The following is a 144179-nucleotide window of genomic DNA, read 5'->3' on the forward strand; positions in this document are numbered from 1 at the left end:
TAAAGAAAAGAGTGCAGGCAGGGTGGAGTGGGTGGAGAAGAGTGATAGCAGGAGTGATTTGTGATAGAAGAGTATCTGTAAGAGTGAAAGGGAAAGTTTATAGGACTGTGGTGAGACCTGCGATGCTGTATGGTTTAGAGACAGTGGCATTGAGTAAAAGACAGGAGGTGGAGCTGGAGGTAGCAGAGCTGAAGATGTTGAGGAGTGACAAGGATGCACAAGATTAGAAATGAGTTTAATAGAGGGAAAGTGCACGTAGGATGTTTCTGAGACAAGGAAAGGGAGGCGAGCTTGAGATGGTTTGGACATGTGCAGAGGAGGGACATGGGGTATATCAGTAGGAGAATGCTAAGGATGAAGTCACCTGGAAGGAGGAAAAGAGGAAGGGCAAGGGTTAGGTTAAAAGAGGCAGATTTAGAGGACAGGGGTGTATGAAGACGGATGATCCACTGTGGCGACCCCTAATGGGAGAACCCGAAAGAAGAAGCAGTAGAAGAAGAAGCTAGCCCTATTGATTCAACATTTTATTTGTCACAAACATACTTATATGCAGGATACATCTTGCATTTAAATGAAAAGGTTTTTATTTAATTTTTTTCATCCAATTTTATTGAACCATCTCTTTTTCATAGTGAATCTAATGTGTTTTATTCATTCATTTTCTCCCGCTTATCCGTAATTCGGGTCCCGGGGCAGCAGTCTAAGCAGGCCCCACCTTGGACTGCTGCCCAATCCACACAGCACCGTCCCTTACGGTCCCTCCTGCAGGTGGTGAGCCCACGGGAAGGCGGCCCCACGTCACTCCGACGTCACGGACCCTCATATTTCCCTCGTAAGGGACCCCCGGAGCATAGAGGGTTAAGGGCCTTGCTCAAGGGCCCAAGAGTGGCAGCTTGGCGATACCGGCGCTTGAACCCCAGACCTTCCGATCGGCAACCCAGCGCCTTAACCGCTGGAGCCACCACTCCCCCCTTTTATCAGGAGGAGAGTAAGAAAATCATTATGAAGACTGCATATAAATACCTGCTAAAGCATCCATCCATCTATCTAACCTGGAAGTTTTTCCTTGCCACTGTCACCACTCAGTCGCTCATAAGGATTCATTTGAATTTGAGACTAATTTATGAAATAAAGTAAATAAATAAAGATCTATTACCTTCCAGTAAAGCTGATTTAAAAGAATGTTAATTTATAGTGATAAACAAATGTAATTGATTTAAACTGAATAGCTTCTTTTATTCCAGCTTTCTTATACATGATAACCTAAAACACCTGATGCATGCATTATATACCGTTTATGTGCAACTACCCCAGAATTAAAACCACAATATAATACACAACATGTGATATTTGTTTTAGGGAACTAATAGACAAATTATTATGATTATTATCCTGCACTTGCATCTTATGTGTAAGCGTTTATTCAGTTATTATCTTCTCTGCCTGGCCCAAATTAAGCTGGAATGTTTATTAAATTATTCAACGCTTGACATTTGCTGTCGCTGTTCCTTAGGGAGGGCAATTATTTTATCGCAATAGATGACTGTATTTTTACAAACTGTGCACGTGAAACCCAGCACAGTGTGTCTTCTTTTTCAGTTCATAAAATGATTTATAGGCAGAAAGTGAAAAGGACAGTAGTTCAAAGTCAGTAAAATGTTTTCTGTAACCTTTATCGTGTTAGATTTCTGGTCACACTTATACAGAGCAAGACACTTCTGGTGTTGTCAGATAGATATACAGCTGTTGAGTGGGAAATGGAGAGGTAGTAAACACAGAAAAAAAGTGCTTTATAGAACAGGGTGAAGGTAGTTGTAGTGCTTGTTGTCTATAAATGTAAGTGATAAAAAGGTTGAAGTAATAAATAAATAAATAAACAAACAAAAAATGTTTGAAGTTGGAATGTACATTATTTTGAAAATTTTTATTACAATACATTAAGTTCTATATTTTTGTCATGCTCAAGCTGCAAGTTTATCTATCTATCTATCTATCTATCTATCTATCTATCTATCTATCTATCTATCTATCTATCTATCTATCTATCTATCTATCTATCTATCTATCTATCTATCTATAGGGGTGTAAAGGTACATGTATTTGTACAGAAATGTGTCAGTACAGAGTTTTTTCGCTTCTTATCAATAGAACATAGTTAAAGTCTGAGTTTCCTCAGGAACGTATTAAGTGGCAGACCGCAAGTTTGTTTAGTCTCCGCTTTGCACTTTGAGCATTTCTATTTTTTTTATAATTTTTTTAAACTTAAAAATAAACAGCAATACCAGAGGTGTAAAAACTGGAGTAAGTGTGGGGTCAATGTGGCTACTTACTCCATACCGAAAATACAATTTGATTTGCACATGCATGAAACCGCTAAAGAATCAATAGTGCTAGCGTTAGCCACTAGCCAGGAAGTGTCTAGTGGCTAACTCTATGGATTCAAGAATTAAGATTTTTTTCATTTGTCACAAGCATAGTTATAAGCAGGATACATCTTGAATCTTAAATCCGAGACACAGACACAGAGAGACGTGTGCATGAGGAAGTATCCAATAAAGAAGCCCGGTTCTGCCAAAACTGGTCGCCACCTGACTGTACTTTCTTCATTTGTTAAAGTATGCTGAAATAAGTAAAACAGTTAAGTTAAACATATTGTTAGAAAATTGTATATTTGAATGTAATACACACACACACACACACACACACACACACACACACACACACACACACACACACACACACACACACGAACGCACACACATAGATATTTGTATAAACCAAATGTGGTCTGTAAACTATTTTTTTTATTATTTATTTTATTTTATCTTATCATATTATAAAAAATATTATTAAATATTATTTTATATATCATTTAAACAAGCAGACATTTTCCTAACACTTAAAACTGTTAAAATGTTGATCTATTTATCTATCTATCTATCTATCTATCTATCTATCTATCTATCTATCTATCTATCTATCTATCTATCTATCTATCTATCTATCTGTCTATCTGTCTGTCTGTCTGTCTGTCTGTCTGTCTGTCTGTCTGTCTGTCTGTCTGTATGTTTGTCTGTCTGCCTGTCTGTTTAAAATTAAGTCATGTGACTTTAGGGAATGGTAGCTCAACAGTTCAGCATCCGATTTCCTAATCAGAAGGTTGAGGGATCAAGCCCCAGAACTGCCAAGATGCCAATTAAACGAGCCCCTTAACCCTCTGTGCTCCAGCAGGGTTGTATCCTGGCTTACCCTGAACTCTGACCCCAACTTCCTAACAAGCTGGGTTATGTGAAAAAAAGAATTTCACTGTGCTGTAATGTATATGTGACAAGTAAAAAAAGTTTTTTTCAAAATTACAATTGAATGACCACAGTGTACAGTAACTGTTCCTTAAACTCTAAAGGTAATACCTTTGTGTATAAAATAAGATACATTTATTATTTTATATATGATAATGATGATTTTTATTTTATATTAGTTATTTTAATATTTATATATTTATATTGGAACACAACCTGATAGCCAACCATACAGTGCACATGCAATAGTTAATGTCTATTTCATAATTCTAACAGTGGGGAAAAAACCACCAGACTTTATAGGCTGAGCAATAATGATGAATCTGTTTTGGTTGTGATTAAAAACGTCTGCACTATAATTATGCGATTTATGTTAATGTGGAATGGCTAAACATCAATTAATAATGCATTGGAATGCCTCACATGCTGTATGTGTATGCTTTAGGTCTCTATGAAGTTTGGCTGAATTGCTGTATTTTGCATGGCTGACTATCGAATTAGGGCTTGTTATTGCAAAGCATTAATAAAGCACTACACTTCATATAGACACAGTCATTTATCTTTACCATTTTGCGGTTTCTTCTTTCAAATTTGCGAGTGCCTTGAACAGTGTTTAACATTGTGAAATATCTCTCCATAAATGCAGTATATCAACTCATCCTTTTTTAAATCTATGAAACTTAATAAAAGTCCTAGTCTATAACAGTCAGTATAATTCATTTGGCCAAATAACTGTGGCCCAAACAATTTACAAATAGAATTAAATATAGTCAGGGTATTATCTGAGTGAGAAAGGGTGAGAGAAAGTCATGTATGAACTGCTTTTTATTGTATATTATATAAATGTTAGTTCCTGTTCAATAATTTTTAAACATCCCATTCCACTTTCAGTCCCAATTTGCTGTTATAGTAACCTTCACTATTCTGGAAAGATGTTCTACTCGATTTTGGAATAAGCTTGTAGAAATTAGTGTTTATTCAGCCACAAGGGTATTAGTAAAGTCAGGCACTGATGTAGTTTGAGTGTTCCAATTTATCCCACAGGTGTTCAGTAGGGTTACATAAGGTCAGAGGTCTACACTATAGCAGAGTACTCAAGATCTTCGACTACACCCCATGTAAAGCATCTTCAAGGCGCTTGCTTTTTTACACAAAAGTATTGTCGTGCTGGGATTCAAGGAGTTTTTAGTGAAGTTAAGTGAGTGCAGGTTGGACTGCATCAAGGATCGGCTCTGAGCCCTTTCCTGTTTGCAGTGGTGATTGGCATGGTTGCCGACCAGTTTAGAAAGGAGTCTCTATGGACAATGATTTTTGCAGATGATGTTGTGATTAGTGGTGGGAGTAGGGAGCAGGTGGAGAAGAGCATGGAGAGGTGGAGGTACATGCTGGAGAGAAGGGGAATGAAAGTCAGTTAAGGTAAGACAGAGTACATGTGTGTAAATGAGAGAGAGGGCAGTGAAGTGGTGCAGATGCAGGAAGAAGAGGTGGAGAAGGTGGAGAAGTTTAGGTACCTGGCGTCAACAGTGCAAAGTAATGAAGAGAATGTTCGACAAGTCAAGTCAAGTCACGTTAAGTTTATTTCTATAGTGCTTTTCAAAACGGACATTGTCTCAAAGCAGCTTTAGAGAATTTAAGAGTTAAGGTGAATGATGTGTATTTATCCCTGATGAGCAAGCTATGGCGACTGTGGCAAGAAAAAACTCCCTAAGATGTTATGAAGAAAAAACCTTTGAAGGAACCAGACTCAAAAGGGGAACCCATCCTCATTTGGGTGATATCAAGAGTGTGATTATAGTCTTTAAACAATACAGAACACTGGAGAGTGAGAACTAACATGAGCACTGGAGCACAAGATTATGAGTAATGTCCTTTCCACAGTCTTATACAGCCATTTGAGATTATGGAACCAGGAGCTAGTTAGCAACACATAAAATAGCTCAACTTTTGCCATCATTATAGATCCAACACCAGCTTCTCCATACCAGAGTCTTTGAACACTCACAGAGGTCCAATGTCCATACTCCAAATGAGGTGAAATCCAAATGGCACTGGTACGTCTCTAGATGGTTTGGGATGTTTGCGGGTGCAGCATCTACTTCTTTAAAGTTCCATAATCAAAAAATGAGGTGGGATGTGACTGGAGCTGGCGCAACCTTAGAATGCCTCGGGATGGGTAGAGAAAGAGAAGTAGTGGAGAGGAATCAGCGTAGCTGCTGTTTATGATATTAACAAGCACAAGTTGATAATGTGCATTTGATCAGATGTACTGGAGCACAAGTTTATGATGAGATGTGTGTTATGTGTTGGTCATGCTAAATAGAAGTTTTTAATTTGCACTTAAACTGGGAGAGTGTGTCTGAGCCTCGAACACTGTCAGGAAGACTATTCCAAAGTTTAGGAGCTAAATATAAGCATGTTCTACTACCTTTAGTGGACATTGCTATTCTAGGAACTGCCAGAAGTCCAGAGTTTTGAGATCTCAAGGAGTGTGACAGATTTGAGCATGTTAGGAGACTGGAAAGATACATGGGAGCCAAACCATTTAGTGTTTTGTAAGTGAATAGCAGTAGTTTGTAGTCGATTCGAAACTTAACAGGTAGCCAGTGTAGGGATGATAGGATTGCTGTTACATGGTCATATTCTCTCAACCTTGTGAGAACTCTGGTTGCTGCATTCTGGACTAATTGAAGCGTGTTTATTAATAAAGCAGGAAAACCAGCTAGTAATGCATTAAAATACTCCAGTCTGGCGGTCAGGAATGCATGGACGAGCTGCTCTGCATTAGATATTGACAACATGTTTCTTAACTTAGCAATATTTCTAAGGTGGAAGAAGTCTGTTTTTGTAATATGGTTGATATTATATTCAAAAGACAAGTTGCTGTCTAAAATAACTTCTAGGTCTTTTACTGTTGAACTAGTAGTTACAGAACATCCGTCTAAATGCAGCTTGAAATGCTGGCGCTTCTGTGTACCAGGGCCGCTGGAAGTAATTTTGAACAGGAGGTGCTGTGAATTTTTTTTATTCATTTTTTTGGACAAAAAACCTATGAGCCTATGGGCCTATTTAGAATACATTTTAAAAATAAATACATAGGGCTGTGACGATGGCAGTTTTTTTTACCACCGGCGGTGTTGCGGTGGTTGGTGGGTTGTTTTCAAATAAATGAAAAAAAACAAGAGAAACAACACACTAAAGCCTGTAAAGCATTTAAATAAATATCAGTAAATACTGGTAACTAACATCATATAATAAAGTTGAATCCATTTAAAAAAAAAACAAAAAAAAAAACAGTTTTATATTTCCACACAAAGACGCGTTATAGCCTACCGCCATGCGCTTTGAGAGGGATGTGGAACACGAGCAGGAAAGAGACCACGATCTCTTTTTCTGATATCTTCATGTTGTTGTAAAAGGTATGAAGAGCTAATTTTATCTTCCACAAGGGCAAGGCATTTAGGATATGTTTGCGCGCTGCCAGAGAAAGCGAAACTAAAATCACCTGCGCGTGTGAAACGCGCTTTACAAATGAACTTGACGCACCTTACCAATTATCATATGTCTAATTAATAACAAGCACAAACTGTAGGCTATTAAAAAGAATTTGATTTATTTCATTTTGTATAGTGGCCGACATCCAGTTGTCTCTTCCTTCTATCCATTTTCTTTCTTCAGGTAGATCATAGGTGCGAACCTGTGTTGATTAGGCCTCAAAATAATTAAATTAAAATCCAAAATACACTTAATAGCCTACGTGTGTCAAAATCATTTCCTAAAATATTCATAAGGAATTTATAAATTGTGCAAAATATTTTTAATAGGCCTACATTTTTTTAAAATCTCTCTCTCGCCAATAGGGGGTGCTGCAGCACCCCCAGCACCCCCACTTCCTGCAGCCATGCTGTGTACTGTTTTTTGGGCCAATGAGCAAAATCTCTGTCTTATCAGAATTTAATAATAGAAAATTATGAGTCGTCCAATCTTTAAATTATTAGACATACTCAGTTATCCAAGTAAATTGAGCTGTATCGTCTGGTTTCAATGATATATATATATATATATATATATATATATATATATATATATATATATATATATATATATATATATATATATATATATATATAGTTGGGTATCATCAGCATAACAGTGGAAGCGAATTTCATGCCTTCTAATAATATTTCCCAAGAGAAGCATGTATATTGTGAAAAGCAGGGGTCCTAGAACTGAACCTTGTGGCAACCCATAATTTACCTGCATTACCTGGATAGCTCTCCATTTAAGTCTACAAAAATGGTAACGATCAGTAGAAGATCAGAAGTAAAGAAAAAATGCAGGCAGGGTGGAGTGGGTGGAGAAGAGTGGCAGAAGTGATTTGTGATAGAAGGGTATCTGTGAGAGTGGAAGGGAAAGTTTATAGGACTGTGGTGAGACCTGCGATGTTGTGTGGTTTAGAGACAGTGGCATTGACTAAAATAAAGGAGGTGGAGCTGGAGGTAGCAGAGCTAAAGATGTTAAGGTTTTCATTGGAAGTAACGAGGATTAGAAGCGAGTTTATTAGAGGGGCCGCACATGTAGGACGTTTTAGAGACAAGGTGAGGGAGGCACGATTGAGATGGTGTGATTTGAACATTTGCAGAGGAAGGATGCTGAGAGGAGGAAAAGAAGAAGGCCAAGGAAGAGGATTGTGGATGTGGGGAGGGAAGACATGGTTGGTTTGAAAGAGTCAGATGTAGAGGACAGGGGGGTATGGAGACGGATGATCACCAGTGGCGACCCCTAATGGGATAATCCGAAAGAAGAAGATATATATATACTGTATGTAATACCAATCTAAGGTGTTGGACAGACTTTTTCCTTCAGTGTTCTTTCATTCGTCTTCTTATCTTATTTTGATTATTATTATTATTCATTCATTCATTCATTTTCTCCCGCTTATCTGTAATTTAGGTCACAGGGGCAGCAGTCCAAGCAGGCCCCCGCCTTCGACTGCTGCCCAATCCTCACAGCACCGTCCCTTACGGTCCCTCCTGCAGGTGGTGAGCCCACGGGAAGGCGGCCCCACGTCACTCCGACGTCACGGACCTTGATACTTCCCTCGTAAGGGACCCCCGGAGCATAGAGGGTTAAGGGCCTTGCTCAAGGGCCCAAGAGTGGCAGCTTGGCGATACCGGGGCTTGAACCCCAGACCTTCCGATCGGCAACCCAGCGCCTTAACCGCTGGAGCCACCACTTCCCCAATTATTATTATTATTATTATTATTATTATTATTATTATTATTATTATTATTATTATTATTATTATTATTATTATTATTAATCTTATTATTATTAATATAAAGTTAACTGTACAATACTGTAGATATCCAAACTATTAAGGAACATGTAGGTAATTATGCAGTAAACAAAAGCCCAGATATAACCCATTATGTGTTTTATAATTTCAATTTTTCAAAGTTTTTGCTTTGCACCTTCTTGAAATTCTTTTAGTCATCCTCATGCGGTAGTCACCTGGATTGAGTTTTCAACATTATTGAGAATTTCCCAGTTATCTTATCTTATCTTATCTTATCTTATCTTATCTTATCTTATCTTATCTTATCTTATCTTATCTTAACAGACATCAACAAATACAGACCGGTATCATTTCTCCCTTTCTTTCAAAATCTCTGGAACGCACTGTTTTTAACCAACTGTCTGTCTATCTCTCACAGAACAACCTCCATGATCCAAACCAGTCTGGCTTCAAAGCGGGACATTCCACAGAGACGGCCCTTTTGGCTGTCTCTGAGAAACTGCATGCTGCTCGATCAGCCAAGCTGTCATCTGAACTTGTATTCCTTGCCCTTTCAGCAGCATTCGACACAGTCAACCACAAGACTCTCTTAACTACCCTCAGGAGCCTTGGTATCTATTGACCAGCATGGGAATGGTTTGGTTCCTTCCTGGAAGGTTGCTTATACCAGGTAACATAGAAGGGATCCACATCTGCCCAGTGCAGACTCACCACTGGTGTCCCACAAGGCTCGGTACTTGGTTCCCTTCCTTTCTCCCTCTATACCCACTCATTTGTCATATCCTCATGTGGCTTTTCTTACCACTGCTATGCTGATGACACTCAATTTATATTTTCTTTCCCTCCCTTAGATACCACAGCTTCTGCTTGGATCTAGGCATGCTTGACAGACATTTCTGCATGGATGTGTGCTCATCAATTAAAACTTAACTCCAGCAAAACAGAACTGCTGGTCATCCCAGGTGATTCATCTCCAGGTCAAGCTCTCCAAATTACTCTTCATGACTCTCTGCTCTCCCCTTTAGTCACTGCTCACAACCTTGGGGTAACTATGGACAATCGACTATTTCTGTCCACACAGGCTGCCCAGGTGCTTGTTCAGGCTCTTGTCATTCCAAGACGCAACTACTGCAACTCTCTGCTGGCATGTCTTCCTCTGAACTCTATTTGTCCACTGCAAAGTATCCAAAACCCAGCTGCACGGCTTGTGTTTAATCTGCCCAAGTTCTCCTATACCACCCAACTGCTGTGCTCCCTTCACTGGCTTCCAGTAGCTGCACGTATCAGATTCAAAATACTGATGCTTGCCTACAAGGCCAAAAATGGACCAACAACATCTTACCTCAGAGACCTCATCACACTTGCACTGCACCACGCTGTCTGAGATCCTCTAGCACTGCTCGACTGGTACCACCTTCTCTCAGAATGAGAGGTAAGTATACTTCAAGGCTGTTCTGGCACCGAGATGGTGAAATGAACTTCCCATAGATGTCCGAACAGTGGATATAGCAGTTATAGTCTGATTTATATTAGGCTTGTAATCTAGCGTACCAAATGTTACTAAATGTAGCTAAACAATCCAAAATATAAACTGTGTCTGAAATATAAATTCTGGAAAGCTGTTTTGAGACAATGTCTGTTGTAAAAAGCGCTATAGAAATAAACTTGACTTGAATAACAATATTCTGGGTTATACACTTTTTTGTTTACTACATAATTCTGTATGTGTTCTTTCATAGTTTGGATGTCTTTAGAATTAATGTAAGTTTGGAAGTTCCATCCAAACTTTCGATTGGTACCCTGTATATATGCAGAAAATAACTTCAGGGTCTATATATATATATATATATATATATATATATATATATATATATATATATATATATATATATATATATATATATATATATATATATATATATATATATATATAGTGAGGAAAATAAGTATTTGAACACCCTGCTATTTTGCAAGGTCTCTAACAGAAATCATTGAGGGGTCTGAAATTGTCATCGTAGGTGCATGTTCACTGTGAGAGACATAATCTAAAAAAAAAATCCAGAAAGCACAATGTATGATTTTTTAACTATTTATTTGTATGATACAGCTGCAAAAAGGTATTTGAACACCTGAGAAAGTCAATGTTAATATTTGGTACAGTAGCCTTTGTTTGCAATTACAGAGGTCAAACATTTCCTGTAGTTTTTCACCAGGTTTGCACACACTGCAAGAGGGATTTTGGCCCACTCCTCCACACAGATCTTCTTTAGATCAGTCAGGTTTCTGGCCTGTCGCTGAGAAACACGGAGTTTGAGCTCCCTCCAAAGATTCTCTATTGGGTTTAGGTCTGGAGACTGGCTAGGCCACACCAGAACCTTGATATGCTTCTTACAGAGCCACTGCTTGGTTATCCTGGCTGTGTGCTTCGGGTCATTGTCATGTTGGAAGACCCAGCCTCGACCCATCTTCAATGCTCTAACTGAGAGAAGGAGGTTGTTCCCCAAAATCTCGCAATACATGGGCCCGGTCATCCTCTCCTTAATACAGTGCAGTCGCCCTGTCCCATGTGCAGAAAAACACCCCCAAAGCATGATGCTACCACCCCCATGCTTCACAGTAGGGATGGTGTTCTTGGGATGGTACTCATCATTCTTTCTTTCTCCAAATACGTTTTGTGGAATTATGACCCAAAAGTTCTATTTTGGTCTCATCTGACCACATGACTTTCTCCCATGACTCCTCTGGATCATCCAAATGGTCATTGGCAAACTTAAGACGTGCCTGGACATGTGCTGGTTTAAGCAGGGGAACCTTCCGTGCCATGCATGATTTCAAACCATGACGTCTTAGTGTATTACCAACAGTAACCTTGGAAACGGTGGTCCCAGCTCTTTTCAGGTCATTGACCAGCTCCTCCCGTGTAGTTCTGGGCTGATTTCTTACCTTCCTTAGGATCATTGAGACCCCACAAGGTGAGATCTTGCATTGCGCCCCAGTCCGAGGGAGATTGACAGTCATGTTTAGCTTCTTCCATTTTCTAATGATTGCTCCAACAGTGGACTTTTTTTCACCAAGCTGCTTGGCAATTTCCCCGTGGCCCTTTCCAGCCTTGTGGAGGTGTACAATTTTGTCTCTAGTGTCTTTGGACAGCTCTTTGGTCTTGGCCATGTTAGTAGTTGGATTCTTACTGATTGTATGGGGTGGACAGGTGTCTTTATGCAGCTAACGACCTCAAACGGGGGCATCTAATTTAGGATAATAAATGTAGTGGAGGTGGACATTTTAAAGGCAGACTAACAGGTCTTTGAGGGTCAGAATTCTAGCTGATAGACAGGTGTTCTAATACTTATTTGCAGCTGTATCATACAAATAAATAGTTTAAAAATCATATATTGTGATTTCTGGATTTTCTTTTTAGATTATGTCTCTCACAGTGGACATGCATCTACGATGACAATTTCAGACCCCTCCATGATTTCTAAGTGGGAGAACTTGCAAAATAGCAGGGTGTTCAAATACTTATTTTCCTCACTGTATATACAGTACACATTTCAGCATAGAGGAACATATGTAATTTTGTATGTATAAGTTTCAAATATTTAAAATTCTTAAATTGTTTCACAAAATCAGTAAAATAGAACAATGCAGTGTTTCCATTTTCTTCATGTACATGTGTAAATTTTTTTTTCAACAAAAATTTAATGTGTACTTACAAATCATGGTTAAAAATGTTGGTTTTATTCATGTTCATTTTAAATATCACTATAGAAAAAAACATTAGTACTTTTTTACTGACTGCCATTCAAATGATAGATAGATTTTTTTTACAAGAATTTACAAAGCATTGTGAGCTATCTAGTTATTTGAATGGCTATCTGTGATTGTAGCTTCCTCTGCATTTCCAGTAGCAGAACAAAAATAAACAGAATGTAAAATGTAATGTCCAGAAGATCAGTTTTTCCATATGAATTTCTTGTTAATTGAACTGTTCATATACTGTTTCTGGGCACAGCTGTGATTATGTACAGTGCACCTGGATAACTGTGTTATGCTAATACTAGGTGCAGTGCTATGAAGAAAGATTGATGATTTTTTTAGGACATAATCATTTAAATTCCTTATGCAGCTATAATGTGGTGCTTCATTCAGTGGTGGAAAACAAGCACATATGGCTAAGAAATCACAAGAAAACAGCAAGACTTGGCTGCAGCATACTGCAATGATTCATATAGCCAGCAGAAATACTGATGCTAATCGCTGCCAATTTTAATTAAATATCCAAGAAACTTGGCTTTAATGTCTAAAAAAAAGAATAATGTTCCAGTGATTAGAAAATCGCACTTCCCTTTTATACGGTTGACTTACAAAGTCAAAGCCCTGACATCTGATTCGCACTTCAAATTGAAAACGCGGATGAAACACAGTTAGATACACACTGCTCATCATTTCAAATAAACACAAAGTCTCCAAAGAGTGTATTTCTACGTTTTCTCAAAGGGGTCTATTTTTGGAAGAACACATTGTTAGTCAGAGAAGAGGGGGGGGGGGGGGGGGGGGCAAGCAAGTCGATAAGGTCTGTCTGCACAGAGATGAAAGGAGTGGAGAAAGAGCACATCGGAATATGCTGACAAAGCCGTCAAGGTTCTGGATTATTAAAATATTATTGTTGCCATCCTCCCACAGATCGCTCTTCATAGTGACACAGTTTGCATGGCAGCGTTGATCCGACTGCATTTTATGGGAATATTTACCTCTCCTAATGACATGCTGTCCGCATGGGGATGAATGGTTGCACACTTGGCATCACTTTGAATCTTTTAAACCTCCCTTATCAGGCGGATTCTCATCCACGCACTGCAATCGGACTGACTTTTACACCAAATCAGATTTGGACTCTTATAAAACTATTAATAACATGGGAATTTTCCTCTGCATCACACGCTGTGATATAACTTCACCTACACCACTGACTGAAATAGATTTTTTGAAAACCATGTCACTTCAACACTTTCTCTAGCTAACTAAATTAGTAATGCTTCTGCTCTTATTTACTTCCCTTCCCAAAAAAAAAAAAATGTCTGCACTGTCTATGCTGCAACATATCCTTTATTTGATGTGCTGGGGTTTTGGCTGCCATCAATATACTTGAAAGAGAACTGCTGTGAATTGAGTTGTCAGCACAATTACGTGAACGCGCCTGTTCTTTTTTATCGTGTTATGTTCGTTTAACATTAAACGCAATCTTGTTTTGCTGCGTAACTCTTTCTAACTTCTAATAAATGCAAAAAAAAAAAAAAAAGAAAGCAACAATTTTTAGTGTGGTGTTTATTTTTTTTTAAATGCAACTTAAAAAAGAAAAGAAAATTTTACTCATGTCAGTCATTCTGACATATCAGGACACATTTAAAGTAGATGCAGTGTGGATTCTAAATGAAAGCTCCTGGTGAATATGCAACATAACCCTGACAGCTAGTACAAATCAAAGTCGCGTTGACGCTATTACGCTCACTTCCCGAAGATATTGGTGTATGTAATAAGGAGTTTCTTATAGAATACAGTACATTATAATAAAAAAGACAAAGAGACATGATGAATTTAAAAAAATCGTAAGAACATCATATCACAAGCCGGTGTAAATAGGTGAATTTTAATATAAATCACAAATCTGTCATTTAATCCAATCAGTATACATGGTTGCATATCAAACTGGTTGCAATAATCCAATCTGTCATTGAAGCAATTAACATCTGTTTTCATGAATGAATGTTAGCATCTTATCTGTGCATGTCTAGCAAAAAGATGTCTAATGTGAACCAGTGTCTAATTAGCACGTCACCTTATTGCTAATTTAATTGGCATAATTTATTATTGAAATTGATGTATGTGTTAATTAACATTACTAATAACATTAATGCTGCAGTTACCTACTTGCTAAAGTGTTAACAAAGAGGTTGGATAATGAAACCTCAATCAAAATTGACCTTGTTACTCAATATGGACAAACATACAGGAACATCTGACTTTTCCAGGCATGTGTGTTTCTTTTTTAAACTGTAACCACAATATTGTAAGTACATAATTGTACAGGATGTTTTTGAATGCAGGTTTATTATATTTTCACTAGAACTAGGAGACTTAAACCTGTTCCAGCATGACAATGCCCCTGCGCACAATGTGAGCTCCTTGAAGATATGCTTTACACGAGTGGAAGATCTTACCACCTTCTATAAATGTCTAACCTCAACCATAATGAACACCTTTGGGATGTATTGGAACACTGACTGCACCACGGGCCTCCTTACCCTACATCAGAACATGACTTTATTAAGCCCTTAATGCTGAATGGGCACAGATCTCTACAAGCACACTCCAATATCTAGTGTAACATCATGATGAACCATCATGAAAAAATATCTGATGTCTTCCAGGTGAAAATTAGTTCCTTTTTAGGTCAAGTTCCTGTTAAGGTTTCTTCCTTATATCATGGCATGTTTTTGTTTTTTGTTTTTTGTTTTTTATTTTTATGTTTTTTTTTTTTTTGCCACAGCAACATCTGTCTTGCTTTTTAAATATAACTTTAATGTTCGATTCATAAATTCACCCCTGTAAAATAAACCTGCTTTGTAAAAATGTTCAATTTGACAAACCAATTTTGTCAAATTTGTTTAGGAATTGTTTTTAATTTCCAACAACTTTCATTGGAAATATGGCTACCATGACGATCTTGCTGTACAGAAAGTGAGCTCTATGAAGACATGATTCTCTAAGGTTGGAGTGTAAAAACTTGAACCATGATCTAAAACCTACTGAACACCTTTGGGATGAATTAGAAGTTCTTACTCAGTTCAATTTCATTTAATTTAAGTCAATTCAGGGTTTTTTTAATAGCTTTTTTAACATTGGACATTGTCTTAAATCAGCTTGACAGAGATAAACATGTAATAAAACATGTATTTTAATGTCTACAATTTTATTGTCTATAAGTTTAACCCTTATAAGTTTGTCCCTAATGAGTGAGTCATTGGTCACAGTGGCAAGAAAAAAAATCCCTGAAATAGTATGAAGAAGAAACATTAAGAGAAACCAGGCTCAAAAGGTCAAGTCAAGTCAAGTCAAGTTTATTTCTATAGCGCTTTTCACAACAGACATTGTCTCAAAGCAGCTTTACAGAAAACAACAGTCAAGGTGAATGGTGTGCATTTATCCCTGATGAGCAGCTGTGGCGACTGTGGCAAGGAAAAACTCCCCTAGATGTTATGAGGAAGAAACCTTGAGAGGAACCAGACTCAAAAGGGGAACCCATCCTCATTTGGGTGACATCAAGAATTTGATCATAAATCTTTCAACAATACAGAACACTGGAGAGTGAGAACTAACATGATTACTGGAGTATAAGATTATAAGTGATGTTCTTTCTGCAGTCTTATACAGTCTATATGGTTAGTAGCTCCTAGTTTTATAAGCTCAGCATTTGTGATCATCACAGATCCAGCATCAGCTTCTCCATGCCAGAGCCTTTAAACACTCCATGATGTTTGCGAGTTCGGCATCTACTTCTTCAAAGGTCCGTAATCATCATGAGTTGGGAGGTGACTGGAGCTGGCCAAACCTCAGGGTGTCTCGGGATGGGGAGAGAAAGAGAAGCAGTGGAGAGGAATTAGCGTAGCTGCTGTTCATGATATCAACAGCACAAGTTGATAATGTGCATGTGATCAGATGTTCTGGAGCACAAAGTTATGATATGTGATGTGTGTTATGTGTAGGCTTTGCTGAAAAGATATGTTTTTAATCTGCACTTAAACTGGGTGTCTGAGCCCCGAACACTGTCAGGAAGCCTATTCCAGAGTTTAGGAGCTAAATGTGAAAATGCTCTACCACCTTTAGTGGACTTTGATATTCTAGGAACTACTAGAAGCCCAGGAAGGAAACCTGTCTTTATCTGGGTGACCAGGTTCATCAAAGTTTTATCATAGCTGTTCATGCAAATTGCAGTCCTAAGCCATTGTAATAGTTCTTGTTGTTTAGAAACGTCATCGATCTTTAGACTGTCCATGTTGAACCATGCTCAGCATCACAGAGTGGTCTCCAGTTGAAGAGAACTCCATGCAAAGATAGAGTAGAGTAGGGCGTCATAATGGTTTGGGAGAATCTGAAACGAAGATAGGGTCAAGATCACTGGTCAATGGAGCATAACAAGAAAGATCAAGAAAGAGAACTGCTTCCCAGACCTTCTCAGCTAACCTCAATAATACACTTGTGGCCAAACATACAAGAATCTCAAAAAACAAAATCTGTTGGAACGCCATTCACAGAAGAGTGGAGGACATTTTACGAGCAATGAGCACAAAATTTGGAACAAGATGTTCAACAAATTAGATTGGTATGATGGCCAGGAGTACATCTACTACTGTAGGAACAAAAAATAAATAAATAAAAAAGAAGAAAGAATAATGAAGAATCAGAAACAGCCTGCGTTATGCTTCATGGCCAGCAAGAGATCCTCTTTAAAGCCCCGCCCACTTCCACTCCGTGCAGCCAATCGCGAGTGGAGAAGGCATGCCTCCGAAATAAAATGCACGTTCCGACGGTGCACAGGAGCATCATCATCATCATCAGGCGTTCACTAACACACACACACTCGCACGCACACACACAGAGGCACGAGGTACAGATCTATGGAGTATACACGGGCAAGGCATCCCATGAACATGCAAACGCCTGAACTCCTGCTCTGCTGGATGGGTTTCAAAGTTTAATCTCAGCCGCAAAAGACCAAGTGCTTGGAGAGACGTAGAAGACGGAAAGGTTTTGCACCTTCAGCTGACACAAGGACAGATTTTTTTTTTTTTGGTTTGGTTTGTTTCTCATGTGCATTGTGAATAATATTTGCTGGGCTGCGCAGCGCGCGCGTTTGTCCCGGGAGTGCACGCGCGGAGTGCTGAGTGCTGACTGATGTCACGAGCCGTGATTTTATCCGCCGACGCCGTTTGCACTTCTCCAGAACACTGAGATGAAGTGAGCGGAAGGTCATCCGACAAATGCATGTCAGCTAAGTGTAGATTTATGGAATATTATTATTATTTATATTATTATTAGTATTAGTATTAGTATCATCAGCACTGCCATTTGGAAAACTGGGACTTGCCTGGGAATTGACTGAACATCCCCAGCAACTAAAGAAGGTAAAAAAGAATAAACACATTTTCTCCACATATCTGCCTCTGTGCAAATGGAAAGGGACTTTATGTTATGTTGAACAGGTGAGGATTATAAAAGATACTGTATAATGTGAAATGTGAAATTCCCTTGCAAGTGCATTTGACCAGGTTATGCTTTGAAAGTGGGCACACCATCGTGCTATTGAGTTCATGTGATGGCAGCTGTAAAAAAATTATTTGTGTGTAGAAATCATAAAAATGTGAACAAAAATGACATATGGAAATGAAGTGAATCGTTTGAGGAAATTACCTGAAAATGGCATGAGACAAATCATTTTAAAAAAAAAAAGGGTTTTTGAAATAACATGCAGAAGTACACAATGGTTTAAAAATTTTTTTTTAAATAAAATAAAAAAAATTAAATAAAAAAATAAAAAAATGAAAGCAAATAAGTAGTGTGTAAAAATTCACTTAAAAAATGCAGCATAAAAGATATGGATTAAATTGAACTGGAATTTGAAAAGAAATGAATTGTGTGTGAAATCAAATGATACTTCTTACATGAATAAATAATAATAAAATAAAAAGAAATAAATAAATAAAAATATCACATTTAATCTACTACAGTTCCCAAATGTAGCGTTGTCAAAATATGTTTAAACTCGGGCCGAAAATAACATGAAACTTTTGTGCAAATGAATCACACGTGAACCGAATCAAACTTTTTATCGTTGCGTGAAAATGGAAAGAAAAAAAAAAACATGTACTGCACATGAAGCACACATTGGCTACAAAAGCACATTATGTGGTTGTTCATGTGATTTTTGTGTGAAGGAGAGAAAAAACACTGAGGAGTTATTTATTATTTATGAACTTTATTTTGTAATATCTGTATCAGAGTTTTACATGATAAACCCTACTGAACTTATATTAAAATCATTATTGCAAAAAAGCATTTAGGGATTTGAGATTTTGGGAGGGATTTGTGATGGGACAGTCTAAAAAGCATAACCTGAAAAAAAAAAAGCAGCCGAGCAACACCATGTCTTTATATTTCTATTTGGTTAAGTGATTGTTTGGAAAGCAGATGTTATAATCAATAAAATGTTGAATACATTAAAGCATGTTATGCTGTTTCCTTACAGCTGATTTTTCTATATCCAACCTGAAGGTCACTGAATTGGGTATGAAATTGTCTAGTGGAACAATGGCATTTAGTAGTGTGTGTGTGTGTGTGTGTGTGTGTGTGTGTGTGTGTGTGTGTGTGTGTGTGTGTGTGTGAGAATCGGTGTTTTGGTACACTAAACCATGTGAAGCTTTGTTCACATTAAGCGTTTCCGAATATCTCTCGGGCGAATGTGTGTGAGATATAATAAAGTATTGCATGTCTCTCAGAGTAGGAACAAGTCAGAATCTTGCATTATACTGACCCAGCATTTCTCATCGATATCAGTTTGATACCAATGCCGTGACACCGGAGCATCTCTTGTTTTTATGTTGTACAAAATAGGAAAGTTGTGTTATGTCTTAGTCGTTTTTTTTTTGTGTTGTTTTTTTTGGCCAGACCCGAGGTGCCATCATCTAACTTTGCTTTTTCCTCTCTTAGCACTTTCAGGAGGTGAGGAAAGTCCTGAGAGAATGTGGAGTCGTGGGGTGAAGCATGAGCTGCCGGTGTGTTGCTTTTAGACTGGCGTGTCTCATGTGTCCATGGGAGTGTATTTTACTAAGCCTCCACTGCTGGGTTGTAGCCTCGGCCACAGGCTCGCGGGATGCTGCTGGCCCATTCGGCTGGCTCCTTTCAGACAAAGGGCCTTTTCAACAGTCGCAGGAATTTACGGAGTTTGTGGAGCGCTACCAACAAGGCTTCACCACCAGGTACAAGATTTACAGGTGAGTCACATGAAGCAGTTAGAATTCCTTTGTACAGATTATGTAAAGCATATGAATGGCATTGTTGCACATGAATAGTTAAAAAAAAGGCGAACAAAAGCAGCAGATTGCGATTGCAAGCGGTCATCTTGGCCTCAGGGGTTCATCATTGTGGTCTGGGAATTGCGACGGCAGATGATTAGGTGTGGCTCGTGACAGCTGAGGCATTGACACAAGTTGATGCGAGTTCGAGAATGGTGGATTAGATGGAGTAACAGCAGCACAAAAGGCAGCTGAAAATGAGTGTGAGTGACACGCGTGTTTGGCAGGGCTCGGTGCCCATGCAGCCCAGCACAGATGGAGATGCCAACACCGGGGTTAGACAGACGTGCTGTCCTCTACAACTCGGCACATTCGTGAATAGTCATTTCTTTTTTCAGCCGCATAAAATCGGTGTTAAGCCGGATCTCCCCCTGCTGGTGGGCTGGAATGCTGGATGAGTTTGTGAGTAAGCGAGCGGATGTGCGTGTGCATGTGCGTGCGTGTGTGTGTGTGTGTGTGTGTGTGTGTGTGTAAAAAAAAATACACTTATGTAAAACTGCAATCATACATTTTTCACATCTGACTGTGAGACCAATGTTTCACGAAGAATTTAAAAGCAAACATGGGCAATGCATTTTTATATTCCTCGACACCACACATGCCACATCATTATTTAAACAATACATAATCAGATGTAGTGGGAAATAAAAGGTTTGGTATAATAATATTACATTTCAATCTTGATAATGAATGATTAAATTCTGGGTAAATATTGGAATAAAAAAATACGTATAATAATATGAAAATACATTACTATGTAACCCTTCCCTATATATATATATATATATATATATATATATATATATATATATATATATATATATATATATATATATATATATATATATATATCACACTTTGAATGAACAATGTAAAAACACAATAATAATAATTTTAATCACGTCATTAAAGAAATTCATTAAAAAGCAATTTCTAATCCACTTGCGGTAGGTGTCTGAAACCACTATAATATTATGTTAGTACTCACATGTGACTTTCCTGCAAAAAAGTTTTACAGATGTGGGTTGAGGATCAGTGCCAAGTCGTGTAACAGCCTGCAGCCTTGCTTTTTGTGTTTCATATTCATTTTCATATTTATTCATGTTGCTCAGATATGCAACAAGGATTTGAAAGCTGTATAATGAGTTCGCACAAACCAATCTTCTTATAATCTTTATTCATATCTATTATTCAATGCTGCTCGAAAGGTTAAGGGTGATTTCATTACTGGTGCACCATTTAGCCCTTCAAAGTCTTACAATTATACTTTATTATAATTGATTATGTTTCTATAATGAAGGGAATGTGCCTTTAAACCATTCAGGAACAACACTAAATAATAAGGTAAGCCTTAATAGACATCTCCATTTTTTTGTTTCTGATAGTGGTTGCATTTCGAGGTTTTATTTGTAATGGAATAAAAGACATGAACAGTGTTGAATTTTATAATGTCCATGTAATTCTTCTCGATGATACCCAGAAAATGTAGATAAAGCAACTTGAACTTTGAATAGCTCTGAATTTCTAATAGTTAATTGTTAATGTGCTCAGGTTGAAATGGTGTGGAAATTGTGGTAATAAAATGCATATAAATGTTCATAACATGGTAAAGGATGTTTTAAGTACGAGTTGGTAAATGGATTCACATACAAGAATGATTTTTTTCCTCATGAACTGTTTAATGATTATATATCAGGGGGACAGAGTAGTTCTAAAGGATGGTAGTGCCTGTTACAAGATATGGTATTTGCTCTAAAACATGTACATATGCTGGATAGAATCATCCAAAAAACATCCTTTTCTTTAGTTCACATCCACATTTGTAAATGTAATATCAGTATGACAGAAATAACCCTCCAATCATGGAATCACCCTTGAAAATTGCCGCTGCAATATTACACACCTAGAAGACATCTGACATTTGTGAATGTTAGCATTCCTCTTGAGAGCACATAGACATATATGGAACTGTATAGATTTGTCCCCGGATATATCCTGGGCAGGAATTGCATACGCTCCCCGAGAGACCACCGTGCCACAATGTGTGGTTCTGTAAAGCCAGTTTGGCTTTCCATCAACCTCATTATATACTGTTTATATATATTAATCTCTGCATCCTTAAAATCATGTTTTTGTTCAATCCATGTTTTGTTTTTTTTCTTCTTTTTTGAACAGATTACAAATGCGACAGTTCATCTTTTAACAGATGTACCCTTGAGAATCTAGCCCTTTGCCGTGATGAATAAATTAGCGTACGTTACATCTGCTTTATTCCCAGCATGCAAGTCTGCACTTATTATAGAGCTGTTGACGTTTAGAAGTGTGTACACAGGCTTATAGCGAGCTAGTGTGGAAGGAATTAGCAGGACGACGCTTTCTGTGGAGAATTACTGGTGATATTCATTGTGTCTTTAAGAAGAACTAGCTAAGCTGACAAGCGCTGTCAGTGGGCGCATGGGGAGGTTTGCTATTAGCACCTGACAGCAAGTTTTTCACAGCAAACACACTGAATTTATATTTATATTTATATACATAAACTTATAATTAAGTATAAAGTCTCAGTGTGCATTTCTGCACTACCAAAGGCTGAAGCACCAGTCCTCACAGATATATTCAAAACAATGGATTGCCTTAATAACTGTGTGTGGAAGATGTTTATAGAAAATAAATATGTTCGAATATAGTTGTCTAATGTGCTTTCAAGCCATCTCTTGCCGTGTTTCAGCCACTGAAAAGGTCAGCCTGTAAAGAGTCACTGAGGAATAGAAGCTGAGCCTTTACACCTTAATTAAAGCACAGAGTTCGGTATGCGCTGCTCATCACTAGCGCTCGAGCAACCGGCTCGTTATACAAGGAATAAAAACTCTGATGTAGGAAAATATTCAATAACATAGTGATATGATGTGCTCCGACACGAATAGCAAATAGATATTGCCACTCGAGTGTTGATTATTCAGTAGTAACTGCATATCCTGGTGTGTTTCATTCCTCAAATGTCATTGCAGCATGCCGATAATTACGCATTTATATATAGAGAAAAGAGGACCGTTGGCTTGTTTGCCATGGATTAATTGATTCTGTTATTTATTAGAACAATCAATGCCTATACGAGGTGTTCTTTAGTTTTTAATAACTCAAACAAAGTTGATTATTCTGCTTAAACCACAGTTACTGCACTTTAAGGTGCTGTTGAGATGTTCTATTCCTGGACATTTTCAGGATTTTGCTCTTGAAGTGCTCTTATGTGTAGAAATAATGTCTCACAAGTCCATAATTTGAGGCTTCATTGATAATTCCGAAACAACATTTTAGAGCCAGAAATGCAGGCTTGGGCCATTGATATGCAGTTTCTGGAAGGCAAGAGGGAAAGAGATAAGGGGGGAGGACGAGATCAGAAAGAATGAGTTTGTGAAAGAGCATGTGTGATTGCCATAATGAGACATTAAGCCTTGTTGTAAGTCTCTACAGTGTTTCTTTATTTGTACCATGACATAAGATGCTATAATGCAAAACACAGTGCTATTAAATCCTGAATCTGACTGTTGAGAAGGTGGTAATTTCTAGAACAGCAGACATTGAATGTATTGAAGTAATCTAGAATGAAATGCAAGAATTTTACAGACAAAGTTGTCTATTGTGTGTAATTCATTAAAGTGATCTGGAACTGATGTGGGACTGTAATGTGGTTTAAAGATCTACCTGGAATTACTTTAGCTTTGCATTAACTAACAAATAATTGCACACCTTATAACACATGTCAACCAATCAGAATAAAGTATTAAACAGTGTTTCTGAAAACCCAGTTGTTTCTCCCATCACCCTTTCTTATTCTCTGTGTTGAAGATAATATAAAATAATAAGAAAAATCTGGATGATGCCACAGCCTTCTGTTGCTAGGAGTCTCGACAGCAAAATTGGTCCTGCTCTCTTTTTCTGTCTGCCGTTGTCAATCACAGTGGTGACACCAGCCAATCATGTGCATTTGTCATATTGCGTATGTGGAAGAGGACAGTTAATGCTTTCCTAAAAGTGTGTTACTCTCCTCTGCTAGTCGGCCTTTGTTATGCTAGCATTAGTTAAGTCTCTTACCATGTGCTTACACAGGAGACTCCTTCCACTCAGGTCCATGTTGAATTAGTTGTCAATAAAGAGATATGCTTAACGCAACACAAACTGCTAATACCTTCACCACCTGAGTGTTAAATATTTCACAGTAACAGCATGTCTCAGGATGTTTTATTCCTCTTATATCATAGCCGGATACCAATGATTACATTTGATCGTGATTGTAAACTATAGGTACGATAAAAATCGCAAGGAGGAATTTTCTAATAATTCAACAGACCAAATTCAATTATTTCACTTACACCACAGTAACTCCAGTTACAATGTTGTTCAGATGTTTTATTGCAGGGCACAAATTAAGTTTTTGTCCTTAAAACGCTCGGTGTGTGAAACTCATTTCTTACAGATCAAAACCCAAAGCTCGCTTACAAATTCCAGAATGCCATTTTAGAGCTAGAAACAGGCGTTTGAGCCATTATATATACGCAACTGCATACAGATATGCAGTTATTAAAGGGCAAGAGCGAGACAGAGAGAAAAAAAGAGATAAAGGCCAACCACTATAGAGCATGTGTGATGGTAGTAATGAGATAGAAAAGCCAAGCATCAATATGTATTTGTTTGTTTGTTCGATTGTACTTTTTGCAGCAATAAATAATAAATCTAAATCATCCGAATCTGCTGCACTACACACATCGACCCAAGGGAGCTTTGTTGTGGTAGAATGGGATTTGGTATGCAGACCAGTGAGCTTGGACAATACTTTCAGTATCAGGAATGCACAGATATATGGAGTCACTGACAAAATGGAGTTAAGCCAGCTTGATAATATTTACATGTAATGTGAGAACAGAGCACTCCATCTCACAGCTGAAACATTCACCAACCAATTGCTGACTTTTTGCCAAATGGTTCCAGCACAGTGTGCTGCTCAAACATATACTTGTGTAATTTTTCCCCATCTGTATTACTGCACTTACATACCTAACTAGCTTGGCATACATCACTACAGTACATTAGCTCTCACTTTTTAGTGTAGTTAATAAGCTTTCTGGGCAAACAAAACACGTGACTGGGCAGCGCACTTGAGCTTTTGCATTTCTGGTAGGCCAACTAATGGATTTCTCATTTCCCCAGCCCAGTATTTATGGTTCTGAGGATTATAGTCTAATTCCATGGATTGAGATTTTAAAATTAAACTGCACACATCTTTCTAAATATCACACACTCAATTACTTGAATCTGTTTGCCAGAGCTTTACACGAACTTGTCTGAGATGCTTCCGTTTGCTTTGCTTTTCTACTCGCATTTATTGCAATCAGGCCGATTTTTTATATCCAGATACTTTATCTAATTTGTCACTATTCATGCGTCTACTGTTCTAATGAATACGCATTTATCAACAAGCCGTCATTACATATTCCACATTAGCTTGTTTAACAAGTTTTGTGCATCGCTCGTTAATATAGATGTTCGACAGCATATTGTGATCCCTCAATCAGTGACAGTTTAGAAAGAAATGGTTTTGGACAAGGCATAGTCACGTTTATTATTATGCTCATTGCACGAGGAAATGAGGTAGCGCTTCAATGCAACAATATACATAAAACAAAATGCAAGACACTTTAAAAGGGAACTTAAAGTCGAGACGGCAGACAAGAGTAAGCAGAAGGCAACAGAAAAAACGAAGAAGTAGAACATTAAAATGATAAACATGCACAAAAAAAGCATGTTTTTAATGTATTCTAATGAATTTCTAAACAATATTAAGTACACCGGGTCGATTTAGACTGTAAGGTATGATTTGGGAAAAAACAGCCTATTTAGAGTCATTGCACATTTTAATTGCACATGCTTCATTTGTTTCTCCAACAATTGGTATTTTATATGGGAATTTTGCATATGACATGATTTTTGAATAAAAGGAACCTGTGTTTGTCTTTGAATTCCAATCCTGCTGTCTGACTTATGTTACACCTAAACGTTACCTTTCATCGTGTAGATGATGATTCCACAATATGGTTGAGATAGTTCTGGTTAAGGCTGCTAGAAATATGCTAACAAACCCCAGTTTAAAAAAGTATTCGATAGTTTTTTAATGTTCTTTCAATGGCAAAAAATCATCAGCAGAAATAAATGCCAAAACAGAAACATTTGGTCAGAGATGTACCCAAAGCTTAAGAATGTAAAAAAATCAAGATGAAATGCTATCACGTACTATGATATCTTTTTTTTTTTGCTAGTTTCTTGCTAATTTCATAACCAATAACTTGTTTTTGAGGCTATTGTAAGCTTTTTCTTTGGTCATTGTGAGCCATATTTTGCCTGGTAATTCAGTGTAATATATATATATATATATATATATATATATATATATATATATATATATATATATATATATATATATATATATATATATATATATATAACACAATCATATATAAACTATGAAATTTATTTATTAAATTATGAACATTACAATAACCCTGTTTTCAATTAATTCTAATGAATTTCTAAAAATGATTTATTACACTGGGTCATCTTAGACTGTGAGGTATGATTTGAGCAAAACACAGCCTCATCCATTCTCTATGACATGTTTTGATGTATTTATTTTGTACATACAGTGGGTACGGAAAGTATTCAGACCCCCTTAAATTTTTCACTCTTTTTTATTTTGCAGCCATTTGCTAAAATCATTTAAGTTCATTTCTTTTTCTCATTAATGTACACACAGCACCCTATATTGACAGAAAAACACAGAATTTTTGACACTGTTGCAGATTTATTAAAAAAGAAAAACTGAAATATCACATGGTCCTAAGTATTCAGACCCTTTGCTCAGTATTTAGTAGAAGCCCCCTTTTGATCTAATACAGCCAGGAGTCTTTTTGGGAAAGATGCAACAAGTTTTTCACACCTGGATTCAGGGATCTTCTGCCATTCCTCCTTGCAGATCCTCTCCAGTTCTGTCAGGTTGGACGGTAAACGTTGGTGGACAGCTATTTTTAGGTCTCTCCAGAGATGCTCAATTGGGTTTAAGTCATTGCTCTGGCTGGGCCATTCAAGAACAGTCACAGAGTTGTTGTGAAGCCACTACATCGTTATTTTAACTGTGTGCTTAGGGTCATTGTCTTGTTGGAAGGTAAACCTTCAGCCCAGTCTGAGGTCCAAAGCACTCTGGAGAAGGTTTTCGTCCAGGATATCCCTGTGCTTGGCCGCATTCATCTTTCCCTTGAGTGCAATCAGTCGTCCTGTCCCTGCAGCTGAAAAACACCCCCACAGCATGATGCTGCCACCACCATGCTTCATTGTTGAGACTGTACTGGACAGGTGATGAGAAGTGCCTGGTTTTCTCCACACATACCGCTTAGAATTAAGGCCAAAAAGTTCTATCTTGGTCTCATCAGACCAGAGAATCTTATTTCTCACCATCTTGGAGAACTCCATGCGGGTTTTCATGTGTCCTGCACTGAGGAGAGGCTTCCGTCGGGCCACTCTGCTATAAAGCCCCACTGGTGAAGGGCTGCAGTGATGGTTGACTTTCTACAACTTTCTCCCATCTCCCGACTGCATCTCTGGAGCTCAGCCACAGTGATCTTTGGGTTCTTCTTTACCTCTCTCACCAAGGCTCTTCTTCCCCGATAGCTCAGTTTGGCCGGTCGGCCAGCTCTAGGAATGGTTCTGGTCGTCCCAAACGTCTTCCATTTGAGGATTATGGAGGCCACTGTGCTCTTAGAAACCTTAAGTGCAGCAAAAATTTTTTGGAACCTTGGCCAGATCTGTGCCTTGCCACAATTCTGTCTCTGAGCTCTTCAGACAGTTCCTTTGACCTTAATGATTCTCATTTGCTCTGACATGCATTGTGATCTGTAAGGTCTTATATAAACAGGTGTGTGGCTTTCCTAATCAAGTCCAATCAGTATAATCAAACATTTCTGGACTCAAATGAAGGTGTAGAACCATCTCAAGGATGATCAGAAGAAATGGAGAGGACCTGAGTTAAATATATGAGTGTCACAGCAAAGGGTCTGAATACTTAGGACCATGTGATATTTCAGTTTTTCTTTTTTAATAAATCTGCAACAATGTCAACAATTCTGTGTTTTTCTGTCAGTATGGGGAGCTGTGTGTACATTCATGAGGAAGAAGAATGAACTTAAATGATTTTAGCAAATGGCTGCAATATAACAAAAAGTGAAAAATTTAAGGGGGTCTGAATACTTTCCGTACCCACTGTATTTAAAAGCTTCAAACAATAAATTGGTTTTTCATGTAGGAAAAACGTTTTATATCAAATTTATACTTTAGAAGTTTACATAAACTACGATTTATGAATAAAAGGAACCTATTTTTGCCTTTAAATTGCAAATAATAATAAAAAAAATAAATAAAAAAAAGTAGATTGTGTAGAAATAAGGTAACAGGGCATAAACGGTTTATGCATAGTCTAACATGATTATTTAATAAACATGTTGAATTGCTTTAAGCGTTTAGAAAAATAAACAATATCATGCATCAATGTTACGGTGTAAAAGTACTACAGAATGTACCATACAGTTATTTATCAGCTACTTATAGGAGGCTCTCTTTTTATTTGTCTTTTGCTCAAATCGAGGTCCACAAGGCATTCACTGCTACACGTGTAACATTGCAATGGAACACATGCAGCTATTCATTACATCTTTCCAAGCTGATACTCATGCAATGCCAGGGGAGAGGATTAACCATCCAATTTTGTACACATGTCTTACCAGATGACCTTGATCAAATTGCATTGCTCTCTGTATTGATAGAGAGAAGGGAAGGGCCAGTTCTTTCCAGTTCAGGAAGAGGATAGCCAGGCTCGGTCACAGAGGAATTTGGGTATTCCATTGCAAGAGTCTACAGTAGTTTCATCTAATGCTGGTCATAACAGTCCTGCTGTCTGACTGATGTTGCACCTAAACTTTACCTTTCATCTTGTAGATGTTGAGTCCTAGGTTAGGTCACCTTAGGCTGATCCTTGTTAGATCCTGCTAGAAATGTATCAAGGGCCTCACAACAAGAGTGGTGCAATATGACAAACTAAAACATCTTAAACACATTTTTACAATTTGGTAACAAACTCCAAATGTATTTCATATCTTGTTTATTATAAAATCCTGAGAGAAATGTTAAAATATAAAACTTTTAATGGTGATTATACCACAAATCATTGGTGAGAAATTTTAACACAAAGCTTTTTTTTTTTTTGCCAAATTATTATTTTTTAACATTATTAGCTTGATATTATGTCATTTCAAGACATTGTTTGCCCAGAAATTTTTTTTAAATCTATGAATATATTTATATAATATATGATATTATACTCTGAAATGGGGCAAAGATATATACATCTCTAGGAATTTTAAAATTTTCATGATTGAGTGCAAAATCTATATATCAATATTCTATAAATGCTGCTTGTTATTATTAAAAATTAGGTCAGGACACAAGAGAGATCTATGCTGCCACCAATGACACGAAAGAATCTTGTGTTGCATAATTGGTAATAATTTAGAAGATGAAAGTATAGTCTTTGTTTATTATTATTTTTATTTAATTATTATTATTATTTTTTTTTATTGTTTCTATATTGCAGCTCTTTAATACATAGATCATGATGTATTGGAGTCATGTTTTATATTCTGGACCATGCTGTTTCATCCCTAATGTTTTAGGATTTAAGGATTTTCCTCAGTTCTTTGTACACAAATTGACAACATTTTTGGATGAACTACATCAACGTGACAATTGTGCCAGTCTAATCCGCAGCACACTGGTGTGTACTGAACATCCTCTGTGGTAATCTAAATCTCATTAACTCGTAACGTGTTGATTGGCCCATAAGGGTTCGAAACTACGTTTGCTTTACTCAATACTGTGGGACCACAGAAGGAAATTTATTTACAAGGCCGAAGGGAGATGAGGTTAGGAGGGTAGTGGAGTTACGCCCTAGTTAATTGTCTCATTTTTTATGTTTAAAGACATGCGTTTTCTCTGGAGTGTTCTTGTTCTTGTACTTGCGCTCGCAGCCGGAACAAGGACGAAACACTTACTCCTTCTTTAGCCACTGATGTGAGACTGTTTACTTAGTTCATCCCATGAAGGCCATCGTTCTACTCTAAAAGACGAACTGCATCTGTGTGGGGTTTTTTTGTTGTTGCTGCCTTTGTTTTGTTTTTTTTTGTTTTGTTTTTTGCTTTATCAAAAAAAAATACTGACACTTGATTAATGCAGAGTTTTTTTTCAAACAGCACTGAGTACACACTTACATTAACAAATGAGGCCTTTAAGGACATATGTATATAAATCACATTTGCAACATGTTTGTTGGGTCCTGTGAGTTTTAATGTACCCTAAGCTTGAGAAGTGGTAGCTTGGTAGTTAAAAAATTAGACTTTGGATCAGAAGATGTTCAAATCATAAAACCACCACCCGGCTACTGCTGGGCCCTTGAGCAAGGCCTTTAACTTTCAACTGTTTAGTTTTTAATTGCTAGCTTAGTGGTTAAGGCAATGCACTTTGGATACAAAAGTTGTGAGTTTAAATCTCAGCCACACCAAGCTGCCACTCCTGCCCTCTGTGTCCCCTTATTACTCTATTACTCCCCTTATTACTCTAACTGTTCAGGTGTATGAATGAGATAAAACATGTCACTCTGAATAAGGGCGTCTGCCAAATGCCATAAATTTAATGCACACCTAGAAGACCAGTAGCTCAATAAAGTATTGCTAAACACAATATGGTAAATGTGGACCGAAACAATGTATCTTCAGAGTTAATTAATCATTTTCTTTCCTTTTTAATCTTTGTGTAAGAGAAATTACTGATTTACATAATTTAATGATTAAGAAATGTCAAGATCCAGCATTAAAACAACACCCAGGTTTTTCTAGAATGTATAATGCACATGCCGTGAACGGTGTTATGAGTTAATAAACCTTTTGGAATATTAAAAGTAATTAATGTTACTTAATGGAAGGGATGGAAGATTGGTACTTTGTTTAGCGCAAATGGAAACAGATGGTGCTCTCTGAGCTGTAAAGCATCAGTGTCATGTGTGTTATTTATTTTTTTTAATAAAGGAAATCTCTGTTTATCCCCTGTTCATTATCCTAATTGTGATCCAGATGTATCAGCGCACTGTTGTATGTATCAAAAAAAAAAAAGCTGCTTCTTATAGAGTATGCTTGTCTGCACACTGTCAATAAACAGGAATGGATAATAGAGTAAAAACCTGAAGCAGATGAATAAATCACCTTTAAATAATATTGTCATTTATAGCATTATATTGAATTAAAATTAACAAGAAGAACTACTCTGAAAAGCGACAATTCGGAATGTTGTGAATCTGAAATGATTCAGATCAATGTTGAATTCTCGATTCCGATAGCCCAAGAGGTATTCATTAATTCCCTATAACTGTCGCTCAGGCAATTGTTTTGGTTGCAAGGTTTTTAATGAGCTCTTTCTAATATGTTCTATAGTATCATCAATCTATTCAACTGTCCATTCAAGATTTAAACCTGCTAATTAAGTTGACTTTCTAAATGATTATTAACAAGAGGGAACAACAGAGAGGGTCATAAGGAAAGGAATGATTATAGCATCTCATTGTAACTGTTGTATTATAACATTCAACTACACCAAATGGTGCAAACATACATGAAATTCTTTGCTACGTTTTAAAACGTGTCAGGGTTATGTGAGTAGCACATGCATTTTAATGGGAGTTTTTGTCTCGCATTTGTCTTCCTTCGGTGTCTGTTTTGCGTGTGTTTAGCAAATTTTAGCCAATCACAAAACAAAGCTGCTAGGCAAAAACACGACAATTCCTTTATTAACAAACATAATAATTTGCCATTACTCTAAAAATGGAAAAGTATAGGAACACAACACAACACATGGACACTGTTATGACACTATTTGCATCAAAACCCTATAAATACCCCTGTAAACAGGAAATAAGTGTAATAATGCTTAATAATAACCCTAGCTGGGCTACATTTCTTTTCGGTTTATGGTTGTTTCATGTTTTGGTTTATGTCTTCACTGTCAGGTTTCTTAGTTCTTATCTATTGTGTCTGTTCCAGTTTTCATTTTGTTTATATATATTTCTGTACTTTCTTTCGCTACTGTTTCAAGCTTCATTAGATAACACAATGTTAGGCTTGGTTATAATATAACAGGGAAACAATACTTTAGTTATCAGAAAATAATCAACTGAATGGTAATAGTGACTCTATTTTACATCACACAACTCCATTGTTGATTGTCTTCCATGTCTTTTTATGTTTTAGTCATAAATTAAGTTGCCTATTTATATTCAGAGTTATTATAAGTGTTATTATTTGCTCTGATCATGTCCCATAAATATTTTTTACTTCATTGGCGCTTTTGGCTTCGGATGAAACTCATGCTTTCCAATTTACATTGAGCCAATGTTAAAGAAACAGCAATTATTCATAAACAGAAGTGATGTTCCAAATTGTGAAGCATTATAATTGTCTTTTTGACTTGAAATTAATGTTCCTTTGATCAGTAGTTGTACGATGCAGTTTTCAGGCAAGCGATCGACATGATTGCTGGCGTATGCAAGCTACATACAGAATATGTCCCTTATGAATGTGGTGCAGAATGAAGGATCCTAAACTTCTCTCAGCACTGTTTGCATATGCGCACATCCTATATTACAAATGCCTTGAGGAAGACAGTGATTCCCACAGGTCTGAGGTAAACCTGAGGGGAGGACAAGATAAGGTGATGGAGCTTTTGGATGTGATTTGAGTGATGTCAGGGATGTTGTGGGGTTTTCCTTTGAAATGTCGCATGGTTTATGTTCTGCTCTGCTCTGTTCCCTGCGCTGTAGAAATGAAATCAGGCAAAACATTTGAAATGAAACTAAATATACCCTCTACATCTCTCAGCAACTGGAAGTGTTGGTGTAACTGTACAGTTGCTTTTTCAATTTCATTTTATTACTGCCAATTGACTTGTTTAATCTTTGTCTACCTTCATTTATCATCAAGTATCATATAAAGGTGTTGATATATAAAAAAATTGCTATCTGTCGTGCACATTACAAAAGCCTTATACTCAGAAATTCAGAATGTTTACATATATTTGGATGTATACTTGCCTATTAACAAAATTAACTGTTTACATTTACTCAGGTGAACTGTATATTCATAATATACTGCACATATATTCAGTTTATATACACACACACACACACACACACTATATATATATATATATATATATATATATATATATATATATATATATATATATATATATATATATATATATATATATATACATTTATGACAAGTATACTGCTGTTACCTTCATACAAAATCTGTTTCTATATTGCACTGACTGCTAATATTTGAATACAAACTTTATATATTGCATTGACAAGAGAAAAGAGAAATGGTATTTCGATTCCTCTGTATATGTGCACATTTGGTGGCATTTACAAAAAAACAAACAAAAAAAAAAAACTTGAAACTTAAACCTATATATGTAATATTATTCGGGTTTGTAAAACATTGAACCTTTTGGTTAATATTCTAAAGCAAATTGATGCCTTAGAATATACTCATGATCTACATCTTTAAAAAAAAAATTAATAAATAAAATGTAATATATAACCTGAGATCAATGATAACCAATATATGAGTTATTCTTTTACATTTGTTCTATAATTTATATGTTCTCTTTGGTTTTATTCTGTCCTGAATTATATTCTATATTTTGTGTCTTTTTTGGTCCAATCAGCTGTCAAATCCACTGACTCCATTTAGGGAAGAATTTGCTAAATAAAACATCTGGCATATAAAAACTCCTGGCCACAGCTCAAAACAGGGTGCTCATTCGCTGCACTCTGGCCATTTATTGCTTTCAGATTTGGCAACAAGCCTCAACTCTCCTCTGTCAAAAGCTACTAGAATTCTTCCCGGTCGCATTTGGAGTGAATTGTGTGTTAGCTGTTCCATTTGGGGAGGGAATTACTTTCTTCGTGTGGTGTCTGTAAGCTTTCATCTTGTTTCCAGAGGGCTGTAGGAATGAAATCAAGCTACTGGCCACCCCTGTGCAAACCATTCAATAATAGTTACAATATGGAGGACCTGCAGTGATTGCCTTCAGGCATTTTTCCTCCTTCGCCTCCGATACCTGAACCATTCCTATGTAGTCAGTCTTGGATGTTACAGACCGAAAAAGTATAATTTTAAAGAGATGCAAGTTTATGAAATGCCAAAAGGTCCATTTGCATTTATTTGGAAAAATTTGCATCACAATGGCATATCCTGTGCTTAGGTTACGTGCTGTTAGCTGATATTAAAGTATAATCCTATGATTTGTGATTAACAATTTTATTGACTCTTTCTTTAATTGCTCTTATATGTTATCAATGTAAAAATCTGTACTGAGCCATTTATTGGAATGTATGTAAGCAAATATCTGATTATCTTTTAGTCCGCATAAATCAAATTCATGCAAAAGTTATTACAATGATAAATGAATAGAGAACAATAGGCACAATGTGGATTATGTCTGTTATACTGTATGTACTGTTTTATTCTTTAATAACATACACTGTTGTGTACCAGAGTTGTGTAGCAGTGTGCCTAAGATGACATACCCTGTGCTATTAGTTTCTAATTGGGTTTATTTAGGAGCATGCGTTAGTTTCACAAATCAGACTCAAAGGGGTTGAATGCAAATTCAGAGCAAGAATTTATCACCAAAAAAGGTCACAGGGAAGCCGAAAAAAAGATAACTTTTACAAAGGTGGGCACAACAGTATTGAGGCAGTAATAAAAACAGAGACACTCAAAAGTAATGGGACAGATAACAGGCTTGGTGGATAATCCAAAACAGCATGTAAAACTCAATTGAAAAACAGGTTGAATGGAGCAAGACAGGTCTATCCATTGCAACCAGGTCAAAAACAAGAAAACAGGGTTACAAAAGGGAAAAAAAAAAATATATATATATAGAAATGCAGTAGATAAAGAAAGAGGAACTTGAAAAAGGAGGGAAAAAAATGCATATAATTTGGACTGAGGGTACCAGAGGTTGCTGGGAGTTGGAATTCTTATCGGCCATGTTTTTTGGCTAAAATAAAATAGGATCATGTCTTTACACAATGTGATAGTAAGAAAATTGAACAAATAAAGGAACAGCGCAGAGACCAAATTCACCACTTCCCATACAAGGAAATGTGTTGAGACTTAGGACATATCAAGGCACTTTCTTAATAAGCGAGATGGAACCTTGTGTTTGCCAATGCATTCTTACTGATTAGTATTAGGAAAGAAATAACATGTGACATATGTAATTCAATGTGCAAGCATCGACTCTTGCCCTGATTGGCCGTTTGACATGCTGTTCCAACACAATTATCATTCAGGAGCTTAATAGGGTCCTAAAGGGAGATGATGCATTGCACATGCAATATACATGCTTAATGTATACGGAGACCTAAATAAACAATTGAGGGAGGACCTTAGTGATAGGACAGCCAAATGTACAACGTACTGCCTTTGGCTTGCTTCTGGCTTGTCATGAGCCCTGAAAGCTGATTAACCAAGAGAAAACTTTTGCGCTAACTTTAGCTGGTGTTTAAAAGTGTTGAGCATATGGTTACTTGCTAATTTTCCCTGTGGGGTGTGTGAATATGATGACATGAATAAAAAGGAGGCAGTGCAAATTGACAGATTTGCAATGGTGTACATGTTTTGAATAGGGGGATTGAGCTAAAAATGTATCTAGCTGCTAACACCTCTAGACTGTCACAGTGATATGAAATGGCGTTTTGCGCATGTGTTATTTGTATCAGAGGATTTTTCAGGTCTCAAATGTGTTCCTTCTCTTCTCCCCGATTTAATGAGTGTTGACAAAGCGAGTAGTTATTGACTTGGGTGTGTTGTTGCTTGTTGGTTGAACTGTTGCAGAATGTCATAGACTGAATTTGCCAAGAGACAATAACAAACACAAAGGCTTATGTAGCTTATCAGATGGCTTCAGTAAAAACGAATTCTCCTGTGAACATGCTGTCCATCAAAACAAAGAAACATTTTGTTGTGGAGAAGTGGAACAGTGTAATTGTAATCCCTTGCAGGATACAGCTTTGATAGGTAGATTTTACCTATGGCTCAAGATGGTTCTAGATGGTATTACCTGGTACTTCTTTGTCTTTTTACATTAATTAAGCTAATGCATTTTTGCCTAGTAAACTGAACTTCCTGCTAACAGGGGAATGAGCAGCACACAGTAGCTTTGACATCTTAGCTGGGCTAGCTAATGGATCCTGAATGATTTCATAATATCTGAAACACTTAAAATCTTCAAGTGTCTCAAGCACAACAGGCTACTTACAGAAATAACCAAGTGGGCACTTCTGGGTCTGACTCATCTTTTTGAAATCTTTGCTGTACAATGAGAGAGGAAAAAACAATTTTTGAACTGTGAAACAAGACTCTGGGACAATCGGGTAGTAAAGACGATTGCAACAGAACGCAACCAATGTGAATCGGCCAATCTTACCATCCCTAATGTAGTACAAATGACTTATTTTGACACATGATTTGATGAGAGCAGATGGGCCTAATCCCAGTGTGCTGTGTATATAGTGCATACCAATAAACATGATGCAAAGGTTCAAAGGAACAGGCAGGCAAAATAAATTAGAATAATCCATATTTCATCAATTATAAAACAATCGAGATGCAGAACAAGTAAAACCCCATCCAGTGTAAAATAATGGCAATGCTCAACCTAGTGAACATGTAAGAAGGTCTAGAAAGGAAAGGAAATCCCTATTAATATTTCCTAGATAATAATAATTAAAAAAAGTGTTTAATAAAACTTCAATCTGCAAATGCAGAGGACAGCATTCTTTTGAATAAAACTCAGGAAAATGTTTCCATATGTTATTTTCAATTCAATATGCAAAATGAATGTCTAAAACTGGCAAGAGAAATAAAGTAAGACATATGTCATTTTCCTCTTATCATGTTAACATTACATCTATGTTTACCCAAGATCAGTACAAGAGTGCAATCCATTTATAAATGCCTATTAAATATTACACATTTAAAAAATGTGTAGTCATAAATATAATCAAAAATGTAATTGAAAAAATTCTCAATGAAATGGTGTCAATTAAATGTTCATTTTTGGCATTTGTCAGACGCCCTTATCCAGAGCAACTTACATACATTTAATTCCATGAAATGAGCAGCTATGGGGTTAAGGGCCTTGACCAGGGCCCCTGGAGCAGGATTTTAACTCAAGTACTTTGAATCCAAAGTCCAGTGCCTTAACTACTAAGCTACCACCCTCTAAATTTAGTTTAACACTGAAATGGAAATTGTCTGATGCTATTCTAGTACAAAAGTCAAATAATAGAGATCAAAATGATCATTTTCCATTTGTACTGAATTTCAAACTGTCACCAATCCATTCACTGTATGATTCGTTTCACAGCCTGTGCTCTTATTATGATATCGTCTTTGTTTTGCTCTCTGGTCCTGTCTATGCCCCTGTTCTATCATTGCTTTGTTTCCCAATCGTATTCATCTGATCTCAACTCCTGATTAGTTTGTCTGTTTGTACAGTATTTCCCCAATGTTCCACTGTCATGTTGCAAAGACATATCAAGCATATCTTGCTTTCGCTCTGCCTTGTTTTCATTTGCCGATTTTCCTATTTCTGTATCACACTTGTTTTTTAATTGATGAAACGTAGGATTATTCATATTTATTTTGCCTGCCTGTCCCTTTGATCTCCTGCATGATGGATATTGGTATGCACTTAATAAAGAGCACACAGAAAAGACACGCATCTGCTCTCAGCTGATAACACGTTACCGAAGCTTCTTTCATTTTCAGATAAAATCACCCTTTATACATACATTTTTGTGGATTTACATTTGACCTGCACATGGAGTATAAGTAGGATTTTGTATCTTTTTTTCTAGAATTGGGAATATGAAGATAGTGATACACATTTCTACATGTACACAATTCTGTGGAAATAAAAATCAAACCCACCTGTGTAAAGAAAGAGCTTGATGGCTCATAGAAATGTTATTTAAAAAACTCCAGCTAAAGCCATTTACAGAACTTACTTGTTTTTCACAGCGTGTATTAATGATTATAATTTAAAACTAAATGAATTTCAATCCAAATAATTGGCTTTCCAGGCATCCAAAACATGGGATTAAACAACCTGTGAAAGTCTTTGACATTCCAGTTGAACAAGCTAATGTGCTTTTTCCTCTCTTGTTAATAATAAATGGGTTTGAGCAATTTAATGCTATTTTGTTTTCGTAATAGTTCAATATCTAAGCTTTTTGTCATTTACAGTGGTACCCCATTATTATACTTTTGACATGTAAGGATTAAGGATATTTATTCGTCCTGTTTACAGATGACATACTCATTGTTTGCTGCAAATTTATTCCGTATGCAAAATGTTATTCTCCAAATGTGGCTAGTTATCCTGCTACAAGGTGATCAAGGTGAAATGTATCGTGGCTCTGAATAATAGCCTCACGTTGACCTTGTCTCCCAATATCCCTTTCATCACCTACACGACAGAAGTTCAACACTAATCTTATCATTAATGCATTAGCTGTTTGACTCAGCTAATTATTGTTTAGATTTGTTTTTTTTTTCCGTTGCATTTTAAAGGCTTTAGATAACATTCTGAGATAATGATTGTAATATTAAATGGATAAAGATACGGTCTTTGACATTGGATTACAGTGCGAATTCCGAGAATTGCACCCAATTTAAAACCTTTGCACCGTATGCCATGATTAGAACGAACATACCTTTTAGTTTTTTTTTTTTTCTTTTAATTAAGTATGTGAGCTGAATATATAATATTTAAGCAAGCTAACGTCTTACTCAGGATATAAAGGGATGTGAACGTGAACGTAATTGCTGTTGAAGTCGTATAACGTCAGCTTTGACAGCTTTATGGTAAAGCACAGGTTTATATTAATGCACTACTGTGAATACATTTCCATAGTAACAACTCATTCACAGAGATGTGTTTGGCGGACATGCTCGGTAATATAAGACTATTAGTAAACAGATTTAAAAGACTTCGGGAACTGTTTGTCTAGGGAAAATTAATAAAAGGCTTCAGTTAGTACAAGATTCTGTTAAAGCTGTTTGTTTAGGTTTTGTGCCTTTGGACAATCTTCAATAGAGTGTTTCTTAGTTGCGTAACAAGGTGCAACTAGTAATTATTTAAAATTGGACACCAAGAGAGTTAGTGTTTAAGTAATTCGAAATACATTTTTAATACAATTTATTGTTTAGTGAAAACAAATTAAAATCACTGAGAAACGGATGTAGTGTAAAAGGAATAAAGCACTATAGGGCATGCTGTCTTTAGAAATACCAAGCTTTAACAAGGTAAGTTTACTTCGTGCCAGACCACATCACAACACCCTGCTGCTGCTGCTTATTTTTCCATAACAGCATGTCCCTATTTTTTTTTTTTATAATTACCTTCAACCCAAGGTGCTGCTAAAGACACTGTAAACAAAATGCTGCTAATTAATGTTTAATGGAGGAGGATGCACATACAGTTGAAGAACCAATAATAAAAAATCCCAATAATGAGGCAAAATCATGAACATGGCACAAATAAAGGGTTCAGATGATTAACAAATCAAGAAAAAAAAAAAAAAAGGTTAAAAGTGGAACATCTAACCTGAAATGGGGATAGGCCGAGGTGGTCTTTCTCTATTCAAAACATTTCGAGACTTCGAGGCTCTGATTACAATAAAGTAATTTTATTTATCTATGTTTACACACTATCACCTTCAAAATAGTCCCCTTGGACAGAAATACAGCGCTCCCAGCATTCCGAAAACTTTTGGAATGTGTGTGTCCTGGAGAACTTCATTTCGAAGCGTGTCAAGGACCTTGTGCGTTTTGCGCCGAATCTCCGCAATGGTGTCAAAACGGCGACCTTTGAGCTGGATTTTCATCTTTGGAAAGAGCGCAAAGTCTGCAGGAGCCAGATCTGGCGAGTAGAATGGGTGAAAGTGAGATCATGTTCTTTCTGTCGAGAAACTCACGTGTTCGGAGAGCGTAATCGCAGACGTGATAACGCACATGGTCAGAATAGAACCAGTTGCACAGCTCCCAGTGTACTTGTGAAGGTTGGTGCTCCCTGTGACTGTTTATATATATATATATATATATATATATATATATATATATATATATATATATATATATATATATATATATATATATATATATATATATATATATTATTTATATATTATTGTTTATATATTATATATATATAGTTGGGTAAATGGGAACAGCTGTGGATAATAAGGACACATCAGGGGTATAAAAAAAAACTGCACATGGTGATATAATCTAATTGTTAAAACACAGAAATTTCTGTAAGCATGCAGTGATCAGCATGAGAGAGATAATCACTGACAATAATCATGATGTTGTTTACAACTGTATACTGGTTGGCTTTGTACTTTCAGCCAAACTGTCACTCGTTGCACTTAGCTCTTTGTGCTCCAGCGGTGCTGTATCATTGCTGACCCTAAGCTTTGACTCCAGCTCCATAACATCGATGATATATGGGACGAAAGAATTTCACTGTTCTGTAATGTACATGTGACAAGTAAAAATACCCCCCAGCCCACTCCTTACAGTTTTGCTTTATTTTTAATGCTTTTTCCAAAAATTTGCAGAAATTCTATCCTATGTGTAGTTCTGTGTTGTTCTCATGTACTTCTTTGTTGTTTTATGGAGCACCTTGGTCCTGAAGGAACATTGTTTCATTCCGCTGTGTACTGTAGCAATATATGATTGAAGTGGCAATAAAAGACACTTGACAACCTTAATTTTTTATTATTTTTTTTGCTAAGTAGTAAGAACTACTTAACTACAAAAAATTCACATGTGGATTTGCACCCATTCGGGCTTGTTGCAGCTTTGTTTTGAAAGGCTTTATGAAAGCATGCTGCTAATTTCACTCATTAGCACACTTTCTACCAGGAGTAGCACCAACCATTCACAGCTAAAATGGTTTCATTTATAGCCACTTCACAGATAGATAGATATATTGTTATAATCTCTAGGGTGAATTTGGCCTAATCATAATTTGTCGATTTACTATAATTTACTTTTATGCAAAACATAAACAGTATTAAGTCGCTTTAGGGAAATCGAGGATATTTTTATGTTAGTGTCAAATTACTTTGCAATAAAGACGCCTCATGCATTTTCTAACAGCTGCTAATGGTGCTAGAGGTAATGTTTTATACACTATGTTTATCACTATGTCTAGAACCTTCCTTTGAACTGTATGACATTAACTATATATTTTTATTTGTTTCATCCAACATTTTGAGTGATAAAGTTGCATGTAGAAGATATAGTACTGTCTGTGTGCTTCTGTGTGTACAACTGAAAGTATGAGGACAAAAAATACATTCATTTGACCCCTTGTTACTGTGATAAAGGAGATATCTGGAACTTACACTTTTCTGCTCCCTCAGATGAAATGGTGGTCAGAGCAAATACACTGGAGTCTTTTTGCGATTATCATTTTATGCAGCTAGGTATAGAGTATAGGTTACGTTGACGACTGGTAAATTTAATGAACCTTGGTTTGTTGAGCAAGTGTACAATGACATGTTTACTATTTATCTAATTAGCAATTAAAAGTCTCGTCCACCAACATATGCTATTTGTTTTATATATATATATATATATATATATATATATATATATATATATATATATATATATATATATATATATATATATATATATACAGACGCTCCCCACTTTATGAACATTAACTTTTTGAAATTTTACACATACGAACCAACTTGTCCTCAAAGTGATATTTGTTCGGAGTTGACCGTAACGAGTCTACATAAAGTGCACTGGACTAGGGCGAAAAAATCTTTTTAAGTGAATTTTATTTTTTTTTAGCATTTGTATTTTTTTTTTTTATTACTTACTAATACAAAATATTGTTTACAGTATTTTGATTATTTACATTTGTTTTAGTATATTTCATTGTTGATTTATAGCTCTTACATCATTAGGAGATATGCATAGTCAATAACGAACACAGTTACAACTTACGAACTTCATAGAACGAACGGTCGTTCGGAACGTAACTAGTTTGTAAGGTTTGTAAGGTGGGGAGCGTCTGTATATACATATACTGTTTGTTTTATATATATATATATTCTCTGACTGTAAGGATTTTCCCATTAGCAATGACAGAACCTCTGTATTAGTGAGCCAAGGAGACAAGTAAGCTGCAATGTGTCTGCCCAGTCCTATATTTTGGTTGTGCATAAGCATAATTAAAGGAGGCTTAACATGTCAGCTACTGCAATTTGGCCCAAAGGTTTGGTGAGATAAACACATGCAATGCATCCTCACAGTCTGTAGTTCAACAGGTGGGAAAAACTAGTGTGTGTTACAGTTACACCATCAAATCATATCATATGCCACAAGAAATTATATGAATTGACAGGACTGTGTTGTGTATAAGTGTAAATGTGAGGTATTGTTAATTTTGGTGTGGCTGAATTCTGGAAACGATCCAAAAATAAGGACATTTCAGGTCATAAACCTGCCTAGACTGACTTTTTGTCTAGAAATTGGGTAGCTACTGTGTAACTATGTGCTCCTCACAAAATAAATGTCCGTCTTTAATCAAAGTTGTCAATAGCTACATGCCCTAGCGGACTGGATATAAGCCTAATTGATTTGGTCTGTAATCGGATACTGATAAGCCATATGTTGAATGGAAACTTTAATTGTATTCCTCTTCCTTGTGAAGAAGCGTCCTTTCATGTGAAGTGTTTTCCCAGACTGGTAAACATATGTGTTGAAGTGTTTTGTGGAAATGAATTTTCTTGCTTTCTTTGCTGGATGAGACACATATGCTTTAGAGCACTATAACAAATCACTATATCAAATGCTGATTGATTTGTGCCGATTGCTGATAGTGTCAGATTCCATTTGTCTCGAAGGATGTTGTGATATCTGCATCTTTAATCTCTTTCCCTCGCACTATGTGTGCCCATTGTCCATCTGCACTACTGGTTGACAATCCTACATTTGACACAATATCGAAATATTAAAATTGTCTCATTTGCAAGCTTTTAGAGCAGTGTTTGATGTTTCTACAGATATAGAAAGTGCATTGACATATTGAGTAGCTCCTTTTTTCTTTTTTAAATAGCAAATAGTGCTTGGATTATCTTACAGTTTAGGCTTAGTCATACTTGACAGTTACTAGTGTGAGTGCAAGCCCGAACAATAATGCATTGGATTCACTTGTAGAGGAGATTTCTGTTCCAGCAGACCTTACAGAACCTTTCACTGATCAAGTAATTGATCCAGGACTTGTTTTTGGAGTCAGGCTGCATCAATTTAAACTGAAACAAGACAGTGATGGTTCTACTGAGGAATGCAGAGACACTTTAGGTCAAACAGAGCGTTTGATTGAAAATCAAACAGAAAATCTGATGTGAAGAAAAAAATGCAGGATGATATCATCCAAAATGTTGCTCCATACAGGTAGTGGACAGAGGTGGAAAATTTGGAATGTATGTATTTTTTGAATGCGAATTTTCTAATTTTTTCCGAGCATGCTAGCTAATGAGTAAACTTAAGGCGAGCTTATTGATATTGAAACTTTTAGAATGTCGATTTTGATTTTTTTATTGAGGCTTTGATGAAAAAACAAATAATATGTTTTTTTTTTTTTTTCTTTTTTTAAATCACATTTAAATTGCTAGGTTTGGCCTGGGTTACTACCATTATTTATTTTTTTTCACATAATTTTGTATTAATTTTCTTTTTTCTGTGTAACTGCAGATGTTATCTGTGATTTGGAGATAAAGTGTGTTGTCCAATGAGAGGTATTTAAATTTAATTAAAAATTTCATGTGTGCCATCACAACTATATACAGTAGGAAAGGCAGTTAATTGCTTTTACTGTCCATGTCAAGTATAAATAAAACATTTTCTTCCACACAATTGATTCTATTTATAATGTACTTAAAGCTGAATAAAACCAGAATTTACATACACATGAAACGATAGACCAGTTGGTAAAAATATAAGAAAAAGAGTGTCAGAATTTTTAAAGAAGCTCATTTTTCAAAGCTCCTTTACATCCCCAGAATGTAATGAAGGTGGTTTCAGAGGCTTCCGGTGAATGACAGTTTTACTGTGGCCTCCTTGTTTTCACCGGAGTGTGTTTTTTGTGTTGACTCCATGCAGTCACGGCTCTTAGTGGAAAGCATAGCAGGTAGTGCTTTAGTAATCCTTCTTCTGCTGTGCACCTGTACCACCAGCACCATCACCACAATGCTGGATTAGCCTCCGGCTCTCTCCACAACTGTCCATCAACTACAGATGCTCTGACACAACGTCGATCATCTCACTCACTCTCTCTCTCTCTCCTCGTCTTCTTGCTGTCTCTTTGCATTTAACGCACAAATAATTATCACTTCTAATTATGCAGATTTTCCACAGATTCCTTCTTCTACCTCACAATGCTTTTTTTTTTTTACCCTTTTTTCTGTTCCACACATCTTATCATCTCTGCACCTGTGTCATTTGGGATAGCATCAGACTCTTTGGTTTTATAAATAGCTTTGATTTTCTCACCACATGCCACAAAGTCTAGATAATGTTTATCAGCAGTGACAAAAAAGTCAGACAAAATAACCCCAGATTGCACTATTATGTAAAACCATAGGGGGCAGGACAATGGGTGTTGGAGCAGTTGGAGGTTGGAGCAATGCCTAGAAATAGAGTTCAAACATAATGGCACTTTTTTGGGGCGGAAAAAAAATACACAAGAGAGATTCAAATAGCAGCTACTGGGGTCATGCAGTCATCACATTTTCTCCCCAGCAGGTCTTATCTGAATGAGTCTCACCCTCACGCACAAGCTGTGTGACGATTTATTTTGCAACTCATTTTGTGATTTTTTTTTTCTACTGCGGAGAGAGATCAATGTTCAAAGAGACCTGAGCCTCTGCAAAACATCTGAAGCAACACAAAAGTCAATTAATCTGGTTTAAATGTATTTTACTGCTTTACTACTACATCCTCTATGATGGGATTGAAGCTTGTTTTCTAATTCTGTGTGTGTGTGTGTGTGTGTGTGTGTGTGTGTGTGTGTGTGTGTGTGTGTGTGTGTGTGTGTGTGTGTGTTTGACATTTCAGAGAGTTCGGACGCTGGAAGGTGAACAGCTTGGCTCTGGAAAGAGAAGACAATGGCATTGCTTTGCCACTCGACCCAGAGTTCATCCAGACCATCAGGCAGCTGGGCCGCCGCCCCAGCCTCAGTGTCATCACAGAGAACATCATCAAGAAATACGGAACCCACTTCTTGCTCTCAGCTACATTGGGAGGTATCAAAATATATTATATAGAAATACTTATATAACAAATAATGTACTGTGCATATGGAGCCAATAAATAATATTCAGTGTAAGATTGTTTAGTTGTAGCCAGTGTAAAAAAAAAATTGACCCCTTTAGACACAATTATTCAGAATTTTGCTCAGTGAGAGATGGTCTTTAGGTTATATAAGTGATGCAGTCTTTAGGTTATCCAAAGAAGTAAGAACATCCATAGCTATCTTTAAAATCCCTATGTGGAATTACAATAATGGAATGGTAATCTTAAGGCTGTCACTGCGAGTTCATCTCCAGCCAGAGTGATGTGATGAACACTCCAAGCAGAAGTGGGGCAATAGGGTCCAGAGATCATAATTATTATTATTATTATTATTATTATCAAAGATTATAATTCATGATTATATAGGACATATTTATACAATAAGGTAAGAAATCGGTCATGGTCGGGTGGAGACAAGACTCTAAAAGAAAATCTAAACATAATTTACTTCAGATTTTTAAGATACTTTAAAATGCTTAAAAATAATTTTTTTATTAGACCTAAATAAATCTAATGCAAGAGGTTTTTTAAAAGCATAAAATTATGAACGTTTTTTACAACTGTTTTGGCAGAAAAAGTGGGACCAACACAATATTAGGCAGGTGGTCATAATGTTATGCCAGATCGGTGTATATATATACCCCCCCTGAAAATTTGCATCATTACCTTAGCATTAGCATTTCTGAACAAATAAAAATATACTTTGACACATTAATTACCAGCACATTGCTCTGCATGTCAAAAATAATTGAATTAGATGCTAATTGATATTAATTGTGAGGCAATTGTCCTCTAAACGGTGACCCCCACCATGCTTATTTAAACCCGTGAAAAAACAAAAAGACGAAATACTGTTTTGATATCGCATTTATGCAGTCTGGAGATGCAGTTTAAAACATAAGTACATAAGAAAACTGCACTGCCGGTGAAAACTGAGTGTCACCCAGTGTGTTGTGCCAGTCCACATCCATTCATAAAGATAAAAAAAAGAAATTGCGAACAAAATGGCTGAGCAGAACAGACTAGCATTATATCAGCAAAAAATATAGCCTTCTATCTGCCTGGGAAATGGAGCAAATAATGTTTTTATTCCTGAATATCATAAATCACTTTCCTGCCCTGCCCTTTTCCTCTATTCCTTCGCCCTCCTCACCGATCTCTGTCCTGTTGCAGGTGAAGAGGCTTTAACTATTTTTGTAGACAAGAGGAGACTGAGCCGCACTACTGACCCGACCGACTCCAACAGCACAGCTGTGACTCTGGAGACACTTCACCAGCTGGCTGCCTCCTACTTTATAGACAGAGAAAGCACACTGCGCAAGCTACACCACCTCCAGATCGCATCGACTGCCATCAAGGTAACCCTGTGGCCTACATGTACACAGACCGGGGGACGTGACCCCAGTCTTCAGTGGCTATATTTAGAATTGAGCTACACTTTAGCTAGGCCATCTCCATTGTTTGGAGGATGCAGCTGGCTCTTTTAGAGGGTAAATGGACAGTGGGAGTCTTTTTAACCAGGTGCACGGTAGATAAAAAAAAAAAACAGGTTAAAGCCTGGGTAAAGTTCATTAGTTTTAGTGTAGACGGCTATTTATGTTCAAAATAAAAATCTTAGTCAAATTCAGTGGGTGCGGCTTTTATTTGGGTGCGCTTAATAGTCCGGAAATTACGGTACACTTATAAATAAATTGCATTATGTTTAAACTCAGGGTGAGGATTAGTGATCATATTATGCCCATTTTGTAATCTTTACATTGGCTTCCTGTCAGGTTTTGGCTTGATTCTCATGGTTATATAAAGCTCTGCATGGACTGACTCTTCAAATTCGTTTACACCCCATGTGGTGATAACACTTTTTCTTCTTTTGCTCCAAAACTATGGGAGTTACTTACAGCAGGCTTTAGTGATGCACAGACATTAAGTAATTTTATTGAAATGACATAGAGAAGCTACAATAAATGCACTATAAAGATTAAAAGGCTTTTTGAATAATGCATTTTACTGTAGCACTGAATATAAATCATAATGCTATTAAACAGTGGACCCCAATCATTTTTGCGCCACGGACCGGTTTAATGTCAGACAATATTTTCACGGACCGGCCTTCAAGGTGTGGCAAGTAAATACAACAATAAAATGATATGACCGGCATTAAAACTGGTATTTTCTAAATATAATAATAAACGTGAATCCACTGTGTTGTTTTTTTGTTTATTTTGCTAGCTTGGGGTTTTAATTTAGCGGTAACGTATTATGTGTTAGCGGCCGGAGCCCCTTTAAGAAGGTAGCGGATGTTGGTAAGACATGTGACCGAGGCATCATGACATGCATCAAGAGTGATTCATAGACAGATGTGGTGGAGAGAATCTGGTAATTTTCCAAAAAAAACATTGTTCATAATCGGATAATAAATAAAATTCCGCAGCCTGGGGTTTGGAAACCACTGCTATAAAACAAATAAAAGGACTCATGAATTAAATTCATCATGTGCTTTTCATTGTGTGGGGTTTTTATTTGTCACTGTGTTGTTTTTAAAAGAAAACGTTTTTTGGTTCTCATTTAAACAAAATGCAAATATCTAAAAGGTTTTGCCAATTTTTAAAAGATTAGTACAAGAGGTATTGAATAGTTGATTAGAAAGCTCATTGTCAGGTCACTTCCTAAAGACTCTAAAGATTTAATTTCCCATCAGACTCCATGGCTTTCAAACATGGCCGCCCTGGACTCCTAAAACACACTTGCACATTCACAATCATCCTCATACTGATCAGTTGCACCTGTTTCCAATTACACACGCATCACAGCTTCAGTTTAAGAGGACTTTTACTCGTTTAGCTCGCTGTGCAGTAATGCGGCCAGTTAGATTTTATTTGCTGCTGTTTATCAAGCTGGTGGTCTGTGGTTTGTTTTTCTGTATTATTGATCTTATTTTGGTTTAACAGTCGCATTATTGTTTTGCCAAGTTTATGCTTTGCTGAACGACTGACCCACGCTGTTTTTACGGTATTTTTTTGGTATTACGCTGTTTTTATGGTATTCGGGTTAAGATTTGGATTTGTCTGTGAATATAATATAAATGGCATCTTAATTTATGTTTGTGTCCCGTCATCACCTTCATCTTCCTCATTACATGACACACATGAGGAGTTGTTATCAATGGGTAAAAGAAATTCTCGTTTGAAATGATTTTGGCTTGAAATATAATTACCTAGTCAGAAAAAAAATGTTTTTCCGAAAATCACAGTATTACCAATTTTTAGTAAAACAAAAATATAATTTGTTATAGATATTTTTTTTTATTATTTCTTGAAGGGTGCTAAAACATAAAACACTGAAGTGCTTTTTAGCATATAAATTCGGATATGTGTTATATTTACTTATTTATCCATTTGTTTATTATTCCATAAATAAATTCAAGATATTCCACTTTACCTGATGTGTTCACCATCTCGGTGTAACATGTTTTTCTCTTGCTGATCTGTCAAATTCATGACATAGTAGCGTGATTGGTAGAAGATCCAAGAACTGTGGAGCAGAAGGCAGTTTTCCGTAGTAAACAGTGCCTGGGTGTGAAAAAAAAAATGTTTTGTTAGGTTGTTGAAGCCTGGCTTAATTGTGGAATCCAATCTAAAATAGCATTGCACAAGGCTGTTAAACAGATGCACTAGAATTCTTCACAAATTCTGTATTTCAGGAATAGGAGGCAGGATGTAGATTCTTCCTGACTGCACTGTTTTCGTTCAGAGTGCTGATTGAAATGGCTGACTTTCACTTTCTTGGCCTCTTAAAGTGACTGATGGAAATGACTTGAAGCATCTGCAACCTTAATTAAGCAATTGAATGAAGATGGATGTGAGTGCAAAGGTAAAAGAAACAGTGACACCATCCTGGTTAAAGACCATGATGCAACATAAGGGTTGGCTTGTGCACAGGAGAGGAGAGGCTGCACTTATTTTGCAAATAAGTGGCCATAAATCAAATAAATAAATGGGAAATTGCAGGTACAATTATGCATCAGCGTGAGGAATTATCTTTCAATTTCAATATTTCTCTGAGCGCCTTGCCCATTTGTCACGCGTTTCAATATAACGAAGGTGATATTCTCTAATGAGCAAGAGACAGATGAGGAGTATTTTCTGGACCATTGGTAATAAATGGATTTTTAACCTCGACTGTGCACTGAGATACTGATTCAGGGAAGAAGAAAGTGGCAGTTGGCATCAATCCTGACTATCCGTTTTAATTTAAGTGTCGGCGTTGCGCTTTGGTACTTGTGTTAAAAAGAGCAGTCAGAGGTAGCGCACTATTCAAATGTCAACCCTAATCTGTTCTTCAATCAAGAGTCATACCCAGTTTATTGTGTGTTAGCTCATCATTTCTGAGAAGCTTGCAGCAGCGTACTGCATACACACGCGCCCACACGCATTATGTATACACAGTGGAAACTCGATACTGGAGACCTTATTACTCACAACCTCGATGGTTTGTGACTTTTTATTTGAAACCAGACTAAGAGTAAGTCAAAAATCTGTTAGTTTGTACAAATAAATGAGAAAGATGTTGGTAAAATCGTTTTTCAAACATCTTTATGTAATTTATTAGTACTAACTCTGTTTTGAAATGTTACTCCGAACTTTGGCAAATGAAAATTTTTTGTGTGTATATGTGCAACCTTGATACTCGCGGGGGTTACGTTCTATGACCGTAGAATACACGTTCAAGTTTTTTATTCTTTTTAATCTGCATTCAGTACCTCATAATGACAAAGTGAAAACAAAATTCCTAGAAATTTCAATTTTTTCAAACAATTTTTAAAGAAAATTTTTACATGGACATAATTATTCAGACTCTTTGCAGAAATATTTTTTAATAAAAAAAAAAAATAATATGAACTATTATAGTATTAGGCTGCAAAATAAAATAAAGTGAAAGGGGTCTGAATATCTGAATGCATATTAGATGAATCTAATAAATAAAAAATAAAATACAAAAAATTGAGAGACAGAGGTGCTTGAATTTATTTCAATAAGTATACACTGCCTTTTGTAAATATCTCGAATGTTTAAAATAAAACTGACCATATAGCTATAATATGACTCTATCTATCTATCTATCTATCTATCTATCTATCTATCTATCTATCTATCTATCTATCTATCTATCATAATAATGGATGGATTGATTTCTTTATCAATTTATATATCTAATTATGTATTATTTAAAAATACACAAGCTCAAATGTGGTACCTGCTCTTCAGTATTAATTTGTGCACCATAAATCTATTACTTGCTTTGGCTATTAAAAGAATTGCACTGCAGATGTAAATTAATATATTTGCATTTATGCCACACTGCATTTTGCACTCTTGGGTAGGAATCAACACACCTCGCACTGCATACCAAATCAGGCAAACATGCAAAACAGACATGATGTGTTAGTTTGCTCATTTAATAGAAACAATTGTCAGTGGATGCTGATAGTAAATTAGATAAACTAGTGTAGTCATTAATGAGCCAGCAGCTGGTGTACGTGCATGTCAATGTGAAAACATGCTCAGGAATAAAAAACACAAAAAAGTGGGTCATCAGTCAAATTTCTCTTATTAAAACCGGAGGAGTGAAAGATCTTTTCCGGACGACCCCAATTCTATGATTTCCTTTCTCTCTCTCTCTCTCTCTCTTTCTCTTTCTCTCTTTTCTGGATTCGACCCAACTAAGAACTCTTTGAATTCACCCCAGATATGGAAGAATGCTAGGAAATCAAAAGAAATGTTCTGCTTAATACTAGCAGATGGGGTCCCTTGTATAGAGCACATTATTATTTCATTTAAAAGGCTAAGCCGAAGCTGAACATATTAAGCACTACTTCCTGCTCGCTGAGGATTCCTGCTGATTTCAATATTACTTCAAATTCTATGGAGCAGAATATAATCTCATTCTGATACACACTTCCTTCCAGTCGATAAGATTCTCCATAGCATGCACATGCACACACAAATTATATATATATATATATATATATATATATATATATATATATATATATATATATATATATATATATATAAAACAGGAACTTAGAATAGGACTTCAAGTAGCGGTTGAGGTAGATTACTGCATCATGCATAAAAATGTAAATATATTTTTGAAGCTAATATGTGTACAGCTATTGACTATCAGTGGCAGGGTATGTGCTTTTTTCCCAGCTTTAATAATACCAATATTAATTTAAACAGTATTTTTTGCCTGCTTTTGTGGGATTGTACTAAAAAACAGTAAGGTTTTTTTTTTTTTGCCTTGAGATGTTTCAGTTGAGGATAAACAGAAGAGTTCAAAGTTCATGTACACAGCAACATAATGCAGTAGTTAACAAAAGGGCAAATAGTAGCAAAAATGGATTCTTTATGTCCAGCTTCAATAATGTCTATTAAAATCTAAATATCCTGAATATATAGGGTGAATGAAATGAAGACATTTGTTAAAGTATGCGGAAATAAGTGAAACAGTTAAGTAGATCATATTTATAGTACATATTACATGTAACACACACACACACACACACACACACACACACACACACACACACACACACACACACCTGTATTAATTAAATGGGGTCTAGCAAATGTTAACTGTTTAATTAGATTTGTACATTTGTCTAATTGTATTTAATCAATTTAATTTGTGGCAATTTAATCAATTACTCACTTTATAATAATGTTTTTAAACATAACTAAAAAAAAGTTCAACTTTTATTTTATAAAATATAATTTTACATATATTGAACAAAGCATTTTATTTAAAATTGTTTAAAAAACCGAGGTATGTACCGAACTGTGATGTCATTACACCTTACAGATAGATAGATAGATAGATAGATAGATAGATAGATAGATAGATAGATAGATAGATAGATAGATAGATAGATAGATAGATAGATAGATAGGTAGGTGGATAAATATATAATACATACATTTACAATATGAAGGAGCTGAATATAATGGTGGTTGGGAAGAAGCTGACCCTGAGCCTGCTGGTTCTGAATGTTCTATTATCTCCTTCTGGGTGGAAGGAGGTTAAACAGTGTGTGTGTGAGAAGTCCTTTGACTCTTAGCTATCCATATTCTTAGTTAGATCCATGCCATTGATTGGCACATGATAAGAGCTCAGACAATCATTCTTTTAATTCATTGATTGGAATTTTACCCACCTGTGTGGAGCTCATTGTCTTGCAGTCATGTCAGAAGGTAGCAGAATGCTTTGAGGCAATTGCTTACTGCCCTCTTCCACACACATGAATACTGATTGATGATGTAGGGATTAACACCATCCATCCTGCCCACACAGCACATACTATTTTTCTTACTTGGAATCCCAGCTACGGTTTTCTGTGCACCAAATGTTAGATTCATACACCTACTCATAAATCTGACATCTTTGTTCAATATGTATTAATAAAAAAGAAGAAAAAAATATACACCAGTTTTATGAACCAGCTATGTCACTGGAACCAATAGTTTTTAGGGTATTACACAAGACTTGTAGATTTCAGAATTATTTTTTTATCCCAGCTGATTATTGCTTTAAGGCGGGACTTTAAACTTTCTGTTTGAAAGCCACTTCTTGACTGTGTCAAATAAATGAAGCTTGTATATGACAATGGTAGCAGTCATCCTCATGGTGGAGAACCACGTTCATAACCGACTTCCGCATTTACTCCAGGGCTGTTCATTATGTATTATAAGCCAGGCATCTAAAATGCAAAGTTTTACTAGGTTTCTGCTAAGCTATAGAAAGCTTCGCTGAGCAGTTCCTACCAGCAAAAAGCACAAAGACCTTATTCAGACTTTATCCCAGCCAGGGCGAGAATGCTTCAATACTCCTTTTAATGTGCTTTCCATATTAATGCACTCTAGCAGACTGTAAGACTGATTCATGTTATTAGCATATATTAAGGCACAACCAGGAACGATTTCTTCTAACAAATGCTTTTATGAAAATTTCTAAATAGCATAATTACTCAGGGCACATGCATGGAATTAGGCGTATTTGTTCTCAGCCCAATTTACGGGTTAAGACAATTTAGCAGCGCAGCATTGTTCATTAGCCATTTGAGTAAAACTCAACACCATTTAAAACTGATAATGAGTTTTTCTATACAGAATGGTACACAGAATAAATCTCCAGTGCTGAATGAACGCCTGCAGCGTTAATTACTGTCTAGCTGGTCTTCGCTTGTGGTGTCAATTCAACACTAGGGATGCCTATACATAACAATGTTAAATACTTTGCTTGAGGTCATGCATGTTCATCTCACACACACACACACACACACACACACACACACACACACACACACACACACACACACACACTTACACAAAAACATAATTCATTATTATATATAACATTTTCATTGGCAATAATTATTAGATTTTCAGTTTCTATTAAAATACTTTCAACAAATTAAGTATTTAATCAGTGTAGCCAAGAGAAAATGCATGTTTCTGGCATATCTGCTTTTGATTAAAAATTGTATAAAAAAAAGAAAAAACAACAACTTTTTATTTTTAATGAAACCTTCAACTTTTTATTTTTAATGAAACCTTTAATTTAAAAACTTTAAATTGCCTAAATGTGACAGACTGTTGAGAAGCTGCTCTATTTCATTTAACTTATTATTTAGACATGATCTTTTCTTTTGGACCTGTAGTATGTGATTATTTTGTTACATAAGGTAAATTTAATGTCAAGTTTATATAATGAAATTTAGTCACTTGAATCTCAACTTCATCAGACATCACACTAATCCGATACGCTTGTTCCTTGTTGTAATTAAAATGAATTTTTATTTATTTATTTGCATATTGTCTGTTTTTATGGTGTTGTTTTTCACATTCCTGTACCTTATGAAATACTCTGCATTCGTATCTGGTGCCTCTTCAGTATCGTGACGCAAGTCTATATAACTAATGTGAACTTAAAGGCTAAGTGTTCAGTTGTTGGAAAATTCACGAATAAAATTAAATTGCTTCATTAAACAAATAATAAATATGAAAAATTTCACTCAGTAAAAAATTGACTAAGTATTTTGAGAATACTTGATTTAAGCATGTGGCAATAAAAATTATAATAATAATTATAATAATAGTAGTAGAAGTATAATCATAATAATAATAATAATAATAATAATAATAATAATAATAATAATAATAATAATAATAATAATAATAATGATAGACAAATAACAACTAAAAGTGACATTTTGTTTGAGAATACTGACTTAACTAAACTTTGTTTAAAAGTATTGAGACACTTGACTTATCCAGCTATTTGTGCTTCTTCCCCAAATTGACACCATTAACTTGGAGGCATACAGTTGTATAGGATGCCTTGGGATGTTGTAGCATTAAATCCTAAAAGTCCCAAACCTGTTCCAGCATAACAATGTCCCTGTACACAAAGTGAGCTCCACGCAGATATGGTTTACATCTTTTGGAGTTAAAAATCTTGAGTATCCTGCAGTAGAGCACCAATCTCAACCCTTTGGGATAAATTGGAATGCTGACTGCACCCCAGGCCTCCTCATTCTCCATTAGTACCTGATTAGTATTGAGCACAAATCTCAACAAGCGCACTCCAAAATCTAGTGGAGAAGAGTGGAGCTCATTATAACAGCAGATGGAAACTAAATGTGGAATGGAATGTTTAAAAAGCACATAGAATCCGATGATCAGGTGTCCACAAACTTTTGTTTCGCTATATCTGATTTAAAAAAATAAATAAAATTTGGTAAAGTTCAGGAGAAATACCACACAAATTAAAAAACACCGAAGATGGAGCCACTTCCTAAGGGTTTATTTTTATGAAAGTCTGTCTATTTATGTCCACCCCCTCAATTTAATTTCAGTCTTTTTTTTTTTTTGTTAATATTGAGAGTGCCGTCTTTTCTCTCTTGTGAATCTAACCAGTGGTTAAAGCTGCACTATTATTACTATTAGTGTGCTATTCAGGCACAAGTCAAAGTCAAGCTACATCAAAGCAAACACACCAAATTCCAGTCACAACATATCTACATAGCTGCCTTGCACACATTTGAGCAACTTAACATTTTAGCAGTGATTGCGGGGGCATGTTGTTTTAGGATGAGGTTTATATCAGAAACATCTTCAAGCATAATACATAAGGCTTAAATGGAAGGTAAGCTAGATCTTTGTTCAAATTTCTTAGCAGCAGTAAGCATTGGTTTACATTTGCACTGCAAGGCAGGTTGCATGTTCATACATACACGCATCTTATTAGCAGTCAGGTAAAGATTTATTGACATCCTTGTATACAGATAAAAAAGTTGATAAATGTGTTTCTTGTGGTAGGTTTGTTTAGTCACATACACTTACAAGACATACTACAGTCAACATTTCACCTAGAAGATCTAGACAGGGGTTTCCACAGAGATACCTTATGCTACAAGAGAGAGCCAATGACTATATGGTCATGGAAATTAAACGAGTTCTGTAAAACCTTGGTGAAACTTTCCATCTTGTCCAAGCGTCTACAAGCTGGTGTTGGATCTGTGATGATCGCAAATCTTGAGCTATTTCATGAGTTGCTCAGTAGCTCCTGGTTCCATAATCTCAAATGTCTGGATAAGACTGTGAAAAGATCATTACTCATAATCTTACATTCCAGTGCTCATGTTAGTTCTCACTCTCCAGTGTTCTGTATTGTTTAAAGACTTATAATCACACTCTTGATGTCACCCAAATGAGGATTGGTTTCCTTTTTGAGTCTGGTTCCTCTCAAGGTTTCTTCCTCATAACATCTAGGGGAGTTTTTCTTTGCCACAGTCGCCACGGCTGCTCATCAGGGATGAATACACATTGTTCACCTTAAATCTGTAAAGCTGCTTTGAGACAATGTCTGTTGTGAAAAGCGTTATAGAAATGAATTTGACTCGACTTAAACTTACGCATTCTTATATACAACTTTATAACACTTTATCTCTTTAAATAGACAAAGTCCATTGTTAAAAGTGCAAATTGAATGAATCAAGAAAAGGGTGGGTCCTTTTTTCTTGCTCATATTGTTTGAGGTTAGTTTTACTTTGTCGCTGTTTCTTCTTGCCTGCTCATTAGAGCTTTAAATCTACATCCGGATTGCGTAAAGCTGTTTTCGCATCAAGTTGTCAATAGTGCTATGTAAATAATGCACTGGCAGGAATGTATGAGTGCTTCTGTAAACTTGTTGCCTTACACATTCAACCTTATAATTACACTCTTGATGTCACCCAAATGAGGATGGGTTCCCTTTTGAGTCTGGTTCCTCTCAAGGTTTCTTCCTCATAACATCTAAGGGAGTTTTTCCTTGCCACAGTCGACATGGCTGCTCATCAGGGATAAATACACACCATTCACTTTAACTCTTAAAATTCTGTAAAGCTGCTTTGAGACAATGTCTGTTGTGAAAAGCGCTATAGAAATAAACTTGACTAAAGTGATTTTTTTTCTGTTCTGGGATCTTTTTTTCCCTTCTCTCCCCTATAGAACATACACTTTCATGTTGCTGTGTGTATGCAGCAGGGGTTTAAACCAAGGTATTTAAACTAAGCAGAGTGATTTACCTAAGCAAACCTGACTGGTGTGATTTTAATTTTTTTTCTTCCTCATTTTAAGGCCAGGCTTCTGAACATTCTGAGCTCTATTCCACTTTGCCCTTGTTGCCGTTTCGCTCATTGCTATGCATAGAAAAACCCATCTTTATATTTGCATTCAGCCAATTTTCAATTTAAGTCGGACATCTGTCTGTGTTAAAAATTAATCTACTGATCCCTGTAGAAGCTCCTTGGATTTTAATTAATTGCATGGGCACATCAATAAAAGGAATTTAAATGCCAGGGCTTTGCCTGCTGAACGCTTTCCTCTCGATTCCCTGCTTTCCCACTTATGAAAGTTATTTCAACTCATTGAACAGAAATGAAATAAAACACTATAATGAAGATTTTCTGCTTGTGTAACCTATTAGACAGAGTCATGAAACTTTTTTGTTTTTGCTGTCATCCTTCTGTAGTTTCCCTCAAATTTGTTTTACACATCAAGATTCCATCAGTAAGGTTTAGATTTTTTTTGTTAGTTTTCTACATATACTGTACTGAAGACTCAAAAGTAAATATCACTCAAAAGGTGACAGTTTTTTTTTTTAATTACTAAAATATCATTTATTTGAGGTTTCTGAAGGAAGCATGGTTACTTTTATTTGCCTTCAGGGCAAATATGAAAAGAGATTTCTATAGTATGAGGAAGAATCATTTTTAAGTGTCAGGGAAGGAGATGGATTTGCCTTCAGGCAACCTTTTTGTCTTCTCATATGTCAGAGCCTTGACATAGAGGAGCTTTAAATCAAGCCTTTGTCAAGAGTGATTGGGTTGTGATCACTCTCCCGCAATGCTGTGCCGAAATGGCGTTGATCTGGTTTTATTAGCGGAGCGGCTCTATTTTGAGGTCAGTTGAGAAACACATTTCTTTTCATTCTTCATTATTTGAAATTCCCTTCGTCGCCATGAACAAAAATGGATATACAGAGTAAACAACACATTCAGTCTTGAGCTTTAAATTGCATATGAGGAAATAATGTAGTAATATAAATTTTTTTAATGAAAACATTTTTAAAATGATACACACTGGGTCTCTTTCTGTACTGAATACAAGGTTTAGGACAGTTTCCTGTTGGGGCAAAAATAAAAATTACAAATAAATAAAAGGAAAAAACACTACATATACCCTTACAAACCTGCAATTTCTTTATTAACCCTCTACCAAAATATAAAAAAAATGTTATGGTGTACATAAGACATTTATATTACTATTTAAATTAACAATAAATTATAAAAACCCACAGGTATCTTTACATTTTCTATTAAAATCAATACTATTTCCATTATAACCAATAAAACTATTACAAGTTCAAGGGCATCTATTTTTTTAGCAGGCTCGTAGAAACAATTTTAACCAGTGTTTCCATTTATATTTATTTGGATAACAACTTGAATATTGACAATGTATTAACCTCTTGGCAGATAAAATCATGTATTGAGATAAAATATCCTGGTACTTAACATAATTTGTCATGGTTTTCATTTTTCCAAGTACAAAACAACCTCAAACCCTGTTCACTTTGTATGTATTTGTCTTTTGAAATGTACAAGTCCCTGTTAAGTGCCTTGCGATGTATAGCGTTATTGGATGTGTGATTGTAACATCCACTGCAACATTAATTTGGGTGGGACCTATCATGCACCCCGTCCCGCTTTTTAAATAGCTAATAGCGTCTACCTCACATCTTGGGCTAAGCAGTTCTTTACAGTTAGCACCATGGCCTTAAGCCCAAGCAATAACCATATATTAGATTCAGTTGCAGACTATTTTTAACATATTCACAAAGCCATGATTTTAATATCAGGGGGATATTAAATATATTTTAGGGATGTCATACATTTATTCATTTATTGTTAGGAAAGGAAACTCTTGGAAAATTTGTAATGTCAAGCAGTTTTTCAATCGGAGTGGCATTTATGGGATTTGAGATCTTTGCCAATGTAATTAGCTCACTCATTATTTTGTTTAACATTAGCGGATATTTTTAAAGTTAACAGTTTAAAAAAGCAATTTATCAGGATTGTCATTACACCTCAATTAACTATAACGTGATTTTTTTGGGCTCCTGTTTCACATTCACCAGTAATCAGTGCTCGTATATTCGCCTCAATTTTCATTACGCTCTTTGTTTTCTCTTTTTCCGTGCATGTCATTGTAATAATTGTTCCTTGTTGCAGGTTTTAGTCCTTCTATCTTTGAAATTTTGTCTGTGTTGTGTTTGTTTTCTACCATGGCTCGCTCTTAACAATCTCTGAATGTTAACATGACACAATTACCGTATTTTTCGGACTATAAGCCGCTACTTTTTTCCCACATTTTGAACCCCGAGGCTTAAACAACGAAGCGGGTAATTTATGAATTTTTCCTGGGTTTTTCCCGGTTTCACAAACTTTAAGCCAAAAACTAAACGACATAACATTAGACCAATGAAATTTCTGAACGGAAACGAAAAAACGCACCTCACCTGTGTTCTGAGCTGCACGGCTTCGGGAGAAAAAAAACTTTTGTTTTTTTTTAAACGCACGACGATGCCAAAAGATAACCTCCAGAAAGAAATAGTTGTGAAAGGTAGGAGGAAGACAGTGAACAATGACTTTCTTGGTAGGCTACTGTTTAGATACAAGCCGTTGTAACGCGTGGAGTCTGGGTGAAGGGAGAGCTCGCTAACTCCAGTTGCAACAGAAATCATATAAGCACAGACAGGTTTCCAAAACTCGTGCTTTTTTATTTTTCTTGGCAACAGCGTTACGGGTTAGTCAAAGAAACTTAGAAATGAGCATCAGAAAATAATAAGGACATAATCCTCGTCTTGAACACATGCAGTAATAGCAGGAAAATGCAGTGGCATGCTATTCCCAAAATACCGCTATGCTCCTAAAGGAAGCGTAACATATTTCACCCGTTACAACCCGTAACGTGTCTTTTGTTATAGCCTGTGTAAAGTACATTAGTGTAGACACCTGCGGCTTATTTATGTTAAAAATAAAAATATTTGTAAAATTCAGTGGGTGCGGCTTATATATGGGTGCGGAAATTACAGTATGCACAAATTTGGTGCCATAGGGCATCGTTTAACATCGATAAATCCCAAAGAAGAAGAATTTATATTGAACGATACACACTACATTTTCCCCCTTTCTAGTGAATGTCACCGAAACCTACTTTATTGTAGCTAAATAGTACATTGTAAGACATTATGGCAAGAAAAATGAGACCGGAAGAGTATTTCCTGGCAAAAAAAAAAAAAAAAAAACTTTTATGCTTGGAGGAAGAAGAGTGGCAGTACATTAAACACTTCTGACTGAACACCAGAAAAGGAATGCTTGATGTTGGGACTTGGTGCTGCATGAAAGAAACACACCCTATCTCTCCTTGCCTTTCTCATTGTTGTGCAAATAAAAAACCCCTCCACTCAGCAATTCCTCTGCACTCCATCTCTGAGCCTGTGTATCTTTCACATGCATTGAGCGCCTGCCATGGATTGACTGATTTTCCATCACAGTATTTTATCACACATGGATGAGAACAATTGATTTCCAGGGGTTCTGGGTATTATCGATCAGACATGAACTATCAGGGCAGAGTCATATTTACAGTACAATCCTGATTTTTGTTACCTTCCATAAAGCTGCAGCTAAGGATCATTAAAACAGTGTAATCCACTGCACATGTTAATCAATCCGCTACAATGGCTCAGGACTACAGGTTGCATCTTATCACATGTTTAACTGTATTAAATAGATATTCGGTAAAACCCAGATGAGGATGGGTTCCCTCTTGAGTCTGGTTCGTCTCAATGTTTTTTTCTTATGCCATCTCAGGGAGTTTTTCCTTGCCACAGTCGCCACCTGCTTGCTTATTAGAAACAAACTTACGATTATAAAGAACAATGATATTCATTCTTTATTCCGGATTTTCTGTGTAAAGCTGTTTTGAGACAATGTCCATTGTTAAATGTGCAATACAAATAAAAGCGTATTGTATTGAATGAATCGAACATCTTATATGTAAGTATTTTGAGGGTTTCTGTGATAAGACATTTTCAATTGTTAGAACTGCACCAAGAGACATTGGAGGTGGTAGATCAGAGGCTAAATTACTGGACTCTGGATTGCAAGGTCACACGTTCAAATCTCAGAACCACCATGCGGTCATTGCTTGGCCCTAGAGTAAGGCCTTAATACTTTCTAATACTCGGTTCTAAGTCACTCTGTGTAAGAGGGTCTGCCAAATGCCGTAAATGTAAAATAAATGTAAGAGACTACACATCCCACCAGCACAGTTTTTGTTCACACCTGATTATGTCTGATTAGCATTTGGGTTTCACCTTTCACAACAACCACTGCCTTTTTGGTTTTTTTTTATCCACATTTGTTGTCTATTCTGGTAGGATACAAGTTGGCATTTTTTACATATTTGCATATGTAAATATGCACACACATAAAAAAAAAAAAACATATTTATTTATAATTATTTGTAGATCTGCTAAACTTTTATTATTTCATTTGTGACCAATATGTATATGTAGATTGATTTGCTAAACAGTTTCTCATGCTCGTTCTCTCAGCACCAGTGCTGCTACGTGAATATGACGTATTACAACACTACAGAGACCGAGGTGTGTCCTGAGAGTCACATAGAATAGATTAACATGGCAGAGGTAGAGCTGCATCTTCCTGGAGACAGAACAATAAGAGAACATCTGGTTTCATTTAATCTTTTTCTTTTTTTTTTGCATTTTTGCAAATGTATTGTACCGTAGGATATGAGATGCGAATCGCACTGGCCTGAGATATAGAGATGCACATCCCTATACTACAGATTCTCCCTGAATATTTGTGTGACTTAATTGTAAGTGACCATTTGTACAAGCTAATTAGCAAGTCTAGTGCAATGTCTTTCTATATTTATATATGAGAGAGAGAGATAATATAGTAGATAAAATATACAGTACAGACCAAAAGTTTGGACACACCTTCTCATTCAAAGAGTTTTCTTTATTTTCATGACTATGAAAATTGTAGATTCACACTGAAGGCATTAAAACTATGAATTAACACATGTGGAATTATATATGGAATTATATACATAACAAAAAAGTGTGAAACAACTGAAAAATGTCATATTCTTGGTTCTTCAAAGTAGCCACCTTTTGCTTTGATTACTGCTTTGCACACTCTTGGCATTCTCTTGATGAGCTTCAAGAGGTAGTCACCTGAAATGGTCTTCCAACAGTCTTGAAGGAGTTCCCCGAGAGATGCTTGGCACTTGTTGGCCCTTTTGCCTTCACTCTGCGGTCCAGCTCACCCCTAAACCATCTCGATTGGGTTCAGGTCCGGTGACTGTGGAGGCCAGGTCATCTGGCGCAGCACCCCATCACTCTCCTTCTTGGTCAAATAGCCCTTGATGCCTTCAGTGTGACTCTACAATTTTCATAGTCATGAAAATAAAGAAAGTTCTTTAAATGAGAAGGTGTGTCCAAACCTTTGGTCTGTACTGTACATATAGTAGTCTTTAGTTTAAATGAAATGCTGATGTTTTATTTGTATACTTCAGAAGAGAGAAGAAATAGCAGCTTGCAAAAGTCAGAATCAGAAATAGATTTATTACCAAGTATGCTTACACGCACAAGGAATTTGACTTGGCATCAGGAGCGTCCAATGCAGAAGTAAATATCCAAAAGGTATGCAAAAGATAATACACATCATCATTTAAGGTGAATAACACAGATTTCATATAGTGTTATCATATCAGATGAAAAAATGATGTATCGCTATTGATATGGTGAGATTTTCTTTAAATAGATGTTTATTTTACATTTAAGTATGAGGTCTTCAGTGTCAGAGCTTTGTAACAGCCAGATGTTTTCTACCATACAGTGGATATCTTTAGGACATTATCTTGAGGAGGGACAAAAATTGGTTCTAGCTACGTTAGATAAGTGACTATCAGGAGCTAGGAGATATGCTAAAGCTATTGGGAGCTTTTATTTTTGTATGTTACATAACATCAATCATATTGATTGAAATATGTGACATGCTCGTTAATGCATAAATAATTGCTAAAATTACATACGTCAGGTCACATTACTGTGCTTATGTTCCTGTTAAAGCACATTTTTAAGTTACATTCTGTATGTTACATCAGCAAAATCATTCATCATTTTTTTTTTTGTTTTGTTTTTTGAGAGCTAACACTGTGATTGCATGTACATTTCAAAAGACATTCCAGATTCCAGGACATGTCCACTAAAACACAACAAAGCAGCCATCAAAAAGTCAATGTATTCTTTGTGGCATGTTGGGTTTGCAGAATATAGCCATGGACTTTGGATGTCACTGTGGCATTTCAGAGGAAGCAATACAATGAATAGTGCAGGCAGAAGCTGAACTGCATGTCCTTTTCTCCCCTTTTCCCTCTGGACCTGCCAGCGACGGCACCTCGGCACGATTCTGAACTTCTACTCATGCTTTTTTTCTCCTCCCTTCCCTCATTTTTTGTGGTTAGTGCTATTTGCAGCTTAACTTCCTACCATGTAGAGACTCTCACATGATATTTTGGGAACATGACAAGAACTGGTGCTGTGATTATGCTCATCTCAGGACTTTTATTCACAGTATGCTTATCCTCATACTCATAATATATATATCTGTATGTTTTGTGTGCTTTTTTATTCAGTGTTTAAGCAAGAGGATTGAGTCTTTGCCTTGTTTTACTTGTTATTCCTTGCCACGATTGTGTTCTGCTTGCTCGTTAGTGATTGAGATCAAGACCCCGGTTCTACAAGGCATTGTAAAAAAAAAAAAAAAAAAAAAAAAATCTAAATGAACAAATATTTTCCACCACATTTTTAGAGAAGGAGCCTGGCAAATGATGTCAAAGTGAAACAAGTGCCTGTTTAGTCTATAGTGGAATGATGTATAGGAGCGTACTCGCGGCTGCTCCGTTAACGCTCGCTGTTTTCTCCAGGCTCTGTGTGTGAAGATGAGAGGATTTTACCCTTCACTGTGTTTGCAGGAGACTTCATCTACTTTTTATAGTGTTACATCAGTAGTTTCCTTTTTCTTCCCTTCCAGCAATTTCTCTACAGATATTCCAGCTCTCCATGCTATAATGGATCTGCTGAAATAGTTCATTAAAATACAAAGCATACTGTACATTTGTATATTTCCAGGCATACCTTCGCTTCCTATCTGGCATCAGCAAGCCGCTTTTTTTTTTTTTTGCAACGCGCAGCAGTTTTTAGGTCGCGAGAGCTTCAACTCGCATTTCAAGCTCACTTGACTTTATCAATTCAAGAAAGCGTGGTGACGGTTTGCTCAAAATGGTCTTGCGTCTCCCGCACAAGTGGATGAGTAAAGGGTGATTGTAATGTCATTGACTAAGAAGATGCTATTTATCCTATTTCTATACTTTTTTGCCACTTTAGAATGTGCTTGCTTGGCGATTTCTCTATTGGACACAACATTCTGGGCTTTTAGGATGTTCATTTAACACACTATAGGAGTTAAAGTCCTACTGAACTGAAAATGCAGAGTCTATTCTGGAGGGAAACATTAAATAATGAACAATAAACTGTGAATTTTTAATTTGATATTTTGTTTTTAGGCTTTATTTTGTGTGTGTGTGTGTGTGTGTGTGTGTGTGTGTGTGTGTGTGTGTGTGTGTGTGTGTGTGTGTGTGTGTGTATATACATTGGTTCCACATTCATTGTCATGTTAATATGTTTAGTATGTTAAATACAAGTTTAAATAATTTAAATGTTATTGTTTTGGGTGGCTTGCTTCATTCATTCATTCACCTCCAGTCTAAAGAAAACCTACACTCAAAATTCCACATATAGAGCTCAGGACTGAACCTGAGACTTTGTGTTACAGCATAAGGCAGCAATCCTACTATCAAAACCTGCTTTTTGTATACACAAATACACACACACACACACACACTTCTTAATGTGTGTATTTATGTGTGTACATACAGTATGCATACACTATATACTATTTCTACTTTTATTGTAAATTACATTTTACAGAATTTAATTACAATTATATTTTCTTACATTGTAAATTCTTCAGTTATTCATCTACTTTATTAAAATTTGTCTTTGTTTTTATCCCATTCATTTTCTGTTCCAATTGAAGTCAAGGACCAGACATTAAAAACATGTATAGTAATGGATGTGACAAATCACTGACAGTCTCACTATATGCATGTATATAGAAGCACAACATCTTGTTATTATTATTCAATTCTACACAACAGTCTTGTATGTACAGTAAATACAATACAATGAAAGAAAAACTTGTTTTTTATATTGTAGGTGTGTATAACATTGGCATGACTCCTTTTTTCTCTTCAGGTTACTGAAACAAGGACGGGCCCTCTAGGATGCAGTAACTATGACAACCTCGATTCTGTCAGTTCGGTTCTGGTTCAGAGTCCGGAGAACAAGATTTATTTACAAGGTATGGATTGGCAACACTTCATTAACAAACTGTCACTCACAGTCACTTGTCTGATTTGAAGGAAAAGGGGTGTTTAATCAAATTGCTTTAGAATGTAAATGAAATCTTTGAATTATAGGTTTTATTATACATATCGATTAATTTGGACATATTGTGTACGATTATTTTGTAAAGGTTTATTCTTAACCCTAATAGATTCCCCTCCTAGAAATGGCATTTTTACATTTATGTGAAATGTAAAGGGCCCTGAGTACTGATTCAAGATCCCGTGCTCTAAATTGGCTGACATTTGTTTACCTGTTTAGTCGCTCCCTTGAATGTATGTGGCATGTAGCCCTTGATTGTGGTCCTTAATGAAAGGTGCTTATGTTCTTTCCTCAGGGCTTCAGGCTATTCTGCCTCGGTACCTGAAGAGCCGGTTTGTCCAAGCAGCCCTAAGCTACATCAGCTGTCACTCCGAGGGCCAATTTAGGTGCAAGGACAATGACTGCTGGTGTGAGTGCACTGTGGATTTCCCCCAGTGCAACTGCCCCACTGAGAACCTGGAGGCCATGCAGGACAGCCTGAGGCACATCAGAGAGTCCTGGGCTCAATCCAACCATGAGTTTGAGGAATCAGGCAAGTGTAAAGATTAAACAAATAATTGTTTGCAAGTCGATGTGGTTATTCTTAGTTGTTTTGCCACTTAATAAGGTAATACAAAAAAGTAGATAAAATGGGCCAAAATGGCAAAATGATTAGCTTTTGATGGTAACAGCAAAGCGTTAGTCAGAAAATGAGCAAGAATAAGAGCAAACAGATAAATTAAATAAGCTTTTATTTTTTTTAAATAAGTCAATTAACGTAAGTATTGTGGGTAAACTAGCAAACACCTTTTTTTATAGACAGTAGAGTCAATGCTATGAAATTTAGCACCTGGGTCTGTGTTCACAGCATGTTTCTCCTCAACTTCTCATCAAATTTTGACCTGTCAACATTAAATGGAACGTCAAACATTTAAACGGACTTTTTCTATAATTTTACCTTTGCATACAAGAAGTACTTAATATAAGTGAATTCCTCTGTTTCCTTTTTTTTTTTTTTAATGTGGAAAGATTATTTTATCTAATACATTAATGCATATTAATAAATAATATACAAATAAAATACAAAAATAAAATACAAATAGAGGCATGTTACATAATAACCCCAATTCTAAAAAAAAAAAATAAAAAATGGGACAAAGTACAAATAAAAGCATAATGCAATGACTTTTAGCATAAACCCATATCACAATAAAACATAGAAAACATACATGTTTGGACTCAGAAAATGTATAATTTTAAGTCATTTTTAGGTCAATTTATATTTGATGGCTGCAACAGGTCTCAAAAAAGTTAAGATGGTACAACAAAATGTGGAAAAACTAAGTGTTATTAAAATTAAACCGTTGGAGAAACATTTTGCAACTAATTAGTTTAATTGTCAACAAGCCAGTAAGGTGATTGGGTATAAATAGTGTATCTTAGAAAGGCAGAGCCTCTAAAAAGTAAAGATGAGCAGAGCTTCATGTGTAAAAGACTTCAAGAAGACTTGAAGAAGTCTTCAGACAATTTCAGAATAATGTTCCTCACCATAAAATCGCAAACCAGTTGAATATCTCATTATTTACAGTACATCATATCTTTAAAAGTTTCAAAGAATCTAGAGATTCTCTGTGCACAAGCAACAAGAAAACTACAACAAAGGACACCCAGAACTGACACACACAGGGACAACATTCCACTCCCAAAACCTCCGCAACTGGAACCCTTAGTTCCCAGATGTATACAGACAGAAGACATTATGCTACACATGGCTTTGTCCCAACTTATTAAGATCTGTTGCAGCCATCAAATTCAAAATGACCATATTTCTGTCCTTCAAATGGTATATATTCTTAGTTTAATTATTTTCACATTTTTTGTTTTGTTGTATTGTAAATATCATATGGATTTCTGAGATTTGCAAACGATTCCATTCTGTTTCTATTTACATTTACACAGTGCGTACATTTTTTGGAATCGAGGTTGTAGAAGAAATCTCAGTCATTTGGTAGTTAATATGGGATGAATGCTTATAGCACATATGATCATCATTCAAAATACATTTAATCATTCCTTTTTGGTCTTTTTTAAAAGCTATTTTTTAACCACTGGGACTGAGTGCATTGATGAATTTAGTTAATTTGTTTGCACTATTCGATTCTGTTACTATATTTAAATAAAAAGGGTCACCTTGTTGTATTTGTGATAACCGGAAAAATAGGGATAAGTGTTTCCAGCGATTGATTATCATTGCTGTAAGACAGGATTTTAAACACGGCCTGCATCGATTTCCCTGCACTGGGCATTGGGCCAGAACTGGCTACAAGTGGGTTTAGTCATTGGAGCTCCACTTTCTGTAGCTACTGGAACAGGCTGTAAAATCTTCTGCCTAATGACTGTGAAGTTAACAGAGAAGCAATAATCACCCAGCATAAGCCAGTGATTTACCTGTCACTCCTTTCTCCTTTGCTGAGGTTTACAATCTCTGTCTATATATATATATATATATATATATATATATATATATATATATATATATATATATATATATATATATATATATATATGCTAAAATTTCTAAAATGAGTGCATCTTCTCTGTTCTGTTTACACATGATTAACTTTACCAAAGTGTGAAAATTAAAAAAATGTTCAATTATCTGATATGGCTGAGAAAATCAATTAGATACCAGTTGGTAATTGTTAAGTTTTTATGAGCATCTTTGATATTAATTAGAGATACTGAACAAATTTCTTCTTAGGTATTATCTAGCATTATCTAGAGAATTTATATGATGCAGTTATTGATTTTGTTACTTGCTGCCAATGGAAATAAATTCCCATCACCCGAGATGTGTTTACTCATACATCTTGTCATCTTGTATTACGGTTGAGTGTTTTTTCCGCTCAAGGACAATTAGATGATATCTAGAGATGACAGTACTGGGCAGTTTTATTAACAATGCCCTTATGTTTATTTGCAAAAGAAAAGGTTCTCTTACTTGCTTAGGCATTTATTACATTTTACTCATTTTTATTTCACTGTTTTTACCACTCAATTCTAAAAAATATGAAAGGTAAGATTTTAAACCCCACCCACTTGGCCCCGTCAAATTAAACTTCCTAATATATATAAACCATTTGGGCAAAAGTTTATGGACACCTGACCAAAAGGGTCTATGTGCTTTTTCGAATACCCATTCTACATTTAGTCTCCATTTATTATATAACCTCCAATCTTTTGGGAAGATGCTCCACTAAATTTTGGAGTGTGCTTTAGAGGATTTGTGCTTATTCAGCCTTAACACAAAAGTCTGGTTCTGATGTGCAGTAGGGTGAGTAGGCCTGGGGTGCAGTCAGCGTTCTAATTCTAGTTCATTAAGTTGATGTCAGAGCTCTATAGCAGGCCACTCAAGATCTTTCATTTCAACCCATGTAAACCATATCTACATTGAGCTCACTTTCTCTACAGATGCATTATCATGCTGGAATAGGTTTTGGGCTTCTAGTTCAAGTGAAGGAAAAATGTTTATGTTATTACATCCAACTACATATAGCCAAAAAAAATCAAGTGTCTTAATACTTTTCTCTATATAGTGCATTTATCAATTTATCCATTAAAATATCTATTAAAATCGAAACCTGTATATACTACATTTACTAGAATACACTTTTTTTTTTTTTTTTTATTAAATTATTCTCATCTGTAATTTAAAGTTTATCACAGAGGAATGCCACAAAATGTTGATTCTTGTTGTTAGATTTTATACGGAAACAAAAATTAACATCTAGCATATTGTTAATGAAATAATAAAGAAATTATATATATATATATATATATATATATATATATATATATATATATATATATATATATATATATATATATATATATATATATATATATTGTATCTAAATACAAAAAAGCTATATTTTTATTCTTCCCCATACAGAAATGTGTTTGTTGTTGCCATTATGCAAATTAGAGCATATATGATTAGATCAAGCTTCATTTGTAAATAAATATAAATTTTTTTGACCGATTCCCAAGCAGAAATGATCTGTGAATATATCTGCAAGTAACTGGCAAACATGAGCTTTGGAATGAGATTGATTCTATTTTTCTAACATGTGGAAATCCTTCAATCCACTCATCCTCCTTCACTTGTCTGGTTTCTAGAAGAGTTCCAGAATTTTGTGCGAAGATTACCAACATTCTACGCTCTCAACACATCTGCTATAAAGTACTTTTGGAAAATGGACCCGGCTGTACACCAGCGCTTTCAGCTGCTGGAGACTAACACTCGACAGCTCCTTGGCAAAGCACAGCGGATTGTCAGCAAGCTTTTCGCTCTCAGCAAGAGGTGTCGAACTCAGCCCAAAATATCCGTGCCCAAAGAGAGGTAAGAAATGTCAGAGAAATGAATTTATGCCGCATGAGTCCTGCATGACAAGGCTTTGTAATTATCTTGCACTGTTTGTACTCGGGGAAATAAATATATTATTGTAACGAAAAAGGAGCGAGTGTGCTCAAACCCTGCTCATTTTTACTGTCCTCTGAATCTGCTCATGTCTCTTGTGTGCAAAAGAATAAGCTAAAGACTGATTTGAAGTGGAAAATTCAAGTCTTTGAGCTACGAGGCAAAGAAAAACATAACTTTGTTCTCGTCTTTGCAAAGATTCACAGCAAATGTAATACAGGGTCACGGGAGGTCAGTCCTTTGAACATATTAATTAGGTAATGCATTTAAGCACTTTGTCCGGGTCATATCCAAGGTCAGGTATGGGAAGAACAATCATGTTAGAGCTGGTATATTGGCTCCTATCCCAGTCTCACTCAAATCATAGAGGATTTCAGTTATTATTCCTAGTGTAACTGGATGAGTAAGTTTTATCTCACCATCTAAAGAGTGATGTAGTGGGAGTGTGTAAACGTGTAAGGAAAGAAAAATGGATCAATTCGTTTGAAATAATTTGATGCAATGCTTTGAATTGAAGGAGCTGGTTAACAAAAAGGAATAGAATTGGTTTTAATTGTAAAAGAGTATTTCAGGGATATAACTAAAGCAGCAACGCATTCAATGCGATACGATTCACCCCTATTACGGTGCAGTGCGAGCACAATGGTATTCAATGCAGCATGATGCAATGAAAAAAATCGGATGCTGCGCAACTCAATATGGTGTAAATAGTTTGCTTTTATATTCTTGGCTCAGACAGACAGCAAATCATACATTTATTTAAGTGCTTTCTGACTTCTAACACATGGCCATTTTACATACAGGCAAAAAAATAATAAATACAAAATAATGAAATAAAACCAGATGTTTCTTTCCTGTTAAGTCTCCAAAAAGAGACAGCTCTACCTCTGCCATGTTAATTTTTTTTTCCATGTGAATGTACTGTACTGTACTGTACTGTAAAAGCAGTGGTGCTGAGAGAAGGCAGTTGAGAAACAGTTTAGTGAGAATAAACCAAAAAATATTGGTCACACAATATTGGTCACTTTATTAATAATAAAAGTATTGCACATCTACTAATAATTCTATTTAAAGAATGAAGTTTTTACCAATAAAAAGATGTTAAAAATGGTGCATTGCGATACAAATGCAAACTTGTATCCGATGAACACCTTTTATAAATAGATGCAACACATCGTTAACTTTTATGCAACAACTGAGTTAAAACAAAATAAATCCATCCTTAGACACACTGGACATATGTTTTTTTTTTTTTTAAATGCAATTACACTTTTAGTCCCGTCCGTAAGTTTGTATAAAATAACGTTGTATGCTGTAGCATTATAAATGTATTTACTGGAGCCAAGAGGTTTCAACATGTTCCAGAATAAAAATACCTTTGTGTGCAAAGTGAGCTCCATAACACCATGATTCACTGAGGCTAGAGTGAAAGAACTTATATAGTTTGCACAGAACCCTGCCCTCAACCCCACTGAACATCGTTTTGGATGAAAGTTAGCATTCCAATCTTACCTTAATTATCCACATTAATGCTATTGTGGCTGAATGTGCAGAAATCCCCATCCATGCTGCAAACCTTCTTTAAAAAATGCATACTATTACAAAAGCAAAATCTGAATGTGTTCAGTAAATAAAACAAAATGTGAAGATTTGGTGTGTATACTTTCATCTGAAAAAAAAAAATAAAAAAAAAAGATTCAGTGATTCTAATGTTAATTCGTTTTATTATTCAGTGCCTTTGTTCAATGCAAAATAAAATAAAAATTTTCTTTAAAAAATCATATTTAGATTAGAAATTAATGTTCTTTTAAGGACTTGACACTAAACCTTCAAAATCAATACATTAATTAAATAATTGGATTTTTCTTTTTCAGTATTATCTATTCAAATGCGTGTTTATAAATTTGAGTGAGCACAGACCATATTCTCTTCAGTTTATATCTCATTATTTAGCATATCACGTAACTCGTGTTGATTACAGATACCCGGCGTCATTCAATACATTCTAAGAAGCTGACTGAAATGGCTGACTCAAACAAAACACTCTTCCCAGAATTCCCTCTGCTTTGCTATAGTTAAACCAGTGTATAGAGCATCCATGGTTTTTGAAGACACGTTATATAAGTTGTGCTGAAGACATCTTGGCATATATACACATCATGGGCATTTCAAGCATTTTTGCACAGTGTTTTGTGATTTCCTGATTTAAAAGCTGGGCCATCAGAAGAACAGCATATGGACAGAATTTATTTGGACAGATTTATAAGGCAGGATTGCCAAAGCAATCTCAGTGGAGTTATTAAAGTTTGATCAAAAAAAGAAGTGGACTGAATGGCCCTCTCTGATTGTTGAATGATGTCTAGATTAAAATCCTGCCATACAGTCAGGTCAATAATTAATTTAATTAATAATTAAATAAAGTTAATTAATGTGAGGTGGTAAAGCTCAGTGGTTAAAGCTCTGGGTTCAACCCCCGCTACTGCCAAGCTGCCACTTGTGGGCCCTTTTTTCCCTCTGTGCTCCAGGGATGCTCTATCATGACTGACCCTGCACTCTGACCCAAGCTTTCTAAGTATCTTTGAGAAATGCAGAATTTTTACTGTGCTGTAAGTCTAACCGTCTAAGAATGAAGAAAGTAATGTTATATATGTTTATAATAGTCAATATAGAAGCTATATATGAGGGGTCAGGGGACTTTGATGGCCATGTCAAAGAGTTAAATCTGCAGAACTTGGTGGTTTTGGATGCATGTTCAGAATAAATTGTCTTACTGAAAAGTCCAATCATGACCAGTTGTAATCTGGTTGTAACAACCAGATTGTTAAAATCTCCTTGTACTATGAAAAGCACATAATGAAAGATAAGATTTGGTTTTCCAGTCATACACCAAACTCACTTTCAGGGTTGTTAAACTGGGCCATAGTCAGACCTCTTGACCAGAATAGATTCCATTAGTAGGTTGGAGATCTGTATTTGTAGAAAAAGCATGTGTAGCATTTACAGAGAATCACATGATTGTGGCTTCTCCTGTCTGCGTACTGTCCGGGGATGATCCTTAAACATGAGATGTAGGGCTGGGCGATATATCAATGTAATATCGATATTATGATGAATGATTTCATAATACACTTTTAAAAACATATCTTTGATGTATTTTAAAATATAGCGATGCAGTTTTTGTATAATTGTAAAGTTACAAATGAAATGGTATTTAATGGATGTAGTTAATTGATTGTAATTTTATAAAACCTCAATCATTGCCGAAATAAATCTATTTTCTATTTAATATAAATAAATTGGGGGGGGGGGGGTTGCTAGCTAGAATACATAATGATGAGCACTGTATATTATAGGAATCTCCAATCTAGTATCATGATACTATATTTGTGTATATTTTTTTCTCATATTGTCCAGCCTTAATAAAATGCACACAACCAAGCAGTGGTGCTCTTTTTTTCAAAGCAAAAAAAACAGGCAGATTTTAATGAAAAGATTTCATGTAAGAAGTTTCCTAGTGCTTTTGGGAAAAAATCCAACAAAAATCCAAAACATCAAGAATCCTTCACTCTACATCTCAATAATGATTCGGATGTTTGTGCATAAATATTTTACTTTTTAAACTAAACTTGCTAAAAAAAAAAAAGGGTCTTTTTTTTATTATTATTCTGTCCAGGTTCCAGTAGTGTCTAGGATGTTCCAGTAACTTCCACCTATGTTTGATGAAAGGAATACTGCCATGTCTTCTAAAAATAGCTCGGTTTGCAGGTGCATTCCTATTGGAAATTTGTATAAAACCCAAAAAATGCTACAATTTTCAGCAAATCTTCTTCTCAGGCATATTTAGATTTATTGCCCTAACAGTGAATATGGGAATTTCTGATCAGATTTCTCCAAGCAAACCTTTGTAGAAGAGTTATTGAAAAACTGCTTGTTCTTACATTGACCTACAGACAGCTCCAAATTTCTAACTTTTACAATTAATTAATCTAATCTCCAAATAATCTATTAACCCTGATTAAATTATGCTTAACTAAGAGCACAATTTTGCCCAATCTGTATAACTGAATAATGAAATAATAGTTATTTATTTTATTATTATTTTTTTTTAAATACTTAATAGAAAGATCAAATCACATTTGCTGATTGCTGTTTTTAAACTCGCAACCATTTAAATTCTAAAAACTGGACCATTCCTGACCTTGGTTAAAAACCACAGAACAATAGATCTAAAAATATTTATAAATAATCCAGTCGTGTTTTTTTTTTTTTTTTTTTTTTTTTTTTTTTTAGAGTCAACACATTTAGCTTACCTCATTAATTAGTTTAATCCAGCAAACACTTGTGAAAAATTACCTTTTAAAAATTAGGAGGCATGAAATAGCATCCTGTTGCAATAATGGTAACTGGAAACTGTACTTCATCCTTTATTACATACCTTTATTATATATCCATATACAGGTATAGGTCGCCACATTAAAGAAACATACTCTTTTCTGCGACAAAATTCTTACATTTTGTGTGCTTTTTGCAATTGCCACTACCATAATCACAGTTCTCCTACATGCTCCGATGCTGTTCTACTGTTAATAGATTTCGGATGAGCATTGTAGGTCAAGCTGGGATTTCATTTATAAAGTTCTAGCAGTGTGAGAAAATAATTCCTAGTCACAATACCAGTGAATTGGGCTGTCTTCTTCACCCAATAGTCCTAACTTATGACCAGAGAATTTTTTGATGTGAAAATGAAGTCTGTGTTAATCTCTTTCTTGTAATATATATATATATATATATATATATATATATATATATATATATATATATATATATATATATATATATATATATATATATATATTTGAAAATTAAGTCTGTGTTAATCTCTCTGTCTACAAAAATATATATATATTATATTAAATATTATTAGGGGTATATTAGGGGTGTAAACGTACACAAAATTGACGGTTTGTTACGTACCTCAGTTTTTAAGTCATGGTTCCGTACAATGGTACGGTCGAAATGCAAAACATAAAATTGCTTGTAGTTTGGATTTGGGTAACACAGATGTGTATGCTAGTGTGTGTGTGGTTCACATTTAAATATCACATTTTCTAAAGATGATCTACTTAACTGTTCTACGTATTTCAGCATACTTTTACAAATGTCTTCATTCCTTCCATCCTTCATTCATTCACTCCCACGATATGTGGAATTGACAGGATTAACCTTTTAAGACAAATTATTGAAGCTGGACAAAAACAATATAAAGAATCCATAGTGCTAGCATTAGTCACTAGTCACTTCCTAGTTCCTGGCTAAAGCTAGCGCTATGGATTCTTTAGCATTTTCATGCATGTGCAAAACAAATCTTATTTCAGAGTGAGTAGCCGAGTGACACTGGGCTAACTCTACTTTCTTTTTTTTATACCCCTGGCATTGTTGTGTATGTTCTCTAGTTTAATAATAATAATAAAAAAATGCACTGAAAGTGCAAGGCAGAGACTAAACAAACTTGTGGTCCGCCACTTAATACATTCCCTGAGGGAAACTCAGATTGTAACTATGTTCTGGACGTAAAAAGGATTGCAAGCCCAGTATCAAAGATCTTCGCTACGAATACGTGTACCGTTATATTCCTAAGTTATATATTAGGAGTGCAAATAATACAATACAATAAAGATACATATAAAGCAGCTCCAATGCAATGCGATAGGATGCGCCCCCATTACAATGCAGATTTCGGTTTAATTCAACACAACACAAAAAATATGATGCTATGCAATTTCTAAATATAACATATCCATATCCAATTAAGCATAGTTTAATATATACGCATAATATGTATGTATGTTCACTAGATAATAGAACTCCAAAAAAAAGGGTAAGCACATGATTTATGTCTTCAATTCAGTAGCGCATTTACAAAAGAGAACAAGTCAGCAATATATGTGCTGTGAGCACACTGACCACCATTTCTGATTTTCCTGTTCAGTGCCCTGAACAACTAGAAGCGTTCCCATTAGAGCGCTTTCTACATACCACAGTCTCCTTTCATGTTTGCTTGGAGAAAAGAGAAACTGGGTTGATGGGTGGGTTGTGGCGTAGGAGGGGATGATCTCCTGTTATTTGTATTACAGCATGAAAGATGTTCTGTTGATCAAATCCGGTTAGCACATTTGATGACGAATATTTATGATTACGTTTATTCAAAAGGACAGTTATACAGATTTTCATGAGTCTCATCAATTCAATGGTTTTGTATGAAATATGTCACTTTGAAAAAAAATAATATTTTTTTTCGTCCAACAGATCTTACAACTATTGGCTGAACTACATCCTGTCCCTTATGTACTGCAGCGAAAACAATCAGCTAGGTACATATATGGAAGAAAGAAGGGCCTGTTCATGTCAGCATGAGACCCCATCCTGCCAAGGTATCATCCCGTGCATGGTGGGTGAGGGGCCTCTTTGTTCTTCCTGCTCCTATGAGAACCGATCCAGGTGTGCCAGCTGTAACCCAGGTTATACCCTGAGTCAAGGACTGTGCCGAAACATCATCCCTGACTCCACAGATAATTACATCGGATTTGAGACTGATCTCCAAGACCTAGAGTTGCGCTATCTCCTCCAGAAGCGAGACAGCCGAATCAGCATCCATGCCATGTTCATTAGCAACGACGTGAGGCTCAACAACTGGTTTGACCCTTCATGGAGGAAGAGGATGCTTCTGACGCTGAAAAGCAACAAGTTTAAATCCAGTCATGTGCACATGCTTTTGGGGATTTCCCTCCAGATCTGCCTTACTAAGAACAGCACCTTGGAACCTGTGTTGTCTATTTACATCAACCCATTTGGAGGGAGTCACTCAGAGAGCTGGATCATGCCCATAGACCAGAACAATTACCCTGACTGGGAGAGGACCAGGTTAGATATACCTCTTGACTGTTATAACTGGACACTCACTTTGGGGAACAAGTGGAAGACGTTTTTTGAGACCGTCCACATATACTTGAGGAGTCGCGTCAAAACAGCTCCGGCGCAAGCGAACGGAACGGTCTTTTATGAGCCACTGGAATACATGGACTCCTCACGGAATCTGGGTTACATGAAAATCAACAACATGCAGCTGTTTGGGTACAGCATGCATTTTGATCCTGAAGCAATCCAGGACTTGATCCTGCAGCTGGACTATCCATACACACAAGGATCCCGGGATTCAGCACTGCTGCAGCTGCTAGAGATACGAGACCGAGTTAACAGACTGTCTCCACCGGGCCAACAGCCCCTGGACCTGTTCTCCTGCTTACTTCGCCATCGCCTCAAACTCTCTACTAATGACGTGGTCCGAATTCAGTCTGCTTTACAGGCCTTTAGTGCCAAGCAGCCCAACTCAATGGAGTACGAAACCACTAAACTATGTAGCTAATCAGACACTTCACTCCATTTCTAACACTTAAGCATAAACCAGATTACACGTTGAAGAATTCCACTCATTAATTATTATCATTTTTTTTAAGGAACATTAACTATGACTTTCAGTGGACAAACGGAGTCCACACATTGCCTATTCATTTTTTAATCCACATTTACAGTTTACAGTATACAAGTACAATTTCATTTTTATACCACTGATTATTATCAGTAGATTAAATGTAAGTCATTGAAATTGTGTTTTTGTTTCGAAGTACTGTTTTTTTTTTTTTCCATTAATCATGTGCATAACAAAACAGTACCCATGTAAATCAGTGTAATCGGACCATCCTTCGGGGGCGAATCTAGCCCTTTTCATGTGTACAGCACTATCTGTCAATCCTGTAACACTCGCATATAACTGTATCTGCTTCAGCAGAAGTTGAATTTGATGGTAGAACTATTTCTCAGTTATTTGTACAAATGCATTATGACAATACGAATAATTTTGTTAAAAAAAAAATGGCATATGTCCTAACTACATGTTCTATGTGCTTTTATATTTATAAACATATTATTTGTGAAATACTACTGAGGTAATGTCGATAAAAATGTACAGAACATGGGTTTGTTAATACACTAAATAAATGAAATTTTTATGCACTGTCTCTGAATTCTTGGTTTCAGGAGGTTTGATTAGAGTAGGGTTGAGCAACAGAATCTTTTTATTTTTAAGTAAATTGCAATCACAATTACAATCACAATCAAAATTTAGGGTAGGCTTTCCAGATGTGTTTCAAGATGGTCCGATTATATAAATAGAGGTCTATTACTTAGTGTCACATTGTTTTTGCCTCTAGTGATTAAAGTGCTGATTGTAGCATTAAGCTCTTTGGGTGAAAGAAAAAAAAAGGTTTGCTTGACATAACAATTAAAATAATAGAAGCCAACCTAAACCCTGGAGTTCAGCAGGTCCCTATGTTCATCTAAAATACTCACTGGTGCAATCTCATCTAAGCAGTAAAACTCATCAAACCTTGACTCTCTACACGGACCTCTTTGAGAGTGAATGAGAAATCTTAAGGGAACAATCTTTTTAAAAGTTGCTACAGGTTAATTTAGGTTAATAGATGGGAATTGATCTTGCATAACCATACACTTATGCAGCATCAGGGGAAATACTGTTCAAAATTTGTTTTGAATGATGAGACTCCCAGCAGAGGGGATTCAGTTAAAGAAGCAAATGTAAAGGAAACAAGTGTAGCCTGCTGAACAGGAAATGGTCTTAGTTGCATATGTGGTTCTGTGAATGCCAGATAAGTCCCAACGATGATGAGAACTGCATACGCATGCATTCAGGCAGTCCGACAAAGTAATTCAAGTGCCAATTTTTATTTTTACATTTCCAACAAATACAGCCAATTTCTCTTATAATCATCATATAAGTTGTTCTTGGGTGATTCATGGTTCTGAAGAAACTTTTAAAAGAAAACCACCAGAAGGAAAAAGAAACCTTATTGATCTGGTGTTTATAAAATCACAATTAGATCAATAAGGGATGTAGTAAACCTGATGAGGTTGTGAGTTCAAATCCACACACCACAAAGCTCTCATAGCCCCCTTTCTTTATTAAGGAACTTAATCCCCAAATGCTAGTTGTATTCTATCTCTGTTGAAAGTTGCTTTTGACACTTATTTTGAGCCTTTTTGTTGTGCCCTTGTGCAAGCCCTTTAACCCGATCTGCTCCAGGGGCTCCTGACATTGTGCTCATGTCCCCCATACTTCCAAACAAGCTGGGATATGCAAAGAAAGTTTTTCACTCTGTTGTAATGTAAATATGACAAATAAAGTCTGTTTATTTGGCCCAAAGCAAATGCAGACTATGGGCCTTGCTCCAGGGCCAACAGCATAGCATAACTGGGGTTCAAACTTTTCATAGATAAACCATGCAAAATCCAGGGTTGAAAATTGCCTGGATAATGTACAGTATACCATAATGATGAGAGAAACCTGCAATCCTTTAAATTACTGCCAGCTTTTCAAAGGTCATGACTGGGTGGGCTGATGCTGACCTTGCAGAACCTTGTAGAAGACTGTTCACAGTGACATCCAGGAAGATTTCCTGAAGTGCCTCGAATCATAAGTATTAACAAAATGGAAAAGGCCCTGTATAGTGGAATGTTATGGTTAGAGCTAAGTGTTCAGCTCTGCCTATAGGCTATTGTTATTTTGTTCCATCACCCTATGGGCAAGTGTGTTTTGGAATTTCTTTAGTGACATAAACAGTTGGACTGAGGCTGCTGCCTGGTCTAAATAGTGCCATTGGGAGTGTAAAGGGCACATCAGGGAATGCTGTGCAGTTAAAAATCGGGAATGTCTGAGGCAGGCATTGTGTCCTTTAAATGGCCAATGAACACACAGCTGGTTTCTGTAATTGGCTTCCAGTGGATTTGGACTCTGCTCCAACCTCTGAGCTGCAGCTACCTAGTAAACTAAACTAAGAAATATATACACCAACCAGGCATAACATTATGGCTTTATAACATCACAGAGTGATAAACACTGATTATCTTTTCATCATGGCACCTGTTACTGGGTGAAATACATCAAGCAGCAAATGGGCAAGCGTAAGGAATTTGAGTGAGTTTGACAAGGACCAAATTGTGTTGTCTAGACGACTGGTTCAGATCATCTCCAAAACTGCAGCTCTTCTGCGGTGTTCCTGGTCTGTAGTGGTCAGTATCTATAATAAGTTGTCCAAGGAAGGAACAGTAGTAAACTGGTGACATGGGCAGCTATGGCACATTGATGCATGTGAGGAGCAAGGGCTGTCCCATGTGGTCCCAACAAACAGACGAGCTCCTGTAGCACAAATTGCTGAAGAAGTTAATGCTGTTAATGCTCGACTGGTCAGAACTGTTTGGGTAGCAAAAGAGGGACAAACACAGTCAGGCAGGTGGCAATAATGTTATGCCTGATCGGTGTATGTAAATAGTTAATAAAGAATGCTAATGTTTTAATTGCCTTCTCAATAATAACTAAAATGAAAGGAACCCAAATATGAAGAGAGCCACATACCAATAACAACAAAAAAAAAGAAAATCAAGTACTTATTTAAATTGGTAGCAATTTCAAGAGAAAGAGGGAAAGAGTATAAGATTTTTGAGATGAACTATATTTTGGCCATTTGTAGCTAAGATGCATTGTTCCACTGCAAATGCATGAAGACCAAATTGCTTTCTGCATAGGTCGGCCAGGTGGACAGAAATCCACTTTGCATTGACAAGGAGAGTAACCTCTTACCAGCCCAGGCTGTCTCACACATTTATGCTGATAGATGATGGTCTAGCAAAAGAGACATGCAAAGAATCAAATCCTATCAGCTCACATATTCCTCTCACTATAGCTGCAACTTCATTACGACTCTGAGAGAAAGACGGAGCACAGCTGGGGCTATCTTAAATGTGTTTGTGTGTGTGTGGGTCACTTGTGGATGCACACAGCAATATCCTGAGTTTAATCAACACAAAGCATTTTCATTTGAGTCCAGCTGGGCAGCATAAGTTTTAAAGCAGTACTTTATGTGTTATTATATTTTAATTTAGCACTAGTAATTATGGATTTCAAGAGGTAATATATTATATATAACAAAGACATAAACAAAAATTAATAGCACTCAAAATAAAAGTAAAAAAATATATATATTTTTTAAGTATTTCTTTGACCATTTATGCTTTCCCAAATATTTAATGTTCATAAGTTGAATATTTGCCCAAACCTAATTACATGAGCCTGCAATAAGAAGGAATTTATATATTAATTTTTACTCCTAAATGGCGCCAATAATTCTCAAGGTTACAGTAAGACGATAATCCTCAGAGTGAAGACTTCATCTGTTTAAACACTGAACTTGTCCTTCAAAAAATACTATTTGAACCCTTTAAATGGCAGACTTATGTACTCAGAAATGTACATTAAATTCACCTTGAAATCTGAAATCCCTCTCGACAGCTAAGCATAAAGAAGTACAAAGTAAAAAAAAAAAGTTGAGGCCTCCACAGCTTGGCACTCTCACAATCAAAAAAAGGTTTTACATGAACATGAAGCCCATTCTTATTTACCCAAAGTTTCTCAGTAAAAAACTACTCCAATATGGATGAGAGAACTAAAAATATGCCACAGGATATTAGAATCCAATAAACAACTTCAGAAAGCATGTTGTTTACCATCAGGGCTGCTGGTGGTGTGCCAGTTATTGTGCAAAAAACAATCTTTTTTTTTTTTTTCTACACAGTTAATAGTTGCTGCTTGGGTTTATTTAATAAGATTTTTTTTTTTTGTTCAGTCAGTCATACAGTTAAGTGCATTTAACTTAACTGAATCAATGAATATACTGTAAGATTCTTTTACTTAAAAAATATAAGATATTGATAGGCAAAATACAAACACAAATTCAAAGTAAACAGTGCAAAAATAAATGTCAAGTCAAGTTAATTCGGTTTTCTTTTCTTGTCATTTCTCTGTTGCTTGTATATACTTGAATTAAATGTTGTTCTCCAAGACCATATATAAAGTGCATCATAAAGTGCATAGATAAGTTCACGACCATCAAAGCATGTGCAAACCCAAACCATAGATTATTATTGAATATCTAAAAATCTTTAACCCTGAGGATATGGCAGCAGTGATAGACTGCATTATCAGTATATATTTTACAATTGCTACTGTAAGAAAGTACATATTTTAATCAGTTTTTATCAGTATATTTTCATTTGGGAAATCTTTTTTTTCTTCACTACATTTTATTGCAGAATATCTTACTTTTTCCTACACAATATTCAAAAAATAAATAAAAAAAGATCATAAGGTTAGGAGTTCAAGCCCCAGCAACCCCAAGCTTTTCACTGTTGGGCCATGGAGCAAGACACTTAACCCTATCTGCTCCGGGGGAACTTTAACATGGCTGGCCCTGTGCTCTAACCCTGGCTTCCTGACAAGCTGTGTAGCAAAATCACCGCATTTTATTAGCTTCGTGCCTGTACACTGTTATGACAGTGATGTTGAATAAAATCTACCTACCTTGAAGTAAATGTTGGAGTATTGGTACTTTCACTGTGTGCTGTTACAAAAGTAGTGACTGGAACATTGAATTGCAAAAATGCTTACATTATAATCCTCAAAGGTCTAGCCTTGCCAAGTGTTTTAAAGAATGATGATTAGTATGGAGTAGTATACTGTATTTTGTTAATAATTGAACAAATTATAGTACTTTAGCAAAACTGAGAAATCTATTGTACAAACTTTACAGTGTATATATACGTGGCAGCCGGCATGTGACCGAGCACCGGTTTGCTAGTGGATGGCGGCGCTGAACATGCTCTGTTTGTGTCCGGCATCGCCGATAAAAAGTAAAGAAACAAGAGCTAAAACTGGGCTATGAAACAGCAAAAAACACAGAAAATAATTTGTGCACTAACATCGAGACTAAACTCTGTCGACCGCTGGTGAGAGTAAGGCATCTCACAATATGTACATTCTGGCAGCATCCCAACATATTGTACCATGTATACGCTACTACATTTGCCTGCCAAACAAAATTTACAATACTTTTACAATAGTTTTGTATAGCTATTATTATGATAATCAAAAAATTGTAAGTCTAACAATTGTAAATTAGGGACTACCTGTATATTTTAGGGCAATAACATTTGTACTTATACTCAAGCAGAAATTTATAGGGCGTACTATAACCTTTACTGGAGTCATACTAAAGCAGAGGTTTTGTACTTTTACTCAAAAGAAATGTTGCACTTCATACACCACTGCAAGGTGACCCTCCGAACAGCAAGGGTCAGTCTGTCAGGGACTATCAGAGATTCGAAGTGCAACTATGCAGAAAAAATCCAGTCACTTTCTAAACACCAAGGACATACAGCATATTTGGCAAGGCATTCAGGCCTTCACTGAGTACAAAGCCACACCACTTGCTTGCGATGGTGATGCCTTGCTCTCAGCAGCACTGGGCAATTTTTACATACGGTTCAAAGCACAGAACAACATGTGGCAGGAAAGACCACCTTGGCTCTTACTGACCAAATTCTTTGTCTGTCCATGTTCTTTGAGGCTGATGCGATTTGTATCTCAGTGCATTGCCAACGATACAATACAATAAAGATAAATATGAAGTAGCTACTGATGCGATACAATTCAACCTTATATACACTTATAACACAATTGGGATTTAATGCAATGGAAGAAATATTAATAAATTCACTGACCAGACCTAACATTATGACCTTATAACCTCATTACTGATAAGTGAATAACAATGTTTATCTCTTCATCATGGCACGTGTTAGTGGGTGGGATATTATTAGGCAGCAAGTGAACATTTTGTCCTCAAATTTGATATGTTAGAAGCAGGAAATATGGGCAAATTGTGATGACTAGATGACTGGGTCAAAGCATCTCCAAAACTGCAGCTCTTGTGGGATCTTCTCCATCTGCAGTGTCAGTATCTATCAAAAGTGGTCCAAGGAAGGAACAGCGGTGAACTGGGGACAGGGTCATGGGCGGCCAAAACTTATTAATGCATGTGGGGAGCAAAGGCTGGCCATGTAGTCCAATCCAACAGACGAGCTCCTGTAGCTCAAAACTGCTGAAGAAGTTCATGCTGTTAATGCTCGATGGGTCAGAACAGTTAATATAATATAATATAATATATAATGCCTACTTGTACCTGAGGCACACTTATTAAAATCGATGCATCACGTTGTTAACGCCAATGCCGAAGCACAAATGCGAAACTGTGAATCTTGGCATCCCTAATGTCCACTGTTACATTTTTGTGTCCTGTTATTATTACTTTGCACACAGTGTTTTACATGTTTTTTGCCCTGCGCTTGTCCCACCTTGTTGTACATGGGCACTTCATGTAAACCTGCACAGTCATTTGTTGAACCATTGTGCTGGAGAAACAGCATTTACATCCAAAGGATAGAAGCAATATAAAGAACATGGCAGTAAAAAATGACTTGATATGACCATAGAAGTACACAATAGAGTACACATGCCCGCGTAAAGTGCAAAAGCTGTGTGAGATTAGTGTGGGACAATGAATAGACAGGACAATAAAGAAGAAAGACAACCAAACGTTGTTGTGGAGAAAAGCTTTTTCAACAATGGATTGTGTACTGTATAAAGCAATAAATGTAGCAGCACTATTGGCAGCACAAAGAGTCTAATGCAGCTTTGCAGATGTAAGGTTTTATTGAGCCACACTAGGTTAGGTGTTAGAATAGTCCAGGTGAGTGTTGTGCGGTAGACCGGTTTTGAGTAATCCCACTGCCTCAGGGAAGAAGCTGTTGCAGAGGCTGGTGCTGTTGGCACAAATGCATTAATACATTGGGCCAGATGGCATTAGGGTGAAGAGTCAGATCCAAAGTTTCACTGGTAAACAATTACCAAAGGGAGTGCTCTGTGGGCAAAATCGAGAAAAACAGCCCAAAGTCAAAATTTAATCAAAGGGGCATGATAGAAGGTAACACAGTTGCAAAGATACACAAAAAAGCCAGGTATTTGTGTATTAAATATACAGTACAAGTCCCCTGTTAAAACTAAAGTAAGACTAAAGTAAAAAAAAAATTAATTCAATGGAAAATTACAAAAATAGGACTATTTGAAAGCACAAAAACCCATTCACTAATACTTGTGAAAGAAGCTTTTGATTTTAATACTGCACACAGTAGGTTAGTCTGCCAACTAATAGCAATTGTCTTCCGCTCTTCTTTGCGAAAACATTTATATCTATCAAATACTGTGTTTTCTTAGCGATTTTTGATAGGATTATGATTTGGGATATATATATATATATATATACACACACACACAATATAACTGAAATTAGTACAAAATGCTGAAAAGTCTTTTTCCATCCTTGCTTTCTTGCTGCCTACCTTCCTTTATTCCCTAATGGTCTTTGCCCATGTCTGTTTTTCCAAACTTCTATAAGTATAAAACAGCTGAACATTTGCAACATCCTGAATACATTGAATATGCAATGAGAATAAATAATATATGCAAGAATAAATTATGGTGGCGGAAATTCCCAAGGTTACTGTAAGACTAATCCTCAGAGCTAACAACATCTTCCTCTAAACACTAAACTTGTCCTTCAAAAATGCTGTTAACCTTTAAATGCCAGATTTTTATAGTAGAGCATAAATTCGATTCACATTGAATTCACAGTGACATCTAAAATCCCCCCAACAGCTAAGCATGAAGAAATACTAAAAAAAAAAAAAAAAAAAAAAAAAACCCAAAAAAAACAGTTTAGAAATCCACTGCTTGACTCCATCACAATAAAAAAAAAAAACATTTAACATGAAACAGACATATTGGACATGAAGCCCATGTTGATGTACCACTACAAAAGTAATTTAATATGGATGAGAGATTTCAACAGGTTTTCAATCGGATTTCTTAGCTCTGACCAGGCCTTTCCAAAACATTGATCTTCATCTTTTTAACTGATTCCTTGGTTAACTTGAATTGTGTTTGAGTTAATTATATGGTGGAAGGTGAATTTAAAATGTGTTCACTGAATGGCTGAAATGACAGTAAAAATCATGTGACCTGGTTTTACCAAATAGTTGGTAAACAATCTGGTACCCTGAGAATAAACCTTCTTTCGGCTTCTCACATTAGGGGTCGCTACAGCGGATCATCCGTATTCGTGATCCACATGTTTAATTTGGCACATGTTTTTACGCTGGATGCCCTTCCAAACGCAACCCTCCCCATTTATCTGGGCTTGGGACCGGCACTAAGAGTGCACTGGCTTGTGCAACCCTAATGGCTGGGGTCGATGGAACCCGGGCCGCAGTGGTGAGAATGCCGCATCCTAACCCCTAGACCAGTAGGGAACCCTCTAGTACTCTGAGAATCATTTTCCTAATTTCCTTTATTTAAAAAAACTTAGTGCTGAAGAGAAGTAGCCTCTACAGCAAGATTGTCAAAGATTACTCCCCTTGCATTTACATTACAGCATATGGCAGATGCTCATATACGGCGCTACTGTCATTCAAACAACTGAGTTAAGGGCCTTGCTCAAGGGCCCAGCAATGGCAACTTAGTGGTGGTGGAATTTTAATCACAATCTTCTGATCCGAAGTCTACCATCTTACACAGTCTCCTGTGCTCCTGAGCTACCAGCAGTCCACCTCCTTGCACCAAGCAGTCCATTTTGGCTCAAAGCATGCTATTAAATTTTCATGGGTTTATGTAACCATGCTAGTCTATATTTCGAGCCCGTCATTGATTTTTTTTGCTTCTCTTGTCTCTCTTGTCAAAGCTGTTTACCTCTGTGATTAGTTTGTGTTTAAACATCCCTGTGTTTCCGTTGTCACTTCACAACTTATTAGTTCGCTTCACTTTATTCTCTGACATATACTATGCCGGGTTTGATTACTAGGTTTGGGTCTTGTTTACTGTTTTCGTGTTCTTGTTGTGTGCTTGTTTTTTTGTTTTTTTTTTGCTTATCGACCAAATTGTGTCTGTTTGCTTATTTTTTATTCTGCCTGCTAATTTGGAATCTCTTTTTTCCCTAAATAAAGAATTCTTTACCTGCACTTCATTACCTGTACCTCCATTACAATATAATGATGCTGACGCCATCATGCTTCGCAATGATTATGCTGTTCCTTGGGTGATAAGCTGTCTTGTGATTGCACAAAACATCGTTTTCATTATGATACATTGATACATTGTGATGAATGCAAAGAGCTGTGGTTAAATGCAGGAAGTGGCCATTACTTGCTAGCTTTACAACAGTCATTTGAAAATTGTGGTCTTATTTCTTTATAAATCATAGGTTACATCAATTCAATTTGAACAGTGCTCTCAGCATATTCATCTGAACTGGTTAGATTTAGATCCTTAATAAGCAAGTCAAAGGTGGAAGTGGCATGTTTAAGCTCACAAGGGAGAGAGAAACAACAAAATAAATAGTATAGCACATGCATAGTAGTCTTAACTTTGCTGTTTTAGTATCGTGAAAAGTGCATCCTCTTTAATTTTAGTCAAATTATTTTGTTTTGTTTATAATCTTTGTTAAAAGTACAATATACATATCTGTTTTAAATATATAATAATAAAATAAGAAGCCTAGTGAAAGGTGCCCTTTTGCCTCTGTTTTTTTTTTTTTTTTTTTTTTTTTTTTTTAAGTGTATGCAAGTGGAATGTATTCAAAAAGAACGGGTGGTTCTGGGAAAAGCAAATCTTTCCAAAAGATGGTCTCACATGGTATCCATGTGAGACCATCCAGAACAGCAGAAAATGAATCAGAAGTGCAAAAAGCTCCGTGCAGAAGTAGAGCATCAGGATGAATCAGGCAGATCCAGAGGGTGAGGGGAGTCACAGCAGTAGAAATGTGTCAGGATTAGAGAGCAGCATCCCATCATGCAGCAGGAGCACATTTATACCTCAACAGAGAGAGAGAGAGAGAGAGAGAGAGAGAGAGAGAGAGAGAGAGAGAGAGAGAGAGAGAGAGAGAGAGAGAGATAGAGAAAGAGAGAGCGAGAGCAGATTAACAGATTATTGGGTATGCTTTTATTCTACATTTATCCTTTTTTTTATAAAAAAAAAAAAAAAAAGTCATTTCAGGGTACTTTTCACTGAATTTGTATATATATATATATATATATATATATATATATATATATATATATATATATATATATATATATATATATATATATATATATATTAGCTTTCCAAACATAGAGTTTGTCATTTTAATTTAAAATTACAACCACATTTCCAAAAAAGCAAGGAAAATGTAAATAAATGCAATGATATGCAAATCTTATAAACCTTATAATATAAAACTAATAATATAAAACTTATAATCTTATATTGTATTTACAATTAAACATAAAAAAAAAAAATTATCAAATAAAATATACAATTTTAAGAAAAATATAAAGTTGGCATGTGGCAACAAAAGACTGCAAAAATGTTACTAAAAAGAAACAGCTAGAGGGAACTTCTAAGAAATGGACTAGGGTACTTTATAAATACAAAATCTTTCAGAGGCAGATTCTCTCAAAAGTAAAAAATAAATTGATTTAAAAATGTGCAAAAAATAAATAAATAAATAAATAAAAAAATTGGAAATTGGAAGAATCTGGAGAAATCTTTGTGCACAAGAAAGAAGGGCAGAAATCAATATTAGTGATCTTTAAGCCCTCAGGTGAAAATGCATTAAATAAAGTTATGATTTTGTAATGAAAATAAACGCATGGGCCAGAAATCATGAAACAAAAAAATATAACAAAGGACACCCAGGACTGCTGAGCAGCTAGAATCCAGTATCAGTCACGAATGGAACAACATTCCAGTAAGTGAATCTCTCAAGTTCCCAGATGTTAAAAGAATGTTAAAAGAAGAGGGGATGAAACACAGTGGTAAACATGGCCCTGTCCCAACCTGTTGCGGTCATAACATTCACAAGGTGCATTTCTTCAGTTAAAACTGTATATACTGTCTGTTATATTTTAATTAAATATGGATTTACGAGATTTGCAAATCATTACATTCTGTTTTTAATTCTTTTTTTTTTTTTTTTTTTTTACCTTGTTTATTTCAAGCTTTTTCGTAAATGGGGTTGTATAAAGGGATATATGTTATTAGACTGATGAATTAAATTTACAGTGAAACATCTGCATCACTGGTGTGTACAGACACAAATTCCTCTACAATTTATTGGCTTGAGCACATTGTGAAACTGTACTATTATTATTGTTGTTATTATTATTTTTGTTTGTTTGTTTGTTTTTTACAGTCAATCATATTTTTGGTTTCATTTGTGCCTTCAAAGTGACCTTGTTAGTCAGAGTCACAATATAGGTAGGTAGAAAAGGTAGGAAGTGTTGGTATCTAGATACAGAGATGAAAAAAAGGGAAATTGGTTTGATCTATAAGTCAGTAAGTAAGATAGATGCATAGGATATAAGGTAATAAATGTAATAATCTATAACTATATAAGGTATGATAACAGATGCCACAAATAATTTAAAGTATGAACAGTATGGTATTGTGCATGAGTGAACTGTATGTATGAAAATATCTGCTTACAATTCTAGACAACATTTGGTGGATGAGTTATACTCATAACTCAGACTGATCTGACAGAAGGTATGAAAAACCTCCTGTAGGGCTCTTCACTGCTGCATGGCTGGATCACTCTGGAGCTGAAGATGCTCTGCTGATTTGTTCGATAGTCAAGGACGGTGTGAGAAGAATTGTCCCGGATTTGCAGCAGCTTCCTCAGGATGCTCGTCTGAATTATCGGTTCCGGGAAGTTCATCTTAGGCCCAATGACCTGTTCCACTTCAATGATCAGTTTGTAAGTATGCTGGTAGCTCTTGCGTTATTACCATTCACTCAGCACCTTGCTGCATAAATGATTGTGCTGGACATAACTGACTGATAAAATATGTATACCCTCATAAAGTATTCATTTAAGGACCTGAACTTTACTTCTCAAGAAGAACAGTCACCTCTGCCCTTTCTTCTGAACTGTATCTGAGTGTACGGATGTATCAGACTGTTGTTCAAATGTACCTTTGGATGTTTGTATGCATCCAAATATCTGTGTGTGATCTCCAAATTGATGAGATCTCATGATTCGAGAATCTGTTGGATGTGCTGAAAAATGAGTCCAATTCATTAAAGCACCAACTCACAACTTACAGCACTAAAAGGATGCAGTGCAAAAGTCATGTTGCCAGATACCACAGCACAACTTCAGAGGCTTTCTCTGATTTCAGGGGATCTGTGCAATAGGATTCAGGTGGTTTAAATATTCTGGCTGATTGGTATGTGTAAATATTATTGAAAATAAAGAAAAAGAGAAAAAGAGAGGAATAACTTTTCCTCTTATAATGATCTTCTGAAAATGTACTGTAGGCAAAACAACTTTCTGTTAAGCAAATAGTCTATTAGGGTGTTAAGGAAATTGGGTTTAGTGAATGTCATGGAACTGATGTATACTTTGTTTAACCTGTAATGAATGTGCTATGGAAAGGAATGTTTAAAGAATGTGTTCATTCATTCTTTTACTTATTACCTTATTATTAGGTAAAGTCTAGTTATAGTCTAGTGGAATATGCAGTAGGGTTTTATTGTTTTTTCCGCATTATTTAACAACGTGCATATATATGTATATTGTTATTAAGAAAAATTAAACTTTTGAATACCTAAACTAGAATCACCCAAATATGATAATTATTTTTTATATTTCTTATTCGTATGCTTACTTTAAAGTCATTTCATTGATTGACAGTACACTTGTTTTATCATTTCTCAGATTTTTTATTTATAACAAATACACACATGCTGGTTGGGCTCTGTATTACAGATCTGCCTTTTCTAACCTTCACTCCAGCTATGCTTTATGCCACCAGTTCCTCCAACAGCCTAATTAAACTGATTCTCCAATTATACCCTAGTGCCTCTGGCTCTCAAGTGTTACAGCCCATTTAAGGGAAAATATAAACAATGAGGCAGAAAAGGTGCAGATGCACTATGTAATCTAACTACGTTTTTAACCACCATCGTTAAACGCGTTAATGCTTGTGGTGAAGTTTCTTCTTTTTCTTCTTTCAAGAAAAAACTAAACAAAAGACACAAAAAAACAATAGGTTGTGTAACATATTTTTGGCCGTGTTCTTCATAATTCACTACACCAATGCAATCAGGAACTTTACTAAAGTGATGTCTTCTCATCATTGCTTCGACCCTTTCAACGTAAAATATGCACTGGCTGAGCTATAATAACAGCACTAAAAGATATTGTTAATGGATGAAAGTGAAATTGCTCCAGCATTTTTTTTTTTTTACCTTCGTAAGGCAAGGTGACATTATTAGGAAAACACTGTTCTCTAAGGAAAATGTCCACTGCGTAACTTTATCAGTTCTGAGCACAAGGTGCCCCAGCAGTGCCGGCAGACTTATTTTTTTCTACCATAACCTCTTCCTAAATATAACATGGGTAAAGTGCAGGCATTTTATGGAAGCTCGAGTCGAGATCACGTAGCAGGTATCTGACATTTGTGTGAGCTGAATATTTGTGATGCAATGTTTAGGTGCATGAATTATATTTATGCACATTAGCGTTTCCTGCCAGAAGGGGCAACTGGAACCTAATTTACTGGCAATAAAACCCGAATTAATAGAGTACAAGCTTCCAATCACCCGAAGTTATATTAACATCCAGTGCATGTAATAGTGAAAAGGGCGCCATAAAAAAAAGTAATGATTTCATGGGCCAACTTCCAATGCATCCCCCTTGGGAGCAGTGAATGTTTCAATCAGCACTTATCGTTTCCATTTGGATCAAGAAATATATGGATCTTGCCAGTGCTGACAACGTATTAATGCAACATATTTAATGACATGGGGATTTTTAGCTTTTATTAAAGAGATGAGCACTGGAGTTCTGTAATTAAAGTCCTCATGGAGTTTCTCCGAGCATGCATTATCCATAACATATAATATCCTGATTATTAAATTACCTCTGCTGCACATTTATCATAATTAGTCTGTAAAGTGACAGGGTGTACTGTGTTATATTGATTAGTGCATATGATTTGTTGGAATGCTGCACCATCTTAACCATCCGATATCAAATATGCTGCTTGTTCTCTGCGACTGAAGTGCTATTGTACGGTATGAACTCGCTTTCTTACTCTGCTTTCATCCCACACATCATTTGTACACCAGTCATTCTCCATCTGTTTCCAGCCTCCTGGCATCATGAATTCCTCACTCTTTTATTTATTTAATTATTTTTTTTTTTTTTTTAACTACTCTCCATACTTATAGTGAAGAAACTTTTTTTTTTCTTTTCTCAGCCTCATTCTGGAAACATATGGCAGGAAAAGCTGACTTTGGAGATCTTAAATGCTCATTTGAAAAATGGCCAGCTATTACTCAAGGTTATAACCTCAATTTTTGGAATGTGGGTTCAACTTTGCATAAGTCCTCTTGAGTCTCAAGGAACAGCATGGATGCTAGTGAAGCAATTAAAGGGGTCCACTCCTCTTTCTGACAGACTAGCCCCAAAACACACAGCCACCAATGTTCAGAGTAGGAGGTATTTAGCCTAATTAAGTAATAACAGGCATTGCGTTCTCCCCAGCCATTAGGGTTGCAAAAGCCAGTGCACTCTCAGTGCCGGTCCCAAGCCCGGATAAATGGGGAGCATTGTGTTAGGAAGGGCATCCAGCGTAAAACATGTGCCAAATCGAACATCCGGATCATGAATACGGATGATCCGCTGTGGCGACCCCTAATGGGAGAAGTCAAAAGAAAGTTTTTAAGTAATAACAGGCATTGCATTGCAAGCCAAGTCAATGCTTTTTCTACATCTTGGACTGGATAAACTCATAGATCATAACTACTTGTAGCATTTGATCATACCACTTGCCTAGAAGCTTTGAATAAATCCAAAAATTATATATAATAAACCTTCCGTTCAACTGTGGCCCAGTGGCACCATGGACATGTTAACAGGCCATTACTGAGTACTGAATGATTCATCTTAATCTTTCTTTCGGCTTCTCCCATTAGGGGTCGCCACAGCAGATCCTCCGCATGTTTGATTTGGCACATGTTTTTACGCTGGATACCCTTCCTAACGCAACCCTCCCTATTTATCCGGGCTTGGGACCGGCACTAAGAGTGGCTGGGGTTGGTTTCCTGACCCGGGGATCGAACCCGGGCCGCAGCGGTGAGAGCGCCGCATCCTAACCACCAGACCACCAGGGAACCTTGAATGATTAATCTTAATGTCCCCAGGAAATCAAAATTAACTAAAACATTATTAGCTTTGCTGGTGTGTTCAAAAACAAAGACAAAATTCACATTCAGGAGATATATGCAATTTTTACTCTCTCTCCACTATCAATACAGATCAAGAGTTTTGATGACATAATTCAGCGCTTCAGCTTCTTATCACATTTTCTGTCCAGATGAATGCGCGCTAGAATCTGAAGCATGTATAATAAATGAGTGTTTGTATGCATTATAAATGTGTGGTAGAATGTGTGTTAGAATGCCCCAATGTGCTTTACTTATTTTCAGTAAATAAGAAGCTGTATCGTTAGTACTCAGGTTGGTATCCCAGGGATTAACTGTCAAGTATGGCTGAGCCTGGGCTGAGATGTGCTCAGGGTGCAAGGAAGGTATGCTTCCTGCTCTGGCATCTAGAACTTCCACTTGATGTCAAAACATCTAAATCATTAACAGGTTTCAAATGAGGTCTTGAGGCTGGCCTCTTCCAGGATCTGTCAAATCTTTAAAAATTGGTAATCATATTTTTTGACCTACTGAACTAGTATCAGAATGTATTTATTGATGTGCACTTTAAAGCAGTTCAGTAAATAGATAAAGGCGTCTCTCAATTGCTATAAATGTATATGTAAATATGTAAAAATGTGGAATTGCTGGACTGGATATGCTAAAATAAATAATGATTTTAGAATGCATTATTTGTCATCCACTAAGACTAAAAACAGCCAATAAAAGTTTTACAAATATTTCAGTTTCACACACACAAAAAAAACCCTTCTAAATCACTGGGAAGATAATGTAGAATCACACAAAAAAATATGGTACATGGACTCCAATTTCTGCCTGAGCCTGAACCTTTGGCTGATTTATTACATAAACATAATGTAGTCATTTTCTTTAATCACTGGTCTATCATTAAAGGATCATAAAATCTGACAGGAAAAACATGTTATAGTGCAATGTTTTAAAAAATTCAGCCAAGATGTTAATGGGATAGTCAAATAATAATCTTAAATGACTGCTGCACAGTGTAAAACAGGCTGTAGTAATGCCTCGATGCTTTTTCCATAATACTAGTTCCTCCTTTTACTTTTGTGTTTGATGTCTCAGATGATGAGTTCAACCTGTTCCAAAATTATCAATTTATGATAATGGCCTCTACACGTTTAAACATTTGGATTAGTCATAGTATAGATCAATTACTCACTCGTTCATATTTATATGAAAAAGGACTTACTATGACTTACTTACTAGTTTATGCCATTGTTTTACTAGTAGTAATGTATGCTTTATTATACTGAATAAGTTTATTCAGGGCAGACCATTCACATCTGTTACCAATAATAAGAGTCAAACAAGAATTAATGTAAAATGTAATAATACAAAAGAAAAAATGTGACGAGATAAATATTGTGGGAGCAAGAAACAAGAAAGCAAGGGTTACGTTTTAAGTAGCAAAAACTAAAGGCTTACACAATGAACAGGTGAACACAGTAGGAGTAACCCAAACCAATGACAGGAAACCTAAACAAAATCAGGACCCTGAAACATGTAACTAGGATTGTAGCTGATTCCTCTCACCCTGGACAGAGACTTTTTGAATTACTTTCCTCTGGCTTCTTTCCACCCGCAACCGACCTCATCAGCAGTACCAAAGACCACACCATCATCTCTGATCTGCTTCCATATACACTAACATTACAGTCATCTAAACCCACACTGCGCATTTCATACGTTACGTGGCAACCATGCATCTTGGACGTGTTTGGGTAAATTGATCACTGCCTCACTTACATTAGTATTTGCACTGCCTTATTTTACATTCTCTGCCCAAATGCTATCGTTAATGTATTTATCTTTATATATATTTTCTTAGATTTTTCATATATTTACATATTTTTGCACCAACATACCACTGCAAATTCCTTGTTCATGCAAACCCATGATATTTGGCAATAAAGATGATTCTTATTCTAACAACATTGCAATTGTATACAAACAGAACATGGCATGAAAGCATATGCTTGTAACTTGCTGAGTGGGGATTTTGTGACATTATTGTTATACCATAGGATAGAAATAAAGGATTGTAATTTCAATTGTCAAAAGCCCACAGTTGCTAATGTATACTCTTTGTATTCACCATAACTTTGTATACAATGTATGAGGAATTGGATAGTGATAAGCATCCCTGTATCAATTTATCTGGTTTCTTCAGATTTAAATGCTTCAAAGGAAGCAGCATGATAATGATCAGTAAGGTATTCAAACCTGTGGAGATATTGTCATTTTCACAGCTCAATATCAGACACGTGCAGAGACATACAGGAGAAGGATTAGCTAGCTGAGTAGCCTGAACTAGCTAGCACGATAATATAAAAAGATGGTTAGCTGTATGTTACAAATGTGCTGTTCTGAACCCCTGAGGAAAATGCATAATGATCATCTTTGCCAGACAGCTAACAATTTAGTTGGAAACAATATAGGTAGAAACATGTCGGCTCTGATAGGTTTCTAAGCTACCTAGCTAAGAAACATAGCAAACATTTAAAACCTCAATAGCTTCTGATTAACTAGCTTATCACTCAAGGGGGAAAAGTAGGTGATTTTCAAACTAATAGACAACTAAACATTTGAAACTTACTTTCCATATAATGGTGTAAAAATATAATGTTTTTTTCTGGATTTGAGTTTTTTTTTTAATGAGTGTGGGATAAAAAAAAATGTCTGCTAGAATGCAAATGCAAATTTGAAAGTGGCTGTCATGTTTTAGCTTAAGGTTCAGTGTGTAAATCAGGCCTCTGAAACACAAGGTGCAATTGAATTATTACATTAATGAAAACAGCACATTAAAACAATGAGAAAAGAGAAAGAATGCGAGAGAGAGAGAGAGAGAGAGAGAGAGAGAGAGAGAGAGAGAATGAAAGAATGACAGAAAAAGCAGAAAGATCTGTAAATCCCTATCTTCTCAAATCTGACCTAACAATTTTAGCTTATAATGGAACGCTCCCCGGTGGCTGCACTGCTCGTGTCGATTGTGATAATTGCGGTGCTTTCATGCACGACCAGGCAGGAGACAATTATTCAATGCTACATACAGAAATACTTAGAGATTTGTCTTTTTTTTCCCTCCCAGGGGGATATGTCAGACAAATGCAGTGGGCTGGAAAATATTGTTTATATTTCCTTTTTTTTTTTTTTTTTTCCAGAGATCATACATCCTGAGTGTGGGTTCTTAGCTCTCGGTGAGGAGCGTTTCTGGCATTCAGTTCTTTTCCTCTCTTTTGTCCTTGTCTTACTCAGATCACTGCAGTGACTCATAGTATATGGTGATTGGCACATAATACTGCAAGGGGGTTGCTGGCATTTCTAAACAAAATGAAATCTGTGCTGCTTGTCAGCACATTCCCCCTGCAGTTAGTCCAAACAAGCAGGTTCTCCGAAGAATTTTCTGATTCGTAATTGCTTTTCATTCATGACACTTCATGGACTTTTTCTTACCCTGTCTCCCAATCCTCCTTCTCTTTCTATTTCTCTTTCTCTTATATGTATGTGCGCTATGACTGCCGGGCAGTTCCTCATTATTTGTATTCTCCTACCTGCCAGCACTAATGAGAGAAGGGACCGGTGCCAGTGTGACAGAGTTGGTGGATTAATGCCCGAGCAGCAGTGGGCGAACTGTTGGGAATACAGCAGGCCCGCAGTTCATTACACCTGATATATGAAATTTTTAGCACTGTGAAGTTCACTTTAATAATAAAGTATAATAGTAAATACTCAAGATTAATCAAAACTCTACCCAAAAATTCATTCTGTCTAGAGAGTCTGCAATCTGAGGCAACTATGTCTTTTAAAAAAAGATGTAGGTTTTGGCTTTCCATCTGCTTTTATTAACAAATAAAGGAACATGTTTGCAGCCTTAGCAACTGAAAATGCAGTCTACTGCATTCAAAGTTTGATTGAACCTTTAAAACAAATTCTGTTTCACTCACGATAACAGTAATATGTTCTTTTCCTCCGTCGCCCATCTTTTGTTCGTGCATCTTTAATGTATTGTAAGGAGTTGTATTTATTTAGTTTTGCAAGCACACATTTTGGTTATGCACAGCAATTTAAATAACTTTGATCATATCTAGTGCTTTGCAGCTAGCAGGAGAAAAGCACCAGCATACTTATTTAGGAAAAGAAAAAAAGCAACAAACTGTTTGTACTTTCATTGTAGTACTTGAGTATATTACCCACTGCCAATCATCCGAGTACTTTTACTTCATTTCTTTTTTTTATGAAAATATTGACATTTATTTCTGTCAGAGTAATCCATTATAATGCAGATGGTATGATTATATTATGTAGTTGTAAATGTTAATCTTTAAAGATTTATAAAAAAATAAGAAAGAAAGTGCTTTCCTGCCATAAGTCGACACTGCAACTGCCCAAAGTTTCGCAGCAATGTCTAAGACAGGTATCTCTCCTCTATATCATATATCTCCATGCAAGTAAAATGTAAACCTATTTCTACTTTTATTTTTATTAAAATTTTGAATATGAATGTTTTATTTTATTGCAATTATATATTATTTTATCTACCTTTTAATACAACTTTCTTTCCCTATGTGTAAAGTATGCAAACCCACAGAGAAATTGTAATTACACAGCTCATCAGTTTGCCTTCATAAATAATCCACAAGCTAACTGAGTAAACTAGACTAGCTAGCAAAATGATTTGTTGCTGATTTAAAGATGATATATTCATATTTAAGACTATTAAGACTGAAGATGAATCTTTGCTCAGTAGCTAACAATTTAGCTAGAAACAGATCAAATATAAGCTAGTTAGCTGAGGAACATAGCTAAGCTACAAAAACCCCTAAGGCATACATAGCTAAGTATCTTTTACATACTAATTTCAAGTTTCAAGTTTGTTGTTATTTGCACAAGTACATTGCAGTACATGCACATTGTAATTCTTGTGCGTATCTCAGTCAGCATTAGTCACAAAAGGTTGTGATATATATATATATATATATATATATATATATATATATATATATATATATAATTTCATTTCATCTTCTCCCGCTTATCCGTAATTTGGGTCGCGGGGGCAGCAGTCTAAGCAGATTCCCCAGACACTTCTCTGTGTCCAGGGATCGGGCTGTCAAGGCCCCCGCCTTCGACTGCTGCCCAATCCTCTCAGCACCGGTCCCTTACGGTCCCTCCTGCAGGTGGTGAGCCCATGGGAAGGCGGCCCCACGTTGTTCCGACGGCACGGTCCTTGATTTATTTTTCTCGTAAGGGTCCCCTGGAGCATAGAGGGTTAAGGGCCTTGCTCAAGGGCCCAAGAGTGGCAGCTTGGCGATACCGGGGCTTGAACCCCCGACCTTCCGATCGGTAAACCAGCGCCTTAACCACTGGAGCCACCACTCCCCCATATATGTGTATATATATATATATATATATATATATATATATATATATATATATATATATATATATATATATATATATATATATATAATATTATTCTTTTTTAATTTGTGAAGTTAATAAATATTACACATTGTATGAGTAATATTGCACATTTTTGACGATACATAAGTAATATTGCACATGCTGATCAGCGGAAGTGAGATGGTAATGCCCCTAGATTAACACACTTGTGGTTGATCACACTGTTGTAAATGATTGTGGACAAAAATTCCCAAACCAAAAACATTATATATGGAAAATGTAGTACCGATTTTGGTAACAATTTTACAAATGTTATTTGTAGTAACTACTCAACTACATTTGCAGTAAACAACTAAGCATCTTATTTTATTATGGTTGTCAAATAAATTTTTACTTCAATAAACTAATACAATAGCTGCAGTAGTTTTATTAACGTCGGTCTGTTTTATACTTTTCTTACACTAGTAACATCATATTATGGAGGCACATAATCATCATTGCTCAGTCTTAATTCAACCACTGTAAGATATGTAAAAAAAAATTAAAGAGGGAAAAAATAGAAGCAACAAAACATCTCCAAATAAACAAAAAACCTCAACCAAAACCCGACTGCATTGAAGGTGCATTATACAGCTTGTGACACGACAAATATTAAATGCCAAATTGATGGTGTTAACAGCAGCCACCTTCACTCTCCCCGATGCTGCTGGTGTGAATTTTTCCGAGCTGACAACGCACAGCTATTCCTCAGAAGAGCCGCAGGCTTTGAGCGCAAAGACAAATTATCCTTTGATATGAAACAGATTGTTTCCTTAAATACCTGCTGTGTTAACGAGGCCCCGGTGTTGCGTTTTGGATTTCTCCCGTCTCTGTTTTCCCGAGTCCGGGGCCTGAGCGCCTGGCCCAGGGAGGCCCGGGCTCACTGAGTGATTAACTAAAGTTTGGAGCTGACAGGCCTGCAAGCCTCTGAGGAGGGACAAGCTGGACTAATATGGGGCTCTGTATAACAAGACTGGACGAGTGATGGAAGTGAGCGAGTTAGGAAAGGAGAATGACTGGGTGTACAAGAGAGACTCCCAGGCAGGAAATGAGAAAGAGAAGGCAAAAAAAGAGAAAGCTGACAGCAGAAAAGTAAGCCCCTAATCAGCACAGACCTATCAAAATGCCCGAAAGCAGGAGGGAGGCGAAGCTCAGAAAGATCCAGGTGCTGCTTTCCCAGCTTGAACATTTCACTGTTAACCTCAATCCCTTGTAGGCCCTTTTGATGTTTTTTCTTTTTTTTCTTAATCATGATAATAATTAGTAGGAATGTATTTATTACCCGATTGAGACAATAATGAACATTACTTTTTGTCTGTAGTGTTGACAGATCCTGATACAGCAAAGCATTTCAAAATAGACTATACAGGATGTGCAATTTTTCTCTATGATGGAAGAACATTTCGAGTACTGTCAGTGACAGCCATGTTTCAAAGCACATACACACTAGGGATGTGCATTTCCATAACTGAGGCCAATGCGATTCGTATCTTGATGCATAGCCCATCTATTAAATGTATATACGAAGAAGCTACCGATGGTATGCGATTCACCCCTACTACGATGCATTGTGATCCAATTTCAATTAAATGCAATGCAATACAATACAATGGGAAAAAAAATAAATGATGCTATGCAATTCAATATAGTACATATTTATTTATTTAGTTCAGACAGACAGCACATCGTAAATTTTGTAGTACAAAAAAAAAAGAAAAAAGATAAATAAAACCAGATGTTCTTTTCCTGTACTGTTTACAGGAAGATGCAGCTCTACCTCTGCCATGTTAATCTATACCTCTGTGTGACTCTTAGGACATGCATCGGTCTCCATAGTGTTGTGATACATCACATTCACATAGGCGCTAATAAAATGCGCTTAAAAAAACAGTTTAGGGAGGAGAAATCAAACTACATATTAAATATGGGTTACAAATTATTGGTCACTTTTCTAAATAATAAAAGTAAAGCTCATCTTCTAATATTTAGATATAGAAGTGTGCAAAATGATGCATTGCGATTAAAATGCCAACTTGTATCCGATGCACACTTTTTTTTAAATCAATCTATCACATTGTTAACTTTTATTTGGATGCACCGATGCGGATCGGCGAATTTTACCACCCCTAATACACACATACACACTAGGGGTCTAAAAATAATAAATGCAAGCATATAAACTCATCTACTCACCAAATGGGCTAATGATATACAATGTTTTGTTAGCAAGACTGTGGAGCAATGGCTGTCTCAAAAAGAACTAATCTAGGGAGTTTGGAAGCAATTGGTGTGAATACTTATGCAATCAAGTTTTTGTCTCAACAGATGAGTCGAAACAAATTTAGGGAGAACAGATTCAGACAAAAAAAATCCAAGTCAAAATTAAAAATCTTAACTTAGGTAAGCAAAAAGGAAGACTAGTTAAGGCTTGCTGATCGGAAAGTTAGGGGCTTCCCAACATCGCTGGAATATACGAAGAAAGAAATTCACTTTGCTGTAAAGTAAAGTTTTTTTTTTTTTTTTTTTTTTTTTTCAAAGTCCAGTCAGAGTACAAACAACATCAAGGAGAGGAATCCAAAGAATCAAAAGCAGGTACAAACATGGATCAAAAAACAGAATAGCAAATAATGAAATAAAGGCTTAATGATTAAGGAAGTCAAAATTCTAGGTGTTACTTGCTACAAATTGAGAAACAGCTGAGGCTTCCTATAAACTTGGAGGTAAGAATGCTTACAGATGTGTATAATCAGTTGGCAGGTCAATGTAAATGTGTATGTGAAAGAGTCTGTTGCACGAAGGTATAATCTCCGGTGGCCATATTTATATGCCATGGTTTGTTCTGGAGGCTTCTGAGGTTTGCTTCTCAGTAACTTTATTTCCCTGAAACTGTATGTTTATATCCCCTTTGCCCATCAGACGTTCCTCTACACCAAAACTCTCTTCTTTCACACAGCCTTATACATTTGTAATTTATCCACCATCAGTTCAGTTCATATGTCTCTAATTGCTTTTATGACTTTACCTACTTTTTAAAACTATCTTCAGAAAAAGATCATGATCTTGATCATTTTTTAAACTGACATTTATTACATTTAATATGTTAATTTATTACCTTTTTAAGTATTTGCTAGCACTTTACAACATGGTTGATTAGTCCACATGCACTCAATTTGGAATTGTGATATGATTCAGGATGAGTTTATATTCTGTGAAGGTTTTAACCCGGTAAAGTGAAACGCTGAGAGGAAAGTTGATGGACTGTGGTGTTTGTATAGGTTGTCCAGTACAGATAAATAAATAAATAAATAAACAAATAAATAAATAAATAAATACAAATAGAGCAATATAAACTGCTAAAGGATGAGTTACAAATGAATGTGGCTGGGTGTGTGGGTGTGTGTGGTTTGAAACATGAATGTCACTTATAGTCCTCAAAATGTTTCTCCATGACTGATTTTACATTCCACATTTCACAATCTACTCAATATTCTGAACCACTTTTCTAGGAGGACTAATGTGGAAGGAAATATGTACATTTTTTAATTAAACTGAAACAAATGAAAACAAATTAAGGTGGTCCGTGTCATGTAATGCAAGTACTCACGATAGCGGAGGCAGATGTAAGTGCTGGGTAAGAATGTTTTATTAAAATAACAAGTAAACAATGCAAAAAGGCAGGTGTAAACGTTACCGCAGAGAAGGCAAAGGTTAAATGATAAGTAAACTTCATAGATGAGGCAAAACAATGAGTAATAAAAAAAACTCATGAACTTGGACGCATTATTTTGTTGACACAGTGGAAACAAAGGGGCATTTATATACAATTTAATAATGGAAATGGCTGTGAATGAAAAAATGTATAAACACAAGGACTAACTATGAGACAGGGTGGAAACAACACATGTGACCATGAATACAAGGTTGGGAATATGGTTTGGTGTCTACAAGATGGCATTCCACGTCAAGAACAAGGGAGGATAATCTCTGACATTATACGTTCCAAAAGTGCCTGTAACAGTGGCAAGTCCTATGGGCCAAATGTACACACAGGCTGTGCTGCTGGCTCGAGGCTTGAGCAGGTTGGAAGGAGGAAAACGTGTACACAAGGACCAATGGTTAGACAGGGGTGGCATAAATACAACAAACACGTGTCAATAAATACATTGACCGGAATGTTAAAACACGCTTTTGCCCAACCGGCATGACAGTGCACTGGGCGCTCTCGGCACTGGGGGAGGGGACTGTTTAGCTCTGACAATACAGTGTGTTTGAATTTTGTTAATCATTAAAGTAATATCATAATGGAAGCTATCAGTGAGCCTTAGACTGTCATTTATGCTTATATATTGTATATATGTGTGTGTGTATATACTGTATATATGCAAATTATTTTAACTTTTGCAAAGTTTGTTGGAACATGATACCTCACAGGAAACTCCTGGAGAAATTTCACCTCCTTTCTCTCACTCTTTTTTCCTCTCACTCTCTCTCTCTTTTCTTTCTGTGTTATTTTATATGCTTAACTCAGCTTTTTTCTCCAATCCATTAAAACCTGTTTCACTATTTCCTCTGACAACTTCAGGACATCTTCAGTTTCCCCCTGAGAACAGTTCCTCGTCGTCTCTCTCTCTCTCTCTCTCTCTCTCTCTCTCTCTCTCTCTCTCTCTCTCTCTCTCTCTCTCTCTCTCTCTCTCTCTCTCTCTCCCTCTCTCTCTCTCTCTATTTCACTATTTCTCTTCCTCTTTATATATATATACATATATATATACATATATACATGATACGTATATATGTATATATATGTTAATGCAAATTCATTTTAATGGCATTTAAATTATTAACACGGGCTTAATGCAGCATGCATCTCTGTTTAACCATTTTTATTAAAAATTATAAATAAATAAATATAAAAGGGGCAAAATGTAAACCTTTTAATGTAACCGACATATTTTCACGATGTCCTTTCTGTATATAAAAAAGAATAAACTCAACCAAATGTATTTTTTAATTCACAAAAAATTAGTTTTACTGATGCACCAAGTCTCAAATCAAGCACCACAATCCGCTATGATGCAACATATCCGTCAATTAAAACCGTTCTATATAACATAATAGTGTTCTGATGATTTACGTAATTTAAAACACCATAATTACTTTAAAACATTTACAAGAATATTTTGTCTTTATGCTCTATGTTGAGTTTGGTTTCATTGATAATAAACATATGTTTGCATAAATCCTACATATTTGTCCATGCTCATGTCGATTAGATTATTAAAAACTTCAAAAGTATTAATCTAAGCTACATTTATAACTGATAAAAATGTGCTATTAAGTTTAGATTATTTACTAGTTAACTCATGAAAAGTGCAATCTAGTTTAAAAATTTCTGATTGGTCCACGGGTCATCTCATATACTCCTCACACCTCTCTGACTGAGTGGATCCTGTAGATAGTGGGGAGTGTTTTCCTCACTGGAGAAACTAAACTATCATTTGTAACCAATGTTTTATAAATGAAGAAGCGCAGCATGGCGTTAAGCACACGGCTATACAATATGATATACAAAAATCATACACGGAATATGACTTTTATAATGAGGTTTATTGGGTTTGGATGCAGAGCACATTGCAACCAAAGTGCAGACCTACGGGGGCAATAAAACTGACGTCAATAAAAAAGACGTCTTGTACAGATTTCAAATAATAGCAGCATGATTTTCAACCTCTGCAATGTTGTTCTGCATAATGCAACAATTATGCTATTATTTATGCTGAAAGTTTGACTACTCAGTTCTCAGCACAAACTATATAAACTGCACAGAGTACAATTTTCCATTTTTCCATGAAAATAATTCTATCTGTTCCGATATTCGTGTTTTTGACGAGGTTGCAGATCCTTCTGATGTCTTTTGGATGACTGTGCCATGCAGATCATGTTTATGCATGTTATATTAAATGGTTGTGCATGCAAAGTTAAATAGAAGCATGCATCAGAGAGGTTTCCTGGTTTTCCACATCCTCCATTGACATAACATTTTTTTTGTTGTTGTTTTTTTTTGTGATATTTTATATGGTGGAAAGCGTACACATATATATATATATATATATATATATATATATATATATATATATATATATATATATATATATATATATATATATATATATATAGCCTTTCTTTACTTAATGGTCATAGGCAAGGCTGTTAATACAGTCTAAGCAGATGGTTTAAAGATTCACAGAATATATTACATGCTGGATTGCTATCACCAATGCAAGTTCTTGACCTGTCTTAAAATTTAAATTTCACAAGTGGGAATGGTGTCCAAACTTTTCCATAAGCCAATACTGCTTTTTTCTCTGAATAAAATTTTTCATTGTACATATATGAAAAAAGTATCAGGGGGTTGTGTTTACTTAAACATTTATCAAATATCATTGCAATTTTCCTCATAACAGAACCATTACCTAGCACAAATCTGCTTGCATTTAGAAAAAAGAAAATAATTATACAGATAAGTTCAATAGAAAACATTACTATACTAAACATATAGGACTTTGTGTGAGCTTATAAACTGGCAGCTGTTCAAACTGTGATAAGGGCAAAAAAAGTATTACGTCAGAAATTGCAGCATTCGTGCAAATCAAAGAAGCGTTTTCACAGAATGCTGTCTAGACAAACTAGGATTTGTCAGGGGCAATAAAAACAAACAGTTTCAAAAATGTCTTTACAATAACACAGTTAATCAGACTTTACTCTGTATGATTCCAGACTGTTCCATATTGCCGTTTATAAGACAGTTGTATATAAAGGTCTTGAATATGTTACCTTGCAGAAGAAAAAATAAGGTTAAAAAATAAGTACTGTCCCTAATCCCTATTGCTTTGCATTCAACAAATAGTTCCTAAACTGCTTTTCTTAGGTATTTATTATTTTGAAATTTTCAGCATTATATAGTATCACAACATAGACCTTTTGTCTACAAAATTTCCATAAAACTCCAAATGGAATCAGAGTAACAATAGCAATTAAACAATCCATAGTTTGTCTTATAGACTAATAATACTTTTTCTTTGCTCTGAACTTGTTGTGATAGCTGTTGGCCTTAATGGTATTATTTATCTTGTTATTCTTTCAAACATACTCCTTCAGGATCAGGCACATGTGATCTGACACTATTTAGCTAATTATGTGGTTCCTAATAACACCAGGTTGCACCTGAGCTCTTTTATTTGACTAGAAGACAAAATAATGAACTCAAGGTTAGACACTTCAAACTGCTGTAAAAAAAATACTCGAAGCAGCTATAAAAATGTGGTAGTGATATTTTTGTTAAAAATATATATAAATTACACTGTAGCCATGTCTCTTTCTAAATTAACTAATTTAAAAGAAAAAATAAATTTTTCACAGCAATGGGTGTCAATATTTATTTATTTATTATATGCTCCCACATCCACCGAAATCTTAGACAATCATGTGGCTCCAACAAGAGTTTAGGGAAGAAACATACATACATATATATATAGCACGCCCCTCCAGGTGTCACTGTCGCTGCCCACGTGTGCATTGAAGTCTCCTAGTAGAACGACGGAGTCCCCAGTCGGAGCACTGTCCAGCACCCCTCCCAGAGACCCCAAGAAGGCCGGGTACTCTATACTGCCGTTTGGCCCGTAGGCACACACGACAGTGAGAGACCTATCCCCGACCCGTAGGCGCAGGGAAACGACCCTCTCGTTCACCGGGGTAAACTCCAACACATGGCGGCTGAGCTGGTGGGCTATAAGCAAACCCACACCAGCCCGACGCCTTTCACCATGGGCAGCTCCAGAGTTGTAAAGAGTCCATCCTCTCTCGAGGAGTGTGGTTCCAGAGCCCAGGCCGTGCGTAGAGGTGATCCCGACTATCTCTAGTCGGAACCTCTCAACCTCACGCACAATCTCAGGCTCCTTCCCCGCCAGCGAGGTGACATTTCACGTCCCTAGAGCTAGCTTCCGTGTCCAGGGATCGGGTTGTCGAGGCCTCCGCCTTCGACTGCTGCCTGATCCTCTTAGCACCGGCCACTTACGGTCCCTCCTGCAGGTGGTGAGCCCACTGGAAGGCGGCCCCACGTCGCTCCTTCGGGCTGAGCCCGGCCGGACCCTGTGGGGGAAGGCCCGGCCACCGGGCGCTCGCATACGAGCCCCAATCCCGGGCCTGGCTCCAGGGTGGGTTCCTCGGCATACCGGGCGACGTCACGGTCCCTGATGTAGTATCTCTCATAAGGGGTTTTGAACCGCTCTTAGTCTGACCCGTCGCCCAGGACCTGTTTGCCTTGGGAGACCCTACCAGGGGCATATAGCCCCGGACAACATAGCTCCTAGGGTCATTCGGGTACTCAAACCCCTCCACTACGTTAAGGTGGCAGTTCAAGGAGAGGATATATATATATATATATATATATATATATATATATATATATATATATATATATATATATATATATATATAAATATATATATATATATATATATATATATATATATATATATATATATATATATATATATATATATATAGTACAGACCAAAAGTTTGGACACACCTTCTCATTCAAAGAGTTGTCTTTATTTTCATGACTATGAAAATTGTAGAGTCACACTAAAGGCATCAAAACTATGAATTAACACATGTGGAATTATATACATAACAAAAAAGTGTGAAACAACTGAAAATATGTCATATTGTAGGTTCTTCAAAGTAGCCACCTTTTGCTTAGATTACTGCTTTGCACACTCTTGGCATTCTCTTGATGCATACTTTGACGAACCTACAATATGACATAATTTCCACATGTGTTAATTCATAGTTTTGATGCCTTCAGTGTGACTCTACAATTTTCATAGTCATGAAAATAAAGAAAACTCTTTGAATGAGCAGGTGTGTCCAAACTTTTGGTCTGTACTGTATATATAATATATATATATGTGTGTGTGTGTGTGTGTGTGTGTGTGTGTGTGTGTGTGTGTGTGTGTGCGCGCATGTCCATATGTGTGTTCTTTTCTTACACTTGTTTTTTTTTTCCTTTTTGTTGTATACAATAATTGATGACACCCACACTCAAACACAGCACAGTGCAATTATTCTCATTTCATTAAGAAACAACACTGAATATATGTGTAGACTGTAAACAATGTAAAAACAAAAGACACTCTCCACTTGGCAGCATTTTACATGAGATATATATTTTAATACAGATACAGACAAAGAGAGACAAAAACAGAAATAAATGTATGCTTCAAAGATTCTCAAAGAAGACAATTTCAGAAACTAAAAACTATAAATCACACTGGCAAGAATTTCAATTGTTTTACTGTAGCTTTAAGGAGTTTAACTTTTTAGTTACATTTGTTTGTATGAAATCTGATTTGGTAGATGATACAGTGTAGAGTGAAGTGTAGTTTGGGAGAGGGCTGGTTGAAAACACTCTAGGGGCATCACAAACACACTTGCAATAACTATATCCATGAAGCATTACAGCAAATTATATTTAATATGTTTATAATAACTTCTCATACGTATTTTATTAATGCTCAATTATAAGCTTGTAATGTTCTAGAATCATGCATGTGATTTTTAAAAATGCATGTGTGACTTTATAACACCATTTGATAAACGTCAGGAAAATATAATGATTGATGGTTTGTTTAAACAAATGTGTCATATATAAAAAGTATGTTATACAATTTGTATCGGATTTATTTCAAAATAAATATGATGTAAAATTGTTTAGATATTATATTCTAGAAGGCCAAGTTGTAAGTCCCAGAGCTTGAACCTTGTATCAGCAGTATGTATGTGTATATATATGAGAGAGAGAGAGAGAGAGAGAGAGAGAGAGAGAGAGAGAGAGAGAGAGAGATAGATATATAGATATATATATTGATAGATAGATAGATGAAGTGAGAATGTGTGTTACAGTACAATAACAGAGTGAAAGAGAGAGAGAGAGAGAGATAGAGAGAGAGAGAGAGAGAGAGAGAGAGAGAGAGAGAGAGAGGAAAGAAAGGTGTTATTGATAGATAGATGAAGTGAGAATGTGTGTTACAGTACAATGAGAGAGAGAGAGAGAGAGAGAGAGAGAGAGAGAGAGAGAGAGAGAGAGAGAGAGAGAGAGAGAGAGATAGAGAGAGAGAGAGAGAGAGAGAGAGAGAGAGAGAGAGAGAGGAAAGAAAGGTGTTATTGATAGATAGATGAAGTGAGAATGTGTGTTACAGTACAATGAGAGAGAGAGAGAGAGAGAGAGAGAGAGAGAGAGAGAGAGAGAGAGAGAGAGAGAGAGAGAGAGAGAGAGAGAGAGAGAAGACAGGATTCAGACCTTGATCACTTAGGTGGGTGTTTGTTTTGGCAGTTTGAGTTGGGATTTTGAACATTCCAAAGACAGGTTCCCAACTTTCCTACAGTGAAAGTCTATGGGAGTTGTGGAGATTTTGATAGTCTACTCTAGGAATCCAATCGTTAAAAAAATAGTGTCTGGAGAACTCTGAGTTTGGTGAATGTAGCATTCAAAGTTTAGACATTTTTAACAGTCCAAAATGTTTAACTGAAAGTCAGTTTGGACCACAGGCATCTAGATAATATTTTAAGACAATACCTTATAAAACTGAGGACGGACTGTTTACTTTTGCTGGAGATTTCATCAGCATGTGGACTTTGCAAAGAGACAGGTGAAGATTCTGAATCGTGTTTACGCAACATTCCTGATGGCAAGGAGAGCCACCTTTCCGCTCAACAACCAGATGCTGTGTCTTACCATGGCTGATGTGAAGACAGCTCTACTCAAAGTCAACCCTTGGAAAAACTACTGAACCAGACACCGTTTCTGCCAGAATGCTCCATGGATGTTGCAGTCCAGCTGGCATATGTTCTCACCGACATCTTCAATCTCTCTGGCAATGCTGTCATTTTAACATGCACCACAATTTTCCCCTTGCTAAAAAAAATCCTAAGTGTCTTGCCTCAAAACCACCATTCTGTCAAACTCACACCTATCAACAAGTGCTTCCAGAAGTTCATCATGAGGCACATCACAAACTTCCTGCCCTCCTCAGTGGTCCCTTTACAGTTTGCAGTCTACCTAAAAAGATGATGACACCTCTACCACACTCAGTGAGGCTCTTCCACACATTGACAAAAAAAGACACCTATGTTTGAAAGCTATTCACAGACTTCAACTCAGTCAACCACTCAGGGTTGTGTGCTAAGTCCCCTTCTGTTCACTCTTGGACAACATTAAGTTTGCTTATGACAGGGTCATGGTGTTCTCATCAGCAAGAAGAATAAGTCAGCATACAGAAAGGAAGTGCGAAGGCTAATGGACTGGTGCAACGTCAACAGCTAGTCTCTGAATGTGAACAATACAAAAGTGATAGTTGGTGACTTCAGGAGGACACAGAGTGACCACACCCTTCTGAACATCAGTGGCCTTGACATAGAGATTGTCAAGAACACCAAATATTTTGGTAATTACCTGGCAGAGAACTTCACCTGGTCCATCAATAGCAGCTCCATAGCCAAAAGAACCCAGAAGCATCTCTTCCTAAAAAAAAAGGATAAGGACCACTATGTTCTACAGAAAGACCACTGATGGCCTCCTGGGTTGCTGCATCACTGCATGTCTTAGGAATTTCCCCATCTCGGATAACAAGACACCTTAGATTCCTTTGTTTATCTGCAACAAAGAAGGTAATTAAACAGTATGCACAGTAGATTTACTTTGACTAAACTCAAATATTAATGCACATGATTTATTTTATAGAAAAATCCTTCTATATTATGTCTATCAACCTTACAGACTTCTTGGCTTCTGGACAGTTTGTTTCTCCAAACATTTAACAAAAATACATGCCTCTTGTAAAACTAGCCAAATGTGTTCTTGACTAGTTAATTAATAAACAAGCTTCAGTTAGTTCAAAATGCCGCAGCAAGAGTTCTTACTAGGTCAAGAAAATACGATCATATAACCCCAATCTTATCGTCCCTACATTGGCTTCCTATTAAGTTTCGAATAGACTACAAACTACTGCTACTCACTTGTAAAGCACTAAATGGTTTGGCTCCCATGTATCTATCCAGTCTTTTAACACGCTACAATCCGTCACGCTCCCTGAGATCTCAAAACTCTGGGCTTCTAGTAGTTCCTAGAATAGCAAAGTCCACTAAAGGCGGTAGAGCATTTTCACATTTAGCTCCTAAACTCTGGAATAGTCTTCCTGACAGTGTTCGGGGTTCGGATACACTCTCCCAGTTTAAGTGTAGATTAAAAACATATCTTTTTAGCAAAGCCTACACATAACACACATCACACACATCACATCACAACCTTGTGCTCCAGAATATATGATTACATGCACATTATCAACTTGTGCTGTTAATATCATGAACAGCAGCTACGCTAATTCCTCTCCACTGCTTCTCTTTCTCTCCCCATCCCGAGGCATCCTGAGGTTTGGCCAGCTCCAGTCACGTCCCACCTCGTGAAGATTATGGACCAATGGATGATCATGGAGAAGTAGATGCCGAGTGTTTAAAGGCCCTGGCATGGAGAAGCTGATGCTGGATCTATGATGATCACAAATTGTTCTGTATTGTTGAAAGATTTATGACCAAACTCTTGATGTCACCCATATGAGGATGGGTTCCCCTTTGAGTCTGGTTCCTCTCAAGGTTTCTTCCTCATATCATCTAAGGGAGTTTTTCCTTGCCACTGTCGCCACGGCTTGCTCATCAGGGACAAACGCACACCATTCACCTTCACTGTTGTTTTCTGTAAAGCTGCTTTGAGACAATGTCTGTTGTGAAAAGCGCTATACAAATAAACTTGACTTGACTTGACTTGACTAGTTGGAGATTTCTTCTGACCTTGTGATCCAGTTCATCCCAGAGCAGTTTAAAAAAATGTAGGTACAATGACTTAGCAACAATTCCATGACAGATCACACTCCAGCCAACATTTTGATCTCTAAATAACACTTACAGAGATATATGCTTCTGGTCATCATCCTGTTGTATGGTAACATTAGTTTTAATTAAACACAGCCCTGATGGAATTGCATTGTGTTGAAGTATGGAGTAGTAGCCATGTTGGTTTAGTATTACGTGCACCATCCAGCCTGCATTTAACCATGTATATAATGAGTGAGCATGCTTTGTACTGTTATTGCCTATGGTGACAGTTTGATAAAAAAAAATGAATACCATTAAATTACCAAGTGTGTTTTATATAAACAAAAGGAACCTGCCTGTGCCTCTTAAAAACAATAAAAGACTAGCTGTTTCCAAACTTTTGACAGCTATTGTACAGCATTCATTATTATACAGACTATTTATTCACATCTCACATTAAGCTTTAAGTACTGGTCGGTGCTGCACTGTCACTGTGTTATTGTCTCATTGTACAGTGTTCTGTTGTTGTGTTTGCACTAAATTATGTTTGTACATGTGCACTTTATGTAGTCCTGTGAATAGGATTGTTTGTTCTGGTAAATGTTTTGCCATTTATTGTTAATTGATGTCCTGGAAGAATGTTTTGTTTCATTGTGTACTGTACTGTATGATAATAAAAGCATACATAAATACTTAGCTATTTGCCTGGTAGCTCAAGGCTTTGGGTTACTGATCAGAAGGTTGAGGGTTTAAGCCCCATTATTGCCTTGCTGCCTCTCTTGGGCCCTGGAGCAAGGCCCTCTTACTCTCTGAACTCTAGGGGCACTGTATCATGCCTGACTTTTGTGCTCTTAACCCAGAATCTAAACATCCCTGGGATACGCAAAGAAAGAATTTTACTGTGATGTTATGAACAAGCAAAATAAGCGTTTTTACCAAAGCATTCTTACCTTTAACCTTTTACCTTTAGCATAAATGATTGGATTTAGTGGTATTTAGGCTCCAGCTTGATCTTTATTTAACCCCCAAACAACCCCTCCCCAAATCTTGATTCTCCCCTGACCTTAGTTAGTTCAGGTCTTGAACTTGACAAAGATCATGACTACAATCCTACAAACCCTACAAATAAATCCTTTCAGCACATTAATAGACCTTTCTTATACATCATTAACTTTGCTTGTAAGGAATCATAATCAACTTACAACGAATTGTAAGCAATGTTATAATGATTTATTAATACGGGCTTCACAGAAAGTTTTGCTTAGGATTCTTTTGACTAACCCTTGACAGACTCAGAGTCCCCGTCATCATTAAGTGAGTTGTTCGAGTCATGCAACATCAGCATCACTTCAGGAGGTCAGTGCATCTCCGAATGCATTTTTTTCCTCTTTTCTTTCTCATCTCATTTCCTTGTTGTTTTGTTCTGCTCTACTGATAATGCTGTCATCATGGATAGATCATAGCTTTCAAAGATTTAAACTCCTTTAACTCACATCTCATTATTCAGTTTGTCGTCTTCTTAGTAACAACAGCAGAAATGCCTCAAAAGTAAGGCATAAAGAACAAAAGGTTATTTTTAAAACTTCAGGGTTACAATCCTGGTGCTAAAAAACACCTTTATACCATTAAGGAAATGTTCTGGCATGTTTGTATTTTACACAAACCCTGCGTAACAACTTTAAGTTCTCTAATGAGCAGTTGATAAGTGTGCAGTTGTGCTCTGGGGAGGTGTGCTTATGTGTTAAGGAAGTCTAAATCTTAGCAGTAGCCTGGAAATCATTGCAAATTCATATTTTTATCAAAATGCAGTAAGCATAGGCATTAAGTTTTTATGCTACGCTGTTCTAGGATGGTTTAAGACTTATAACTATACAAATAGAGTTTATTTTACAACTTCGGATCTAAAATAAATTGTGTAGTATGTGTTTAACCACCTCAGGCAGCAATAAGAAAGCAATAAGAGCTTTCTTAGTTCTTAATGGCTGCACTTTGTTTTTTAATAAGGAACAGGGTTTAAAGTTGTTGGGTTTTTTTTGTTTGTTTGTTTTCTTCTTGTAAGCCTAGAATTTTAGAATAGAAATGTAACTACCATTTTTGCTAAGAGCATGAGGACACATTTAAATTGCACTAAAAATATTGACACACCTGACTTTTTCAGCCATATATACTTTCCAGCTATATATATTCGTAAACTGCTACCACAAAGTTGGAAGCACACAGTTGTATAGGTATTTTGGATGCAGTTATGAAATATTTCCTTTCACTAGATGACCCAAATCTGTTTTACCAAGTCATTGGTTTGGAGTAAAAGATCTTGAGTGGCCTTCTACTGTGTTGCACACCTTTAAGATGAATTGGAACGCTGACTGCATCCCAGGCTTTCTTACCCTACATCGGTACCCGACTTCATGGACACCCTTATGGCTGAAAGAGCACAAATCTTTACAAGCACACCTCATAGTCTAACACCTTCCCAGAAGAATGTACTTTATTTTAAGAGCAAGAGCAAATAAAGACTAAATTTGTAGGATTTAAAGGATTTTATATAAAAATAAAAACAAAAAAAACTGAAAAATATATACAAAAAAATTTACTTTTTTACTTCTACATATATATAATAATTATATAGACCAGGCATAATATTATGATATTATAACATTATGACCATGGCACCTCTTATTGGGTGGGATATATTAAGCAGCAAGCAAAACATTCTATCCTCAAAATTAATGTGTTAGAAGCAGAAAAAAATAGGCAAATATTATGATGTCTAGACGACTGGGTCAGAGCATCTCCAAAACTGCAGCTTTTGTGGGATGTTCCCAGTGTGCAGTGGTCAGTATCTATCAAAAGTGGTACAAAAAAGAAACAGTGATGAACCGGCGACAGGGTCATGGACGGCCGAGGCTCATTAATACATGTGGGGAGCGAAGACCCGATCGTGTGGTCTGACCAAACAGACAAGTTACTGTAGCTCAAATTGCTAAAGAAGTTAATGCTGTTAATGCTCGATGGGTCAGGACTTTTTTGGCAATTTTTTTAATATTGTTTTTTTTTTTTTTTTTACAAGCCATTCAACTGTCACAATTTCTTCACATAACCTTCTGCACCTGAACGATATTGTCCTCTGATAATGCATCTATAAATATTCATCTCACACCAAACTTAGTGTCTTTCATCTTTTATTTGTCTTCTTATGCTGTTAGTCTTTTTCTGGCTAAAGTTGTTATATTAATGATGTATGTATAATGTATAATGTTTTTGTATTTGGAGTGTTTATTTCTGCACTTCCATTTGCCTCTGCTCATATTACATGACACATTCAAACAGTTATTATTATAACAGACAACCTTTTCAACAGCTCACTGCAACATATGTTTCCAAAATTTTTTTGTTTGTTTAATTTGGTTTTGAAATGTTGAAGATGAGATATTTGCATTATGTGGCAATAGAGATGTTTCTTGTGCTGAATCACTGCTTTTTTCATTTTTTCATCTCAGCTGCTGTCAGTTTTAATGAAACTACAATATCCGATAATGCATTGGCATGGAATGATTTCAGTGAGATTTAACAATAAGACAGGCAACGCCAAGGCAAATAATCTAAAGAATAACTAGTGTGGGGAATGGCCAGAATTTCATTAAGCTTGTTCATTCATATAAAAATTCACCGCTAATAAAACATACCAGACAAAGAAATCAGCTGAAATAATCATAATAGAATATTAATTTCATTCCTACCCATGAACCAGTTCTCCACAATCATACATCAACTAAGAATCGGGAAGAAAGAAAGCTACCATGTGCTTCCTCCAAGATCTATGATGCCAGCAGTCCTTTTTTCTTTTTTCAAAATGCTGCTAATTTTAGTTGAGCAAATCCAGAAATCCTAGTCAAAAACCATAGCATGGTTTTGAACACTGACATACAGTAGCAGATGGAGATAATCCACAACAGCAGACCAGGAAACACATGAGGGCCATAAAGCAGAAAATAACCAGAAACCATGAACAGGGCATATGCTGGACAGGTGAACAAATAAACAATAAATGTGAAAAATAATAAAGATCACAGGACCAAGACCTAAGTAAAAAAAACAAAGCTTAGACTTAATGACACAGAAGTGTGGAGGACTTGCGTCAAAAATAAGGTGTGCAAGTACATAAACAAGCAAACAAGGATAGTAATAATAATAATGAAAAAAAGTACTTTCAAACAAGAGGCAATGGAGAAATCAACTAATGGCTGAACAGTAGTAAAGACAACTCAGATAAAAAAAAAAAAAAAAAAAAAAACATAAAAAAACACATTGACAGTGGACAAACACACAAACAAAAAAAGGAATGTTACAATATTCATGCACTGACAAACTAAAACTAACATACTCCAAGGAACATGCTATTTGCCCTCTTCCACATGCAAGAACTCACAGATGCTGGCATTTGGCCGGTGTTATTTACAGGGTTGAGAGCAAAAACCCATCCCACTCACCCAGAGACCTCCCAGACAAGTGAACTTTGAATTTATGGTAAGCATCTAGATTTTTTTAATGTATTATAATTAAATAAAATGTACTGCTAATTAAGTAGGTCCCCTGGTGGTCTAGTGGTTAAGATGCAGCGCTCCCACCGCTGCGACCCGGGTTCAATTCCCGGTCAGGGAACCATCCCCAGCCACTCTCAGTGCCGGTCCCAAGCCCGGATAAATTGGGGAGGGTTGCGTTAGGAAGGGCATCCAGCGTAAAACATGTGCCAAATCAAAAACGTGCGGAGGATCCGCTGTGGCGACCCCTAACGGGAGAAGCCGAAAAGACAGTTTTAAAGTACTGCTAATTAAGTAATCTTGGATTATTTAATTTAGAATTCATTCTTTATGATATCAGATTGTGTATGAGGATTCAGAGTGTAAAATTTTACAGCTTTATGAGAAGTGGTAGTTCAGTGGTTAAGGCTCTGTGTTATGTCTTGGCAGGTTGGGGGTTCAAGCCCCACTATCGCCAAGCTGCCTCTCTTGGGTCCTTGAGCTAGGCCCTTAATATCTGTGGTGTTGTATCATGGCTTCCTAACATCACTGGGTTATGCAAGGAATTTTTTTTTTACTGTGCTGTAATGTTCATGTGACAAGTAAAAAACGCTTTTACATTCTTGAATCTGATTGGTCAGAAATATTTAATTCATATTCTTAAACAGCAGCTATACCAGTTACACCAGTTATAATTCAAACTAGCTTGTCTCGTAACAATAAACATAATTTATGTATTTACTTATTTACAGTATGTCAGTGTTTAGTAAATGAAAAATCATAAATCATTTTGAAATTCGCTGTGATGTAAGAAGAACAATTTAGGGATGTGCTTTTATTGGGCAATAATCAACTTCACTGAGTAATATATTTATTTTGTGAGTGGCAGAGGGGATTTGAGATGTCTTGTTGTAGTGAAGTGAAATGTCATGAGAAGCGAGAAATGCATTAAATCAAGACTAGCCAGAGAGTCCATGGCTATCTTTTTTTTTTAAGGATTTATGGAAATGAAATAAATGTCTATATCTTTAAAAATCTGACCAATGCCAATGTCAGTCTTATTGCTTGCTTTATTATTATAAAATTTTTAGTGAATTGAAGCTTTTAGGTCAAATTAGAATTCATGATATTCACAATCATCTCAGACCACAGAGTATCTATAACCCAAACCTGAAGAAACCGAGAGTGTGCATCAGCATCACACTCACAGATACTCCCCAGTGACCCACACCCAGCATCTCTGAAGAAATAGCACAGATGATTGCAGGAGATTGCAGACGGCTTTCTCTAATGGTTGGGAAGTAATGGCTCTTGACTATTTCCATTTTTCATTGACAGCTTTTTTTTTTTTTCATGTGGCGAGACTACCATCCTTCACCAGGCATTTTTAAAAAGGCATTTCCTTTCCACAGAAATGAAGTATTACTAATCAATTCATATAACTGTGCCCCCTTTAATGTTGTCATCAGATAGATTTTTCCTTTGCTTTTTTTTTTCTTTTTCTAAGTGCTCCAAATTATTTTTGGTATTTAAAAAGTATTGATCTGTAAAAAAAAATTAAAAAGAAAATGTGGATTAACAGTTCCCTCCTGCTGGATGAATCTTTGAAATGGAGAAAAGACTGAGAGCAAAATGCAAATGATATTTGCAAACTTTATGATTCTGCTACACTGCATAATATGTCACTGTACACTATTCACCAATGCATTTTAGTACAAAGTACTATTTGCTGTCAAGTTATGGAAAAAATGCAATACATTCACATTCTCCATTTTTTTTTCTTCTAATTAGCATAAAAATATCTTAAGTTTGGTATTAGATGATATGAATATGTATTTTAATATAGACTTTATATCATATGCAGTACATTTACCTAAATCAACAATATAGGTGTGTTTCTGAATAATTTTAAATATCTTGACTCTATGAATAGTCACAATTGAATTATAAAAAAAAAGTATTTTCGTGTGTTCCCTTATGTTAATAGAGTTAAAGCCTGTTGCAATTTGTTTTTTAAGATATGTTGTGGTACTGTAAAAGATTCAAGAACCATACTGTATAATTTTGTATGTATGAATAAATTATAGGGGGAGGTGATAGCCTAATGGTTAAGGCATTGGACTTTGGACATGGGGATTGTGGGTTTGGGTTCTGGCTATACCAATCTGCCAATTTTGGGCCTTTGAGCAAGGCCCTTAACCCACCATGAGTGTTTATTTGTGGGAATGGGGATAAAGTACTCCAGCTACTAAAGGAGGAGGGTGGGTGTTGGGTTAGCAACTCAACCCTGTACTAAAAGCTGCTATAAAAACATATTTGCTGCCCAATGTCATGGGTGGACTAAAATGAAAAATATGAATTATAATGAATATATATATCCCAACTCCTGCCTGATCAGAGCAGTGTGAGTGAGTCAGATTGCATATTGATTAACAGCTGCATATCTCTGTTGACCGAAAGCACTGTTCACAAGTCTTACTAATGTCAGACAAGCAGGTAGGTGTAACAAAGTAATGCTTGCATGATGGTTTGTTTGTCATACTATGTAGTCATGCCCAGTGTGTTGGTGTATTCTGGTATATATATATATATATATATATATATATATATATATATATATATATATATATATATATATATATATATATATATATATATATATATATATACTGTATGAGTATGTAAGTACACCCCTAACATTTCAGCCACCATTTTAGTCTTTTTAGGACTTTTAATTTTTTAGTCAATGTGCAGCTTTTATAGCAGTACAGATTTACTGTCCTCTGAAAATTATTCAAACACCTACAGCCATTTCTGTCAAAATAGCTGCCAACAAAAGTGAGTAAACATGTCAAAATTGTGTCTAAATTGTCAATATTTTGTGTGAGCACCATTGTTATCTTTCACTGCCTTAATCCTCCTGGGCATGGAATTCACCTGAGCTGCACCGTTTGTTGCTGAGATACTCTTACACTTCTCCATAATTTTAGACAAATGGCACTTCTTCACCTTTCGCTTAATGATGCTCAACAGATGCTCAATAGGGTTCAGGTCTGGAGACATACTTGGCCACTCCATCACCTTCACCTTCATTAAGGCAGTTGTCATCTTGGCGTTGTGTTTGGGGTTGTTATTATGTTGGAAAACTACTGTCAGACCCAGTTTCTGAAGGGATTGTGTTCTGCTTCAGAATGTCACAGTACAGTGGGGAAAATAAGTATTTGACACATCAGCATTTTTATCAGTAAGGGGATTTCTAAGTGGGCTATTGACACAAAATTTCCACCAGATGTAGCTATCAAGCCAAATATTGAATTTATACAAAGAAATCAGAACATTTAAGTTGAGTCATAATAAATAAAGTGAAATGACACAGGGAATAAGTATTGAACACACTTTATTTAATACTTTGTAGAAAAGCCTTATTACAGTGATTACAGTTTCTAGACGCCTCTTGTATGGAGAGACCAGTCGTCTGCATTGCTCAGGAGTGATTCTGGCCAATTCTTCCACACAAATGGTCTTTAAATCTTGAAGGTTCCTTGAGCCTCTTTTATAAACTTTGATCTTCAGTTCTCGCCATAGATTTTCTATAGGATTCAGTTCAGGTGATTGACTGGGCCATTCAAGCAACTTGATTTTCTTTCTTTGAAACCACTTCATTGTTTCCTTGGCCTTGTGTTTGGGATTATTGTCTTGCTGAAATGTCCACCCTCTTTTCATTTTCAGCTTTCTGATAGATGGCAGCAGATTTTTATCCAGAATGTCCCGGTACATTTCTCCATTTATCCTGCCTATAATAATATGGAGTCTGCCGGTACCCCTTGCTGAAAAGCAGCCCCAAACGTTCAATTTTGCTTTCATCTGACAATACTATAGTCTCCCAAAGGCTTCTCCAAATGCTCTTTCGCAAACTTTAACCGAGCCTTAACATGCTTTTTGTTCAGCAATGGAGTCTTGCGTGGTAAGCGTACATGGATGCCATGGCTTCCATGCACGCTGGGTTCAGTACATTGCATATAGTTTTTTTTTTTTAACAACAGTACCTGCTGGTGCAAGGTCTTCCTGAAGGTCTTCTGAACCACCCGAGTGGTTCTTGGCTCTTGTCGAACTCTCCTGATTATTCTTTGGACTCCATAGACAGGGATCTTACGTGGAGCACCTGATCGTGGCCGGTTTATGGTGAACTGATGCTCTTTCCATTTTCGGATAATAACCACCACAGTGCTCACAGTATATTCAGCATTCTGAAAATGCGCCTATAACCATTCCCATCAAAATATTTTTTAAGGATAAGATTACAAAGATCTTGAGAGAGTTCTTTGCTTTTACCCATCATGAAGTCTTTCCTGTGTGCCTCCTGGGTAATGAGAAGCCTTTATAGGCCATCAATTAGGACTAAAGCAGCTGATATTAATTAGTACTGATAGGGGGCAGGGTTTTTCTCTCTCAATACTGACAGATTTCAGGTGATCTCCTGGCTTTCTATGCCATTTTGCACCTTGTTATCTTCATTTGTTCAATACTTATTCCCTGTATCATTTTACTTTATTTATTATGACTCAACTTGTATGTTCTGATTACTTTGTATGAATTCAATGTTTGGCTTGATGGCTACATCTGGTGAAAATTTTGTGTCAATAGCCCACTTAGAAATCCCCTTACTGATAAAAATGCTGATGTGTCAAATACTTATTTTCCCCGCTGTACTTCTGCTCTTTAAGACTGTTTTGAGTGCACTGACTGGGACATGTTTGGGGAGACTGCAACCAATGGCGATTCCATCAACTTGAAGGAATACATGTCAACAGTAACCAGCTACAACAGCAAGTGCATTAATGACATGACCATATCCAAGACCATCACTACACACTCCAACCAGAAGCCGTGGATGACTTCAAAAGTGTGTGTGCTGCTGAAACAAAGAGACTCTGCCTTCAGAACAGGGGACAAGACAGCCTTAAGAACAGCAAGGGCCAAAATGTCACATGCCATCAGAGAGGTGAAGCGTGCACACGCAAAGAAAAACCGCGACTGCTTTTAAGACAGCGGAGACACCCGGCACATGTGGCAGGGCATCCAAGCGATCACGAACTACAAGACAACATCACCTGCTTGTGACCGTGATGCTGCACTTCCAGATGCGCTGAATGACTTGAGGTGCAGAACAATGTGAAGGCAAGGAAGGCCACCCCTCCTTCCAGTGACCAGGTGCCCTGTCTAATCACAGCTGAAGTGAGGAAAACTTTATGCAAAGTTAACCCACCAAAGTCTGCTGGACCAGACAACATTCCTGGCAAAGTGCTCAGGGAATGTGCAGAACAGTTAGCGGATGTCTTAACAGACATCTTCAACATCTCCCTGAGCAGCAACGTTGTTCCTACGTGTCTCAAGACAACAACCCTTGTTCCCGTGCTGAAGAAGTCTACTGTCTCCTGCCTTAATGACTATCGTCCCGTCACGCTCACACCCATTGTGATGAAGTGCTTCGAGAGGCTTGACATGAGGCACATTAAGACCCAGCTTCCACCCTTCCTGGACCCCATGCAGTTTGCGTATCGTCCAAACTGCTCCACAGATGATGCCATCTCCACAACGCTCCATTTGGCCCTCACCCACCTGGACAACATGGACTATGTAGGATATGTACGAATGCTGTTCATTGACTTCAGCTAAGCATTCAACACAATCATCCCTCAGCACCGATTGAGAAGTTGAGCCTACTGGGCCTGAACACTGACTGTGTAGCAATGCACAGCTTGAATCACATCTTCAAGTTTGCCGGTGACACAACTGTGGTGGGTCTAATCAGCAGAAACGCAAGTCAGCATACAGATCGGAGGTGCAACAGTTAACAGCCTGGTGTGGAGCAAATAACCTGTCTCTGAACGTTGACAAAACCAAAGAGATGGTTGTGGACTTCAGGAGAGCACAGAGTGGCCATTATTCACTGATTATCGATGGATCCTCAGTAGAGATTGTCAAGAGCACCAAATTCCTTGGTGTTCATCTAGCGGACACCCTCACCTGGTCACTCAACACCAGCTCCATCACTAAGAAAGCCCAGCAGCGTCTCTACTTCCTGAGAAGGCTAAAAAAAAGCTCATCTTCTTCCCCCCATCCTGACCATGTTTTACAGAGGGGCCATTGAGAGCATCCTGAGAAGCTGCATTACTGCCTGGTTTGGAAACTGCACCGTCTGGGATTGCCAGACCCTACAGAGGATAGTAAGGACAGCTGAGAAGATCATTGGTCTCTCTCCCCTCTATCATGCACATTTACACCACATGCTGCATTTGCAAAGCCAACAGCATTGTGGACGACCCCACACACCCGTCACATACACTCTTCACCCTCCTGCCAAGCAGTTCCGAAGCATTCAGGCCGCCACATTCAGACTGTGCCACAGTTTTTCCCCTAAGCCATCAGGCTCCTCAATACACAGAACTGAAATTAAACTCTTTTTTTTTGGCTGCGACAAGACCATAATATCGTCCCCAAGTTTCCCTGAAAGCGACGTCTCGCCTCCAAGCTCCTCAGAAGGCGACGTCTCGCCTCCAGGTCCCTCTGACGGTGATGTCTCGGCTCCAAGCTCCTCAGACGCCTCCAAGGCATCTCCAAGTGCCCCTGAAGACTACGTAATGCCTCCAAGTGCCCCTGCAGAAGCCATCGATGCGGACCTAGGTCTCTCCAAGAGTGACAACATGGTCCAAGACTCCGCAGAAAGCATCGTTCAGCTTCAAGATTCCGCTGTAAGCGTTGTTATGCTCCAAGGCTCTTCTAAAAGTGATGTCGCAGTCCCAAGGTTCTCAAGACCCGGTCGAAGGCAACACCGTGCTCCCCTGAAGGTGACGTCACACTCTCAAGCTCTCAAACTCTCAGAAAGCACTGTCGCATTTCAAGGTTTCTCTGAGGGCTACAGTGTGATAAGAGATTCCTCCCTGGATGCTGTTGCACCCCAAACACCTGCAGAGGGCACTACAGCACCTTAGACACACTTAGAGGACATGCCCCAGAGCCCTGCCACGAGCATCACCGCCTTCCTGAGTTCCCTCGCAGTCGCCGTGACACCTCAGATTCCCACCGAGGGAGCCACTGCACTCCTGAAGCCTGTCTAGGGCACCGTCGGACCCCAGTGTTGGCTCCAAACCTCCACAAAGGGTGACACTCCGCCCCTGAACTTGGCAGAGGGTGCTTCCCAGCCTCTAATCTGTCATGCTGCCGCTCGATTTGCCATTCCCGGTTTTGATTAACTACAGCCACCTGTTTCTCGTTACGGCTTTCCCCATATAAGCCTCTATTTCAACATCACTATTGTCGTACCTACTCTATTTCTACGGTGACCGACCTAGTCCCAGACTGCCAGCATTCTCCGCTGGTTCCGTGGATTATCCAAGTTCCGTGGATTACCCAGGTTCCGTGGACATATCGAATTATACTGGCTTTATGGACTCAACCCGCGTTACGGTTTGTACTCTCTCTCTGTGTGTGTTTTGCAGTAATACAATAAACCATGATAGAGCGACTGCCGCTTTTGTTACGTGAACCGTACCCTGACAGTGCTCCCCACCAGGGTGTTACCACACATGCTTGACACCATTTGAGCCAAACAGTTTTATCTTAGTCTCATCAGACCACAGGACATGGTTCCAGTAATTTATGCTTGTGGACAGGTTGTCTTCAGCAAACAGTTTGCTGTTTTTTTGTGAGCCACCTTCAGAAGAGGCTTCCTTCTCGGACTTCGGCCATGCAAACCAACTTGTTGTAGTGTGCGGCATATGGTCTGAGCAATGACAAGCATACCTTCTGCCTCTGCAAACCTCTAAAGCAATGCTGCAGCACTCATGTGTCTGTTTTTGAAGCAGCTTCTACACTTGATGCACAGCACAAGGACTCAACTTCTTTGATCGACCCTTGTGAGGCCTGTTCCGAGTGGAACCCTTCTTGGAAAACCTCAGTATGACTTTAGTCACTGTACTGTAACACAGTTTTAGGCTGTTATGATATCCATATAGCCTCGGCCATCTTTGAAGAAAGCAACAATTAAAATTTTCAAATCCTAAGAGAGTTTCTTCCTATAAGGTGCCATGTTAAAAAAACCAGTGTTCGGTATGTGAGAATTGTACACAGAGCACCAAATTTTAATTGATCTAATTCAAAATACATACATTTTATAGTCCTGTCAAGCAGACAAAAACATGAACATGAATAGGGCATGTTGCTTTGCATGATTACAAGCTATTAGTTATCAGTTATCACTTAAGGTGTACTCACTTTTTTTTGCCAGCTATTTTGACAACAATGGCTGTATGCTGAGATATTTTCAGTAAATCAGTGAATCTATATTGCTATACAAACACATTTAAATACACCCAAGTCTCATTTCTATTGCATTGTATTAAGATACTTATATAAATAAATAAATAAATAAATAAATAAATAAATAAATAAATAAATAAATAAATAAAAATAGCAAGCCTGGCAGATATCTTATCATATATGGCAGCTCATCAGCTGAATCTTATTCCCCCCAAAAAAAACTGGACTGCTGCTTATTTCAGGTGATTCATCTCCACGTCAAGATCTTGTGATATCTATGGACAACTCTGATTTCACCTTCAGTTACTACAGAGTTTTTTAATATAGAGTTTTTATACAGCTGGTCTTGGTCTGTGTCCCGATCAACCAGTATCAAAACGTTTTTATTGGTAGAACCTTCTAAGCAGTTTTATAGGTTGTTCTTGATAAGGAACATGTTAATTGTTAATAAATGTTAATGTTATGTTACCACATGGATCATTATGATTGGTAGTTTTTAGCATCAATGTCATCCTCACAAATCATAGTCCTGTTCAACTGGAATCATCGAGAAAGATTTAGTAAATGCTTTATAATGTCAACCTGTCAATGAATTTATAATTTATTACCTAGAATCCTTCGCTACAATATTCATTACTGGATCTTTCATATGAATCATTAATTTTGCTGCACTTCTCAGATATAAGTCACTGGCTCACTTCGGGAAAAAACACACTCTCAGATCTGTCCGCTTTGCAAAATATCACTCGATAAAAATCTGCATGTTAGAATGCATTTATCTTTTAAATACATGCTGCACTGTATGGACACAAGTTTGTGGACACCTCTCTATTAGATTTATACATGCTTTTTATACTTTCCATTCCACATTGAGTCCCCAAATGCTGTTATAATAATCTCCACACTTCGGGGAAGATGCTCCACTCCATTTTTTATGTAGTGTCTCAAGGTCTTCAACCGCAACCCATGTACAGCATATCTTAATGAACACATTTTTTGCACAGGGAATTGTCATTTAAAGGAGATTTGCCATAGAGGTCTGTGTGTCCTAGTTCAATTAGCAGAGAAATTAAATGCTACTGCATCTAAAGAAATCCTTTACAATTGTGTACCTCCAACTTTGTTGTAAACGTTTGGGGAAGAACTATACTGTATATAGCTGGAAAAATCAGGTCCCAAAACGTTTGTCCATATAGAGTTTTGTCCATATAGAGATTTTTTTATTTGACATTCATTGTTTAAATAATTGAGTTTGCTCTGCCTAGTCTTGCACACTGGATTTGTATGTTTTGCTAATAAAACTGCATTGGCATAGATTCCTAGATTTGTTCAGTGCAATTTGCAATAGTGCAATATTGCTTTTTTTTTTTTTTTTTTTTTTTTATAATTGTACAGTGGGATCTGAGTACATTCATTAAGGTTCAGAATTGAATCAGCTTTATAGACCAATGATGCTTGAGAACACAATGAATATGTTACAAGTTTTATAGCAAAGTGTAGAAGTGTAGAAGAAAGTACATATTGGTTTTAATAGAAAATTACATTAAAGTGCATACGGCTATGATATTGCACGAAGTAAAGAAGATAGGGGTAGTGTAGCAGTAAAAGGTCCAGTGCAGATTGGGGTTATCAGAGGGTGTTTAATCTATTTTGGAGTCTAGCAGTCCTTGTTTTGATCAGACTCTATTGCCTGCTGGAAGGAAAGAGTCTGAACAGAATGTATGTGGGGTGTGAGGGGTCTTTATGATTCTCCCAGCCCATCATTTTTGCAGAGGATGTGTGCAGGTCTGAAAATGGATTTCAGGTTGGTACTGATGATGCGCTTTACTTAACTAGTCTTTGAAGTCAGTGTTTGTCCAAATGGGTGGCAGAGGCGAATTAGGCAGTGACTGCACACAGATTAGATTCAGTGGTGGCCCTGTAGAATTGGCACAGCAAGTCCTTAGGCAGGTTTTGCTGCCTAAGCTGGTGGAGGGAGTACATCCTCTCATCCATCCTCGCTTTTTTTAGTTATGTTTGCGATGTGTTCTTCCCACTTTGTTTTTGTATATAGTCGGCCCACAGAACTTGAATTAATCTATACTGCCATATACCAGACTCTCAGCTCACATTACACCTTTATGCATTTAAGTAAAAAAAAAAAAAATAGAGTATCTCTGCCTGTTTTGCTGACCTGATAAGCTAGTTTATACATAATCACTGTAATACTAGGTGGTATCAAACATTTTCGAGACTCGCTCTGTTAACTTGAAAGTTTAATTGAAAGTACTTTATTTATCTATGTTTACACACCACCACCTGCAAAATAGTCCCCTTGCATAACAATACAGAGCTCCCAGCTTTCCTGACACTTCTGGAATATGTCCTGGAAGTCTTCTTCCAGTGACTACTGTTCCTGCCCCTCTTCCCTCCGTGGATCTTCACACTTCGTCGAGGCCTGCTGGATGGTGTTCTCTTCGTTCGGAGGCCACTCTGTGCAGCTGGGGACGGTTTCTCATCAGCACCTTGGGTGGTTCCATGAAATACCTGAGTAAAAAAGGGAGCTTTGAGGATGGATTTGGACTGTAGTTAACGTCAACATTCTGCTACACTGACTCAGGACTACAGTTTGCTTATTTGCATCACTGCACCCCGCAACATTGTTTATCTGTAATAAATGGACATTCAGTGCAAGGTTCTCTCAAGGTTTCTTCCTTATGCCATCTCAGGGAGTTTTTCTTGCCACAGTCGCCACCGGCTCACTCATCAGGGACAAACTTACACTTATAAAGAACATATTCCTTTTTTATCACCACACTATCTGTGTAAAGCTGCTTTGAGACAATGTTCATTGTCATCACTATACAAATAAAATTGAATTGAATCAAATTCTTTTCGAAGCATGTCAAGCACCTTTTACGATTTGCGCTCAATCTGTGCACTGGTGTCAAAATGGAGAGCTTTGAGCTGGATCTTCATCTTTGGGAAGAGGACAAAGTCAAAAATAAGTCAAATCTGGCGAGTAGGGTGGGTGCGGAAGATAGATCATGTGGATTGTTCTCCGAAGATCATCATGCACAAGTCGCTGAATGTTTTTGACATTTTCAGGAAATGAGCTCGTTGAAAGTCTTTCTGATCACTTGTCGTCTTTCAGTGGTGTTCTCCCGCTAGAACAGGGGAGTCAAACTCAATTGCACAGGGGGCCAAAATTCAAAGGACACTTTAGGTCATGGGCTGAACAGGATAAACATTTATTAAACACACTAAAACTAAATGTTTTTTTAACATAAATATAAATAAATATTATTTTTGAATATTATTTCAGAATAAATCAACTTAAACTTTAAATAACTTAAAATATTTTGCTCTCCATAAAAATATATCCAGTCAAAATTATAGGTTAGAAATATGAACATGCTGCAAAAAAACCCTGAACAAATCAATAAAAGTTATGCTTTTAAGTAAACGTTAAAATAACAACAAATCAAAACAATCAGATTTCCTATGCCATTTTATTTAAAAAAAAATCTAAATAACAAATTTAAATAGCTTAAAATATTTTGCTCTCCATAAAAATATCTCCTGTCAAACACAAGACGTCTCACACCTTTATCATGCAGCTCTTCAGAAACTCTCCCTCGGTAAATAACCGGTTGATGTGACTCTGATTTCTCCTCTGTTTTCACTACAGCTTCACTTTGTGATTTTGCTCTGGTGAAAAATGTCTGCTGAAATGTCAGTTTTTTTTTAACTCTTCTTCTTTCTGTATCTTCTGCTCTGCATTCAGGTTTTTCAGCCTATCCTAATGTTTTCTTGTGGTAGATGTCTCGTAGATGTCTCGTAGTGCTGTCTTATATTCAATTCCTTAATTACAGCCACATTTGCTGTCAGTAAACATATATTTAGAATCCTATCGGTTTTGAACGGCTTTCTCTACGCCATTGTGAGGCGCTAGCTTCACAATAACTTTACAATAGGGTTAAATACATTAACAGAAGCTCGACTTGATTGACACTGGGATGTTCCCAGGTAGCCAAGCGTTCAGTAAGGCAACTGAACCGCTGCATTATGGGATCTGTAGTTTGTGTTATCGGCGCTTTATATCGCCGGGCCATTAATAACAATAATAATAGACCTATATGAAGTTTGTTATTTTGGCCTTGGTTCACCCTGAAATGTGATGTTGGGATGAAATGTTTCAATGTACATTTTCAATATGTAACCATTCAAAAAAATCTTAGTGTTTGTGCCCCCTGCTACAGTAGATTGCCAATGGTTTGTGGACATTTGTTCATGGTTTTGTGCTTTTCGTGCATCGCATTCTACATTTAGTCCCAATTTGCTGATTTTCTTCACTCTGTTTTGGGAAGGTGTTCCACTAGATTTTGTAGTGTGCTTCTGGACATTTGTGTTCATCAGCGACAAGGTAAAGTCAGGAACTGATGTAGGTGAGGTAAGGAGGCCTGGAAAGTAGTCAGCATTCCAAATCATCCCAGAGGTTTTCAGTACGGTTAAGATCAGAGCTCTATAGCAGAGCCCTCAAGATCTTCCTCTTGAAACCATGTAATGCATATCTTTATAGAGTTTAGGCACAGGGGCATGCTGGAACAGGTTTGGGTTTGCAAGTTCAAGTTTGCAAAATTCTGCATCCAAAGACATCCTATACAATTGTGTGCCTCTAGCTTTGTGCTAACAGTTTGAATCACGTACGTGTGACAGTAAAGGTCAGTTGTCTCAATTCTTCTGTCCATATAGTGTATAACTATCAGTATACATATACAGTGAGGAAAATAAGTATTTGAACACCCTGCTATTTTGCAAGTTCTCCCACTTAGAAATCATGGAGGGGTCTGAAATTGTCATCGTAGATGCATGTCCACTGTGAGAGACATAATCTTAAAAAAAAAATCCAGAAATCACAATATATGATTTTTAAACTATTTATTTGTATGATACAGCTGCAAATAAGTATTTGATCAGCTAGAATTCTGACTCTTAAAGACCTGTTAGTCCACCTCCACTACATGTATTATCCTAAATTAGGTGCACCTGTTTGAGGTCGTTAGCTGAATAAAGACACCTGTCCACCCCATACAATCAGTAAGAATCCAAATACTAACATGGCCAAGACCAAAGAGCTGTCCAAAGACACTAGAGACAAAATTGTACACCTCCACAAGGCTGGAAAGGGCTACGGGGAAATTGCCAAGCAGCTTGGTGAAAAAAGGTCCACTGTTGGAGCATTCATTCATTCATTTTCTCCCGCTTATCCGTAATTTGGGTCGCGGGGGAAGCAGTCTAAGCAGGCCCCCGCCTTCGACTGCTGCCCAATCCTCACAGCACCGTCCCTTACGGTCCCTCCTGCAGGTGGTGAGCCCATGGGAAGACTGTTGGAGCAATCATTAGAAAATGGAAGAAGCTAAACATGACTTTCAATCTCCCTCGGACTGGGGCTCCATGCAAGATCTCACCTCGTGGGGTCTCAATGATCCTAAGGAAGGTGAGAAATCAGCCCAGAACTACACGGGAGGAGTTGGTCAATGACCTGAAAAGAGCTGGGACCACCGTTTCCAAGGTTACTGTTGGTAATACACTAAGACGTCATGGTTTGAAATCATGCATGGCACGGAAGGTTCCCCTGCTTAAACCAGTACATGTCCAGGCACGTCTTAAGTTTGCCAATGACCATTTGGATGATCCAGAGGAGTCATGGGAGAAAGTAATGTGGTCGGATGAGACCAAAATAGAACTTTTGGGTCATAATTCCACTAAACGTGTTTGGAGAAAGAAGAATGATGAGTACCATCCCAAGAACACCATCCCTACTGTGAAGCATGGGGGTGGTAGCATCATGCTTTGGGGGTGTTTTTCTGCACATGGGACAGGGCGACTGCACTGTATTAAGGATAGGATGACCGGGGCCATGTATTGCGAGATTTTGGGGAACAACCTCCTTCCCTCAGTTAGAGCATTGAAGATGGGTCGAGGCTGGATCTTCCAACATGACAATGACCCGAAGCATACAGCCAGGATAATCAGGGAGTGGCTCTGTAAGAAGCATATCAAGGTTCTGGCGTGGCCTAGCCAGTCTCCAGACCTAAACCCAATAGAGAATCTTTGGAGGGAACTCAAACTCTGTCTTTTTTTAGCGACAGCTTAGAAACCTGACTGATCTAGAGAAGATCTGTGTGAAGGAGTGGGCCAAAATCCCTCCTGCAGTGTGTGCAAACCTGGTGAAAAACTACAGGAAACGTTTGACTTCTGTAATTGCAAAAAAAGGCTACTGTACCAAATATTAACATTGACTTTCTCACGTGTTCAAATACTTATTTGCAGCTGTATCATACAAATAAATAGTTAAAAAATCATACATTGTGATTTCTGGATTTTTTTTTTTTAGATTATGTCTCTCACAGTGGACATGCACCTACGATGACAATTTCAGACCCCTCCATGATTTCTAAGTTGGAGAACTTGCAAAATAGCAGAGTGTTCAAATACTTATTTTCCTCACTGTATATCAATCTTATATCCACCACCCCATACTTTTAAAACTGCTATGCAGCCCAACCTTAGACTGGGTCGTAACAGTCACCTGTTTGGTTTAGTAAATCAGATCTGCATCAGTTTGTTCACATTTTGGATCCATAATCCATCAGCACACCTTTATAATTATAATAATAATAATAATAAATAATTAAGTCTATAAATGTTCGAAACTAATACCCTCTTGACAAGAATGTATTAACTGAATGAATAAGTGCCTGCAGTTTTCATAAAAAAAAAAAATTAAAAATTAAAAAAAGGGTTTTAGTATTAGACCAGGCTTTGAATGCACGAACCAGTGAGTCTCTCTGCATAGTGCTCTGTAGGCTTTATCACCTCGTGATTTTCACGAGTCTCAAAATACACTCACAGAGTTGGTCTTCTTTGACAAGTGAAGCCTGGAGTAGTAATTTTTTACTCATGTTGCTTTTGTACTTACTCATGCCTTGTGTAACTTGCTGGGAGGCATTAATCTCACACTGTGATTCTGTATGTTGCTTTTGAATGTCATTTTTCCAGACTGGTAATTTTATACCTGGTAAAAAAAACAACAACAACAAAAAAATAAATAAATATGTATATTTAATTTAAAGATCCAGGTACATTAATTTCCATATACTTTTTGCAAGCCATACAACTTACATTATTAATATAAATATAAACTTTAAATACCATACATAGATTATTAATAAATTTTATTCATAGTATTTAATTTAATGCAGGGCGAATAAAGGTTGAGTGCTTTTTCCATTTCAATTCAATTATGGTTATGCTGAAAACTACATTAAACATCAGCTACCATATGACCATTTAAAATAATTCCCCCTTATTTTGCCATACTACATGTCCTACTGATTGCTCACACATTTTCTGTATTACTCCTAATTATCACCCATATTTAACCTCTGATTTCTGTGTGTTTCATTCTTGCATTTTGTGTGTTATTGTGTGTGCCACAGCAATGCACACTGTTAAATCTGCACTATTCAATTTACTTGCCCTTGGAGTCATAGTGTTGGTTTGGCTTACAATCTGATTTCACCTTTCAAACTTGACATCTTTAAACATATTTTTGTCATTTTTTTTTCACAAAGTAGCCAGTACATTAAGATAGTTCTGATTTATTTTTCAGAGTTCTGGCGCTGAGCTGTGAGAACCAGAGGTTAGCAAAAGTCTACACAGATAAAGTATTGTATCTGTCCAGAAAAATAAACAAAATATAGCAAGTTTGGGATGTATGACACAGGGCCATGATCTTATTTTTTCATTCGCTGAGTCTGTGTTTGGATTTGAAAATACATTTATTGATTCAGAATTTTTGCAGTTCCCTCAGCTTCAACACTTGAACTCATCAATTGAGTTCATAATGTTAGGAATGATGCTTAAACATGAATGCAAAGAGCAAAGCTTAACAACAATGTGAATATGATGCGCATACAGGTAATAACAGTTAAAAGGATTCCTGTACAATATACAGTGCCTGGATAAAAAGTTCACAAAACATCTAGCCTTTTATTGGTTAGAGACGGACGTGTATGTTCTTTGTATTTGCAGCAAACTAGGCAGTTTAAAGGTGTGGAGATTTACTTTGACCAAACAAATATAAAAATGTAGAGATATTCGTATAAGAAAGTGAACAGTTCAACTTTATTTTCATTGTAAAATCCTCCCTTAGCATGAACAACAGCTTTACACACTTTTGGCATCCAAAGAGTTAGTTTCTCTAAACATTCATCTGAAACACTTGTAAAATTTGCTAAAGGTGTAGGAAATTTTCATCTACCCTTGTGATCCAGATCAATTTAGAGCAGTTCAATAGCAGTTAGGTGCTGTGTCAAAAACTTAAAAATAGCTAGTATATTGGCGAAAGGTGTCAAGCTGCTGAAAATAAATGAATACTGTTGAATTTGCATAGAAAAAAAGAAAAGCATGCTCTTAAAAAGAATAAAAGACTCAGTGATTCCAAAATTTGACTCATACTCTATACTGTCAGGTGGAAGAACATGCCGGAAACCCAAGTGCAATTCACATTGTTTAATGAAGAAACAAAGGGCAAATGCAGAAAACAGCAAATCAGAGCTAAGCAACAGGTTAAGCAAAACCTGGTGAATACTATGACCAGAGAAAGTTCAGAGAACTAAACAGAGCCCCGTAAACTATGAAAACCAAACACGTGGCGTACGTCGCTTGGGTAGTCCAGCAATGTTTATCAGCCTAAACTGTAGAACAGACAATGAGCTTGGTGGGGAACGGAGGTTATATAGTCTGGAGGCTGATGAGTGCCAGGTGTAGATGATTAGTAGGTAGGAGAGCTGCTTGTTGTGATAGGGGGGGTTAGCTGAAGGTGTGGCTGGTGGATCCCTGACAACTCTCAAGTACTGCAATCATGGGACATAAACATGATTTTTTGTTTGGGGTCAGAGGACATAGTGCATGCAGTAAAGATGTGACATGGAATAGGTGATGTGTGGCATCTTTAGTCCAGTACTGTGTAGACATTGCTATAACGCATAGCAAGTACCAGTGAGATTCCAAACTCTTGAGCTAATGTGAATAAGTAAGCCAGCTGTCAACTAAACAAAACAGCAATGCTTTTTCAAAATCAGGCAAACTAATGATTATTCCAAGTGGTGGACTCTAATACACATTGTTCTGTACTTCAATACGTGTTTCATGTATGTGCACTTTATTTTAATTTTGGTAGCATTTTAACTTTACTACATTTTAGTGTAATTTCTAGCTTTTGTTATACTGAACTTCATGTCTTTTTTTCTTGCTACTAATTACATAAATTTTTTAAATCAGAACTTGTTGCAAGACCACAAGTGTAACTCACGGTTCTTTCGAACGTTTGTGTGGTGTAAGAGTTTTCTCATTGTATCTGTTACTATAGAAAAGTCCCTAAAATGATTAAAGATACAGTCCTCATAGATCAGTTCTTTTACTTTTGATACAAGCACATTCAAAAGCAAGTCTTAAAACAGAAATGTAAAAGCAGAACCTTTAATAATTAAAGAACCTAATAATATTTAAAGAGGGAATTTATACTTTTAATCAAATACAGGAATAGTGTATGTCATCTACCACTGCATATGCATACTGTAATAATATACTAATAGATTTGTAAATCCATTTGTTATGCAATAATCATGAAGTACAACGAATAAGAAACATTATGGAGCTCTAAATACTATTTCTTTTCAGAAATATTGGGGAAATCTGTTGGAGCTCAGTAAGACAGTGTTACATAAGGATAGGTTTTAATCATCTTTTATTTTTTCATTTATTTTCAGAAGGCTCATTCAGCTCGACTGTAGAAAGTAGAGCTAGTAATTAGTGCAACACCATTCTCAATCTTAAGATTAGCTCATTGAGCCATATGTAAACCTAACCAACACCCACTATTCACAACCCTGTGGACTAAAACTTTAATACAATTGTAATTTAATGCTATTACACTGGTTTCACTGTTTACTTTAACAATGTTTAAACTACACTATCCCTTTCAAGTCAAGTCACTTCATTGTGTTTGCTGTAGTATCAGCAATGTTTTCCAATGATTATACAAAAATACTCTATTACACTACCACATCATGCAGGTAAGTGGTAGCTAAAAAGGTTACGGCTCTGGGTTACTGGTTAGAAGGTCGGAGGTTCAAGTCTCAGCACTGCCAAGCTGCCACTGTTGGGCCCATGAGCAAAGCCTTTAACCCTCTCTGCTCCACGGGTACTGCATCATGGCTAATCCTGTGCTCTGACCTCAGCCTTCTCACAAGCTGAGATATGCGATGAAAGAATTCCACTCTTTTTTGCCATCATTTATTTATGATGGTAATTGCTTTTAGTATAATTTTAGTGTACATTTTACTCTCTTTGCTGCCATATGTGAATATCCCACTGCGATGAATAATCTATCTATCTATCTATCTATCTATCTATCTATCTATCTATCTATCTATCTATCTATCTATCTATCTATCTATCTATCTATCTATCTATCTATCTATCTATCTATCATCATTTGTATCTATTTTCAGTGTATTTGATTAGATGACAATATCTGTTTAATCTAAATATTAGATGTATTCATATTCAGTTACATTTCTAACCTTCACATTGTTTAATACATCATCCACTTTTTTGTAAGCATCTATTGAAGATATACCATAAATAATGCCCCCCGAAATTATCATTGGTCATATTAATGCCTTGCTGGCCTGTGGACGTTAACTTTTGTACTTATACAGTGGGTAGTCAATCAGTCAGATATGCATCTGGGACAAGCAACAAACAGCAGAGAGAATTCTATTGTTCGGAAGATGGATGAGATGTCTGGGATTCAGGCGGGCAAAGTAGCACACAGAGAGAGACTTATCCCATGTGTATTCCTCCAGTCTAGAGCTCCTATAGCAATCGCTAGATAGATATAGATACCGCTAATGTTCTTATTTCTTGACAGAAAATCTAATATCTCTTGCAATATAAATAGGCAAAAGAATCTGTACATTGCTGCAGCATTATGGAGAGATGATGAAGCGTCATCATATGGTTCATGAAACAAGCAAGTGATGAACCAATGTAATAGCTTTAAACGCAAGTAAAAAAATTTCATCAGACCCCATACGCACAGCATATATATAAAAGCGTCACTTTCATTTGCATTCTAATATCATTTTCAGAAAAAAAAAAATAGTGTGACATGACAGACGCTTAATTTTTTTTTGCATATAGGATCTGTTGGAAAAAAAAAAAACACTGCATTGTGCATAGAGAGAGAAAAGTTTTCGCAGAGGGTTGAATAATTTGTGCATGATGTACAAAAGTTAGTGCATGTTCATGTCCAAGAGAAGTACTGCTGCCTGGCTAATTATCAGCTGTAGGTGCTATGTTTCATGAAAAAGTCGAGCGGGCGTGGGAGAGCCAGTGCTCTGCTTTGACACACACCTTTGACCATAACATTTACTATTCTGGGCAATTACAGAGGAGAATCTACACAGGTCACTAATCTACTGAAGCTGTGTGAAATAAAATCAAGGGAAGGGACTGACCCTATCCAGTCAGAACTCGATAGGTGTCTCAGAAAGAATCACGCTATTAAAAGAAAGCTGTAATGACTGCATACATGTGGGTTTTAAAGAAGGGATTTTCCAACATTAACCAGAAAAAACAGGCGTGAATTAACTTTCCAGAAGCTGGTAAATGTATTTGTAATGTAAGTTATACTGTTTCTATAGGAACGGTTATGATTAGAGCTTATCGTTATATCCAGAAATGGAATTTGTATAGTGGAAACATAATCTACATAATCTAAGATTAATAATAATATATTTTTGTTATTTAATGATACAAAACAATTGATATGTGACAAATCTGGGGTCATCTTACAACAGACCTTTATTTTTATATAAATTTTGATTAGAATTAAACAAATACTACCTTTTATCCCCAATAACACCGTATTTAATAAACACAAACACAATCCTGAAGTAATGAGAAATGGTAGCTTGGTAGTGAGTTCAAGTCCCAGCACCACCAAAATTCCAGGCCCTTGACCCTTAACCTTTAAGTGCTGTATACATGCATAAATTGTAAGTCATGCTGGATAACTGCTTTAGCCATAAATGAACCAGTTTTGTTCTTTATCAGGTTACTGATCCATTCACTCACTTCTACTAAACAAATGAAAACTACTGAATGGCCACAATGGTGTTAAATTATATATATATATATATATATATATATATATATATATATATATATATATATATATAAATGTGTGTGTGTGTGTGTGTGTGTGTTAATGCAACTTGGACATCCCTATTCATCACCTTAGTATAACCTTCAATAATAATCTCTCTCTCTCTCTCTCTCTCTCTCTCTCTCTCTCTCTCTCTCTCTCTCTCTTTCTCTCTCTCTCTCTCTCTCTCTCTGTGTTTCATTTTTGGTGTTCCATTTTACTGCTCTGCTTTCTTTTCTCCTTTTTGTAAAATATTTTCAAAATACTGAAATAAGAGATTTCTGAAGGTTTTTTTTTTAAGGAGATACTGTTTTTATGTAACCTTTTAACAGAAGTCTCCAGTGTCAGTTCTTTGTTATAGTCAGAGGTTAAATGGGTCCTCATAAACAAATAAACGAACAAATACATAAGAAATGAGAATGGGGTGGTTTATATTGTTTATAACTTGTGTTTATTTTTTTTAACTACAGAAAACTAGAACACAATATAAATATTACCAGATGCATATAATTAATATAATCTACAATTCATAGTTCATTGATTAGACTTTCTAATCTTTTAAATTCTTGGAATATAAAAAATATATAAATGAATAAAATGGGATGCCAATAGTAACTCTGCTTCAAGCCCTGTCACTGACTATTTCCCACAACAGCATGCCCCCAAATATTTTTATTTTTTATTTTTTTTTATATTTTAAATGCTTTAAGACTTCATTCTAATTTTATGCTACCCAAAAAGTCACCAAATGCCCTGTGGACAAACAAAACGATTCTTCATTCTCAGTGGGCTTCATTCATCACTGTCTCCTAAAAACACACAGCTACGTGAATTTCCCCCCGAGGCTTCGCTGGCCAAGTCTTTCGCAAACGATTGTGGGCTATGCTATAAATAGAGGTTGACCCATGTACTATTTCTGTGTGACTGATAAAAACATTACTGGGAATTAATCAGACATTTTAACATTATTACACTTGTCAAAATTGGGTGCTTTACTTGAGTCAAGGAAATACAGACAATACAGCACAAAGTGCTCAATGGAAGAACAGTGGTCTTAAGGGTCTCGTTTTTGTTCCTAGGTTATATTGTGATAAATGAAGAGCTGAATCTGATCCAACTGTAATCTATCTATCTATCTATCTATCTATCTATCTATCTATCTATCTATCTATCTATCTATCTATCTATCTATCTATCTATCTATCTATCTATCGATCGATCGATCGATCGATCGATCGATCTATCTATCTATCTATCTATCTATCTATCTATCTATCTATCTATCTATCTATCTATCATAATTTTTTATCAGTTTACAGAATTTTAGAGAATTTTGGCGAGTCTTGCGCACAATCACCAATTGTAAAAGTTGGTAATTTACACTATATGAGCAAAAATATTGGGACACCTTACTTCAGGGGTGGCCAACCAGTCAGAGACCGAGAGCCACATTTTTTACTGTGTTACTGCCAAGAGCCACATCATACACATGGGCACACATGAACATCACCCATCCCACACACCAATGTAATGTCACACTGTAAATGTAACATTAATGTCACACACCAACATAATGACAGAAATTGACTCCTACAGTTTTAAGACCACAGGACAGTCATTTTCAACAATGAACATTGTGTGCACTGTCTCAAACACACAAACTCTCAGTTCAACCAAGTCCACAAACAAAAATATAATAATTTACAATAGCGTTTTTCTTTTACTATGCATGTTACTTAGTGGGACTTTTGGCATTCCTTGCCTTGAACAATCCCCTTCAAATCTGTCTCGTATTCCGTTGTTGCCACTCGAAGCAATTCTTTTACACCTGTGTCAGTCAGAACAGATCGATGCTTTGATTTCATGTGTTTCAGGGTAGAAAACACAGACTTTGTGTGTGTGTGTGTGTTTTTTTTTATGTGCGTGTTCACTTCGCTTGAGTTCAATACGGTATTTTCGTCAAATGCGCATGTGCGTGAGATGAATATACCGCAGGGGGGGGGCAATTAATTTTTACAAGGGGCCACATGAGAAACCTGAATTGTGTCAGAGGGCCACACCAACGATAATATTTTAGGGATGCACCGAAATGAAAATTCAATTCAAATGGCAATGAAATCCATAATTTTTTGTGTTATGCCTTTTGCCTCGCCACCATCACTGGAAAACTTTCCTGCCTTTTCAAAAACGTCCTCTACAGACAGAGTGCGCATGCTCGGATTGACTTTACTTTTCTGCGCCGCGTTCTTCTCATATTTAGAATGGCAATCGGGATGTTTGGATTTCAGGTGATAAATTAAACCCGACTTGGAGAAACTCTTTGCAGATACACCCCCTCTTGAAATTTCAGCATTGCATGTTTTGCAAATCGCTATCCGCACACCGCAGACATGTTGCTCTTATCCAGATAACCTTGTGCTGGCTGCGCTTTTTTATTGTCATTACAATTGTGTTTCTGCCGTGTTGTTTTGGTGATATAGGTATTTCGGCCGTAAATTTTCGGTGCATCCCTGTAATTAATGATTGGCCTCACGCCGTAGTTTGCCCAGGTCTGATATACCGCAAAGTTTCCCACTAGGAGAAAGCTCATTTAAGTCTTAAAAATACTGTATTGAACTCAAGCGAAGCGAACACGCACATTAAAAAACAAACAAAGACAAACTTCGATATGAACGTAAGAGCCACATAAAACCAGCCAAAGAGCCGCATGCGGCTCAAGAGCCTCGGGTTGGCCACCCCTGCCTTACTTCTTCAACCATATGTGGTTCTTCTAATGATTAGCACAGAGTTGGAGGCATACAATCGTATAGAATGCATTTGGATGCGGCAGCATTACATTTTCCCTTCCCTGGAACTAGGAGACCCAAACCTGTTCCAGTATGGCAATACCCCTGTGCACAAAGCCAGCTCTATGAAGATTTGCATTACATGGTTTGGAAAGGAAGATCTTGAGTGGCCTGCTGTAGAGCTCTGACCTCAATCTTATTGAACACCTTTGGGATGTATAGGAATAATGGTTGCACCCCAGGCCTCACCTACATCAGTACTTGACTTTCATAGCATCCTTGTGGCTGAAAGAGCAGAAATCTCCACCACCACACTCCAAAATCTAGTGGAACATCTACCCAGAAGATTGGAGGTCATTATAAACAGCACATAGTACCAAATATGAACTGGGATATTGAAAAAGCATGTACAAATTGTATGGACAGATATACACAAACTTTTATCAGTATAGTCTCTTAAATAATCATTATGATTTCAGCATCATTTAAAATCATAATAATTTAAACAGGAACAAAGCATAATAAAACTGAACATTATTAACAATGGTTAGAGCAATTGGTTATAATTAAACAAAACATAAATTCATCCTTTGTAAAGATATAAAATTTAACAGAATATCCAGTTATATAAAAGTTGCATGTCGTGTAACTGAAAAACTGAAAAAATAAATAAATAAAATTTACTCTGTCCTAAAGACTTTTCAGTGTACTATTATCATATGTTAATATGTTAAACTGGAGACTCCTTCCAAAAAAAATAAATAAAAAAAAAAAAATGTTAATTACACACATTTTTTATGTGTTTACACTCCTGGGGAAAAAGTGCTAGAAATTAAGCTTTGGATGTTCTTACCATGAAATTATTGCTCAAAAATGCATGAAACATACAGGTCTTTTACTGTTTTATTGAACCAGGTTCCATTCATAAGCTTGTTAACAGCATCAGGTGTGGCAGATAACCAAAGAATGGCTTATCTTTTATAAAACAAAACCCTTCAGGAAAATTTGTTTGAAACATCTTGTTCACCCAGATATCTCCTACTTTTTTGTGCATTTATTTTACATTAATTGTCACAAACAGACTTTACATTTGAATTTCACTGTTTATAGCTTCCAGAAAAGGACCTGCGATGTTGTATGGATTAGAGACAGTGGCATTGAGTAAAAGACAGGAGATGAAGCTGGAGGTGGCAGAGCTGAAGATGTTAAGGTTTTCGTTGGGAGTGACGAGGATGGACAAGATTAGAAATGAGTTTATTAGAGGGACAGCACATGTAGGATGTTTTGGTGACAAGGTGAGGGAGGCGAGATTGAGATGGTTTGGACATGTGCAGAGAAGGGACATGAATTATATTGGTAGAAAAATGCTGAAGATGGAGCCACCAGGTAGGAGGAAAAGAGGCAGTCCAAGGAGGAGGTTCATGGATGTGGTGAGGGAAGACATGCAGGTAGTTGGTGTGAAAGAGGCAGATGTAGAGGACAGGGTGGTATGGAGACGGATGATCCGCTGTGGCGACCCCTAATGGAAGCAGCCGAAAGAAGAAGAAGAAGATAGCTTCCAGAAAAGGTAATGAGCAAATGGGTCACATGAGGTCTTGGGAATATTTCTGGAATTCTTGTTTATTCTCTGACCAATGGTTGGTGGTTATGACCGTTAAAATTTAACCCCACTTCTTTTTGCCCAGAAGTGTAAATCCTATAAATAGAAGAAGTGCAGTAAAATACTGTATACCTATGATTATTTGTTAACTATGCTCTGATTTATTACACCACTTAAAACGTCACCAACATATTACTGACTGACAGCTAAAACTCAAGTCGAAAAAATAAACAATGACCCTGCTTATGCTTATACTCAAAAGCTTTCCAATACAGTTACCATGCTGAATGCTATATTTTACTGTAGAAAAGTAATCATTTCTTGTCTCATGAAGGTGTCACACAGGTGTCAAAATAGGATGAGTTCTTTTTTAAATCCAGTTCCTTCCTGTCATGTCAGGAAGATTTTTTTCCTTGCTACTATCACCTTTTGCTTGCCCATTAGCTGTGATACCAGATTGGATTGACAAATTCGAGCTCAACTACGACCCATTGTAACAAACTATCAAAGGTGTAAAATAAATGCATTTATTCTAATACATTATTGTATCCATAATAGCAACATATATAGAATATAAACTCCTAGGCAAAAAAAAAATGCTTTTAAAGGTATTTAAAAAAAATTATAATATTTTTAAATAAACAGTGTCAACAGTGTCATTATTTCAACATAAAACTCCATAAAAACAATTCCCTATGTTTTTTTGGTCTATGGTGAGAGACCGGGAAAATCAGCTAACAAATTATTTATGTGGCAAATGCAATTCCGCGATAAACTGAAGGTGAGAGATTCAAACCGCTGTAAATGGGGGATTACTGTATATCTATATCTATATCAACATCTGTATATAGATAATTTGTAAAATCCTTTTTCAAAACAGAATGTGATTGAATTGAATTATTTGTGCAATGCAACTGCCAGAGAGAAAGAATTCAACAACAGAAATATAAACTATTATAAAAAAAAAGCATTAGGCATTTGACTATTATACACTAATAAAAACAAAAATACTGCTCTACTCTAAAGTGTAGTCTAAACTAGCAGTTCCTGAAATAACTCAAAAGTGTTGGCTAATGGTATATATAATATACATTTTATTTTTTATTTTTTATTATTTTTGCTCAGACATCACTAATCTAATCCATTTTATATTCATATGAAAATCATTCTTTGCTATCATACACTAAAATTTTAGCATAAACAGTAAAATCCCTTGCTATTTCTTTGGAAAGTGGAACATCATATCTATCACGCCCTTTATGTTTTTCCCTTCTTTATGCGAGAACATTGGATAAGCCAGGGTAATTTGCGTCTGCACTGCAGTCCCAGGAGAGTGATGCTTGCTTCTAATACCTGTAAAACATTTCCTTCTAAGAGAACGAGATCTCTGGAGATATAGAAAATAAACCCTATCTGCTTAGACTCCACTGCTGGAAATGTTTGCTTTCTGTATTATCTGTCTTTGAGCTCATATGGTGGATTTGTTGTGTACCGAGTTCTTTGTTCATGTTAGATGGTGTAGAATGCTTTTAACATTATGTGGAACTGAATCTACATTCTGCATTATAATATACTTTCTTCGCAATGGAATGACAGATATTTATTTAACACCCATACAAAATGTGAATTCTAAATGCACTGCGCTTGCTTTGGTATTCTGTAGACTCAGTGCAATACTACTGCTGATGGAGCCAGAGAAGTCCAATTTTCATTTGTTTTTATGAATATAGCTACTTCACAATGCATGTAAACGGCGGATTCATATATCTAAGGTTAGATTCAATCCAAACATGAATGTTATTGTCCAATGGGATTGTTTGTTAGAAGTTCTACACTGCTACTACCTCCATCACTCATATGTAAAGGTTAGACATTAATCCTATAACCTTCAGGTTTTTCAACCTGCTCCTGGACCACCATGTCCTGTCCTGCTCATGTTAACATCTTCCCTGCGAGTCCAAGACGAGGATTGGGGACCTGCTATATTGTATATGAAATACAACCTCTGCATCCTGTTTTGGTTGTACAACAGATGTTATCCAGCTGTACACAGTATCCTTTTGCTAAGGATACTGTGAACAGCATTAGAGTCATAGGTGCTTGGCTTTGATGTATGTGCAGAGTCTTTTAATTCATTGTTCTAAAAAAAAATAATAGTTTCTTGTAGAGGTCAAGGTACTGGCACACACACTGAAAGCACTGACAAATCTATTCTCATAATCCAATAAGACAGACAGAGGTCAAAAGCAGAAACTCTGAACATACACTCGAAGAAAGCCTTAGTGACATGAGCTGAGCCACATTCAGAGGCAAGTTTTGAGCCAAAGACAGGGTCAGGATCAGGGGTGAGACAGACATGGGATCAGGAGCATAAACTGACATGGGAGCAGAGACTAAGTGTGAAACAAAAAGCAAAGAAAATCTATTGAATACACTGTATAGAGAGCGTCATTTAAACCATGACATCTTACTACTTGAGTGGCTCACCATGTAAGAATCTAATGATTCAGTTTAGAGCTTTCTCCACTTGCTCTATTACTCACCTTCTGGTGGTATGAATGGTCCCAAATGGATACCCAAGAGATATGACCACCCAAAATGAATCTAGTTATGCCCAAATTCTTCAGAAATTTAATAGATTTGTACCCTCAAATTAAGAACTGCTCCTGTAATACTAAAGACTGACATGTACTCATCCCAGGACTCTTAGGCTATGTCTACGCTAATACAGATACATTTGAAAATACGTTTTCATCTGAATAACACTCCATGTCCACACTATCGTTTTTAATCCTATCCCAAAATTTGCTCATCCACACAGATACCTCTGAAAACACTTACATCCCTGTACTACGCATAAGCAAAACATAAGATGCTTCAACCTGAGTCACTTCCACCTGGCATTATTTACTTTCTGGCTTTTACTTTCTGACACCCTTATCCAGAGCGGCGTACAAAAGTGCTTGGAGTCCCTTTCAATGACTAAAAATGCACCATCGTTTTCGAAAGCCTCTGTTTTCA

General features: G+C 36.6%; 1 protein-coding gene across 1 annotated transcript; it reads left to right on the top strand.

The window, feature by feature from the left end:
* The first annotated feature begins 17212 nt into the window (after nucleotides 1–17212).
* On the top strand, nucleotides 17213–78062 carry brinp3a.1 (bone morphogenetic protein/retinoic acid inducible neural-specific 3a, tandem duplicate 1). Its single transcript, XM_083566964.1, has 9 exons — nucleotides 17213–17610; nucleotides 17698–17777; nucleotides 19360–19643; nucleotides 45092–45279; nucleotides 46502–46686; nucleotides 65342–65447; nucleotides 65829–66065; nucleotides 69692–69914; nucleotides 76299–78062. The coding sequence occupies exons 3-9, from the start codon at nucleotides 19414–19416 to the stop codon at nucleotides 77413–77415; spliced, it is 2286 nt and encodes a 761-aa protein (XP_083423090.1). The 5' UTR covers nucleotides 17213–17610; nucleotides 17698–17777; nucleotides 19360–19413; the 3' UTR covers nucleotides 77416–78062.
* The last annotated feature ends 66117 nt before the right edge of the window (nucleotides 78063–144179 follow it).

The sequence above is a fragment of the Silurus aristotelis genome (genome assembly GCF_946808225.1).
Source record: "Silurus aristotelis genome assembly, chromosome: 2".
Lineage (NCBI taxonomy): Eukaryota > Metazoa > Chordata > Actinopteri > Siluriformes > Siluridae > Silurus > Silurus aristotelis.

Coding starts and splice junctions, on each gene's coding strand:
- brinp3a.1 (XM_083566964.1), top strand. CDS start 19,414: ATGAGCTGCCGGTGTGTTGCTTTTAGACTGGCGTGTCTCATGTGTCCA. Junction 45,280..46,501: donor GCTCTCAGCTACATTGGGAG/GTATCAAAATAT, acceptor GTCCTGTTGCAG/GTGAAGAGGCTTTAACTATT. Junction 66,066..69,691: donor CCATGAGTTTGAGGAATCAG/GCAAGTGTAAAG, acceptor TCTGGTTTCTAG/AAGAGTTCCAGAATTTTGTG.